Source organism: Homo sapiens, chromosome 3 (assembly GCF_000001405.40).
Source record: "Homo sapiens chromosome 3, GRCh38.p14 Primary Assembly".
NCBI classification, from domain to species: domain Eukaryota; kingdom Metazoa; phylum Chordata; class Mammalia; order Primates; family Hominidae; genus Homo; species Homo sapiens.
Genome location: NC_000003.12, coordinates 117,454,597 through 117,582,957, shown reverse-complemented (window position 1 = coordinate 117,582,957; position 128,361 = coordinate 117,454,597). Strand labels below are relative to the sequence as shown.

The 128,361-nt window shown below is 36.8% G+C and overlaps 1 long non-coding RNA gene and 1 pseudogene across 2 annotated transcripts; both read right to left on the bottom strand.

The window, feature by feature from the left end:
• On the bottom strand, window positions 38,647-38,753 carry RNU6-1200P (RNA, U6 small nuclear 1200, pseudogene; annotated as a pseudogene).
• On the bottom strand, window positions 43,203-99,637 carry LOC105374056 (uncharacterized). 2 transcript variants are annotated; one of them, XR_924361.3, is made up of 4 exons: window positions 69,615-99,637; window positions 68,458-68,497; window positions 49,297-49,364; window positions 43,203-43,282 (listed from the first exon to the last, which is right to left on the bottom strand). It is a non-coding gene; the product is annotated as an uncharacterized LOC105374056 (long non-coding RNA). The 2 variants fall into 2 exon arrangements; XR_007096021.1 differs by lacking the exons at window positions 43,203-43,282; window positions 49,297-49,364 and adding an exon at window positions 67,752-67,787.
• Between the last annotated feature and the right edge of the window lie 28,724 nt (window positions 99,638-128,361).

Here is a 128,361-nt window from a genome sequence, read left to right as displayed (position 1 = left end):
ATCTGTGAGCTACAAACAGCTTCAGCCATAAATTTAGTGCAAGAAAATGTCCCCACTACCCTCTCTTCACCAATGACCCAAGAAATTAAAAGAAAACCTTCATGTTTTTTTTGTGCCTCTATCTCCCTACTTCCTCCAAAGAATACACTCTTTCTTACCTGTATTTTGTTCCTATTATCACAAAATTTTATTCTCTTTAATATTTCAATAATGTAATTGGCTTGTTTCTCTTGTGCTATTCACTATTCTCAAAGAGTATTATTCATTTACACACTCTTTAAAGCTGCCTACCAGGGCATCAAAAATCTAGCCTGAGGGCTGAGGCTTTCTAAGAGATTACTTCCAAAGAAGGATGGCAGTCATGGCAGCGAGCATATGGATAGCAGATCACTGAAATCGAATATGGAATAGCTAAATAAAGTGTTAGCAATAAGTCTTGCTAGAATTGTGAGGGTGGGTAGTCCTGAATCTTTTTGCGGTTGCCTCTGTTCCAAGATCACTTGGTTATTAGTGACATGACATGCATTCACAAAATATGCAGGAAATTGCTTTGCAAATCAGAATTCTAGCTAATACCCTATCTTTATTATTATAAATATGTGGTTATGGGAGACTGTGTGCACAAACGTAGGAGATTTCTTTCTTTCTTTTTTTTTTTTTGAGATGGAGTCTCACTCTGTCACCCAGGCTGAAGTTCAGTGGCATGATCTCGGCTCACTGCAACCTCCGCCTCCAGGGTTTAAGCGATTCTTCTGCCTCAGCCTCCTGAGTAGCTGGGACTACAGATGCACGCTGCTATCCCCGGCTAATTTTTTTTGTATTTTAGTAGAGACAGGGTTTCACCGTGTTGCCCAGGCTGGTTGAGAACTCCTGAGCTCAGGCAATCTGCCCTCCTCGGCCTCCCAAAGTGTTGAGATTACAGGCGTGAGCCACCACGCCCCGCTAAGATTTCTTTAAGCATTAAGAAAATAAGTAGGTGTAATCCCATCCCTTGGAAGGAACTAGATCTTTTCTGATGTCTACCCTTTCAATTTATGTATACATATGGATACATTCTTTTTAAAGAAGATATAATACCCTGTACTTTGATTTATAACCTATTTTTACTATAATAGGTTGAGAAGTGCAGGAAGGAACTGGAGGAAACATATGTATATAGATCTTTTCAGAGTTTGTGACTGAAATGCTGGGATTCAGGTTGGAGGAAGAAGAACAACTGAATAATTAGTGTCTTTGAGATGGTGAGAATGAATAGAACCTACAGAAACTATGTGGAACTGGGCTTTGATGGCATGAGGGCTACTTTTGTTGTAGCAGGAGGAAGGGGGGTGTGGACACTGGTGGGTTTACAAACAGATCCAGTGATAAGAAAATGAAGAGAGTCCATGTTGGTGACTTGCCCTTGTCTTTCCTAACAAAATCTGAGGTAACGTCTTCAGCTGACTGTAAATGAAAAGGGGATTGTAGGGACTTTGAGGAGAGAGTGAAAAGTATGAAAATTTTCTTGATGAATAAAACTGAATTTTCTAGCACACTAGGGTGGGATTGCTGGACATTATTGAGTTATTATTTAAGGTTTATGATTATGCAATTAAAATGAGTTAGAGGATTAAAGGTGTGATTTTTGCGGAAATTTTTAGCAGCGATGTTTAGCTGTTTAGGCACAAGTACAGGAAAGGTTAATGGTATATGTAATACACTCAGAGGTGGAGTTTTGCCAAGTGACTCTAATAGAGGGAGGTGAGAGCATTTGCAAAGAGAATGTAAACAATGACAGATAAGCAAAAAAGGAGACAGAGGAGGATAAATGGTATATGTAGGAAATGAAAGAATTGTGGCAATATGAGTATCAGAGCAAATGGGGGTGGGGGAAGGAGGGATTAGAAGTAGTAATTAAATATTAGAATGTTTAAAACTGAGTTTCTCATAAGTACAAGGTCTGGAGTGTGCCCTTGACAATGTACTTGAATTGGTGAGAGGATGTGGAGAAAATGGAGCCTTGAAGGAAAGGAGAAGCAGGTTGAATGATTCGTTAATGTGGATGTTGAATTCACTATGAATAATGGCAACAGTTGTGGTGGAGAGGAGTTATGTGGTAACGTTTTTCATGAAATAAAGGAAGTGACAAGGAGATAGGGAGGTAACTGTAGCCAGTAAGGTAAGACCATGATTTATCAAGATGGTGGACATCTTAAAGGAGTAGTGGTTTTTATGAGGGACAAGGAGGCGATAGTCTAGAAGCCACAAGGGCAAGCAAGGAGGACACTAGCCTCACTTTCTGGCCTTGAGGTAATGAGGTATAGAAGAGAGAACACAATCACTGCTTGAGGTTATAGAAAAATTTTGTTCTCAGAGGAAAAGTAGGTTTCAGCTAAGATAAGGAAGTAAAGGAAATGTTCTGAGAAATGAACAGTAGAAAGCAGCTTGAGGAAGTGAGGAGAGGATAAAGATTGGGTCTGAATGGGAGATGAACTGGAAAATTTGGAGATGAGTCTGGGTGAAAACAAATATCCAGTAAGGTCCACTGCTAACAGTGGTGACTGAAGCAAGCAAGAATAAGAGACACAGGTGGGACAGTCCTCATGGATCTGAGATGGGTTCTTTATAGGACTGTGGCTCCCTGGCGCCTAGCTCAGGGTGATGAAACTGCCTAGACTTTAGAATCCCTAGAGAAGGGACTAGAGAAGTCCCTAGAGAAGGTTCAGCTAGAGCTGAACCAAAGCAGCATTACTTCATCTGTTTTATACAGGGACTTGCTCAAAACGTTTTGTTTGAAGAAAGTGTCACGTGGCTTTAGAAAATTAAAAATACTGTTACAGGTCATCAGGCATAATTTACACAAATCCCTGGGTAATCCAGAAAGGGACAAATGAAGTTTTAAAATTTGATTATTTTTTACCATGTTTTCTTTCTCACTGAATGGTAGATTTGATCATAATTGGGTTTGTGGGTAGGAACTGGAGCAGAGGAAGCAAAAATTATCAGGAGACAGGGAGTCAGGGTGAATAAGCAGAAAGTTCTGATTTTGTTTTTCTTGTCAGACAGAATGTTGAATCTCTTGTCAGAGAATTGCATGGCAAACTGTGGACAACCCTATCCATTAGGGAAGATTTATATACATCAACTTCCATTCCAGGCTGAAAAGAGGGTTGAGAGCCAGGACAGACATGTCTGAATGGTGTCGATTCACATGTAAGTTGTGATATGTCCCTCTCACCTCCCTCTCCACTCTGTACAGCAGATGACAGCCACTTCTATTAGCTAACATTTCATTCGGTGGACAAAGCTTAGGTAGTAAGACAGGCCATTTTATTCTTCCCTGGACTAGTTATTTTCCGTCATAGAGACTGTATGGCAGTGATATCAGGGCTCTCAGCCACCCCCGACCTCTTTCTTCTTCTCCTTTTTTTTTTTTTTTTTTTATCCAAAGGAACAACATCTGGGTAATTAGAATGATTAGCGTTTTTTTATAGCTAGAATTCTTGAACATTTGTGTTGGCTGAGATAATGGAATTTCCCCTCACATAATCTATCTTCAGCAATGCTGAGAAACATAATTTTCATATTATGAAAGCTCGGTCTTTCCTTTTGGGGTAAAAATCCAAGCTATCTCTGAGCATAGATGAGAAAAAGTGATTTTCTAAATCAACACCTGTCAGAGTAAGTTTCTCTTTCAGAAGTTTTCTGTAAGTTACTCTAATTTTTATCACGGTTCTTAATTGATCCCACTGTTTAGCCAGATATAATTTTGATGTTTACTCCTTGTCCTTTCTATTGAACTTACATTATCCTTCTTATTCTTCATGCCTTCTTAGGAAACACTTCCTTCCAGATAACCCCTAAGCCAGGTTATGTGTTGTTGCTATATGTAGTTGGAACACTGTATTTTTTCCTTATCACTTATATAATTTTTGGTTATTTATTTAGTTATCTATATCTGTAGGTCTATGAGGAGAAGTACATACCTTGTTCATTTTTATATCCCTGTATCCTGCACAAAGCCTAGATCAAATTATGCTTAATAAACATTTATTGAATTAATAAATATCATATTTTTGAATTTGGAAAATTAGTATTTGTAAAATTCCATCATGACACTGACTATGAAGTTCTTTCAAACTATATTCTCTTACCTTCAGTGGGTTAATATATTTCAGAACCCTAGGTCAATTTCAGTACTAGGTATTCAGAGGGCACTCAATGTTGTTAAATTGCACCATGGGAATTATTGTACAGTGTGTATCCAAAATTGGGAAAGGTCAAATCTGGAAAAGTAACCAAGTCTTTTGAAGGTTTAAAAGTAGCCTCATAGTTATATCAAATTTTACTAGGAAGTTATTTTCTATCTGTCTTCTTTTTTCCTCCACTGTGTCTGAAGAAGTTAAACAATTTTGTTATAGGAAACTATTTTTATTATGTTATTCAATGTCTAGTGAGTATTTGTCAAGAGAATGGTTTTAATCAAGAAAAGATACACTTATTCAGGAAATAGACCCCTTTTTTATCTTCCATGAACTATTTGTTGAACTTCAAGGTCAGGATCCAGTACTGATGCTTAGGAAGTCAAATCAGACACTGCTGTGTTAAAGAAAGTATCGAAACTTTTGTTTCATAGCAAGACAGCTGTTCTGCATAAGGGCAGGACAATGAGTGGCAGGATTGGGAGTTATGTGGCAATCCAAATCTTAAAACAAGGCTGACTTCCACTCTAGATAATTAGAGTAAAATCAGATATGTGGGAACAGGATGAACAGGTAAGGAACAGGAACAGGTAAGCAATTCAGATTTTAAAAGAAAAAAAGGCACAAAGAGCTTGCCTTCAAATGAATGAGAGCCTTCACCTGCCTTCCTCTTTGAAGCCCATAGTTACAAATGAATCAGTTATGATTTGGCAACAGATGATGTTTGCTATACGCTGGCATTTGCCATCTAATCTTTTCAGTCATGGAATTCAACCAGAGAAGAATATAACCCATGTAACAAATAATTTGATATCTAGGTCCAGAGAAGATTTTGGCAATTTCAAAGTGCCACTGAATATTCTAAATTTAATATGGCCAATGAGCCTACATTTTAGATCTTATGTTTTCTTGGGAGCTACATTATTCTCATTTTAACACATATTGAGGATCTACAGTCTTCTGATTGCTGAGATACCTACTGGCTCTAGTACCCTTGAGCTAAAGATGATTATATTCTAGTAGAATGGGAACATATGTATACTGTTATGTATACATAAATTTATTTATAAATTTCAATATAGTGTATAAAGAGAATATGGAGAAAAGTACTATACCCTAATGTAAAACTTCATAATAGGCCACTTGAGCATAGCACCTAAACGGGTTTTTTTAAGGATGCGTATGATTTAGCTTTGTGAGGAAGCAGGAGAAGCTAGTCCTGCTAGAGAGAATATTATGAACAGGATATGGAGTGTGTGTGCGTGTGTGTGTGTGTGTGTGTGTGTGTGTGTATGTGGTGGAGTATAGGGTAACTAAAAGTAGCTCCAAAGACTAAAGGGAAAAAAAGGAGAATTAATCAAGGCTTAGCTGATAAAATGGGCTTTCATGCTATATTAATGAACTTGGAATTTATCCCAAGGCAAGGAATTAAGTATGAATAATGTGATGTCATATCTTCATTCAGGTGCCTCTGAGGAGTAGATATATGAAGAAAACAACACAGAATAATAGTCCAATGTAGTAATCTGGATTAGAGAGATAAGGACCTGGAGAAGAGGTTACTATTTTTTTAAGGAGATGTCAGTGTAAGAGAAGTAATAGATTTTGTGCCACCAACAATACAATTATTCTACTGTTATTACTTTTGTGGTTTTTTACAAGATATAAAAAATTTATGTTAAGATAATATATTAGTCTGTTATCTTGTTGTTATAAAGAACTGCCTGAGACTGGGTAATTTATAAAGGAAAGAGGTTTAATTGACTCACAGTTCTTCAGGGTTGGGGAGGCCTCAGAAAACTTACAATCATGGTGGAAGGGGAAGCAAACATGTCCTTCTTTACATAGCATCAGGAAGGAGAAGAATGAGGGAAGTGGGGAAAAGCCCCTTATAAAACCATCAGATCTCATGAGAACTCACTATCACGAGAACAGCATGGGGAGACCACCCCCATGATCTAATCACCTCCCGTGAGGTCCTTCCCCCAACACATGGGTATTACAATTCACATTACAATTCAAGATGAGATTTTGGTGAAGACACAGAGAAAGACCATATCAAATATATTTAGATAAATTGGATGACAGGTATATGTGTTTGTATGTTAGTATGTAAGTTACTAAGGTGTTTGAGGAATTACGTGTTGGGATGCATATGAGAATCAGGTCAAGAACAATAGTTATATTCTGAACTGAAAAAGATGGGCTTGGATCTGTGTGTAAGGAAAGGGATGACAATAGGAATTTGTTTATTTCCTTTGCATAAACTGAGCTCATAGAAACCTTCAGTTGACAGTTACCTGTCTGCATAAGAACCTCTACAAAACAACTTTTAATATTCCTGTGGTATCAGTTTACACTTTTTCTAATATACGGTTAACACTTTTAACTGAGACATGTAGAATTCCCCAAAATTTACTTTTTCTTTAGCATTTGAAGATGTCATTCATAACCCATCTTCCACTATTTTTGTTAAAACTTCAGCTGCCATTCTTTTAGCTGTTTCAATAATTTGGAAACACCTCAGTGTCTATCAATAGACAAATGTATAAAGACAATTATGTATATATACACAATGGAATACTACTTTGCCATAAAAAAGAATACATTCTTGTCATTTGCAGCAACATGGATGGAACTAGAGGTCATTATGATCAGTGAAATAAGCCAGGCACAAAATACAAATATTTCATGTTCTCTCACTCATGTGTGGGAGCTAAAAAAAAGTTGGTCTCATGGAGGTAGAGTAGAAAAATAGTTACTAGAGTCTGGGAATGGTGTGTGAGTGGAGGGGATGAAGAGAAGTTGGTTAACAGGTACAAATATATAGTAAGAATGAATAAATTCTAATGATTAATAGCAGATTAGGGTGACTATAATTAACAAGGTTTTATATATTTCAAAATAGATGGAAGAGAGGACTTAAAGAGCTCCCAGCACATAAAAATTATAAATGTTCAAGGTACCATAAACACTCTGACTTTATCACTGTTCATTCTATGCATGTGAAAAAATAACATGTACCTCATAAATATGTACAAATATTATGTGTCAATAAAAAGTTAAAACACAACAAACAAAACTCCAGCTCTTATTCTTATAGTTGTTCCTGTAAATGCAAGGTGTTATTTTGTCCCCCCTCTAACTTCTTTCACTTTCGGTAGTGTTACTAACAAAACCCAGGTATTCTTTTCTTTGTATTTATCCTACTTGGGGTTTGTATAGCTTCTTAAATCAGTGCCTTGATGTATTTGATCTGATATAAAGAATTCTTTGCCAGTATCTCTTCAAGTATTACTACTGTTTCTGTTATCTCTTATTCTGCTGTATCTGCTGTTAAACTATGTATTGAGTCAACGATTTCAGTTATTACATTTTTAGTTCTAAAATTCCTATTTCATTGTTTCCTATAGATTCCAGTTCATAAGTGAAATTTCCCATCTTGTCACCTATTTTCTGAATATATTTGGCATAGTAATTTTAAACCTATGTCTAATAGTGCCAATATTTATTTTTATCTATGGGCCTGTTTCTAGTGTATTTATATATTTTTTCTTTGTGGTTTTAATATTGCATTCTTTTCACAACTGGTAATTTTTAACCTGGTGCCAGACATTGTCCATGGTAAATTTTAGAGGCTCTGGATAAAATTTTACCTTCCTCCAGTGAAAATTTTGCTTTCCTCTGGAAGACTGATTAGGACACGTTTCTTAAGCATTTTAAATTATTACCTTACTAATCAGACTTTTCAGACATTTTGTTTCTAAGCATTCTTCCCATGAAATTGTAATTTCATGCCCCAGATAGACTGCATATCTGTTTTTGAATGTCTCTATATTTGTGCTTTACACATAAAAAGAGTAAGCATAAAGCTTATTCTTTTTTTATTTAATACATGATTAAGAATGACTGAATAAACAAATTAAGTTAAAAGTTAATTTAGGCCAGGTATGGTGGCTCTTGCCTGTAATCTCAACATTTTGGGAGGCTGAGGTGGGAGGATTGCTTGAGGCCAAAAGTTCAAGACCAGCCTTGGTAACAAAGGGAAACCTCATCTCTACAAAAAATATTTTAAAATTAGCTGGGCCTACTGGTATGCACCAGTAGTCCCAGCTATTCGGGAGGCTGAGGTAGGAGGATCACTTGAGCCCATGAGGTCAAGGCAGCAGTGAGCCGTGTTTGCACCACTGAACTCCAGCCTAGGCAAGAGAAAAAGACCCCATCTCAAACAAAACAAAACAAAACAAAACAAATCAAAACAAGACAAATGTTAATCAGGACAAATAGCTAATGCATGTGGGGCCTAATGCCTAGGTGATGGGTTGATAGGTGCAGCAAACCATCGTGGCACATGTTTACGTATGTAACAAACCTGCATGTTCTGCACATGTATCCCAGAACCTAAAATAAAATAATTTTTTTAAATGTTAATTTAACAACTAAAAAACTCTTAACATTTAACTTTACAACTGTGTTTGCTGAGCAACTTTCAATGCATTATGTATGCAAAATTAGCAACTTATATAAATACATAATAATAATAGCAATACACATTAAAATCATTTAAAAATAATGTTTTTGCCAAAGGTAAAACAACTGAAAAAATAATTCCTTAAAATTGTTTTTAGTGAATTTTTCTTAACTTTTACGTGATATGAAAAAATAATTTTTAACTTAAGTAGTGCCAAATCCTCCTTCAGATATTATTAACACTTGTTCTTTTAAGCACATGACATAATTAATGATGGGTTGAATAATTTTCACAGAATATAATTATAAAATATAAGCAATTTTTATTACATTTTCAAAGTCCAAGTCACATGTGAAAACACCATGGATCAAACGTAAATAACATCCGTAAAGTAGCCATGTTTTAGGTTCATGCAAGCCACCTCTGGTAATATGACTTTGAGATTTAACAATCAATCAAAAGAAGGTCACCCCATCACAGCTAACTATTTGGCTGAGATTTGTAGGACTTACCTTGCATATATGTTGTCTATCTCCTGTAAGCTTATTGTCAATGTTGCTCGTGTGATACCCAAGAAAACCCAGTGAAATAAAATAAGTATTAAGGAATATGATCCTGTTGTGTAGAGTTGAGCTTTGGAGGGCTACAAACTAAACATCCAGGTTTTTTTTTTCTTACTATCCAAGGACCAATCTTCACTCCCTTGGAAGCAATATCACTCCTATTGAGAATACATGAATTGGGAATTGATCAGCTTGACCCAGTAAGGCACTGAGGTGATCTGAGGCTAATTTTCAGTCTTTGTGAGTGCTCTTATTCCTAGGCTGTAGATTTTCAGAGTTCTCAACAAAAAGCCTGGACTGTGTATCCTTCCTTAGCTGGCCCTGAACTCCAATTTTTGTCTTCTCAGTCCTTGGAGACTATTGAAGGCTCTGCTTAATTTTGTTCTCTCTTAGTTGCCCTTTTTTTTTTCTTTCTTTCTTTTGGCCTCTAGGTCTCTTGCCTACTACTGCTTAGAAAACTTAAAATACAAAAAGTGGCATATAAAGATGGGTTCACTTGTCTGAGGTTCCCTTTTTTCTTCCATCTCAGCCCCCTCATATCCTGACTACCTTGCTAATCCTGAACTTCAATTTTCATTTCCCCAGTCTCACAAGCCTGTCAAAAGTTTTGAGCTCCTACTTTCTGCTTCTGCTTTCAATCCTGCACAGCTTACAAACTGGCAAATGCTGTGAGGGGAAAAGCAGTGGAGGATTTACTTCAATGTGTTTTCCTTCTTGGAATCTTGGATCATTATATTCTGGCTGCTGTGGTTGCTTTCTGATCCATTCATATGTGTTTTGTATTTTATGGAGCTTTTATGTTTGTTCACAGTGGGAGTGTTGGTCTGTTACAAGGTATTTTGTCATAGCTGGAAGCAGAAGTCTCAATCCAATGATGTGGATTAGTTGGAAGTTTGATTAGCTTCTGGCTGAGGAGACTGAGAAGAGCTCTAGGCAGATGTTGTACGAAAAAAGTGTGAATGTCGAGATGACCATTACAATTCTAAAGTTTATTTTTTCTCTTTAAGTAAGCCTCAAATATGTTTCATGCCATCCTTATTCTAATGAAGATAAATGATAAAATGGAATTAATGTAAAATGTTTGCTTCATACACACCTTTAAAAACATATTGTGTATCTGAAGCACTACTATTCTGTGTCTGGGCAGACTGATTGCTCTATTTTCATAACCAAACCTGGAAGGCTAAAGTTTTCTTGAATTACCTGAAGTGGAACATTAAGAGACAGTATGTCTACATGTGACATCTTTTTGCTAATAATTTAGGATTGGTTTCTACACTAAGATTTTTCTAATTCGACCACCTATTAGTTGCCTTTTTTCTTTTCTTTTATGCCTCTGGTCTAATTCTTTGTCAGCAGTCATAAATATAAGGTTCATTTTAGGATTTTTTTTTGCCCCATCTTTATCCATGGCTAAAATACAACATTGGACTGTTCCTCAAGTCGCTCCCAGGTGCTACTATAAAACTATTTCATCTCCTCACTTCCTAATACTGTTTTGCACTAGTTCTTTGGAAGGAGGAGGTAGAATGTTTTCCTGGTCAGTCATAAAAGTATAATGCTTTTGCCTTCTCTTTGAGCCTGATTATAGCAGCACCTAATTCCACAGATGAAATGTGATCTTGTGTATTGTTATGAAAAGCATTGAAAATAGCTCTTTGGATTTCTCTTATTTGAACTGTCCCATGAAATAAATCAAGAGTCCAACTTATATTTTTAGTCAATACTTTGGTACTTTTACAGTAGCTATTATCTATGTGCATGTTTAATTAGAATATTGTAATAGTTTTATTAAATAAAGCCATTGAGTTGATAGACTTCTCTCCAGATTCTTTACTAAATACTGTTATTATTTATTCATCCATTCAACATTATAAATTAAGCCATTCTGCCTCTAACCCCAGCACTTTGAGAGGTCGAGGCAGGAGGATCATTTAAGGTCAGGAGTTCGAGACCAGCCTGGCCAACATGGTGAAACCCTGTCTCCACTAAAAATACAAAAATTAGTGAGGCATGGTTGTGCATGCCTGTAATCCCAGCCACTCGGGAGCCTGAGGCAGGAGAATTGCTTGAACTCGGGAGGCAGAGTTTGCAGTTAGCCAAGATCGCACCACTGCACTCCAGCCTGGGTGACAGAGACTCCATCTCAAAAAGAAAAAAAAGGCTATCTTCTTTTTTAATAGTTTCTATTCTAGCAGAATGAATGCAATAACAAAGATACCGCTCTTGGAGTAAGGAAGACCAAAGACCTAACTACCTGGGGAAACTGGATAAGGCTGCAAAAAGAAGGCAGGACATGTTTCTACTGGGATTGTCCTCTTATAAGGGAAACAGATTAAGGAGAAAGATAGGAGGTCAAGGAAAGGATCTAATTTTAAAGACTGAGTGTTTTTCTAGTTTTTGGACCAAATGGGACCACTTCTGCTTCTGTTTCCTGTGCCTGCTCTGCCTTTTGGAGTTTGGGTCCCTGTGGGAAAATGATGAGCCAAGGACAAAGGCTATCCTTACAAAAACAGAAAGATCAAAGACCAAAAAAAATAATAATGGGTTGAGGAGCCTGTTGTTACATGATTCTTTGGAGACATCTGAGAGTAAAACTAACCAGCCTGCAGGATGGGATCAAACCTCTTGTGAAATATTCATTCCCCTAGGTCACAATTGAACAGCAAGGATTTTTGAGAAGAATGTGTGTGTGTAGTGGAAATATTGATAAAAATTGGGTCTAATTCTTTGTTGTCCAAAGAGACTTTATAGCTCTTCTCATTAACACTTGCTTTCTACCATTCCCTTGGATGTTGAAACACAAAGGTTGAGTTTGAACCCCAAAGTTAATTTTATTATAGGAAAACGGTCTTTTACATGAAAACATTGAGAGGGAAAAATGAAAGGAATATCACCTATTTATACATTTTTCTACTTTAATCACAATTAAAAGGGAATTTAAGTCTCCATATGTGCGAAAGACTAGATTATTTTATTTTATTATTTATTTTATTTTTCAGACAGTCTTGCTCTGTTGCCCAGGCTAGTGGTGCAATCTCAGCTCACCACAACCTCCGCCTCCCAGTTCAAGTGATTCTCTTGCCTCAGCCTGCCAAGAAGCTGAAATCACAGGTGTGCACCACCACGCCTGGTTAATTTTTGTATTTTTAGTAGAGACAGGGTTTCTCCATGTTGGCCAGGCTGGTCTCAAACTCCTGACCTCAAGAGATTCTCCTGCCTCAGCCTCCCAAAGTGCTGGGATTACAGGCATGAGCCACTGTGCTTGGCTTTTATTATTTATTTATTTATTTATTTATTTATTTATTTATTTTGAGGCCAGGTCTTACTCTGTTTCCCAGGCTGTAGTTCAATGGCATGGTAGGCTTACTACAGCCTCAAACTCCTGGGCTCAAATGATTCTCCTGCCTCAGGCTCTGGAGTAGCTAGAACTACAGGCATGCACTACCACCACGCCTGGCTAATTTTTTTATTTTGTTAGAGACGGGGTCTCACTCTGTTGCCTAGGCTGGGACTGTAGAATTTTTTAAAATACGTATGCTTACAGCTATTCAAATTTGTAGAGATGCACAAAACTTTGCTTCCTAGGAAGGCAGAATGATAATTTCTATCTAGAATCAAGAATATTTAACATTAGTGTAATTTATGTTCCCCATTTATTTAGATTACCGGTGTGCTGTCCTTTTAGTGTCCCCTTTGCTAAGATATTGGAAAATGTCACAAGCTTAATTTCTATTTACTTCAACTCAGCATATTTTGGGGTGGACCCTAATATTTGCCTATAGAAATTTTCCCATATTTTAAAACTCCAGAGGGAAACATGAGCTCTGCTGTGTGTCTTATAATGTCTGGTTATCTAATAATGGCTGAAATTTCAAGTACAAAGTATCTGATAATTATTTCTGTTAAGACAGAATATTTCTGAAAGAAATTGATTCTTATAATAGCATTTTTTATTATGGTATGCAAAACAAAAACCTCCAAAATTTTTTTCTCTAGAACATTAATCTCAAATATAAGTTCTCTGTACCAAATTTTCCCTCCCTCCCCTACCAATCTCCCTTTTAGTTCTACTTTATTTCAGTAGTAGAGATAATGCTTTCTCATTTGATGGGCTTCTATTGTAGAACCTTAACAATTTATGGCCCTTTCTTGTTTAGGAGTCTGTTTCCAACCTTTTCCCAAAAGTATGAATTCTTTGAAGGCAGGGACTATGTTGCATTAGTCACAGAGATATACAGTAAAAAATGCGGTTGGAACTCATTCATCTGTACTTTTCCTTTACTTCCTCCTCATGCAAAATCTTTCTTAAGCAGAGATTTGAAGCAAAATGAACCGTGTAAATGGAGGCAAGGTAATAACAAACAAAAAAAATTCCTCCAGGTCCCAAAAGCCAATGTATAAAAACTAAGGCTGAGAAAGGATGAACACACGAGAAACACCACATTGATCTTTTAGTAATAATAACTTCCAACTAACTAGTCTCCACTGAGAAGTCGTTCATGGCATTCCTGGGATGTATGAATAGAGTGTATGTGAAAGACCACATGGTTAGAGTTTCAGGAAAGAGACAGTAGAAAGAAAGGATATTATCTTAAACTGGTGGATGTCTGTAATTGACAACAACTTGATTTCATTTCTTTGAATAAAGCATAATGCTCAAATTCCTGCTGAATCTTCATGATTATTCTAGGGACTGTAACTCCAAGTTTGAAAGCTAAAGGATTGTTGTATGGATTATTTTTTTCATTTTTCTACAAGACTTTACAATAGAAGTTATTAAAGTGCTGAACCTTTCTAATCATGTTGACATAACAAGGGAATTGCATCACATAGCAATTCACATGTAACATTTCTAGTGTCTTGTCAGACTGACTAAATAGATTATATTATTTTATTTATTTATTTATTTATTATTTATTGAGATAGGGTTTCTTTTTGTCACCCAGGCTAGAATAGTGGTACCATCATGGCTCACTGCAGCCTCAAACTTCTGGGCTCAACCGATCCTCCTGCCTCAGCCTCCCAAGTTACTAGGACTACAGGCATGCATTACCAAGTCCAGCTAATTAAAAACAAACAAACAAAAAAACTTTTTTTTTTGAAACGGGACCTCACTATGTAGCCCAGGCTGGTCTCAAATTTCTGGCCTCAAGCAATCCTCCCATCTCATTCCCCCAAATGTGCTGGGATTACAGGCATGAGCGTCCATGCCCAGCCTGGTGATATTATTTATTTATGCTAAGACATGTATAAGTCTGCATAAAGCATACAGTCTGATGTTGAATCCAGAACAACATGTAAACAGGCCACACTAATCTAAGAAAAGGTTGCCATGAGGAAAATAAGTACTCCACACTGATATCTTAGTCTTTACATAGTATTCTCATGGTTCTGCCTGGATTTCCTTCAGATCTTTCCCTATTGCCGCCTCTACTACTCATTTTTTTTCTTTTATAAAATCAATTTCATTTTATTAACTTTTCAATTATTTTTCTCATTATATCTATCACCTCCTTTTTTGGTTTTCTGTTTTGTTACATTTGTCTGTCATCTCCCTGCCCTCCATTTTTTTCTTTTATTTCCTCTTCTCAACCACTGGAGTGATTCTCCCTTGCCACTCTTCTGTATTGCACTCAACCTTAGGATTGCATAACAACCCATGAACAAATAAATCCCCAGAAACTTCTTTTTTCAGAAATCAGATAAGAAGCAGGACCCAGTAGAAAGAAATCTGCTGGAGTTTGATCCAGTGTCCTATCTCAAGATTGCTATCCTTTGCAAGTGTGTCTTCTTCACCTTCCTGTGAAGTCCCCTCTACTCCTGAAGCTGTGGCTCAGAGAGAACAAGACCAAACTCCCTGCACAGAATGCCATACTCTTTTGATGGTGAAGCAAGATATTCAGCATGGGTTTTTTCAGGACCTCCAAAACTGCATTCTGTTTTTAGAATAGCTGTTTAAATACCAGCTTAGAAATGCCAGACCTTTCCTAAGGACACAATAGTAAGAGATTCTAAAGCAAAGAAAGTTGGCAATACATCTTCAATCATGCTACTTAAAAAAGTAAATCATGCTTTATAGATCTTAACTTAGCCTTTCCAAATACACGTGTCTGCAGACACTGGTGATTAATGGATGACACTGAAGCCTGGCACCACGGGGCCTGATTAATGGCAGTGACATCATGACTTTTAAATATGCCATTAATGCTGGAGCCCATGACAAATGCAAATGTGACACGTGGATTTTCATGGCATTTGCATAGAAGCAGAAAAAATGTTTTAAACTACCTTTCCCCTTAGGTTAATTACTGACTTATAAGGTAGCATCTAAGGGCAGTGAACTCCACTTCTTCTGCCTTATTTGGGAACGATCTTAAATTTTTCTAGAGGTGTTGGAGCAGCTATAAAATTTCTTCTCTTCTACCCTTCTAAGCTGACTCTAGAACATAATAAATGTATCTATAGGATTCCTAACCTTGGATGTTCTCCCAGAAACAGTATCCTAGGGATTTTAGTGCTATACTCAGAAAAATTAAATCAAACTATGTGTTCTCTATTTGGTTGTCTTTCTACACCCTCACTTGCCTCAGAGAGGAAAGGGGAAATAAAGAGAAGAATCGTTATTTCCTCATTACCAGCCAAGAGAAAAATGCTTCAGCTTCTTCTTACTGAGGCTTGGAGTATGGATTCTTGGCACTGTATATCTTTCTGGATATAGACTTAGCTCTTCCTGAGAATCCTTACCAGGATTCGACTCCACTTCCAGGGTCCCTTCCCCATCAGATATGTAAGCATGTGGTGTGTCTGAAGAGTGTATGCATACACATGCACACATTTGTACCTCATTCTACACTGAGGCACCAAAAGACAACTGCCAGGATGGAGTTGACCTAATATAAGATCAGTTCTAAGAAATGTCAGCAGGGAATAATAGTGGCAGATGAAGAAGGGCACTTGAGAACTTTTAAATTCCCAAGTGACATAGGAAAGATAAAGAATATCCAAGAATCTTTGGGTCATCCTCAGGTCGAGGAAGGTATATTAAGCATTTCAAGAAAGATCAAGGTGGTTGGAGAATAGAGCTATAGAAAACTTTAAAAGTAGGAATGAGTTGGAGTGGCACTTTAAACAAAACTACACACAGAAAATGGTAAAAGCACTATTAGTTAAGTGATTATTTAGTACCTACATCGTGGATAAAATTCACAATTTCTTCGAGGTAGCTATGATCATCCTCATTTTTTCTATATGAGATTTGGGATGCTGAGAAGGTAGTTAAATTGCTGAAGGATTCAGAGCTTAGAAATGGTAGACTCACATCCATGTGTAGATATGTCCGACTTTCTCAATGAAGCTTTATTATTTTTTCATTACATTGCAGAATATATGTAAAATTGAAATGATATTATTTGAGGCATCTGAATTACTGAATCATCAGCTAGGGGTACATCCTATTTCCAAAGACTGGGTCAGGGCCAAGGTTATATTTCTGATATCATGATCTCTAAGATCTTGTTTAGTTCTAACATTCTGTAGTTCTATGACAATTCCTCTCAATGAATACTGTATCCTAACCTTTCTCTCACCCTACTGCCCTTTTCTTTCACCTCCTGCTCAGTCTGACTGCCCTCCATTACTAAGCTGCATTCTTCATTTTGACTACAGAACACACATTATTTTAAGAGAAAATAATTGGTTTCTAACTGCAGGTGTAGTAATTGGCATTCACTACAGTCTTTAGCCAGTTGGGGTAGTTGTGACATTATAAGCAGAGAGCTTGACCTCTGATTCCAGAGAACAAAAGACCTGGCAAAGAGACTGTTTCTATGCAAAAAGTTAACCTTGTATGGACAGAAATAGGAGACAAGGATAGCAGGAAGTAGGCAGCCTAAAATGCAAGGAATTGGATTTTGCCTCCAAGACTTAATGTTTTATGTAGGGTCTTCTTCCCTAAATGTCTTGAATATTAGCAAACCCCAAGGGTACTCACAAACACAAAACGCTAAAAAGAAAAAATAAATAAAAACCCTTAAAACTAGCTTAATCCACTTATGCATTTTCTTTTTTCTTTTTTTCTTTTTGGAGAGTGTGTTTTGCTCTGTCACCCAGAATGGAGTGCAGTGACACGATCATAGCCTCCAACTCCTGGCCTCAAGCCACCCTCCTACCTTGGCATCCCACAATGCTGAGACTATAGGTGTGAACTACCATGCCCAGCCCACTTATATTATACCATTTTTTTTAATTGTACTTTAAGTTTTGGGATACATGTACAGAACGTGCAGGTTTGTTACATAGGTATACATGTGCCATGGTGGTTTGCTGCACCTATCAACCCTCCATCTAGCTTAAGGCCCGCATATGTATCCTAATGTTCTGCCTCCCCTTAACCCCCACCACCTGACAGGCCCTGATTTGTGATGTTCCCCTTCCCTGTGTCTATGAGTTCTTATTGTTCAACTCCCACTTATGAATGAGAACATGTAGCATTTGATTTTCTCTTCCTGTGTTAGTTTGCTGAGATTGATGGCTTCCAGCTTCATCCATGTCCCTGCAAAGGACATAAACTCATTCTTTTTTATGGCTGCATAGTATTCCCTGGTGTGTATGTGCCACATTTTCATTATCTGGTCTATCCTTGATAGGCATTTGGTTGGTTCCAAGTCTTTGCTATTGTAAATAGTGCTGCAATAAACATATGTGTGCATGTGTCTTTATAGTAGAATGATTTATAATCCTTTGGGTATATACCCAGTAATGGGATTGCTGGGTCAAATGGTATTTCTGGTTTTAGATCCTTGAGGAATCTCCATTACAGTTGGCGATTCCTCAAGGAAGACATTCCACAATGTCTTCCACAATGGTTGAACTAATTTACACTCCCACCAACTGTGTAAAAGTGTTCCTATATCTCCACAGCCTCGCCAGCATCTGTTGTTTCTTGACTTATTAATAGTCTCCATTCTAACTGGCAAGAGATGCACTTATACCATTTTTTGATGAAGATGATGTCTAATAAATCTGTGACAAAAAGAAAAAAAAATCAGAGCCCTAATGACAAACATATATTTTAGTTGCTTTGTAGATCACAAGTGAAATACTATAAATTAAGTCATATAATTTTAACAGTAAAAAATAGTTCTGGCAAACTCTTACAGCAAGTTTTGTGAAATCTCATGTTTCTGCTCTTTGGCAAAAATGTAGGAGGAATCCATGTTTATTTAGTATTCTATAAGACAATGTTGTATGAAAATACAAGTAAGTTAATTAATTTCTTTATAGAAACACCATTTTAGATGATTTGTTCTGCAAGAACAGCTTGCCATTTTAGAGATCTGTTTCTGAATCTGGAGATCTCTCTCTTACAGAGACAAAATACAAAAGTTGCTCAGCACCAGATTTTCTAAAGAATCCCTGCTTCTTACTAAGTATTGGCCTGTAGGAAAAAGGGCAAGGACCCTCTTTTAATATCTTTTATTTAGCTCTATTGCCTCTTCTCTCCACTTTCCGGTATGTAAACAAAGACAGTAAAATGAAGAGCTAAAGACATAACATTGATCAGGAGGGAAGGTTGACAAGGAAGTGCAAGAGCCCTCTCCTAGAGAAGAATGAGATAGAAAAGAGTTTGCACGAATAAGAACTTGAACAATGACCAACTTGAAAGCATAGTTTATAAAATAAAACAACTATGATACACTGGAATGAGTGGCCCTGGAGTTTGGAGCCTTGGAAGTAGGACTGATGAGTTGCAATTGGGAATCCTCCTAACCCCTCTATTTTTCCTGTACCCTAGGTGCAATGTATTTGCAAATAGACTTAGCTTCATCTTCAAAAAAACAGACCCAGCATCTGACTGTTTCTCACCATCCCAACCACTGACCACCTGGCCCAAGTTACCATCGCTGTCTTGCTTCGATGGTTACGATGCCTTTTAACTGGTCTCTGCTTCCACATGTGCCCTTGATAGTCTAGTCCAGGGGTCAGCAAACTTATCTGTAGCGGGCTAGGGTATAAAAATTTTAGGCTTCGGGAGCTGTCCAGTCTCTGTCACAACTACTCAACTCTGCTATTTTATCATGAAAGCAGCAATAGACAGGTAAATGAATGTGCGTAGATTTGTTCCAATCGAACTTTTCAGAAATACAGAAATTTGAATTTCATATGATTTCCACGTCATGAAAATATTCTTCTTTTGATTTTTTTTCAAGCATCTAAAAATACAGAACACATTATCGGTTCACAGATTGTACAAAAATAGGCAGCAGGCCAGAGTGATCCTGTTAAACAGTTAATAAGTTCATATTATGCTTCCATTCAAAAATAAGGACAAAAATATTGATGATGGCTGACAAAGTTGTATGTGATCCGTTCTGTTAGCTCTCTGACCTTATCTGCTGCTCTCCTTTCCCTACTGCACTCCAGCCAGACTGTCTCCCTGCTCTTTTAAACTTATCAGTCATACTTCCACTTATTCCTGTGCACTTTTTGTTTGCTTTGCTTGGAACATTCTTCTCTAGATAGCTGCTTGGTTTACTCATTCCATTCTTCAAAACATTTCTCAGAAAAACCTCTCCTAATCACCCTTATTTAAAATTGCCAAACAACTCTTTGAGGAGACACCCACTTTCGATTACCCTGTCTTTTTTTTTTCTTTTTTTGTTGAGACGGAGTCTCGCTCTGTCGCCCAAGCTGGAGTGCAGTGGCGCGATCTCGGCTCTCTGCGAGCTCTGCCTCCTGGGTTCAGGCTATTCTCCTGCCTGGGACTACAGGTGCCTGCCACCATGCCTGACTAATTTTTTGTATTTTCAATAGAGACTGGGTTTCACCATGTTATCCAGGATGGTCTCGATCTTCTGACCTCATGATCTGCCCGCCTCGGCCTCCCAAAGTGCTGGGATTACAGGCGTGAGCAATCACGCTCGGCCAATTATCCTTTCTTTTTATTAATGGTATTCCTTTACTAAGATACTCTGCATTTACTTATGTTATTGTCTCTTTCCACCCAGTAGATGATAGGCTTAAAAGTGGAATTGCATTTTTACCTCTTTTCCTGTTTTGTTTACCTACATCGGAATCTGAAACACATTGAATAAATACTCAAATAGTTGTTGAATAGACTTTTAGTAAGCATGACCTATTGCAGAACTCAAGAATATGGTTCTCAATAAAGTTGTTTTATTAAAAATATGGATCTAACGGTGCTTACTATCTTCTGCCTAAGGTGACAACTGGTCCTACAATTTGGGTGCTGGGGGAGTGTGGATAAAACAGACTTAAGAGGCCTAACATGGGGAGAGAAAAAGGGATGAAGATAGTGAGTCTCACATTTTGCAACCTCTGTATTTATAGGGCTTAGACCACTCACATAGTACTTGCCCAATATTCATTTATTCAACTGAAAGCATCCATTGGTTTGATTATCACATGTACTGCATTGATGTCACCTGCAAAATATACAGAAAGCTGTTGCAGTGTCAGTGCAGACGTGCTCTGAGCCAGCCAGTCCCTATGCCTCATATTACAGGGTGCTGACACTGTCAGAGCACCACTGTTGACCTTGTGGTGACAGGTGCTCACACTGCCATCGGCAAAGGGACTGGCAAACACACAGCTCTTACTTTTAGTTGATTCACAAATGAAATGAACTTGATGTGGTCCATGAAGCTTCACCACATGCTACCAAATTTACCTTATTTGTCATTGAACATGGAGAGAGGGAGTATTCCTTCCTGTACCATATAGATCTATTCTCAAAGTCTATGAAGGCTCCATTCTCACGTTTTCTAAGGTTTCATGGGGCTCAAGACTCCCTTTACTATTAATGTGATACTTTAATAAATTAATAAATAAAGGGAAGTTTCTCTTCGCTGATACAATTTTTTTTTCTGGGAAAATTATCGGTACTAGCGTAGAAAATGTAAAGAGCCATGGATGTGGAGGCAGAAGGTCCTGGTTTAAGTTCCAGCTCTGTCACGTGCTTGCTTTATGACTTGAAAATGCTATCTAATATAAATGACAATGATAATAAATAGCATTTATCAGGGCTTTATCATATGCCAAGTACTTTTTTATGAATTGTTTCCTTTCATCAACTCTCTGAGTTCTGTAATATTATCTTTATTTTACGGATGAGGAAACAGTCTTAGATTAAGCGACTTGACAAGATCAGATAGCTAGTAAGAGTCAGAATGTAAAGGACAGCTCAAGTCTACGTGATGTCACACTCTTCACTATTAACTACTCCCCCGTATTAACACTCCAAGAGTTTGTTTTTCTACATGTGCTAAGCTCTCCCTTTAATCTTATTCAATTTTAAAATTTGGATAGTAATAATTTTCCTTATGCTAAGGTTTTGGTTTAGATAATTGTATTAGTCCATTCTCATGCTGCTAATAAAGACATGCCTGAGACTGGGTAATTTATTTTTTATTTTTATTTTATTTTTTTATTTTTTTATTATACTTTAAGTTTTAGGGTACATGTGCACAATGTGCAGGTTAGTTATATATGTATACATGTGCCATGTTGGTGTGCTGCACCCAGTAACTCGTCATTTAACATTAGGTATATCTCCTAATGCTATCCCTCCCTCCTCCCCCCACCCCACAACAGGCCCCAGTGTGTGATGTTCCCTTTCCTGTGTCCATGTGTTCTCATTGTTCAATTCCCACCTATGAGTGAGAACATGCGGTGTTTGGTTTTTTGTCCTTGCGATAGTTTGCTGAGAATGATGGTTTCTAGCTTCATCCATGTCCCTGCAAAGGACATGAACTCATCATTTTTATGGCTGCATAGTATTCCATGATGTATATGTGCCATTTATAAAGGAAAGGGGTTTAATTGACTCACAGTTCTGCAGAGCTGGGGAGGCCTCAGAAAACTTACAATCATGGTGGAAGGGGAAGCGAACGCATCCTTCTTCACATGGCGGCAACAAAGAGAAGTGCCAAGCAAAAGGGGGAAAAGCCCCTTATAAAACCATCAGTCCTTATGAGAACCAACTCACCATCATGAGAATAGCATGAGGGTAACTAAACCCATGATTAAATTACCTCCTACCAGGTCCCTCCCACGACACATTGGGATTATGAGAACTACAATTCAAGATGAAATTTGGGTGGCGACATAGCCAAAGCATATCAATAATGTATTAAGGTAGATTTGTATTTGTCTTAGGGTTTTTGTTGATGTAGTTTTTGTTAAATATTAGGTACAGTGTATATATGGGAAGTATTTTATGACTGTCACTTTGTGGAAGTGACAATATTATTCCATGCTACTAATATTATTCTATGCTACTAACCAAAAAAAAAAAAAAAAAAATACAAAATCTGTCCCCGCCTCAGAGCACTGAACCTTCCAGAATAATTTAGATATAATAAGACCATGCAGAAATAGAATCATTTTTTGTATGTGTAAAATTAATCTAGGTTAAAATACAGAGAGAAGATTGCGTTTGGAAAAAAACCTTTTCCCACATTTTCTCCAGGCTCCTCTTTATAAAGCAATTCATGTAGTAAGAAATCATTTTTGTTCCCACTTTCTCTTCCTTCCCAAGACAGCATGGGCATCTGTGTCACTTTTCAATGGGTGATTCCGTCATAATTATTCTTCATACTATATCATTGAGTCTGAAGTAACAAATACAGGTTACATTTAGATACTTCTTATATGCATCCTGTGCAACCCCTCCTCACCACAAACACACTTACACTCACAGTAATTCTTAGGAAGAGTACCTGCTCACAACGTAAAATGCCTTTTCCAGGCCGGGTTCACGCCTGCAATCCCAGCACTTTGGGAGGCTGAGGTGGATGGATAATTTGAGGTCAGTAGTTCAAGACCAGCCTAGCCAACATGGTGAAACCCATCTCTACTAAAAAATACAAAAAATTAGCTGGGCATTGTGGCATGCGCCTGTAATCCCAGTCATTCGAGAGGTTGAGGAAAGACAGTAGCTTGAACCCATGAGGCAGAGGTTGCAGTGAGCCGAGATCATGCCACTGCACTCCAGTGTGGATGACAGAGTGAGACTCTGTCTTAAAAACAACAACAACAAAATGCCTTTTCCAGTAAAATGAATTTTTAATAACACCTAAGTGTGTGGTGATTTTTTTTTTTTTTTTTTTTTTTGAGACGGAGTCTTGCTCTTTCGCCCAGGCCGGAGTGTAGTGGCGCTATCTCGGCTCACTGCAAGCTCTGCCTCCCGGGTTCACGCCATTCTCCTGCCTCAGCCTCCCGAGTAGCTGGGACTACAGGCGCTGCCACCAAGCCCGGCTAATTTTTTGTATTTTTAGTAGAGACGGTGTTTCACCGTGTTAGCCAGGATGGTCTCTATCTCCTGACCTCATGATCCGCCTGCCTCAGCCTCCCAAAGTGCTGGGATTACAGGCTTGAGCCACTGCACCTGGCGGGTGATTTTTAATTTGTATTCCCCCTTCCACCATCTTATTCATAAATTGTTTATAAGTTTCTCTGGGTACCTTTAGGTAGTGGGGGTGAGGGGGAATATTCCCAGGAAGAAATAGTTCATGTCTTATCATCATCCCTGTAGCCCTAACCATCCTGTCCATATTGATTATGTGATGGACTTTTGAAGCATTCCTTCTAAGCCAATAGATGATACCCTAATTACAGTCTCTTGGGGTGTTCCACCAGTCAGAACTATGTTGTAGGTGATTTTTTTCTGAGTATTTTGCTCATCTGATATTCTGTTGCCCCTCAAGTATTCTCCACTGTGACACTGCCGATTTTTCTTCACATCAAAATATATCTACTTGCTTCCCATCTCCTTGGGGTCTGCCACTTTGCAGCTCTTGCTAGTTAAAGCTGGTTTACTCATTTCTTGTTTTGCAATGACTAACTAATTGAATGCATCCTTCTCAGGGAATCATTACCTAATCCATCTAATGTTTGTTTTATTTCTATTGAAGTCCTTGAAAGGAATATCTCATTTAATCCTCAGGACAACAATATTAGAAATCACCATCCTATAAGACAGGAAACTGAAAATCATCAAGATTAAGAAACTTAAAACAGCCAATGGGGAATAAAGCTTGGGTTGAGGTGAGAAATAAATGTCTGAAAAGGGAAATCTGCTAAATAAAGTAGCAGAGCTTTTGCTTAAATTATTTCTTTTGCCCAGAATTCTATTCTCTTCTATGATATTCCCCTGTATCCACCTGCAAAGTCATCAACTCCCGTGGCTTGATTTAACTCCACCATTGCGGAACTTCTATATCTTTCTTTCTTAATCTCGCTTTCTTTCTGCCCCTGTTGTATTCCCACAGGACTTTAACCTTATTTCTTTTAGAGCACTTACCACTTTGTGTCCACAAATATTATCTAAGCATCCATGTACAACAGAACCTGAGTTCCTTGAAAGGTGGAAATATGCCCCCTCCATTTTTATATACCCTTCACAGGACTTGATATTTAGCAGATGCTCTGTAAAACTTTGAATGAGTGAGAGAAATCATACCAAAATATGTTTTTTTAAATAGACAAAGACATAATGAAATTATTTGTTTATAACTTCAAGCAGAATGCCTGGATTAAGGAAGATCTGAAACCTTGTGTTCTTTAATGACTGGTAATGATTAACAAAAGCTATTTTAGTGGAGAAAATGCTTTCTCCTTCATGATGCATATCGCTGCATTTTTTTCTTTTGCTGTGTAGTTATTGATAACATTTCATCATTTTTTAGGGAAGCAATCAATTCCATTTCTATTGCTGCCCAGTTGGCTGCTGCAATCCTTATGCTGACCTCTCACTCTAAAGGTTCTACTTTGCATTAGGTCCTCTTCAGAGATAAACTTGCAAAGTGTTTGGTGATTAGATCAGGAGGCTGGTTTCAAGCATTCTATTTTTATCTCTATTGCCTGCCTTATTGTGTCACCTTGGACAAAACACTTAGTCCAGGTTTACATATACGTTTTTCACTTAAAAAACTGTGTCTCATGATAAATTCTTATTCAGACAGTAGAAAGCAATTTTCCTAAGTGCTTTACTTAATTGGTTTCCATCCACACATGATCTTCCAAGGCTGTATTTACATATCCCATCATGCAACATTGCCTCTATAATTCTCTGCTTCTCAGGAAGGTACACATCTCTGGTAATTTGTTTGTGGCTGCTGAGTTCATTCACTGATGCTTGCTCTTTATTCCCAGTGCTCTATCCTTTGAGACAGACAACAATATATTGCTTATTAAGAATATAGGTTGACCCTATAAAAGTAACACAAGCAGTGCTCTAAATGTTCAGTTTCCTAATATTAGCACCCAGGTTTGAAATGTGGCCAGTGGAATATGCTCCCTTGAGTTGGAAAATAAGATCCTTACCTGATGAAGTAGAGGTTGGGAGGAGGATCCTAGTGGGGAGATAGTCCCTCCTTTATTATTTTCTGATAGTGTAGTGGACAGTGAAAGATTTTCTGTAGAAGGCAAGAAGAGCCTGAGAGAAAGAAATGTGCTATCTGTCATGTGTTGTTTTTGCTATTTATATATGAGTGGAGTGCTGACTCAGCTAAGTATGTCTAATGAGGGGGCAAAAATCTGGGGAGTTAATTTCCCCAGATTTCATTCTGTGGAAATTAAATCTGGTCCTCAAGAAGATGATAAATACAAGAAACAAACAAGATTAATTTTCATCACCTGGAAGTTTTGTGAAAGACTTGTGTTGGGCATAAACTTTAAGTGTTTTTTTTTTCCACTTGTTTGAAAAGGTTTCAGTGATACCCTGTGGTTCTTTGGTGTCTTGTATTAGTCCACTCTCTCACTGCTATAAAGAAGACTGGGCAATTTATAAAGAAAACAAATTTAATTGGCTCACTCTTCCACAGGCTGTACAGGAAGCATGATGGCTTCTGGAGGTGTGTCAGGAAACTTTCAATCATAGCACAAGGTGAAGCGGAAGCAGGCACATTTACATGGCCAGACCAGGAGGAAGGGAGAGAAGGGGGAGGAGCTACACATTTCTAAACAGCCAGATCTCGTGAGAACTCTGTCATAAGTTCAGCACTAGTAGGTTGGTGCTAATCCTTTGTAAACTGCCCCCATGATCCAATCACCTTCCACTAGGCCCCACCTCCAACATTGGGGATTGTAATTCAACATGAGATTTGGATGTGGACACAGATACAAACCATATCAAGTCTTTTTGTAGGTATTTGCCATTAAGTTGCCTGAATTAAGGGTCTATCCTGTAGTCAGAACATAATAAGAATGTCAAACTCCCGACCTTGGCTTCCAGTTTATTGGCAAGAGCAGTGAGTAGTGAGGACTGTCTCAAGCAGACGGCAGAGAGAGAGGTATCTGGGTTTTCAGATACATAATACCTCATTTTGACTATGTGATTTTCATGTGTTTCAAATAAAGCAAATAAAATATTTTTTCTTTTTTCATAATACCAGGGGTTATATGAAAAGAGGTGTTGTCAAGGATAGTCAGCTAAAAATCTATTTGTTTCTATGAGCATTTTCAATAAATGTGACTCAAAGTGTTCCTCAAATATATCAAAAAAGTCCAATTTTCTGCTTATATGTTGTAGTTTTTTTTTTTTTGAGTGCTAAGATTTTTCAACTTTCTTTTTTTTTTATTATTATACTTTAAGTTTTAGGGTACATGTGCACAATGTGCAGGTTAGTTACATATGTATACATGTGCCATGCGGGTGCGCTGCACCCACTAACTTGTCATCTAGCATTAGGTATATCTCCCAATGCTATCCCTCCCCTCTCCCCCCACCCCACAACAGTCCCCAGAGTGTGATGTTCCCCTTCCTGTGTCCATGTGTTCTCATTGTTCAGTTCCCACCTATGAGTGAGAATATGCGGTGTTTGGTTTTTTGTTCTTGTGATAGTTTACTGAGAATGATGATTTCCAGTTTCATCCATGTCCCTACAAAGGACATGAACTCATCATTTTTTATGGCTGCATAGTATTCCATGGTGTATATGTGCCACATTTTCTTAATCCAGTCTATCATTGTTGGACATTTGGCTTGGTCCCAAGTCTTTGCTATTGTGAATAGTGCCGCAATGAACATATGTGTGCATGTGTCTTTATAGCAGCATGATTTATAGTCCTTTGGGTATATACCCAGTAATGGGATGGCTGGGTCAAATGGTATTTCTAGTTCTAGATCCCCGAGGAATCACCACACTGATTTCTACAATGGTTGAACTAGTTTACAGTCCCACCAACAGTGTAAAAGTGTTCCTATTTCTCCACATCCTCTCTGGCACCTGTTGTTTCCTGACTTTTCAATGATTGCCATTCTAACTGGTGTGAGATGATATCTCATTGTGGTTTTGATTTGCATTTCTCTGATGGCCAGTGATGGTGAGCATTTTTTCATGTGTTTTTTGGCTGCATAAATGTCTTCTTTTGAGAAGTGTCTGTTCATGTCCTTCGCCCACTTTTTGATGGGGTTGTTTGTTTTTTTTCTTGTAAATTTGTTTGAGTTCATTGTAGATTCTGGATATTAGCCCTTTGTCAGATGAGTAGGTTGCAAAAATTTTCTCCCATTTTGTGGGTTGCCTGTTGTAGTTGTTTTTAAAGAGGCAATGGATATCCTGACTAGATTGATAATAATAGTAAATATATATACTGCTCTGATATCTTAGAACAACCTTTAATACCACTTTTTATGAAAATGTTAAATATTTCACCAATTTTAGTTATTTGGGTCAACTAACAATATCATAAAGTACATTCTGGTTCTGAGCTTGTCCTGAACCTTGAGTGGAACCAACTAGTGTCTTTTGTCTCAGTTAGGTTGGTAGTCTCCTTGACTATACCTTGATTAACTTCTTTAATGTCTTTATTTCTGAAAGGTGATATTGAAACAAGCTCATTGGCACCTGTCAAATGTTTGACCTCCGAAGCTGATTGATGAGTCTATTTTTTTGACTACTGGAGTTATTTATTCCTGATATGTATTTAATCCTGCTCTTCAACCTGATGGATTGGAAAGTATACTTACTTGAAAAGTAGAGAAACTCACATGACTTTTACTGATGGATAGGATAGGCATTATCTTGTGCATAGTTCAAAAGGAAAGATAAACTTTGATGGCTAAGCCAATGAGTCATGATTGGAATTGAACTTGGAGAATATCACTACTTAGCGAAATGCTGAAACACATGTATTAAATAAATAAGTAAAACACATTTTCTGAAACTGAAATGTCTTTATTAAATAAATAAAGATAATATCTTTCTCTCTAAAGAAATGGCTTATGAAACTTGTATGATGTTTTAAAAGAAGATATATAAATGTGATATACCTTTTAATTTTAATTTTGTATTTAAAATATAAGGTATCAAAATAATTTCATCCCTACTTTTACCTAAAAGAAAGTAAATTTCTTTTTTACCATAGGAAAGAGGAAAGTCATCTGTTTATGCTATACTCATATAATAATCTCTCTCCAAGTGATAATGGAGGCTGTAATATTGAAAGAAAATATACTCCCTATTTTCCTTCAATAAAAAGTGATCTAATGGGTACACAAGAAATTATGATTTCTGCTACAAAGTCATGAGTTCTTTGAGGGAGTTAATTTGAGGGATCAGAAGATTTATTGTAACAGCTAAGGGGTGTTTTAAGAAAAGATTAACTTTGGAGCTTGAATAACATTAATTTGACCCAGCAGAATACAAGATAAGGGAGATGGTTGGGATTAAATCTCAGAATAATTTTTAATAGACCAAAGGATTTTAAACTTTGTTAGACATTAGTAAGCTAATGGCTGTGTTTGAGATTAATGTGATCAGAGTTATAGTTAAGGAATTTTAACTGATAGACTTATGTAGGTTAAATTAAAAATGGATATTGACCATTTTTGCTTTGAGTGAAAAATAAAATTAAAAAAATAAATTCTAAAAAATGGGTAGATCTTGGAAGCAGGAATGGTAGTTGTTGGATGATTAAAATAATCTAGTTAACGGTTCATGGGGCCTGAATTTGGGTGATAGGTGTGGAGTACAGAATTAGTGAGGAACTGAAAGTGGGTAGAAATGTGGCAGCTGATTGAATGGAGAAAGCAAAGAGCAGAAGTCAAGGATGACTCAGAGCCTATGACTCTGAGTAATGAGTTGTTAGTTGTAGTAAAGTTCTCATAGCAAAGCTGTAAGAGACAATTGGTTCACTTTGGCCTATCCTACACGTTGGGTATCATAAACATGCAGGCATTCCCAATGAGCTGATAGGTAGGTGTTACTTGAGGTGAAAACAATTTTTTTTCTTAACTTCTGTGGCAGACAGAGTTTATCTCCAAATTTCTACAAATAGCCTCTGATGCAAAATCTTCCAGAACTATTTTCCAAGGTATTTTATATGTTCTGTCTCTGAACACTTTAAAAAATGTTTTAAAAGTTTTTTTAAAGATAGGTTTAAACAAGCTTCAAGACAGGTGTATATGGATTTTTTAAAGGCTAGAGGGAAAGTGAGAAATCATTTAATTTAAAGCTTCATCCTAAAGTTGTGGGAACTGAAGCCTAGAGAGGTAAAGAAAAGTAAATGCCTACAATCACTCAGTGGCAGAAATTAGCTCATGGCTCCTGACTTCAAGTCTTGTACTCTTTTCACAGTAGATACAGTGGATTTAACTATGTACAATTGAAACTTTTATAGGTCAACACTTTTAGAATATTAGGAATTACAATCTGATAGCAAAACAATCAGGATAAAATATGTGACTACTTACACACAGATGGAAATTTCTCTACTAAGAACTGGTCCATCTACATACTTACTTGGGAAGTTATTTCAGTGACAAGTGGTGGGCAGAGATTAAAGTCTGTATTAGAAATCTGGAAACTAAATAAATAACATCGATGGCATATTTATTTGGAGAACACTAAGAAAGAAGGTGTTTCAAGCACATTAAAGCTTGAGAAAAGCAGAAAGGATCATAGACATAAAGTGTTTAGGATCATAGACCCAAAAACACAAAATTAAAATTCAAGCCAGTGTATGTGGAAAACATAAATTTTTTAAAAGGGTATGTGGTAAAAGAAATGAAAGGAAGATTAATATCTCCTGTAGAATAAAGGCAAAATGCATATTGTGTAAGTGTGCTAAGACCAGTGCTCAATAGGCCACAGGTGGGTACCCAATTCACAAACATGGTTAGGACTTTGTTGTGTGGGAGACTACTAAACCAAAGAAATGGTGAGAATGGTAACATTATCCTGACATCAAAACTGGAAGCAGAGGCCAAACACTGGATGATAAAGAGGATAAACAGCTGTGGCTTCTTGGTAGAGACTTGCAAAGTTTATGTTCCTTAATAACATGTTTATGGATAAAGGGGTAGAAGTAGTACCTACTTTTTTGATCAACATACATATCTATTGTAGATGTCTGTATATTATTTATGTATGCACTATGGAGACATTGGGGGAGAAAGAGAGAGAGAGAATAGAAAGCGGGCCAAAAGAACAGAGTGAGGAAAGGAGAAAAGAAAAGAGAATGCGAGCTAAAGAGACAGAGAGAGAGAGAGAGAGAGCGTATGACTGAGAATGAGGATGTGAGAGAGAAGCTTGATTTTCTTATATCTACAAATAAATACATATTTTGAAACATGCACTGTTCATTCATTCAGTGAACGTTTATTATGTACCTATTTAGTGCATTGGTGGTCTCTTTGGATCCTAAAAGAAACAAACACAAACAAAACAAAACTAAAAAACTGACAGATATATACCTTGATATTACAGATCAGGAAAGTAAGTCTCAGAAAGGAGAAGTGAAATGTACAAATTCACATGTCAGTGAAGGACAGAGCTTTTCTTTAATACAGTAATTCATTGCCACTGAGTCTATCCCAAAGGAAGTGCTCAGATTTATAAAAGAGAATAAAATATGGCTGGGCGCCGTGGCTCACGCCTGTAATCCCAGCACTTTGGGAGGCCGAGGCAGGCGATCACAAGGTCAGGAGATCGAGACCATCCTGGCTAACACGGTGAAACCCTGTTTCTACTAAAAATACAAAAAATTAGCGTGGCACGGTGGCGGGCGCCTGTAGTCCCAGCTACTCTGGAGGCTGAGGCAGGAGAATGGCGTGAATCCGGGAGGCGGAGCTTGCAGTGAGCCGAGATCGCACCACTGCACTCCAGCCTGGGCGACAGTCGTAGTCAAACACAATGTAAACCAGTGGTGGAGTCTTGGGGCACAAGGAGCATGACCTGGGGCTGGTGGAAGAGAATAATCCCATAGGGGTTTGTTTCAAGGCCTGCAGAGCAGTCCTGACTTTTCTAAAACTTTGCATCTGACAGGCAGAAAAGGAAGCCTTTCTCAAGTGTAGAGAAGATATGATGCTGCTTTCATTCTTCCAAGAAGTAAGCATTTCTCTTATAATTGCGCATTTCTCTTATAATTGCCCATAGAACAGATTCGCAAGCACTACACCGGGTAGGGATTAGAAGACCAGAGCATTAATCATGGCTGCACCAGTAATCAGCTGTGTGACCCTGGATATAGCTTCTCATGTCTCTGAGACTTGGTTTACTTATTAAAAAGATTGGGCTGAAGGAGTTTTAATGTCCCTGCTAGCTCTGAAATGTTGAGAGTTTGAGAACATGGATACACTCTTCCTGTGAAATCTTTTGAAGTCTCATGAGCTGATGCTGACTGAAAAGAGGCTGCTGATAGCAAGTGTTTGTCATTCACAGTGGCCGCCTGATATCTGCCCATCCATGTGTACGTTTGGAGATTTCCATTCCCCTTCTAACCACATTTGATGTCTCAGTGAAGAGATTACTTCCACTACTGGAGAGGAAACTGACTTTCTCAGCTTCCCCTTCAGCTGTGGCATAAGCTACATTTTGAGACCTACATTTTGGGAAGAAAATACCCCAGGGCCACTGGCTATGCTTAAGACACTTTGAGAAGCAAGTGGTACAAGTTCTCTCTCTGGAAGCAGACTTTTTTTTTTTCCTGCTCAGAACCAATTCTAAGGTGGTTTGGGGCATTTTCTTTTCCCGTAACCTTGAGCCTTGTTCTCCAGTTCTGTCATTAATTCTGTGAACTACTGAATTTATTTTTAATACATCACCATATCTTATCCTTCAAGGCCTACTTTAAGTTTCATCACCTACTTTTTTCAGACCACTTGAATATACATATCCTCAGAAGTTCAAAAGTACTCATTTTTTTGGTCAATTAGATTGGTAATTCTTAATTGTATCCTGTTTTTTTGTATTGTTATTTAACTAAGCAATTAGACTTTTAGCTCTGCAGGACGAGTTGTTTCCCATGGAATCTAGTAGAATGTTTTTATTCATTTATGCCTGAACTCTTTAAAAAAGGACCTATATCACTTATTGATCAGAACAATGAAAACACGTCTTCAATCAGAAAAAGAGGCAATCCTTGTGAAACTCCCAAGTACACTTTTTGAATTGATGGATCCATTTGTTACACTCTTCAAAAAGTTTCAACGCTGCCCTCAGCTCTTGCTATCTCATTTCGGTCTTTTGACCCTTAAGTCTTAGTTATTCCTTATGACATGGTAAAGATTGGACAGTAAAACTAATTGTGACAGTACTCAACAGAGAAAAGCCTGTAATGAATAGCATCAGGGAGACCTTGTGAAGAATTGCACTTTAAACATAAAAGGTTGCAGATGAATTGAAGAAAGGAAAAAAATATGAAAAAAAGGAAAAATTACTCCAGGGAACCTATTAAAGAAAATACACTTATATAACTTGACTTATTGAAAAGAGTAGCTGGATATGATTTTTCAAATAGGTATAAACACTTAAATGCAAATAAAATTAAACCGAATAAAATAGAAAAATTATTTTACTCAGCACAAGGGGGCAGAGTTAGCTCTTATGGAGAAATAAAGTGTCCTCAATAAACAGCCAATGGATTAAAATGGAATCTCTTCGCAAACTGGAAGACTAGAGTAGTGAAAAAACAGCACTGTGAAATTCCACACCACCTTTGCCTTGTACATTCCCTTGCCCTCCATTATCAGAATTCTCAGACCACCCCCACAAAGAAATTATTTCTGATCCTGATTTACAGCAGGGGAGTCTGAGGTACCTAGAGATTATTATCTGACTAAATTTGTATAAAAGTAGATCCATGATTTTCTGACCGTAAAGTTCACCATTCGTACAAAAGAATAATCTGCCTTTCTCAGATGGGTGTCTAGAGACAACGGATTGTGTAGCTATGATCCTTGCCCTATAAGAGTTAGCCACTTAATGCAGAGGGCAGAACAAACATACAAAAAAGCCTCTATTATCCATGCACTAGGAAGAAAGTAGCTTAACTGGCACACATGGAAGAAGCTATATGTCTACCCTTACATCTATATCTCTGTGCATGTTTATTAATTTAATACACCTATGCAAACATACCTGACTAATAGGATTAGTCTGGAATGTTTCCCAAAAAATGAACTTTGAATATAATTTTAGAAGACAGTGAGAGACACAGTGAGATCAGAGCCAATTCATCCTCCCAAAGTAGGAGAGCAGTATTGTTCAGCCAGGCATTTTACCCCATAGCATCTTATCTCACTGTTTTGCCATCACTGCCATAAGGGCTCCAAGGAGGTAAGGAAGCTTACCCAGTGCTCCTGATTTCAGATTATGCCCTTAAATCCACTGAGGTTCATTATCCCTAACGCTTGTTCCTAACTCCTTCACATCTTTTCATATTTTTGTTTCTACTTGAATTTAAAAATTTATTAATATAAGAAGACTAGATTCTCCTGTGCACCAACCTACAGAGCTTTAGTGCTTGCATTCTAAGGAGTCCTGCAGCAACACTCCCATCTATTGAAGCATGTCCACTGATATACAATGTACTTTGTTTTAAAATGTGGTTTCCTTCAACATTTTTCAAGCCCTGAAGACAACCTACGAGCATCCACTGAGACTTAGCAGCTGACTCGTTTCACTCACTTTTGATGTGGGGTCGAGTTTAACTTGAGCTACAGACAGTCATACTGGAATGCAACAGCATTTTATTGCAAAATGGATTGTTTTGAATGGTTTATAAGGCTTTATACCAGGTAAAGCAGAAAAGCAGAAAATGAGATGGATCATATCATCCATGAGAGGCAGTGAGTTATCATACTTCCATGGTGAGATGCCTCTGTCCTCTCAATCTCACCCTAAATCCTCTTCCCTTTCCACTCCTTTCCATACACATATACCAGAAGAACAATTTTTCCTTCCACAAAGAAGGAGGGCCTTAAGACCTTTAGGGAAAGGGTCAGCATACCAGATCAAGTAGCAATCCTGCCAAACCTGTGAATCATTGGGCCTTTGTGACTAAGGAGCATTGCAAGCCATGGGCCATACCAAGCGTGAACCAGAATTGCTACATAGGCTATGGAGGAACATTGAAAATAAAGGAGGGGGAAGAAATGAGACTCCCATTTTCTAGCATCAGCATTTTCCCAAACAAAACCCAAGATATGAATAAAGTGACTCATGCATTTTAAATCAATGTAGGATTTTGATGAAAGGCATGTGAGTGTAGAGACATTCTAGCCTGTGCAGTTCAGAATGAGTAAAGTTACGTGCACATGTTGTCAGCCAGGGGCAGGGAGCCAGAATGAAAAACAGAGTGAGGGGGAAAGATGTGAGATAGTTAATCTTTACTAAATTATCTCAGAATCATCTTAGATTTCATAGATGTAGGATGACTCACTTTCTGCTACAGTGCCAAGGGGCAGCTGTGAGAGACAAATTATAAATGATGAGATTGCTCATAAAGGTAAGGAAAAATGATACTCTGATACTGGCAGAGATGTAAGGGAAACAGTATAAACTCAAATTGAGAGATATGAAAAGCAGCCCTAGGTATCCTAGAGTATACCAATACTAAAGCAATGAATTAAAGCAAAACAAAAGAAAAAAAAGAAAGGGATCACTCTCTTTACAGAAACTGAAAACAGAAGCAAGATATACCCACTAATGTTCTATATTTTAAAACAATGAATTCTCATACCTTTGGTGGTAGAAACTTTGTCTTTTTTGTCAGTTTTTTAAAATCCTTAGCCCTTAAACTAATCCCATGAGTTAGTTTGGGCTATCTCAGAAACAGATGCCAAGACAGAATTATAAGTACAAGAGATTTATGGTAAGAACTGCCAGTGTTGGATAAATGGGGGGAAAGGAGGTATAGGCAGGGAAAGGCTTCAGACTGCAATGCTGAAAGGAGAGAAGGGAGAAAGGATTTTGTAGGGAGAGTCATAGACTGCGGCACAGTTCTTAGAAAGATCTCAGCCAGACTGATGGAAAAGCAAAAGTGACCTGTTACAGAAATCCAATAGGAATGGGTCAGAATCGGTAGCACTGCTGGGACCAGGCATTGACTGAGAAAAGCTTGGCAGGAGGGTGGCCTTGACAAGACTGTGCAGTTGACCCAAAGGGGCAGCAACCAGGGCTCTCTGTCACTTCTTCTCTCCAAACGGTCAGGTTCTCCAGAAACGGCATCTGAATGACACACATCCGTGGCCTCTGTACAAGTGCTCATTACATTTTGGTTGAATCCATTAAGTCATTTACAGCCAATGTCCAAATCTAGTCTTCCTGCACACCTGCACACACTGTCTCTATATTCTCTACTGTCATCATATGTCACCCATGCCTTTTAATGGCTGCTATCAGCTATGGGATTTCACTTCTAAACAGAGATTAGTGGTATAAGTGTTATGATGTAATCCATGCCTGGAACCTGCCCTTGTGGTGACCCTGTAGAGTAGGAGACAGTCCCATGTTCTACCTCTTCTGAGACCTTGGTTCATCAGTTCTTGCCTTATTTTTACATACATTTTTAAAGACATTGGTCCCTTACTTTCTGATTATAATTATACTCAAATTCTCTTTACATTGTTTCAAAAATATCCCCACACCAATCACAGTTCATACTGTTATTCTGTTGTATTCCTTAAACGTGGAGTTACTCTGGGATCAGTTTTTACGCCTGTTCTATTCTCTGTCTGGTTTCTAAAGTCTTTCTAGACTATTTCTTACTATTCTCTCCCAAGCCAAAATGCATTAGCTGCTCTAACCTTTCTCTGCAGGCCTATGGAAAGACTATGGCTGTCTGTCAAATAAGTAAATAAGTCTTCCTGTCTATTTCCTTTTTTGTAATCTTTGGTTTTCTTATTTCTTCTACCCAAGTGAGCTGTCCAGTTCTTTGAGAGTTGATACCAAGAGTCTAAACTATTTCCTAAATACACAATGATGCCTGGCACATGGTAGTTCTCAATTAAGGTTTGTTGAGTGAATACTAAATACAAATCAACTGAAGGAGAATATGGTTTGGTGATAGTGAGGAATGAAGAAATCGATTGAAACAGAACAATAATTTCCCTTAGAGTGGATTTCGTAGATAACATAATTTGTCTATATGGTAAGGTTGAGTAATACTGGCAGCAAATTATCATGCATTGCTTTTGCCAGTAGGAAGTAGACAGGATAGAAACGTGCTCCTATCTGGACAGAATACCACTGTGACTGGGCACCCTCTCCTTTTCTCATTTATTACAGGGGATGGTGTGTAGTTGATGAAAATATCAAAGAAAAATAAGAGAGCTTGGCTTAAAGGAAAAGTTATTAAGACTCAAGGTTACTCATTAAGATCTGAAGTAAAATATGTGACAGGGACACAAATATCATCTGAGCATGAAAATCTATATTCATTCAGTGAAAGGGGTCATATAGTATTGTTAATTCATTGTCAGTGTTTGTTTATACAAAGTACATTGAATTTGCAAATCAAAGTAAATTTAGAGGTGATTTAGAACAAACAGGAATATTTTTTTGAACTCAGAGAAGTGATACCCCAGAGGACAAATTGCCCCTCAGCTTTGACTGCATTTCATTATGATGTAAAATATTCTTAATCAAAAGAGATGGTTCTCTACATATAAAATCGGGGTTTTAAATTTTTTCTTAAGATTTTGAAGCGTTACCAGGCCTAACCCTAGTACCAGGAACGAAGACTTGTTTGTGGTAGAAACTACCCTTCTAATGAAATGAAGGCACAGAGCTTGTGCAGCTGAAAGTAGATTGAATCAAGGAATGTGGCCTCTGGGTGTGTAAGAGAAAGCCACAAGCCGTTATCTGGCTGAAGGTCAAGTAAGTCTTTCCTTGCCCCTCCATACATGCAGGAAGGAAAGGGAAGAGGCAAATCTCTCTTGCCCCCAAAGTAATGCTTTTCCTTTCTTTCTTCCTTACTCCTTTCCCTTCCTCTCTCCAGGACTTCTGGCTGTATCTAGAGGTGAAAGGATCTGAGCCTGAGAAAAGAATTTTATGCCTTCAGGACCCCAGTAGTTCAGGAGCGTATTAGAGATGAGGGCCTGAAGCTGAAAGAGTGATAAATGTTTTGTTTTGTTTTAGTAATTTAATGAAGACATTCTCTCTCACTCTGTCTTACTCTGTCTCTCTCATCTTTTTCGGTCCCTTATTATCTGTCTCTTAACTTTTTTTTTTTCCCCATAAACAACCTTAGTCTGATGAGCAAATAATGATTGCTGAAGGTGTGCAGAGGAAACGGGTGAGGAGTGTAGAGAAGGATGTACGTTTCTCTCCTAAGACTGAACATCATCAGTCTTCTTAATTCTCAGTAAGTGAAAAGAAACCCTTTCATGGTGGGTTCACAGCTGACCCTTCTCTAATTCAATTCAAATACAAATCCACCCATTTACCTTGGATATGGGATCTCTCATAATTACTGCAGTTTTTTTTTTTTGATAAGAACTGCACCTGATTTTATTTATGGTTCTCAACTCAGGATATATATTAGAATTATTTAAGAAGCCTTAAAAATTCTGACTTTCAGACCACTCCAATAATGAATTCAATCAGAAACTCTAGATGTGTGCTGTGGTGGTTTGCTGCACAGATTAACCCATCACTTAGGTATCTAACCCAGCATCCATTAGCTATTCTTCCTGATGCTCTCCCTTCCCCCAACCCCCATAGAGGCCACAGTGTATGTTGTTCCATGTGTTCTCATCATTCGCCTCCCACTTGTAAGTGAGAACATGCGGTGTTTGGTTTTCTGTTCCTGTGTTAGTTTGCTGAGGATAACAATTTCCAGCTCCATCCATGTCCCTGCAAAGGACATGATCTTGTTACTTTTAATGGCTGCATGGTATTCCATGGTTTATATATACCACTTTTTTTATCCAGTCTGTCACTGATGGGCACGTGGGTTGATTCCATGTCTTGGCTGTTGTGAATAGTGCTGCAATGAGCATACACATGCATGTATCTTTATAATAGAATGATTTATATTCCTTTGAGTATATACCTAGTAATGGGATTGCTGGGTCAAATGGTATTTTTTGCTTCTAGATCTTTGAGGAATTGTCACACTGTCTTCCACAATCGTTGAACTAATTTTCATCCCCACCAACAATGTAAAAGCATTTCTTTTTCTCAAAAACATGGAATGCTTCATGAGTCTGCATATCATCTTTGCTCAGGGGGCACGCTAATCTTCTCTGTATTGTTCCAATTTTAGTACATGTGCTGCCAAAGTAAGCACTGTATTTCTCAGTACTTCAGACAATTCCAAAGTGTGGTCCAAGTGGAGGACCACTGTTTAGGGTCAGAGTTTAGGGTCATCTCAACAAACAGACACACAATATCCTAAGGTATTCATGTCTCACACACATATTTTGACTTATTAGCAGAGTAAAAATATGAGAAACATGTCAAGCTGGACTTTAAACATTTAGCTTTCTATAGATATGAACATGAAAACATGTACAAAAATTCCACAGTAAAATTAAACTGATTGATGCCTTACTGGGCAAGGACTAGTAAAAGTATATTTTAACAAAGTGTTCAAATTATTTGTGTCCACATAGTGAATATAATGTTGGCTATGACATGGACTGAGAGTGTATTTTTATATTAAATTGCAGTACTAAGGAGCTGTTTAGTAGATCAACTTCTGTTATGGTGCTATGCTTGGATAAGAAGAGAAATGATTGACAGTTTTGCAGGATCATGCTGAAAAATCCCACCCACTTCAAGATAATTAAAACATGAAGTAGGCTGTAAGTGGAAGTGTCTGGAGAATGGCATTTTTTTTTTCCTGACAAGTGATGTATAGGATTTGATTCTTTGGGGGTAGTAATTTGTTTCCAGTTTTGTTTAACTCTAAACTATCCATGAACATAGACCTCAGAGACTCCATATCGTTACTTGATTTTTCTCATTTACATATGCTACAAACATATTTATTTACTGTGGGTTCGTTACTGATGGAACAAAGATAAATAAAAATACAGCTTCTCCCATCAGGTTGCCACAGTGTAATGCTCAAAATATAGTCAGAATTACTTGGGTGCTGTGAAAATGTAGATTCCCTATGATTCTAAAGATTCTGATAAAAGTTTGCAGTAGAACCCAGGAAACTTCATCTTCATGGACTTCTGCATGGAATTAGTGGAAGGATTTATAATGTGAATCTTTTTGGAGATGACATTGGTGTTCTGAAACTATCTGTGGTAAAGAACCCATTTTAATTTTTTTGTTGTTTTTTGCTCTTATGAATAAAGCTGCTGTGAACATTCAGAAAAAATTTTCAGTGTACAAGAGACTAAGTGAAATCTAATAAAAGGCCAGGCGCTGTGGCTCACGCCTGTAATCCCAGCACTTTGGGAGGCCGAGGTGGGCCGATCATGAGGTCAGGAGATCGAGACCATCCTGGCTAACACAGCGAAACCCCGTCTTTACCAAAAATACAAAAAAATCAGCCAGGCACGGTGGTGGGCGCCTGTAGTCCCAGCTACTCTGGAGGCTGAGGCAGGAGAATGGCATGAACCTGGGAGGCGGAGCTTGCAGTGAGCCCAGATCATGCCACCGCACTGCAGCCTGGGCTAAAGAGCAAGACTCCATCTCAAAAAAAAAAAAAAAAAAAAAAAAAAACAACTAATAAAAATTAATTTATAAGGAAAAAAGCAATGAAGGGAAAACCTACAAAATACAATCCCTGATTTTCATTATTAGATTCAATAAACATAAAATTACTGTGTCAAATTGCTATAAAAGTTTTTAAATGCCTGCTCTTAGTTTTTGTACTTATTCTGTTATAGACTGGTAAATAATTTGCAGACTGACACTGAGCCACACACCAAACATTGAGTAGTATTATTTCCAATTTTTGTTCAGAATAGCAGTAATTCTGTGAAATACCAATAGGCTAGAAACCAGAGGAAAAGAGTCAATGGTCAATTAAGTTTGGGAAATTGTCAGATAAATAAAATTTCCTTACAATAAAAGATCTTAAAATGTCTACTATACCAGTTTGTTTGTAAATGCAAGAGAAAGATAGCATATGGGTTTTCCTAAAATTATTCAACCATGGATTTGTTTCCAAGAGCTGATTAACAACTCTAAGAACCCAGTCTTGAGTTGAACACAATTAAGGAAATGCTGATCTAGATAATTTTCCTTATTTAACAGTTGAGGAAACAGAACCTAGACATGTCAAGTGACTTGGCTTATAGTCAAACAACTATTTCATTTACCAGTTAACTGAATAATTAATTAAATTTATTTATACTAAATTAAGCAAAATTTTAATGAGTATTTATTTATTAGGGTCAGGTACTCTACCAGTGCCTTGTCTTCCAGATTTATAATTGGAATCTTTTACACACATGAAATGCCTAACCATCTACCTCAGGAACCCTTGGTTCTCATTTTTCTGCAGACACATATATCGCTAATTTTCCTGTGTTGTTTACTTTGTGTGCTTCAATCATTCTTTCTAAGATTTCCCTACTGTTTATAACTGAGGACATTTTTCTGGATGATGTTGGCCTAATCTTAGCCAACTTTGTTAAGACTGAATAGTCATGCAATCTGGTAAAAAGATTAGCATATTTATTTCGTTTTGTTTTTATTTCAAAGAATATTTGCATAGCAGTTACTACAGGTCCATTTTCTCAGCTACTACCGGCCAAACCATGTTCTTAGCATTTCACATGTACTAACTGAGTTAAACTTTAAATTAAGGGTTTGATATAATTATTTTTATTTTACTTATTTGGAGATCAGGAACCTGAGACATGGAAATATTAAGTGGCTTGTTCAAGGTTATAGAGCTTATACCTGGTAGACTTAGGATTCAAACCCAAGCAACCTGGTTCCGGAGTTCATGTTACACCAGGTAGAATTGTACATCCGCTTTATGAGAATAACAAGTATACTGGTTTAAGGTAATCGGAAATTACCCAAATGAACAAGAATTATTCTAAAGAATTCAGGGTTGTAATGGAAAGGGATTTTAATGTTCAGATAAATGCTTTTCCTTTTTCACTGTAATTCATCTGGACAAGAAACTGTTTTCTTCAGGAGATGTGACAGAGAGGATTTTCAAAGGCAGTAAAAGCTGTAGAGACATATTATCTTAGAGAAGAATGATCCTTAAAGATTATCATAACTGGAGTTCTTAATTGCATTTTAGAAGTTGGAACGACTGTAGATTTTCTATAATAAAATAATGGTGGGATTATCTACATGTACTGGGAGATAGTTTAATAAACAGAATCATCTTAAAAATTTTCTCCTATGATATTTTGCCATTTATTCATTAAAAACAAGTTATTGAGTATCTATAATGTGCTACATAGTATGAAAAGTGCAAGGGATACTACATTGACTAAAACAAGTTCTCTGCCTCCATTCACATCAGTCTGCTGGAAGAGAAAGCTTTAAAACACAAAATGAAACAAACAAATGTGCTGCATATTACCATTTATCTGCACAGTAATTTATTATGAAGCAGCATATAACAGCATATTCTTCAATATAATATTTTTGTGTGTGTTCCCCCAAGAGAATCATGACTTGTAGGTTTGAGAATCACTACTCTAGTTTCCACCTTGACTTTATAGGTTAGCATAATGGATACTCTGGAGTTTATGACTCATCTAGTTCAAGATGTGGTGGAGCCGGGGTGGCCTTCATGTCAACAGATTCTAAATCAATGGCTGTTTTTATGTTTCTGACTTATGTAGTCATTTTTATTTCATCCTACTATCCACACAATTATGAGCTAATAGAATATAGCTAATTCCTTCTCTTTTATTTATTATGAAAGAAAATGTTTTGATTTAGAGATGTTTACTATAGGCCAAATTTTCATTTTTAGCATTCTACCTTTATATAAATTGATACATGGACGGTATATTTTTACATAATTGTTCATAGGTTATATATTTTTATCTTTCAAATGTATCAAGTATCAACATGTTTAAGATTAATTTTATAACTAAGAACTCTTTATTAAAAAACTAAAACATTATCCATAAAAAAAAAAACATTTCAAAGAAGTCGCTTTTGACCTCCAAGCCTTATTCTTGGTCCCCTCTCTACCTTTCTAGATGTAGCCACTGATCACATAAGTGAGTTTAATATGAGTTCTATGGTTATTTTCCATATGTCCATATGCCTCTGTTATAACTATACCTCTATGGTAACCACAGAAAGTACACTGCAGTTTTTAAATATGGTATTGTACTGAAAGTATCTTTTAGCCATTTGCTTTTTTTTAAGTAGAATATCAATTTATTTTATAAGACATAGATCTACCTTCTTCTTCGTAATTGTTGCATAATGTTTCATAGTTTGGATGTAACACAGCTCATTCGACTATCCAAACAATTCCCAATTATAAACAGTGATACAATGAATATCTTTGTAGAGCTTTTTTATACATTGAATAAATTTTTCAACATGTCAGCTGTAAGCCTAACAGGAACAAGGCAGTGACATTTCTAACAAGCAGTCAGTAACTCATCACAGGCTATCAAGGCAAAAATTACCTGCCATAAGATGTTAATATTTTGCTTTCATAGATCAGCTTCATGGAAGTAACATGCAATGCTAGGATAGTAGCAAAAACAAAGGAAATTGGCATACATTTAATGAATAAATACAACTTAATCAATCCAGAAATATTTATCAAAGACTTGCCTACCTGGTGCCAGGGTTTCTGTTACAGGTAAGGAAGAACAATGGTGCACAAGACACAGATTCTTCTTTCAAGGAACTCACAATCTTAAGGGAAAGAGAAAGACATATAATTAAAGTTTATTTCCTTATGTCGTTCAAGTCTTTTTGTAGGGATATGAGTAGGGTAGTATGATGCCTTATCGGAAAACCTCCTAAAAGGGTGGGTGTGTCTACTAAGTCTTTTCAAGGTGTGACTTCTAACTTGAGATCTGAAGGAGGACCAGAAATTGCAGCCAGATGCCGGGGGTGAGATGGGAAGGACATTCCAGGCAAACTGCATGTGCAAACACATAGAAGACACAGCTATATGTAAGTAGGAGTAAAAATAGCTTAGTATTTACTACTAGAGTGTAACTATTAAACTATGGTATGAAATATGAGAGACATACAAACTGTTACAAATGCATGTTCTTTATTTTAGTACTATAATTTTGATTACATCAACTAAAATATCTTTTATTCCTTTTGTAGTAACCCACCCATATTTAATGTTATAATTCAATGCACTTGATCCTTAGTCATTTATTCAATATTTAACAAATATCTACTGAGTCATGACTTAATGAAAGGTGATATCTTGGATGTTAAATTCAGATTTCACTCAAGGGGAGAAAGGTATTCCTAATTAAGTGTAATATCCATTAACACAATTTGAAACTGGAAGGTAGCAAGAAGAAAACAGTGCAGATATGAAATCAGAGGCCACATTCAAAAATAAATTTTTTTTCCATAAAAAAATTAAAATTTATACTGGTTTACATTGCATATGTTGTTGATATTTCAGAATAAGAATTATTGTTAGAAAGAAAACCTACCTCTAGTCTTATGAACCCAAAATTTTAAGTAGAATTTTTTTTTGCAGTGGAATCTTCACTATTATCCAGTTAATTCCATTATTTCGTGTGGCAAGAATAATAATAGGTATCAAATTATTTAATTAATTTAAGAATATGTACTTTATTATATTTTATTCTCTACTTCATCTTTTCTCCCCTATCCCTTAAGGATATCTCATCATTTTATGTCTTTGTGTTTCTTTAATTTGGATTTGGTCAAATAAAATATAAAACAACTCTATTACAACAGCCACTTCAATAATCAAGATGATAATGTAATAATGGAATGTTAAAATATTGTCTCCTTTGAGATAAAAGTAATTTAAAATGCATGTTACCTACTTCAGATTGTTTTCAGACACCCAATTGGACGCCTAATTAGAAAGCATAAGGAAAATCCCAGGGAAGCAGCATTGCCACAGAGAATATGAGGAAAAAATAAAATGGCTTGTGTAGGAATAATCAGGAGAAAAGTTTAATGATTTTGAACTTTGAGTAGTAGATTTAAAGTGTTACCTTCCAGTTTCAAATTGTGTTAATGGATATTATACTTAACTAGGAATACCTTTCTCCCCTTGAGTGAAACCTGAATTTAACATCCAAGATACCACCTTTCATTAAGTCATGACTCAGTAGATATTTGTTAAATATTGAATAAATGACTAAGGATATACTTCAAATATACTACTCTGTTGAGTAATATATTTAAAGTGACAGAGGATATGCCTACAGATGTCAAGATGGAATTTATTCATTCATTCCACAAAATTCAAGTGCCTACTTGGTACCTGGCACAGTTCTAGATACCTGTGATTCATCATTGACTAGAACAAAGATGACTGCGTCTCAGTCAAATGTTAGAAACTTTTTATTTTTATTTACCAAGAAAAATCTAACAAAAGGAAAAACATATAACCTATACTTTTAAAAGGTTTATGCAGATGTTTATATTTCTTATGTGACCAGTTCAGTGGAATTTGCAAGTTTATTTTTTGGGGGGGGGGGATTTGTAAAATTATTGCCAGTGGACATTTTCTAGACACTTTTCTTTTTTAGATTCTCTTGCTATCAAGGAAAAAACCTGGGATCTTGTGCTCAGTGGACATAGATGACATTTGCCTGATCGACATCTATGATTTACACGTAATACTTTATAGCCCAAACATAAATGCATTATATTTTAACTGTAATGCTGCTAATCATACTTTAAAATCTGTTTAGAGTGGACTATTGAATTAGTTTTATTCATTTATTCATTTTAAAATTTATACTTCTAACTCATTGCATTAATGAATTTTTTTCAACAGATATAACTTAGTGTCATGTTAGTTGGTTTTACTAAAATTGGTATATTTTATGAGCATTGGATTTTAATCTTAAACTCTTCTGTCAATGAAAGACTACAATATTTTACTACAACTTTCTGGCAGATATGAGCAGAGATTTAAGGCTTGACTTGTTATCACCTTCTCCCTCATGGGATTTTCATTAGAGATATCATTTCTCTTCAAACTTCAGATGATATAGAAAGAAGTACCAAAGGGAGAAAGTGGATTAGTAGGAAGCTTAAGGGAAAGAAAGGTGTCAATATCCTTCAGGCATAAAATCAAATTTGAAACACTTGAAAATCGTAAGGGCCTAGGAAGGTAGATAAGGGTCTAAGGTTGTATACAGAAAAGGTATCCATAAAGAGCTGCAGGTGGGGAGGAAAGTAATGGCATGGGTGCAGGAAAAAACACTACTCTAAATAATAGGATTTAGTAGAAAAGATTCAATAGAAAGTTATATCTTTAAGAAGTTATCACACTCATGTGAGTACATACATCCTTCTTGTATCGGTCCATTTTCATACTGCTACAAAGAAATACCTGAGACTGGGTCATTTATATAGAAAAAAAGGTTTAATGGACTCGCACTTCCACATGGCTGGGCAGGCCTCGCAGTCATAGCAGAAGGCGAAAGAGGAGCAAAGGCACATCTTACATGGTGGCAGGCAAGAAAGTGTGTGCAGGGGATCTGCCCTTTATAAAATAATCAGATCTCATGAGACTTACTCACTATCACAAGAACAGCATGGGAAAAACCCGCCTCCATGATTCAGTTATCTTCTGCCATGTCCCTCCCACAACACGTAGGGATTATGGGAGCTACAACTCAGGATGAGATTTGGGTAGGGACACAGCTAAACCATATCACCTGTGATGATGTTCGATGGTAATTTGTTTTGGTTTTATTTATTTATTGAATTTAATTTGCTTGCTTCTCTCTTTCTTTCTCTCTTTCTCTGTCTCTCTCTCTCTCTCTCTGTCTTGGCACTATTTTCTCCCTAGTATTATGGTTGGTGTACTGTTATACTTACCCAATCCTACCTGGTAGACAGTAAGCTGTATCAGGATAAGGGTTGGGAAAGGACATTCTCTGTCCCTGTGGTACTCAGCATGTTACCATATACATATATGCTAACCTTATTCAAAATCCTTTTGTTGAATGAAGAAATGAATGACTAAATGGATGAATGAATGAACAGATAAATAAGTGAAAAACCAAATGAGTAACGTATTAGGTCTTGGAAATAGTGCAATTTAAACTTAAAGTGGTAGATACACTATTACTCATTAAGTTCCATAGGAAGCGTACTCTGAGACAAAGACCAAAGTTCATTCAAAGTGATATTGAGTTTAACACCTGTGGGAGAGTGAAGGCGGCATGATTGGGCAGAGAGAGTTGCTGATCCACAATTTACTTATAACAGAGGACTCATGGGGCTAGGGGCCAGGACTTTATGGCCCCGCACAGACCTGTCATTAGGCAAAGGCTGTCCCAGAAAGGTTGTGACTTTGAAGGAAGACTCAATTGATATCTCAGTGAGAGACTCAGTAGTGGGGGAGTGAATGTTCTTCTCCTACAGGTGAGGGTCTAGAGAATCACCACAGCATCTACTACAAATACCAGAAACAACCGTGGGTGCTATTTCCATGGAAGGCAAATCCAGGGCCAATGAATGGAAGAGAGGACATTTTCAGCTCAAAATAAAGAAATATATTTAAATGATGTTCATCATTTAAAAAATTCTTAGAATGTAAATATTTAAACAGAGCCTAGTCTGTTCTGTTCCATCACATAATTATTAAACATCAGATGCCAAAGGGAGAGGATAAGATTTAAGATAATTCCCAGCTCAGCGATTGTCATTTTACCTTTTTCTTCTTCTTTTTATTTTTTACTGTAATTCAGACTCAGTGAAATTTAAGCAGGGGTTTATACTGATATATTTTCTTATTTTTATCATAAAATGAACCCATCAGAGTTCCAGGGTTAGCCCATGAATGGCAGTAATTAGACTCTCGGGATATGTGAGGGCATATGTAAATAACACTATACGTGTTTCCCAAGAGTAGTAAAAATCTAAGGTAGGGATACTGGAGAGTTAGAGGAGTGGAAGAAATAAAAGGACATTGAACAGTGAATGAACTTAATTCAGCTACAGTTTTTTTCTGAAGGAAAGTGACTATGTGTTTTCATATGAGGAAAGGAAAATAGGAACTGTTAAGCCCCTGTTCAGTTCTAGGCCCCGGGCTATATGCTTTATCTATGTTATCAGTATAATAAAGGCAAAATATTATATCACAGTAAATGGGCACCAGGCACCCTTTTAAGTATTTTACGTGTATTAACCATTCATGGTAAGCATGTTAATATTATTCTTATTTTATGAATGAGGAAATTGGGACATAGAGTTTCAGTAACTTTTTCAAGGTCACTGAGATAAAAGGTAGCAGCACTGAGATTTGAACCTATGGTAACATGAAATACTGCTGTTCATCTTATTTAAAAGATGGGTCTTCATTGTTCGCTGCAGAATGATGTAAAGCGTACTGAATTGAGAAATAACTCCAAAGTGCTGAGATAAGATTGCCAGTCAAAATAAAAGTGGCCCAAAATGAGATGAAAAATCCCCCTTAACAAGGATTTTCTAAAGCAAGTCTGACACATCTCTATTGATAGTAAATCAATCCATTGTGTTTTTGACTATGCAGCTTGCATTTTGATGGAGCATGTTTATGTGAATTTGTGTGTGTGTGTGTGTGTGTGTGTGTGTGTGCACCCAGTGTATAAACTGAGTTGTTCTTCAGGGCTGTACAGGTGTCTTCAGTGTTCCCTGCTGCTTCCAATATAGGCAAACAGTTAAAATGTTAAAATAATGTGTTCTAGGGAGGAAAACTGTGGAGTGGAGTAGGTAAGACAGAGGTTTCATTTTAACTTCATCATTTATTAGCTGCAAAAATTTGATTAAATTACTAAAACTTTCTAAGCCTCAATTTTCTTGCCTATTAAATGGAATATACCTACCTTTTAAAATATGTCATAAAAGAATCAATGAGGTAGCATGTCCATAGTTCCTGGCATATCACAGAGGCTGAAAGCATACTATGTTAGTTCTCTTTTATCTTCTACGTCCTATAACTAGTCAATCTTTAATTCATGTAAGGTAGCAGATAGATTCCTCCAAAAGGCAATCTAATTTAATAATTTGAAATGTGCTAACTCAGCATGTTTCTCTAAGCCCTATCCTACCTTGCTTACTGTGTCTCTTGTCCATTTCATTGAGCATTAGCTATTTCCTTGGAAGCTACTTATGCATGACAAGAAAGGAAGCTTAATATATTTTTCTTTGGTTTACTTTTTCAGATATATAGAAAATCCACATCTCTAAAGACAGCAGTGGAAATTCTAAGAAGGTTAAACCATTAGCTAATGTAAGGCTTGGGTTTTTTTCTATAGATTTATTTATACCATCTCTACCCTCCCCAACCACAATAAATAAAAAATGGTTGAGGTTATGTCTAGCAGGACAAGTAGATATATTTTGTTGGGCAGCTTGATAATGGGCCAGGAAGACCTCACATGGAGGCGCCACTCTTTTATGGTAATTTAGTTATTTTTTGACAGTGATAAGGAAAATGATGGAGCCACTGCTTTCCTATTAGTGAGCTATTCTAGGCTACAGTGAGTTTATAATTAATCAGTTGACATCAAATGAATGATAACCTTGCTTTTTAACATTTGACTTATAGGGCATATTTCCATCTCACCAAATTACCTATTTTGAATGTTATAATTTTCATTCTGGACCTACATATTAATATTTTTTGTTAACTAGTAATTTATATGTACAATCAACACTCATTTTTGCAGAAGGCAATTATTCAGTCTAATAATTACCTGGGCTCTTTGGTTCCAATTTTTCCCCTTAACTTGTCCTTTTTTGGCCATTCATCAACAGCTTTATCCTAGAGAACAGAAAGGAGGTAGGAAGCTTAGGTGAGTCTCATGTAAGATAGTTGGACTTCAGGGTTTGAAAAGGTCAAACAGCAAAAAAGTCAAATGCAGGGCTAAAGTGAGATTGTGTTTTCAGTGGAGGTTTTTTTTAATTTAATGTTGAAAATAATATGCAGTACAGTAGAGTCCCCTTTTCCACAGTTTTGCTTTCTATGGTTTCAGTTACCTGCAATACAGTACAATAAGATATTTTGGAGAGAAAGGCTACATTCACATAACTTTTATTGCAGCATGTTGTTATAATTGTTCTACTTTATTATTAGTTATCGTTGTTAATTTCTTACTGTGCCTGATTTATAAATTAAACTTTATCATAGATAGGTATGCGTAGGAGAAAACGTAGTGGATGTAAGGGTTGCTGCTATCAATGGTTTTAAGCATCCACTGGGGGGTCTTACAAAGTATCCCCCATGGATGAGGTCAGACTATTGTATTCTTGATGTTAGTATTTAAAGCCAAATTCATAGTTGCAACACCCATAAGCTGACAGACTGTGTATATTTGTGTGTCTGTGAGAATATATTTTGTCAGCACTTAGTCTCCTTCATAGAATCCTTTTATCATTCTAATGTCACTTATTATGGATATCTTATTTGTAAACATAACTCAAATGCACACCTTTGGCAGGGAAATTGTATCTTATTCATCTCTGCATCTCCCTTGCCTACAACTTGCCCTACAGTCATTAGAAACACTCTTGCTGCTGAATAAGTAAATAAATGAGAGATGAATTAATGTTAAGGAACAAAATTAGAACACAATTTAAATAATTCTTCATATCACATATGAGATGCCATATTTCTGGTCAGTATTCCAAGCTGAAAAATGGATTCTGTGTTATTCAGATGCCAACCTCAATCCTGGAAAATAAACTACTATAGTCGCAATCCTCCACAGCAGTTCTGTGTGTAATTTAACAATGCATGCTATCCGTTAGCTACTACCGAAGCTTTGGCTCCAGATGCAGTCTTGGCATCATCAGGCAGCAAACAAAGAATCGATCAAAAGGCTGGAGACAAGTTTGATATATGCAGTTCACTCCTCATCTTGGAACATCACTGCCAGTCATGTCTTTACAGCTGTGGGCGAGTTTGTTCATTTTATAACACCTACAACATTACTACATAAGCTTTCATAATCTGACTGTCAGAAATATCTCAGGGTGAGTATTGTACCAAGAAAAGACTGGCGTAGCATGGCCAGGGACGCAGCAACTGATGCATGAGAAACAATGGTCAGGCCTTTCTTGTGTAGCTATTTTTTTCTTTTCTCTTCGTCTGTGTAATCGGGTATAAGGAAGTATCGGTACCAGTGTTAGACCCAATTATTAGTGCAGACCTTTTACATTGTAATCTAATTCTGTCTTTTCTCTTCCCCATTAAGGTATTTAAAAGCAAACAAAAGAGTTTTATGATGAAGAAGACAAAAATAACTGGGGAAATTTTAGGGTGCTATCATTTTAACCATTTTCATAGTTGTATTTCACCTTAAGGATGGGCAGGAACACCTTTCTGCACGCGCACACACACACACACACACACACACACACACACACTTATAATTATTTTTGTACATTTATGAAAACTTATTCTTCCATGAGCACATTAAGGCAACATATGAAAATGCAGCTGCTCCTCCGTAACTTCCCTACTGAGAAGCCAGATGATGATCATTCTGATTATTTTGTCCCATGGGAGTGGCTTTAGAGTGGAATGTGGGTTCCTGGCTCTTCACCATGATGGAGGTTCTGGGCCTTTTCCACATGCCTATGTACTGCTGGGTGCAGGGCTGAGGGAGAGAATGGGGCAAACACCAATGCATGCTGGTCTTCCTTTCTTCAGTCTCCTTTCCCACCTGCTACTCTGCCTTTCTTGAATTACTGCTTAGTATTGGAATAGCTTTCGTGCTAGAACGGCACCCGTGCAATAACAAATACTGCCTCATTTCAGTATGATGAATGAAGAGTTTTAATGAAACTGGCCCAAACTGCTCTGGCAAGCTGCCTTATTTTTGTGTTCTAAATGGGAGTGATCCATCAGCCACATGCAGTGTCTCTGTCTCCACATCCCCCCTCCATGCACCTTGCTCATCTTCCTCACCAGGCTCTCAGACTCTCTGCTCCTCTCACCTGCCTGTTCTTCCAGTCTTCTGAGCTTGACCAGTGGGGTGGTGATCCTCTGCACCCTCCCACTTCATATCACTAATCTCTGCTGATGCACTGTGTGAGTGGCTGCATAGCTCGGTGCATGTGTCTCCCGGCTTCATTCTTCCCCAGCCCAGGATACTGGCACGCTAATGTGGTAAAATGTCTGGCAGGTATTAATTACACTTGCAGACGGCTCCTTCATTAGAGTTGCCGATCTCCCCTGAGCAAGGTTGTAAATCAAACTATGATTCATGACTTTTAAAAAATTGGAAAAGATAAACAAACACTAAAGGGAAAAAAAGTCTTCCAAAAATAATAAATATAAATGAAGAGGAGGGATGACACCTTAATCAAACTGGCTGGTAGCTGCAAGCAGCTCAGCATTTTGCTAGGGTGAAGGTTTGTTAGATGGCTCTTTCTCCTTGTTATTTGTTTCATCGTTTAAAAAAAAAGTAAATAGCACAGAATTCTTTTTATTTCTTTTGGAGAGCTGTTTAAGACAGACCGTGTGATGAAAGTGCAATCTGCATAGTTGTTTGAAGGATGATAGTGAGGTGGGGGTTTCATTAACCAGGAATTTAAATGAAAGGAGAAGAAAGATGAAGAGGGGAAAAACAACTCTGAAGGCTGAAAGTTCCTCTCTGAGTAGAGTTTTCCTTCTTTTCTTGAGTAGTTTTTCTACAAAATACCAATTTGTGAGGATCATATGCCTGAAATCCTAATACTCTGAAGCTGTTTTAGACTACCTTTTAGCTAATTCTAAACCATCAATGCTATTGTAAGAATAGCTATCTCTCAGGGTTGCTGTAAGGATTATATGACATAGTGCAAATTAAAACTCATTAATAAAAAATTAAAAATCATTATTCACATATATGTATATAACTTGGAGACAGATATCCATCAAAATAATTAGTATTATTCATTTTATTTTAGCAAGTAAGCCTGTATTGCTTACCCACTGTATCCCCAGCAGCCTGAAATATACTGTAAGTTGTACCTTTGAAATAGAATGAGTTACCATTGCTTTTATTGGACTTTGCTATTTAAAGTGGGAGAGAATTTCACAGAGGCTAAAGCATAGTCAACAAGTCTCACAGGAATTCAGACATAGATGTGGTTTTGTATGACTGGGAAAGGCTTCATGTAAAAGGCTGGACTCAAGCTGGATCTGAAAGATGAAGTGGATTTCCATAAATGTCCAACAGAGAATGCCTTTGGGAGATGCAGACTGTACAATGAGCAGATCAAATGGGGAAAAGGTTTTGCTGTATTTGGGGAACAGCATGGAGGACAGTCCCTTGGGCAAGAGAATCATGACCTTGTATAGTAGAGGATGAGACTCGCTGTAATGAACTGCTGTATCAAAGACAGGTAGAAGAGTTTTGAAGAAAACTCCAACCAACACAGGTATTTCAGGTGACACATATCTCTGTTTCTATTTTGTTTGCCTGCTAGAATAACCACACTCAGGTTATCGGGAACACAGAACATGGAGAGAGACTCTGAGCTCTTTAGCAGTTTTGCCATTACATTTAGGTTCTGCGCAGTGGCAGTGAAAGTTATTGTTAGGACTTTGTATTGGGGAAGAATCACTTGGGACTTGGGAGACTGGCCATATATTGCCCAGCATCCAACCTGCTATCTACCTTCCATCTTTGTCTTAAGTGCTTTTGAAAGTAGTTGGCCAGGAGACCATGGGATGGCCTGGGGACCATGGGAAGTTACTGTGGCTCAGTAGAGACAATTCAGATTTGCCTCTATTCAGCTGTAGTAACAGAGATCATTCAAATTGGTCTCTACTCAGCTATAGTAACCAAAACAGCATGATACTGTTGTAAAAACGGACACATAGACCAACAGAACAGAATAGAGAACCCAAAAACAAATTCATACATCTAGAGTGAACTCATTTTTGACAAGTGTGGCAAGAACATACATTGGGGAAAGGACATTCTCTTCAATAAAATGGTGCTGAGAAAACTGGATATCCCTATGCAGAAAAGTAAAAACCAGAACCCTATCTCTCACCATATACAAAAACCAAGACAATGTAGATTAAGGAATTAAAATCTAAGACCTCAGAGTATGAAACTACAAAAAGAAAATATTAGGAAAACTCTCCAGGATATTGGGCCAGGCAAAAATTTCTCGAGTAATACTCCATAAGCACAGGCAACCAAAATAAAAATAGACAAATGGGATCACGTGAAGTTAAAAGGCTTCTGCATAGCAAAGGAAACAATCAACAGAGTGAAGAGACAATCCACAGAATGGGAGAAAATATTTACAAACTATGCATCTGACAAGGGATTAATAACTAGAATAAGGGGCTCAAGCAACTCCCTAGGAAAAAATCTAAAAATCCAATTAAAAAATAGACAAAAGATCTGAATAGACTTTCTCAAAAGAAGACATACAAATGCCAAACAGGTATATGAAAAGGTGCTCGATATCATTCATCATCAGAGAAATGCAAATCAATACCACAATGAGACATGATCTTACCTCTTTTGAATAAAACAAGTTAAAACTTGTTTTATTCAAAAGATGAGCAATAACAAATGCTGGCAATGATGTGGAGAAAAGGGAACCTTTGTACACTGTTGGTGGGAATGTAAATTAGTACAACCACTATGGAGAACAGTTTGGAGTTTCCTCAGAAAACTTACAATAGAACTACCATAGGGTCCAGCAATCCCATGGCTAGGTATATATCCAAAAGAAAGAAAATCAGTGAATCAAAGAGCTGTCTGTAATCCCATGTTTATTACAGCACTATGCAGAACAACCAATAATTTGAAGCAATCTAAGTGCCCATCAACAGATGAATGGATTTTTAAAAATGTGGTACATATACACAGTGGAGTACTATTCAGCCATAAAAAAGAATGAGATCCTGTCATTTGCAGCAACATGGATGGAACTGGAGGTCATTATGTTAAGTGAAATGAGCAAGGCACAGAAAGACAAACTTTGTATTTTCTCATTTATCTGTGGGAGCTAAACGTTAAAACAATTAAACTCCTGGAGATGGAGAGTAGAAGGATGGTTACTAGAGGCTGGGAAGGGTAGTGAGGTGATGGGGAAGTAGAGATGGTTAATGTATACAAGAATATAGTTAAATAGGATGACTAGGATCTAGTATTTGATAGCACAACGGGGTAACTACAGTCAATAATAATTTATTGTACATTGAACAATAACTAAATGTATAATTGGATTGTTTGTAACACAAAGAAAGGATAAATGCTTAACATGATAGAGACTCCATTTATGCTGATGTGATTATTATACATTGTATGCCTGTATCAACATATCTCATGTACCCCACATATATATATATACACCTACTATGTACCCACAAAATTTAAAAATATAAAAATTTAAAAATATGGAGATCCATTCCTACTTGGTTCCAGATGAATTATAGTTCTCTGTGAGCCAAGAAACATCTATATAATTTATAGTCCATTTTGGCTTGCTTTTATAAAGAAAACGTTATTTTCATTCTTAAGAAAATACAGGCTGCATAACATGATGCAATAGTTGATGGAGGCAGTAAACTGTTTCAGTCCTTACTTTAAAACAACAGCAGCTACAAAAACTGGTCTCTACTCAGAAAGGTTATGTGTGGGAAGGGACCACCACTTGAGTTCAGAGGAAGGTTCATTTGCTAGGATTGTTGTAACCAAGTACCACAAACTGAGTGGCTTACATAACAGTAATGTATCGTCTGAAAACTCTGGAGGCTACAAGTTCAAAATCAAGGTCTTGGTAGGATTGGTCTCTTCTTAGAAATGTGGTTTGTAGATGTATTACTGCAATCTCTGCCTTCATGTTCACATACTGTTCTCTGTGTGTTTGTCTGTGTCCAAATTTCCCTTTTTTATAAGGACACCAGTCACATTGGTCACCCTACCCCAGCATACCCTCATCTTAACTAATTACGTCTGCAAAACCCTGTTTCCAAATAAAGGCACATTCTGAGTTGCTGAAAGTTAGAGCTGCAACATATGAATTATGAGGAGGGGAGACACAATTCAGCACACAACAGCAATGATAAACAATAGTGCCCCATCCTTTCCAGTTACCTTGGGGATGATACTTTTTTCTCTATAAGATACAGAAATTACAGGCTTATTGATTAATCTGATATGTTTTTAGTACTAATTTAAATTTATATTTGGGGGGATATGGGGGATTAAGAATATCTCCCAGCAAATTCCCTTTCTGTTAATCTCCCCCAGCTTGCAGTGACAGGGACGTTACTCTGGAAAGAGATGTACCTTAGGCTTTACCTATAACTGGGCACTGTCATGGCCGACTGTTTTCTCACCCAGTCAGACCCTCCAACAAATGCCATTTTGTTTGTAGTAGCAGGAAGAAATGGAAGGAAAGAAGGAAGAACTGAGGGAAAGGAGAAAAGGGTCCCTTTTTTCCCACAAGTAGGAACATAATGCCAGAGTGCCCTTCCCGACTCATTTCTGACCCACAGAGACTGCTGCAGCATCTCTGACCACAACTGTGTAACACCTAAAACAAGGGAGCCCATTCTGAATACTGTGGTGATAATTAGAAAGAAGGCATGGAATTTTCCAAGACATTAACATTGGCAAAATGGTTCTGAGTGTGCTTTGTGTAAAAGTAATATTTGCAAAACACATCTGTCTGTTGAATATTAGAGTCAAAACACGTGGCAAACATTTTCATGGTATTCCACCAGGGGGTGCTCCCCCCAATAGAAAGAAGCAAGAAAACTTGAAAATATGACTATTTGAACAGCCCCAAAGAAAACATTTGTTTCTGCCAAAATCATGAAAACAAACATTTTTTTTCTTTGGGAAACAAACATATTGGCTCATAAAATGAGGTTTGAAAAAAAAACAGCTTCTATAACATATATATGTACATATTTTAAACTTGCCTGAAGGAAGATAAAACAGTGCATTGACTGATGATAGGTTTGATTATTTAGAAACTAAGAAATAGATTCCCAGAGAGAGTTCTCAGATCATTTCCAGCTTAAGAACTTTTAGAACGTTAAATGCAAATGAAGAGAGAGAAGCCAATTCTCCTGACCCCTGTAAAGCTCTTAAAAACATGCACTCCTCATAATATAGACAGCCGAAACCCCTTAGAAACTATATAGGAGTTACTATTAAGAAGCAAGCATTCAAGGATCTGATATGGCCCAGACTCTATGAAGTGCCAGTTTGATAAGCCATGTATCTGAGGTCCTCCTCTTGAGAGTTTTTATGCAAATCACTAGAAGCCCTACTTTTAATTTACCAAGAACTAAGTTGTATGGTGTGAAGCTCAAGGAATTTACTCGAGACTCAAATATTTTAGAAATTTTTTCTTTCAAATATACTTAGATTTTACATTATGAACCTTGCTTTTATACAAATCACTTTTTTGTTATTTGAGGAACAAGATAACATTTTCTTGGCAGGATTACTATAGTCCCCCCAACAAGCTCTACCAAAGAAGATAATAGAACTTATTGAGCTTAAATGAATTATAGGAAAGTTCCTGAAAAGTCCAAGGTAAATGTGAAGAGAACCCGATTCTCTTAACCTCACCCAACCCAGCACTTGATTCTCCCTTGTTTCCTGGTTTTCATACACACACTGGGAAAGGAAAAGGAAGAAGAAACAAGGATGTCGTTATGGCTGAAGGAGCTTTGAGCTTCCTTTGCTCTTTATCGCAAAATGCATTGAATATTTCCCTCATTTCTCGTAAGCCTGTTACATTTAATCCTACTGCTTATTGATATAAGAAAACTAAAACCATCTCTACGTTTGCAAAAGCGTATTTTACAATTTCTAGAACATTCACAGCAGCCACAATGCCACAGTGAATTGCCTCAAAAAAACAATGCTGATTTCTGTTTTGGGCACATTATTTCAGAAAACAACTCACCAGCAAGATAGCAATTCTACACAGAATCGTTTATATCATTACGTGGAAGATTATAACCCTAAAAAATATTCCCCAATTTGTTTCTTTACTGAATTCTGCTTTCTAAAATCAAGACAAACAAATAGGTATCTAAGAGAATTAGAGTGGTAAGAGTGTGAGGCTTAATTCCATATTGCACGTGCATGATGCTCTGTTTTTTATAGCTCCTGCTTAAACAAGCTTGAAAATAAAGCCATGGATCGATGGCCTGAGATGTATCATTACGGAGAATGCAACCCTGGGATTAAGTTAACCAGCCATTCTTCCATGCCGTGAACAAAGCTTGTCCTGGGAATCTGAGACATATGTTGTGGCCTGGTATGGCCCTTCTATTGCTTGCACCCTGCTCTGTGGGCTATATCACCATGAGTCAGTGGGCTTGGCACAGAAAGGCACATTCCAGCTACAGACCGAGGAAGAAGAAAAACTTCACACAGAGAGAAGAAATGGCAGAAACTTTATTGCAGTAGGAAGAAAAATAGGAAGTAAGAGTTTTAAGTAATATTACATAGTCAACTAATGTTAATAACATCAGCAGCTCTCTTTGAATGACAACTATGTACCAGGCTCCTTTTATACATTATTTTTGACCCTCATGTAACCTTTATAAGTATTCACTCCATTTTGACAGATGATAACTGATGGCCTCAGGTTCTGTAACTTGTCCTAGAATCATGCAGCTAGTATGTGGCTGAATTTTATTTGAACCCAGGCTTCTCTGCCTTCAAAGCCCGTGTCAAGTATGTGTTATGTGGCACCATCATACAATTTTATGTTTTCTTGCAAGAGCAGCATTTCAATGAGTGGCTCAGTCACTTATTCTTTGTGTAACTCTAGGCAAGTTCACCTAACATCTCTTGGTGCTTGTTTTCTTATTTGTAAAATGGGGACAATAATATTACCTAGGGCATAGAGTTATGGTAAGAGTTAATGATTAAATATATATGAAGCACTTTTGAGAGTGCTTAGAACACACTAAGCACTAAATGAAACTTAGCTATTATAGTAATACTATTGTTGAAATTGAACATTAGTGAAAAGAGCTTCCCAGAGAATACTTCCAAAAGGGGTAATAACGTCTGAATTATAAGCTTCCGGAGAGCAGGTATAATCCTCTCGTGTATATGCTTATATGGGGAGGACAGTATAAAGAACGTGGGAGCACATCATTTACTCTAAACAGGCAGTTAACTGGATCAAGATAAAAAGAAATTTCAGGGATGCAGCTCTGATCTTCCAGGAATTTGGCCAAGTGTGTGCTGAGGTTTATTAAATGTTTTACTAACACGTGAGTTCTTGCCTTTTTTTCTGGCGGGACCTAATATATAGGCATCTTTTATTCTGAACCTAGGCAAGGGGAAGGAGAAAACCTCATGGCAAAATGGTGAGGAATTGTGAGACAGAAGTGTCATGGTCAGTCAATAGAAAAGAAAGAAAAAAGAAAAAAATGTTAGTACTATCATTTATTTATAATGTAAGTTTTGAGAAACTTCTCACAATTCATGTTGAGAGAAAAACACCTACCCTCTGACTTATCCATCTTTACTGCCACCCTTGCTCCCTGAACTCTGGTTCTTTGTTTACTCAAAAGGCAGCTGGCTTGACTAGCTTTCCTGATGTTTTCTTTTGAAAATAATAAAAGAAAAGAAAAATAAAGCAAAAGCCATTCTCCCAAGGCGATATCGGGAAGTGTCACTTACCTATCGCCTTTCTTCCTTTCTCTCTGATGTTTAAGTGGTGATGCTCAGGACTGGTAATGCTCCAGGAAGTGACCCTGCCCTCAGGCCCTCTCCCCTGCCTCAGGCAGCCTGACTCAGAAACTGTCCCCTAATCACCTCATCCTCAGTCACAGCTGAGCTCCCTGGTCACCTCTTTCCAGGACCCACAATTCAACCTTATCCTGCAGCAGCCATGACATTCTAGAAACCTCACACTCCTGCCTATGTGCGTGCCCTGCAATATTTTTTGCTATCCTGTAAGGAGACCACACGCAGGCTTATCTCTGAGATGCTCTAAATCTAACTCAATCTAGTCAGGATTCCAGTCGTCCCTCCTGATAGGTCTATATCACTGCAAGTGTGGATGAAAAACACAGACTGTCAGAACTGAGAGGATGTCTCTGTATCATCTTGTCTCACAGTCTTAAATTTCAGATGAGGAAACAGATGCCCACATCACTGTTAGTGGATGACTCCAAACAAGAATCCAGGCTTTGAAACATGATGCACTGTTTTTTCCTCTGTGTTACATGACACGACTCCAGGTTAATACTCTCTGATTTGTTTTGATACCTAGGACATGTTGCTGTCTGATGTATCTCATTTTTAATCCACAAATAATCACTGATTTTTCTCTCTCCTCAGTTTACCAGTGGGTAGACATGGGTGGAAATTTATGTGGTATAATTTCATAAATTCTAGGAAATTCCTGGTGAATATATTTCCAGGGAATGGCAAATTCTTGGGATTCCCTCCCCATCAACAAAAATGAGTCTTTCTAATATGTTCTTTACAAGCTGGATATTTGTAACTGTATGAACTATCATAGAAGTTTACATTTTAGGAATATAATCAAATAATAGAATAAGATGTTAATTAAATATTTTTTATTAAATAACTTTAGAAGTATAAATAATATCACCAGTAAATTTTTAGATTTGTTGGGAAACTGTGACAGTAAATTGTGTTCAGGTTCTCACAATGAAGTAATAGAGAAACCAAATATTCCTGGGTAGATACCCCTAACCTCTAAATTTATAGGATAATGATATGACAGTATATTTGCTATATAATGTACTTATTTAAAATAGAACAATTAAAGGAAAACAACTATAGCTTCAAGTGATGGTTCCCACATTTTAGACTGCATGAGAATAACTAGAATGATGCTGTTTAAACTCAGATTCTGTTCCCTGGTCTAGACCTACTAAATTATCATTATTGGTGGTGGGGCTCTGAAATCTGCATTTTAAACAACTATTGCATTTGATTCTGCTACAGCAGGACTGCACTTTGATGAAATTTGGTTTAAGTATTTATTTGCTCAATGGCAAAGGTTTTCAAAGAAAACTGTCTATTCAACCATGCCTACATCAATTAATAACCATTACAGATTTTTGTTTTAAAAATGCCAAAAATAGTATTCAAGTTCTTGCTTGAGAATTCTAAAATTTTTATTGGTCACAGAGTGCAGATTAAAGATTGAAGGGTTGAGGCTCAGACTATGACCAGATCAACTGGGACCAGATCATCCCAACCATGTTTGCGATGGTAGGGATGATAACGTTCTAAGTCTGGGACATGCAGGCAGTGGGAATTGAGAGGTCTACTTCCTTAGGCTATGATCTGCTCCCCTTGAGGTCTAGCTCTGTAACTGACTAGCACACGTTTACCTGCATAATTCCACTCACATTGTGCTGCTGGATAGAGAATTGTGATCATCCTGTTAGTGGGGAACTCCAGCAGGGCTAGAGCCTAAATATATCTATCTTGTGCTATCCAATATAAACATAATACAATTTCACATATGTAATTTTAAATTTTCTAGAAGTCACATTTTTAAAGAAGCAGCAAAATGGGTGAAATGAATTTCATAAGATGTTTTAATTATGTATATAAACTATTATCCTTTCAACATGCAATAAACATGAATACTAATGAGATATTTTACATGTTTTTAATAACAAGTCATCAAGAGCCAGTGTGTATTTTATACTGACAGCACAACTTAGTTTGGGCTAGTCACAAATGCTACATAGCCACATGTGACTAGTAGCTACTATATTAACCAGCAAAGTTCTAAATGATTAAAATTAGTTTTAATAATTGTTTTAGAAACACTGAACAAACACTTGTGCCAAATGCAACTTTGGGCATTAAAAATACATTGTTTATTAATCACTAATGTAGAAAATTTCCTGCCAGATTACTGACGTTATTATGGTGGCTCCCAATTGTGCTTCCATTTTATTTACATGAAGTTGTCCAAAACATATGCTAAAGACAGTGGAAGGAAGAAAAGAAAGAAGGAAGGAAGGCCAGCCACTTAATTTAGAATAGTTTTTGTTTACTTTTATTTTTATTTGTTTATTTTTTTGTGACAGAGACTCGCTCTTGTTGCCAGGCTGGAGTGCAGTGGCACAATCTGGGCTCACTGCAGCCTCTGCCTCCCAGGTTCATGCGATTCTCCTGCCTCAGCCTCCCAAGTAGCTAGGACTACAGACGCGTGCCACCATGACCAGCTAACTTTTGTATTTTTAGTAGAGACGGGGTTTCACCATGTTGGCCAGGATAGTCTCAATCTCTTGACCTCGTGATCCGCCCACCTCGGCCTCTCAAAATACTGGGATTACAGGCGTGAACCACTGCACCCGGCCTAGAATGGTTTTTAAATATCAAAGTGGCTTTCTTACTTCAGGTGGTAACTACATAAATCAGTAAGCCTTTGTCGGGCTCAATAGTTCTCATTGAAAATCTTTGGTTCCTTTACTTACATAAAAACCATCAGAATCCCATGGGAATTGGCTTAAAAATTTTACAGTGGAGTCTGAACAGAGAAGCACGCATACTGTTTTCCATGAAAGGGTGTTGAGATAGTAAGGAAAGGGCGATTTCTGGAGATCAGATTGCTAGAGAGCTAATCAGACTTTCCATGGGTTGAGACAGCAGGCAATGTATTGTGATGCTTCTCGGCTCATGGGAATAGCAGGCTGTGACAAGAACAGTTTGCCTCAGACATTATAGTTTCCTTTTGGATTTTAATAACAACAACAATAATAATGTTTATTTCTGCAGAAAAGAGCAAAAACTTAAGTATTCTGGAATATTGACCCCGGCACACATGACCACTACTAATTGAAGAGCCTCCACTGGACTCATCTTAAGAAAATGCCGAGGAGTCATTTCAAATCTGCTCTTGGCTGCTGTTGTCCTAACAAAGGCAGCATGCCAGGGGGAATAATATGGAGGAAGAAATACCTTTTATTTTCTCTTTAAGGAGGGAAGGGGTGGGAAATACAATAACTAAATGCAGTACTTAGCCACTCCAGGACTGCTTTAGCTGCCTTTCATTGTTGTTTTACATTCTAGAGAGGAGTGATTTCAAAGAAATCAGATTCTACACCATTAGATCTCTTACAAATTAAAGCCATCACATTAATTGGACTAATTAGGAGTCCACTACAGCCTACTTAATATGGGTTGTTCCACTTGGTCCTATAAAAGGTTATCAGCAGAACCCCCAACAGGGAAGATACCACAAAACTATTTTCTTCATTTGAAAAGGTCTTATCAGTAAAGAGATCTCACCTCTTCCCTGAAGATTTTCTACATTATTCCCATTTCATTCAAATTGCCTTTTAAATTTTATGACTCCTCAGTGACAATTTCATTTACGAATGAATGGCTTTGTGAAGGTTACTGACTAGCCTTGGTACTGCCCTAAACCACTCAAAACAACCATAAAATCAACACTATAAAAAAATCCAGTGTATTGTTCTCCCATATATGGGGAAAGAAATATGTCTTTCTGATCATGTATAGCTTTAGCACATATTATGTGCCAGGCACAGTATGAGGTACCAGAAAGCAAAAATAAACCAAACAGGTACAAGATCTGTTCTCAGGTGCCTTACTGTGTATCTGGAGAGACAGGCATTGAACATAATGCCACAAAAAACATACATTACAACTGTCAAGAATTCTACAAATCAAGTCATATCAAAGATCATAAATGAAGATTCCAATAGATAAATGGACAAAGCAAACCAACTTACCACACGGAAATGCCCTGATTCACCGATAAACCAAATGAAAATTAAGAAATGAGATAAAATATATATATTTTTGCCTATTAAATTGAAAATAATTAAATATTCTTGAGACCTAGCTATCATACCTTTCTGGATGCATTGTAATTTTGTACAACTCCTTTGCAAGCAATTTGGCAATATGTAAAAAAAAAAAAACATAAACCTTGTCACAGTCTCGAATAACTTCTGAGATTCTGTTCCAAAGAAGTAACTCCAAACATGGGGAAGAAAATACAGACATGAAACCATCCAACAATTTTATAATTGTTGGAAATGAGAAATGCTCTAAATGTCAAAAATTGATAAAAGGTTAAGTAAATGTGGAAAACAGTAATTATAAGAGCATAAGGCACTAGGATCAGGCAATGCTAGTTCAAATCCCAGCTCTGCTTTCCAAAACAATTTCCTTGCCTATAAAGTGGTGATAATATACTTTCAAAGAAATGTGTCAAGATTTATGAAGTGCTTATGAAAAACATGATATATTTAGAAAGTCAATTTATAGAAGAATGCTCTCCCTCATTGCCCCCTTAACTAGAATCTGTTCTTTCAGGACAGCTCCAAATACTTGATTTCATTTATATTGCAGAACATCAACAGCAGAAAAGTTAGGGACCAAAACGCTCTAGAGCCTGGTCTAGGTGCTTTATTCCTGTTTTTGCTTTATTTTGTTTCATGTAAATAAAGTATTCCTTAAACTCGTATCAGCTTAACCTATGCAGTGTTTAACATACAAAGGAAAAACCTGACTCATCATGAACACCTCCCTTACCCTTTTCCACAAAAAATGATGCATGAACCTGACATTTGGGTGAGAATTAGCAGAAATCAGAAATATTTGGAAAGCGTTTTCTTCTCTTTGCTCCCATTTGAATGATGGTTGTATACGAACAAAATTCTGGAACAGAACTGAACACTCTGCAAGGTTGACTAGTCCATGCCTTCCTTGCTGCACTATTTCTTCCAATGTTTTGCTTTCATAACTGTACACTAGGATGACTTGCAGAAATTTTATATCAATGCCTCCAACCCTCCCACCGTACCCAGCCCTTAGAGATTTTGATTTCATTGGTCTGCAATAGTGTCTAGGCATCATTATTTTAAGTTTCACAAGTGGTTATGACTGCAACCACATGATAAAGTTACCTTTGCTCCACAACTCCTGAGAAAGGAACAATAAAAGTTTTTTTCATTAGTACACGTAGGAAATACCGAGTGGCTTCTTTTTCCCTTTTGTTTTTAACTGGGAGAGTAAAAGACAGACAGTGATTAGCTTGTTTCTAATATTTCTGCTCATCCAGACAATCTGGACTCAGAAGCTTCATGACAGACTTTTTTCCCCCTTTTGAAGTATCATGCATCATTTTTCTGTTCCCTTCTCAATGAGCTAAATTTTACAATCTGTGACACACTTTTCTCCATTCTTGTCAGATACCTTAGCCTGCAACATTTTCTTTTGTTCTTCTGTCTTCATAGGCATTTCAACATTAGCTCATCATTTTCGGGAAGGAATTGAAAATGTTTTGAATTCTAATTCTCTCCCAGATATGGGATATTGCCATTAAAAGATGCAAACCATTACCCAGAAACTATGACAGTTTGTCCACAAGTTCTTTGCTTATTTGTAGATAAAAGATACTTGATGTCTCTCATATTTTAAGGCATACATTTTGAAAAACTTAGCATACTAATTAAAAAAGCCAGTTATCTCTTACTGGTTCTAGAGTATGCTATGCTTCTTTGTACCGAGTAGATTTTAAAGTCTTGAGGCCTCAACATATTAAAGAGTCATCTTTATTCTCCTAGAGCAGGAAAAATTTCCCCTCATTGAGAAAAGTCATTCAATCAACAATTATTTAGTGAGTGTTACAATGCGATAGGTCCTGTTCCAGATAGTGGGGTACATCGGAAGGCAAGGCAGATGAAGAACTTACTTGGAATGAAACTTATACTTTAGCAAATATTTCTTTTGATTAAATTCAGAGAAGTGGGATTAAGGAAAAATAATTGACTATAAGCAAGTATAAAAATTTCCAGTAGATGATTAGCTATATTATAAAGAAAATGATAAAATATTTTTTAAAGAATAGAAGTCCTAAATATCAGGTGTTCACTGTACAATTCTTGCAACTTTTATGAATGTTTAAAAATGTTTATAATAAAATGTTTAAAAGATGTTCAGAAGAAGAAAAAATATGTCTATCAAAATAAATATTAATATTTTAACTAAATAAATTTAAAGGCAAATTTCAGCCTAGGAAAAACATGTTCAACTAATATAGCTAGGGATTTACTCTCCAAATAAACAGTGTGATTACAAATCACTGAGAAAACACTGGCTTTTTATTATAAAAAGGGGACAAGGAGAAAACACAGAAACAAAGTAAATGACAAAAGAGCAAACTTAATATTAATGAAAAACATACAAATTAAAGCATGAAATTTTCTTTAGGGGTTATTAAACAATAACCTAAAAATTTATTAATGCTTTGATATTGGATATAATGAAATTCCTTCTTGGGTAGGAGGGAAAATGATAGAGTTTAAATTAGCAACATTTCTGAGAAGTAATTGCGAGATATATATCATGAGCTTTAAGAAACATTCCTCCTTTTGACCTAGTGATATCACTTCTAGAAATGACTTCTAAGAAGGTAATTAAAGATGCAATCAAGGTTTTCTGTTGGGAGAGCATTTTAAAACTCCTTATAATAGTAAAACAGAAGAAAACAAAATGTCCAATAATAGAAGAGCACTTAAACAAATCACGCAACTGTTACAGTAAGAAATGTTAAGTATTTATTAGCCATCATTTTTCAAAGACTATTTGAATGAATGTAGAAATGCACATGATATAACATTAGGGAAAGATCACTATGTAATATCTTTCCATTTAAAAAAAGACAAAAATACATATTTCTAGGAAAAAAATGAAACATGTATTTGAAAGCAGCAATAGTGATTTTCATTGGGTGGTTTTCATTTCCCTTTTATTATTTTATGCTCTATAAACATTATGGCTATTTTTTAAAAAGGTCATTTTCAGCAAAACACACACAAACAATTGGCTCAGAAAAGATTATAAAATATTCAGCCTATCTACTTATTAAATGATCACTGCAAATATAATACTTTAATAAAGGTACATGAGCATTTAAGAATGTTGCTGTTCCATGTTTCTACAATTGAGGAGGGTTAGAAAGACGTGAAGAGTCCTCTATTGCAGCCACAAACCAGTATGGAAGTCAGAGATCTGTAATGCAGAGTCAATCCACATAGGCTACCAAGTGGTCTTGTGAAGAGAAGTCTTCTGTTTGCTGGCACAGAGGAACCAAGAGGTACACGAAGGCTCTTACGGCCAGCCCCATGAACCTTTCACACTTTCCCTCAGTTTGCTGGAATTTTAGAGTTTTGAATAAATAAAGCATTGTGGCTCACATTGTAGTGTGCTACATCTATTTTCTTGCAAGTTAGGTATCATGGTCCCCATTTTTTTTTAAAGAGGAAACTGAATTTCCTAGGGATTTGATAACTTTCTCACACCCACCAGTCCATAAATGTCAAAGGTAGGATAAATTTTGGCAGCTGCAAATTTTGTTATTTTTATGCTATTGCAGTTTATCTACAAGGCTACTAACTCAATCAGGGGATAATAATTTAGAAAACAAATGCATTATTCTTTGGCTTACATTTCTCAAACTATGAATGCTTTAAATTATGAAACTGATTATAATTAAGGCAAAATGTTGAGAAAATAATTATATTACATTATTCTGCAAAATGTGCTTTTATCCATTTGGAAAAGCACTACTAATAGTTTAGAGAAAGTTTCATCACCTTGCCTCATGGTTAGAATGATCTAGTGAGCCAGAGTGGGGTGAAAAAGGCTCATTCCCATGTTACTGCTCTAGGGATTTTCCTTCTGAAGATCTGACGGAGATCTGGAATGTGTAGTTTTTACAGCTGCCTCAAATGATTCTTATGCTTGGACTGCTTAGGGAAACTATGTTTCTAGGTCAATTGATTTCAAACTTCAGGGCATATATGTGTCTCCCTTCTAGCTTAAAAATATAGTTTCTTGTTCAGCAAGTCTAGGGTGTGGCCCAGAAATGTGCATACTGCACACACACTTCAGATAATTCCTATAAGGCTGGTCTACAGATTGCTGTTTAAGAAACCTGCTTTATGGTCAGGTGTGGTGGCTCAGGCCTGTAATCCTGGCACTTTAGGAGGCCAAGGCATTTGAGGTCAGGAGTTCGAGACCAGCCTGCCCAACATGGTGAAACCCTATCTCTACTAAAAATACAAAAAAATTAGCTGAACTTGGTGGTGTGTGCCTGTAATCCCATCTACTCCAGAGGCTGGGGCATGAGAATTGCTTGAACCTGGGAGATGGAGGTTGCAGTGAACCGAGATGGCAGCATTGTACTCCAGCCTGGGCAACACAGTGAGACTCTGTCAAAAAAAAAAAAAAAAAGCAACCTCAAACAAAAAAACCTAAAATATGCTTTATTATAATTTTTATAAAGCATTTGCTATATATGATATTGAGGGGAATATAAAAGTAGAAGATGCATCTTTCATGGCTGAAAGGACGTAGCGGAGAGGAAACAAAACAACAACAACAATACCATTTATAAAAATGAAAACAAAAATTGGTTGAAATGGAATTCACAAAGCAGAGGCATGAATAGCTAAAGAATAACCCCCCAAAAGGCATGGCCCTTAACTTGGTTAATGAAGAATGTCTGTGGTTCATGGGGAAATGAGAGACTTCCAAATTGAGGGAAGCAGGAAGAGAAACCAAAGTAGAAAAAAGGCAAGGCAATAGAATGAGATGGAAAATAAAAACTATATTTGGGGAGGAAGCTTGGGCCCTCATGACCACATGGCCTCTGAGCGTCTCGGCTTGACACCTTGAAGGGTTGGCCAGTGGAGAGCCACTGACAGGACATAATGAATGGTGCCCGCCTGTGATAGATAGCAGTATATACATTGACCTTTCAAAGGTTTAACGATCTTTTATAATAAGTTAGGGTTGATGTACATTAGATAGACTGATCGTTGAGTATTTATTCACCCCGACTTTCAGCAGCCTTGGTTGATTGATTATAGCTTTGCCTACCTTCCCAAATTGCTCCCTTCAACATGATGTGCCTAAGCCTCTGTGAAGAAAAAAGAGGAAGCTTTAGTTTGCAAATTTTTAGAATATGGATTAAAACTCAGATTTCAGAGCCAGACCTACATATTTTTCAGAAATCCAAATTTAAGATAATGTCCCCAGACCCATCTTATGTAACTTAAAGTTGAACACTAAGGCTATGTGTTAAAATCAAATTTCTCCCCCATCTATACATGTATTTATTTACACAGGCAAGCAAACAGAAATCCATGGGCAACATTCTAAATCAGTCCTTCTGAGCTACTATGATGAGAAACATTTTCATGAACCTTCTTAGGTCATAATGATACTTTTCTACTTCAGATTATTGCAGGATATTTTGATCTGAGAGCAACTCTTCAAGTCTATATGTGTTTGGGTTTTTTTTTTTTTGTAATTTTTTTCCTATTTTTTTCTCTCTTATTTCCTAAACACTTTTTAAGAGCATAACCATGAACGAATATTTACCAGACTGGACCAGTGGTCATTTTACTCTCCAGTGATGGCCAGTGTTCCTATTTATGAAGGATATTACGGTTTTATCCTGACCTGTGCTGAGAGGCTAAAGAAAAATGATTATCTTTATAATGTTCACTGTGTATAATGGCCTTGCTCATATAACCAGTTACAGATAATTAGCCATGACTGTATTAATTAATCTTTCAAAAAGGTAAGAACTCTAGTATACACATTTATAGAATTAGTAAGATGCATGTTGCTTTTAGCTGAATGGGTCAAATAAGTATGTGTGAAGAAAAGAAACATTTGAGAGCAAAAAGTACTGCACACACTAAGGAATTATTTCTCATTTGGTAATCCAAACTCTGACTCTGTGTGTGTGCATATGTGTGTATGTGTATGTGTGTATGTGTGTGTGTGTGACTTTAGACAACTGAAGACTTAGCGGTAAGAATTATCTGGAGATTCATCATTATCTGCTATCATATTGTGATGTCTTGTTGAATAATAAATGTAAATGCAGTAGAATTTGTTAGAAATGTATTTAACATAAATATAATACAACAGCTAAATAACAAGAGCCTCATAAATATTACTTGGGCACTAAGAAAAGTGAATCCTGGAGTGAAAGGAGAGGAAGATTTGCTGGACCAAGTTTTTACCTTTATAACTTCAACCTGTAGACAGTTGGCATCGGGGCTCACATCTCTAATTCAAATGTTCTGGGAAATTACAAGTATAAATCTCTGCCACAACAAGCAGGAGGGAGGACAAGAGGTCTGCATAACATTCCATTTGGGAAGATAGATAGCTTCAGATTGGAACTGGAATGTTGAAGCAGTCTAAATCAACACACATGTTTCCTTTTGAGTCATAATCAGATAAATGGTAGGTGATGACCACAGGGAGGAAAAAGAAAAGTCCAGAAAATAATGTTTATGAATTTACAATTTTCAGAAAAATAATATGAAATATCTATTGAAATTTGTCCCTTACTAATTTAGCATAAGACATTACTGTCCAGCAGTCAAACCAACGTATGTGAAAATGTTAGGACCTGAAATGCCCATAAAAGCTTTTGAGACTTGTGAAGATGCCATTTGTTGTTCAAACGTGCACCAAAAAAAAAAACAAAAAAAAAAAAAAAAAAAAAACACAAAAGCCTCATCCCAGTGTAAGACCTATGACATGTTCATAATAAACTCTACAGGCCCTGTGAGGCTCTTAGGCAATACAAACACAACTGTTTGAAATGCTTGTTTCTAAACCACTATTTTTGTGTTCATTTACCCAGTACAGATATTATGGCTCATTAAGAACCAAATGGTTTGTGTAGGTGGCCATGTTTTCATGGTCAAAACAGATCATGCAGAGATATAAGTATCCATTTCACTGTTGTTCTCATCCTAGGAATGATGATAGATAGGAATGTATGTAGTTTAACTCAGTATCTATTGAAGAACTGTTTTATATATATCTATATCTATATCTATATCTATATGAGAGATGAAAAGACAGACTCTAGTCTCATTTTAAATGAAGAAACAAGTAGAATTTCACTTTGAATTGTATCATTAGGGAGAAATCTTCCCCAGAAAAATAGTAACCTTAATCCTTAAAGCCAGACCATGCCATTATTGAGATAGCTCCAGTGCCCTTTCTCAAGTCAGCCTGATAGATATGGCCAGGTTAGCAATTCCCCTAAATCACGCACATTTACATAGTTACAGGCATCAATAGTCAGAAAGGCTTCTAACTGGAGGCAGTGGTAGAAATTGAGAATACTTTTATGTGATTCCTGGATTAATGAGAGTTGCAACCTCTGTTGCAATCTAACTGACACCCTTTAACAACTTGGAAGAATGAACCCTGAAAGAAAGCAAAAATGATAAAAGGCAGGGACAATTTTGTGGACAGTTAGACCCTTTTGGGTAAATCTTACAATTGATCGAATGCAAGAGTTAACAGGAAAGATGTGTATTTTTCATATGGCACAAAAATATACTTGATGATTTAATAGATCATCAAAGTAACACTGGGACACACATGAACAATGCACTTGCTTGCCATGGTGATACTATTTATATTGATAGGGATGTCTGAAATGAGATTTTCTGTAGGTGCCTTTGTATATATTGTTTTTTGTTGTTGTTGTTGTTGTTTGTTTAACAAGCATTAACTGGCTGCCTCCACAAAAATACATAGCAACTTTACTCTTCACATCAAGATGAAATTAGCTCCTAGGGGCCAGGAGTGGTATAGCTCACACCTGTAATCCCAACATGTTGGGAGGCTGAGGCCAAGGTGGGAGGATTGCTTGAGGCTAGGAGTTTGAGACCAGCGTGAGCAAGATAGGAAGACCACATCTCTAAAAAAATAAAAATAAATAAATAAATAAAATTCCTGGTGCAGTGGCATGAGCCTATAGTCCTAGGTACTCAGGAGGCTGAGGCAGGAGTATCACCTGGGCCCAGAAGTTCCAGGTTACAGTGAAGTATGATCTTGCCACCAAACTCTAGCCTTGGTGACAGAGCAAGACCTGTCTTACAAAAAAAAAAAAAAGAAAAAAAAAGAGTCAAATGAATACTTTTTGGGGTGAGCATGGGATGGTTTAGTTATTTCCTGAAACTTCAGCTGCTTCACTGGCAGATTCTCTCTTTTTTGCTTTGGTTTAGGATTTTCTCAAAAACAATGATTGAAAAAGAAAGAAAATGAAATGTAAAGAATACTGTTTTGAGACTTAGTAAGACTTCATTTTGCATAGATCAGGGGCTAGGAAAAGGATGTTGGAAGTTTTAAACATACGTATATTCTATTCCCCCTCTCCCTTTTCTTACTAGCAATTTGTATCCCACTTCTCTTCCTAAGTGGATCTTCTGTTAGAAACCTTTAATGACATTCACCAATTTTTTACTCTTCTAGGTTAGAATATTTCAATTATTCATTCTGTAGTTTTAGAACTTTAATACATTTTTCTGCCCTTAATTTAATGTTGACAATATAGTTTATTTTTTAAAAATTATTTTAAAGCAACTATTATTTTACACTTAAGGGTGCTCATTAGGTATTACTTAATCTAGTTCATTTTAATATGTCTGTCTGAGACAGAAAGAGATTAGCACACTAGGCCCTGGACTTTTCCAAGCTTGCTTCCATAAGCCAGCAGAAGAGGTAAAGTAAGGCAATTCTATGCTAAGAGCTCATAGTAATATAGAGGAAGATGTTTTTCCAGCAGCAAATCCAAGCTTTAGGTGTTTGACTCCATCAAAATCTGTTATTTGTTCCTTTAGGAATTTATCTCACTAAAGCATTTATGATCAATTAGTCACTGGCTCTCATATCATTCTTGTAACATGTGGCCTATTTATGGTGCCTAGATTCCTAGAATGTGTCATGTTCTTTCTAGTAGAGCCTTCACACATGACTTTTTTTTGGTCTGGAATGCTATTCCCAGCGTCTCTTCAGGGCATTGAAACTGCTTTTGCAAAGATAATAGCAGTGAGAGGAATTGAACACAGCAGACTCCATGTGGCTTCCATCCTCAGAGGCTGGCTGGGCTTTGCTTCTTCCTAGGCATAAGCTAAGCTAACTATGGGAGGAATTTAGTTGATAGTGTAACATGGAAGCAAGGATAATAATAGTTTCTCCCTAAAACTAAAACCCTCCTTGCTCAGGGACTGAAAACGAATGAAAGGCCATGAGATTAAGATAATTGGAGAATTGGAGGGGCCTGAATTCTGCTAAGATGTAGGCATAATACCTTACTGCTTTGGAGTCATGTGGCCAAAGATCACAAGATTTGTGACTTCCCTAAATGCTCCCACAGATAATATCATTATTATGGAACCTAAGATTAGCCTTTTGAGATTTTTTTTTTTAGGCTTTCTGGCAACCAACTGATGCCAACAGGACTTGTGACTCATGACTCAACTGGTCCTGTGCCCCCTCATCCAGAGGCAGACTCAATGCATGAGGGATGTTTTCCACACACCTATGATTTCATCCCCAACCAATCAGCAACACCCATTCTCTAGCCCACTGCTCTTGAGAAACCCTAAGCTCTCAGCCTTTGGGGAGACTGATTTGAGTGATAACTCCAGTTCTCTCACATGGCAAGCCTCGCATTAATTAAACTCTTTCTTTACTGCAGTACCACAGTCTCAGTGAACTGATTTTGTCTGTGCAGTGGTCAGGTGATTACAGGATCTGTTATAATATTCAAATTCCCACTTAATGATTATCTCCTCCAGCCAGGTCTCCCTTTACTATCTGAGCCAATTAGTGTCTCTCTGCATCTGGGCCAATTAGTGTCTCTCCCCATTATTCTCTATACTAGCATCCTCTTATTAGCTCCATGGCACTCACACACATTTGTTATTATGCATCTTTAAATTTGTTTTGAATTTTTCATTTGTATGTCCCTCCCCTCCCTATTCCTTGCCTGGAGCATAGTAGCTGCTTGATATACTTTGTTCTGTAAACAAAAGAACAAAGAAGCTCATTCCTTAACATGCACCACTCTTTCACTAATAACTTTAGTTCTCTCCAGCAGGTAGCCTCAAAAGAATAAAATTAAAATTTTATGAATCAAAAATAGAAATTATTTACTCTTTAAGCATTTGTATGTTATAGTAAAAGTAATAATGAGGATGAAGACTCGTACTTAGAAGTGTTTACTGTGTGTCAGGATGTGCTGCATAGTTTATTTTATTGAATTCTCATTAACAACAACAAAATGAAGAAGAAAGCAAAAGTGAAGCTTTTGAAGCTTAAGCTGCCAGGTCCTTGCTTGGACAGCCTCCTTCCAAACCCCAGAAAGAGAGGTTTCTGAGCTGTGCGCCTGTGGGCACTTTGTATGTATGCTTTTTTTTTTTTTTTTTTTTAGACGGAGTCTCTCTCTGTTGCCCAGGCTGGAGTGCAGTGGCGCGACCTCAGCTCACTGCAAGCTCTGCCTCCCGGGTTCACGCCGTTCTTCTGCCTCAGCCTCCCGAGTAGCTGGGACTACAGGCACCCACCACCACGCCCGGCTAATTTTTTGTATTTTTAGTAGAGACGGGGTTTCACTGTGTTAGCCAGGATGGCCTCGATCTCCTGACCTCGTGATCCACCCACCTCGGCCTCCCAAAGTGCTGGGATTACAGGCGTGAGCCACCACGCCTGGCTGTATGTATGCTTATTTTTTTATTTATTTTTATTTTTTAATAAAGAGACACCCTTCCCTATTATGCAATCTAATCTTCAGACTCTATAAAACATGAATTCATTCCTGAAACTATACTTAGAATCCCTGTTTTACAGATGAAGAAACTGAAACATTGAATTCAAGTTAACAAGAACTAGGAACAGATGAAGAAATGTTCTGGACCCTGATCATGTAACCCTAGAAATTATGATTTTAACCATTACATTGCATGGCAGTGTGAACCAAATATAAGATTCTAATACCCCCCAGTCAACTGAAAGAACCCATCTTGGCCAAGGGGATCCCAAAGAAACATGAAAAACTGGTTCAGGCCATGATGTGAAGGGGGGCAATGGACCTGCCTCACTCTATTCTCCTCCTTTTGGAGTTTGGGCACAACTGACCAGATTTAACATTAAAATAGAGATCATAAGAGACAAAACAGATTCTTTGTAGTGATAAGATACTCAGCTCTAACCTGACTCTGGTATAGCATCACATGACGGAAAGCAGGCCCTGAAGGAAATCAAAGTATTTTACCTTAAAATATATTTTCTTTGACAGATTTTGAAATGGCCCTGCAAAGCCATCTCTTGGGGAAATGTGGGGGTTTGGGGTTGTGAAGGAGGCAGTACAAGCAAGGACCTGGCAGCTTAAGCTTCAAAAGCTTCACTTCTGCTTTCTTCTTCATTTTGTTGTTGTTAATGAGAATTCAATAAAATAAACTAACTAGGACATCCTGACACATAGTAAACTTTCCTTTCCTTGGTAGGTCTTTTCCAGAGAGTCTGACATCTTTTAAGGTCAGGTAAGAGACATTTACCATCTATTATCTGTAAAGCCTGTTAATTAGAGGCTTCTTCTATATAACAAGAACCTTGGCTTTCACAATCACCCGTATTTTAACTCAAGCATTTCTTTATGATGACTTCAACTCTTCCTGCAAAGCATAACTCTTTCTACCAATTGCCAATCAGGAAATCTTTGAAGCCACCTATGACCTGGAAGCTCCTTCCCACCACCCCCAGCTTCTAGGTATTCTGCCATTCTGGGCTGAACCAATATATACATATACATATTGACTTATGTCTTTGCCTGTAACTTGTGTCTCTCTAAAATGTGTAAAACCAAGCTGTAACCCAACCACCTGGGCACATGTTCTCAGGACCTCCCTAGGCTGTGTCATGAGCCATGGTCACTCAAATATGAGGCTCAGAATAAACTTGTTTAAATGTTTTACCAGGTTTGGCATTTTTTGTCAACAGTAGATAGCAAATAGATGCACATTAGTAAGATATAAGGACTATGAAGGCATGGCTAATATTTCTACTGATAAGACTCTTCCTTGAAAGAAAAAAGAGCTTAGTAATATGGCAGAATGAATTTTAAACACTTAGAATCAACAATTGATGTGCCCTTACTATATTTTCCCAATACTGGCCTCTATTTCCTGGGATCCCCTAGCTCAGAACTTTGACTCACATTGCTACAGCTTGGCTTTCTTTCATTTAACAGTAAGTCAGCTCCTTGGTTACTTTCCTAAGCTACCAAAAAGCGCAGATAGTTCTGCTTCCTATTACCTTAATTCTTCAACTTCTTCACATTCCTATAAAGCTAGGTGATGATATCCTAGGCAAATGTTCTGTTGTACAGCAACCTTTGTGAGTTCATTGTTGGATTGCATGGTAGGGAGAAACAAACAAAAACCCCACAAAAACAAACAGTGTATCATATGACAAGCTGCCCTCCAAAATGTTTTACCTTTTCTCCAGCAGTAAAATGGGGATAATACCCATACACATCTACCACACTGGATATTTTCAGATAATGACACAATAAATATACAGGCATTTTGGAATTAGGAGAGATATATAAACACAAAAATCATTATACCACCAGCAAGTGATTGGATGTGCATTAGAAATATCCACATCTTTCTCAAGATAGTAGATATCGGCTATAGTAAATGAGCTTAGTTGGTTAGACCAGCTGACCTTCTAAAAGGTAATAGTGAGAGGAAAAAAATCAAGAGTTCGGTATACTCAGTTTAGATTAATAGAGATACTTATTATATTTACCTCATAAATATTAATGTATTCAAATTAAATAGGTAACCCCAGCAAACTACTTAAAACACTGATACAGGCTAAAAAGATAGGCAAAAATCTGTGTATAGTTTGCTCACTGTTCATCCTCACTTCTGTGAAAGAGACCCAGAGTCTCATTCGTTAATTCTTCCATTCATCCAACAACTGTATTTCTGGAGCTAGTGCTAGGTGACAGACTTTCTGCCTTGTCCCAAGGACAGAGTACTGGGCAAAAATAGCCACATTCCTTCTATCATGAAAAGTGTAGTCCAAGAGGAAAGCAGACATTAATTAAATAATCACACTAATGAATTCATTATTTCAAATGGAGTTACATGCTTTCAAAAAGAGGGCAATGTAGTACTGTAAGAATTCATAGCACGGTACATAATATGGAGGTTGGGAAAGATTTCCCTAAGGAAATGAATGATCAAATGCTAATGAACAGGACTTCGCTAGGGAAAGGAGGTGGGCAGGAAGCATTCTAAGCAGGGGAAACAGCATGGACAATGTGGGACATTTCTGTCACAGAAAGATGCCTGGCATTCCTGCCATCCTGAGAGCCAGAGGGTATGTGGGTTAAGATAAGAATGAAGAGAGAGGCAGAGTCAGACTATAAAGTACCACCAAGGCTCCTCCAAAGATTTTAGTCTTTATCATAAGACTAATGGAAAGCCATTGAATGATTTAAGGGTGTGGTGGTGGTAGGATGAAGGAGTAATCATTTCGTTTGTGATTTAAAATATCTTCTGATTTAGTGGACAAGATGAATTAGATTGAGCCCAGTAGACAAAAGGAGACCAAAAAGAAGACTATCGTAGGCAAGAGATGACAGTATCTTCGACTAAGATATTGGCAGGTCATATGGAGAGAAGTTGCCAGACTCCAGGGTCACCTGTGATTTGGTGCTGCATGGAGGGTGGAGATTGCAGGAGAAGGATTAGGGATGCTTCCCAGACCTCAAACACCTCAAGTCCACCGAGGAACTTATATGACACTATTCTACAAAGAGTGAACATTTATGGATGGACCTGATTTCTTTGCTACCTTGCTTTATTGATTTAATACATAGTAGTGTGCTCTTTCTATGCCAATGTTTGTGCCAGTTAAACCAACTCAGCAGTTGGTCCTAGCCTATCAACTGCTAAGTTCCACTGGGCCATCATCTTTAAAGTAGTCTCATCTATGTTCCAAGGAAGGTGTACAGAATTCTATTTTGGGTGCACAAGATAGCTATCTATTTCTTCTACTGGTGGAACGCTTTATTTTCAAAGCAAGCCTTATATCTGTTATGCTTTTTACTGAAAAAACTAAATATGTTCTGATTTTGTAGAAAACTCAGCTACTATTATTGTCTTCAGAAAAGTGCCCAATTTTTGTGGTTTATTTCACAGAGAGGCATAGCTGGATGTCGGAAATGATTATAGAGGTGTAATGTGCCCACTATCAAATTCCAGTCTCAGGCAGTATTCAAGACACCCACAAAACAACAGGACTTTTTTATCACTACGCCTGATAAGGAAGCAAATTCCCATTTAGGTCTACAAATGCAGGCGCTCATTGTCTGGTTTTGGTTATTTCTAGAAACATAAATAACCATATCTACTGGGATATTCATGCTTTGCTATATCACATGCTTTGCCAGTGTTTTGTGTTGACAGCTAAAGATACACAGTTGGCCATTTGTACCAGACAATTCCTCCTGAATAAGAGTATCCGTTCCTGATATCCAACGTTAAGGGACTCTAGTAAGTACAAACTAACCATAGGCTACCAATAACAACAAACCAAGTTGTCAAAGACTAGAGTACATTTTATCTTTCCTTGAGATTTACAAATGCCTTTCATAAGAAAAAATATTTTCGTTTAAAAACCTGGATTTATAAATGGCGATTTTGGAGGACATTTGTATGTGTCTCAAAAAAACACAGCTGGTATATGCTGAAATAAATGTCAAAATACATTATTTTGTTGCTGTTTTAGCATAAAATTATGTTTTTTATCTGACAGACCTAACTTCTCATTATAAATGGAAGATGGTGTGATTCCAGATATTTGTTAGATACAATTCAACAAATACTCAACATTATTTATGTTATTCAGGGAAGGAGATCTAGGAAAGAACTTTAAAAGGAGTTAGGCCTTTGTATTGAAAGAGCTACAGTCTAAATGAGAATCACTTAAGTAGCAGTTAGATTAATGTTAAGGACAAACTTCAATTCTCTGGCCTCAAAATGAAATATTCTCAAAAGTAAGGCTAATTAAAATGATTCAAATATCTAAGAAGTAAGATTTATTTATGTATGCATTAAGGTTTTTGTGTGTGTATTTTTGGGATATTTTAAAATAAATATGCATTTCCAATGGTGGGAGTTAATTGCAACTAGTATAAACTCCCATTTTAACGAATATTGTTCAATAACCATTTCTGTGTAACAATATTGTAATATCCAGTACAATTTCCAACAGTTGGCTCTTATTAACATTACTATATCTGTCAGATATAGATATAATAAAATCTGTTTAGATTGAATCCTGTAACAAATGTTTTCATAAGTCACTGTATGATTAGCAATTATCTTTTATTTGAAGATTTGTACAATATTGAATATTCCCAATGAAACTAGATTTTTGCTAAGTGACATTTTGATGATATTCTGGTACCTACTTGATCTGTTTTTATCTGTTGACATTCCTTTCTTTAAAAAAAAGATATCAATTTTATCTTGTGTACTTCCCAAACTTTTGGAGTTGTAAGGTGGCCAGGCCTGATCTTTAAGTAAGTATTCATTCCTACTAATGGAATGTGTATTAATTTTCTTGCATAGCGTGATTTGATGTAATTAGTTAAACATGTCAATACATAAGTGGAGTGTCCAGTTAGCTTCAAAATTAGAATAAAGTTGGTATCACCAAAATAAATCACCTATTAAAGAAAATTTTCCACTGTTTCTGAGAGTAGATGATTAGTGAAACACATTTCATCAACATACTGCCAGTTAATTTTTCTTAAAACTTGACAAATAGAAAATAAATCTTTAATTGAAATGGAAAGCAAAGGAACTGAATATGAGCTAGCAAATGCTCTGTTGAATCTTTCTTTAGCTCAAAAAAAAAAAAAAAAAAATCCAAAGACAGAATAGTGACTTTTCACTTTTTATGAAGTTAAGATTTTTTTCTGAATATTATACAATATTCCCTTCTTTGGGATGCCTTCCACTTGTATTCAAATTAAAAATAATGTTAATAATAAATTATTAACATTGGCTGTGATAAGAAAATTACATGATTATCTTTGCCTTGGAGCAATTTATAAATCCATGAAGTAGATTGTCTTGTCAACAGAATAAAAATGATCAGTTAATGTTTTGTCATCACACTTAAGAGACAGAAAACACTTTTCAATTCTAAACACGCTTGAAAATCTCAGTGAAACCGAATAAAACAGTAACACCAATTTGCCATTGAATAGAATTAGATGATAAATAAGTTTGTATTTGGAAATAAGCTTATTTTTTTACATTGTTTGCTGAAAACATCCCAAAGAATGTATTTTGGAAATTTTAATTTTAACTTTAAATATTAATTTTGTTTGTTGTTTTCCTCCATAAGACTCAAAATGAAGTAGCTGAGGTGTTTTAGTTTTTGTTTCCTTTTTATATATTTTTTTATTGTTAGTGTTTTTAACTTAATAGATCCTGCGCCTTCCTGGTCCTTAGAATGTTATTCCTATTAGGCATTTCTGCAATTCTGAAAACTAAATTTCTCACTTTTTGTGTGTTTAATATGTGTGTGTTTGTGTGCATGTGGATACATAGAACAAAAAGCTGAATTATTTGCTTTAGTTTTTTTCAGTTGGAACAAATACTTCATTTTTGCAGACTATATATTTTTAACCACTTTCTTTTGAAAACAATTGAAAAGGGAGGAGTCAACAAATCTAACTCATTAACCAAACAGACCTTAAATGTGGGCAAGTCTAACTGTATCCTTAGTCTGACTCTTCTAACTTCTCATGAAAATATAACTCTAACTGGGGCTACCTGGATGCAACTGCTTTGCTCATTTTATTAGACGAGCATCTCTTGACTTCTATCTTTCCCAGTATTTAACTCAATTCTGATTAGTCCTTCTTCCTTCTCTTAACAATCACTTCTCTTTCATCAGGTTCTGGCACACAATTACATGCACGGTGCCAAAGGAACCATTTTTGGCATTAGCAATAGATATTTCCTGGATTAATCTATTCCGTTTTTAAGATTTAAAAATATATTTGTAACAACTTTGGTCCTGCAGGGGCAGAAACGTGTGATACTTTTTCTCACCCATCGTAAGTGGGTGAATGTTCCTCATCCAACACTCTCATAAACCAAACACAGTTTAACAACAAAAAAGCACAACAAATTTATTAATCAAAATTTTATGTCTCACTAGAGCCTTTAGAAATGAAGACCCAAATTCCAGGGAAAACTGTCCACATTTATGCTTAGATTCTATGAAGAATGGACAGCTATGTAGAAATGTGATTAGATAAAAGGGTATATCTAATGGTAATAAACTAAGAGGGTGAACCCAGCTAGGCCCGTCTGATCAGATTCTTTCTGGCCTCTCTGTAGCACTTCTTCCTTCTGGGTATGAGGCACTGACCACCTGCAATGAGGGTCTTCAAGGGAAAAGGGAGAGAGTTACCTTTCTAGGTTTTATGCCATGCTTTGGGGAAGATGAGTTCTAGCTTCTGTAACCAGCCTTGGAGAAAAGAAATACTGATTTCTATGTTTCACTTCCAGGGAGAGAGAGAGGTAGGAGACATGATTGGAGAAGATCAGAAAGACCTCACTTCTGAGGTCTTCCAGTCTCCTTCAGTTTAAAATACTCAGCATGCCAAAGTATCATACTTTCGGGTAGTGGGTTCTGAGCCCTACGTTTTCTAATGTGTTCTCTTGTACAAACTGCAAATAAACAAACAAATTCCTGAAAGACTAAGATGAAAAATCTGATGTAAGAGAAAGGTATGAAGGAAAGATAAAACTAAGAAAGAGATGATGCAAACAGAAAAATAAAGTATAATCTCAGTGTGATCAAACATTATTAAATGAGGAACAATTTTTAAGCCAGAAAGAATATTAGTCTACCTATTAGAAACCTATTTTTGTATGTTTTAATATAAATTAAAAACATTAATACTGTGAATTTACAATATCTGCTTTGAGTGTTTTTTTTTAAATTGTTTATTACTGAAGAGAATAAACCTCATATAACAAGAAGGAAATAGGTAGGGAGGTATTCAGAAAATAAATAAGAGGAAAATTATTTCCCCTCTATTGTGCCTTTTTTAATCCTCTCATTTATGTGTAAACTACTCCCAAGTCTTTGAGGAGTAACATCTTCTCAGACACGAAGGATGTATATGCCCAAACCTTGCACCTAGGCAATCAAGGGATGAGGCTCCAGTACCAGCAGAGAATTCCTCTTCCTGGACAGTACCCCTAAGCTAGCCAACATCTGCATGATATATGATTATACTCTTCAGCCTTCTTCTACTTCTCAAGCTCCTTGTTAGTGATCTTGAACTCAGTGTCTTTATATTTCACCATCAACTAATGCACACTTTTAACAAAATCTGAACTCAGAACTTAATATCTTCTTAATTGATCTGCCAGAAAGTAGTTAAATTTAGTAGATAATTTTCTCCTCTGTCTATTGAAAACCAAACTGTTTGACACATTTTAATGCATTTAAGGAAAGGATAAAATACTTGCAGATACTAAGGGAAACTCATTACTAGGCAACTATCCTAGAACAGCAAACCCATGTATTCTTGATAATTATTTTAAATTACCTAAACTCTCCAATTTTAATAAGATGTTATTAGCATCATCCATTATTTGTTCTTGTCCCTTACAATTTGTTTTACATTAAGAAATAGGCATATTAATATTGATATGGTTTGGCTGTTTCTCCACCCAAATCTCATCTTGAATTGTATGTAGCTCCCATAATTCCCACGTGTTGTGGGAGGGACCCCATGGGAGATAATTGAATCATGGGGGTGGTTTCCCCCATACTGTTCTCCTGGTAGACAATAAGTCTCACCAGATCTGATGGCTTGAAAAGGGATTTCCTGTTTTGCTTGGCTGTCATTCTCTCTTGCCTGCCACTATGTAAGATGTGCCTTTCACCTTCTGCCATGATTGTGAGGCCTCCCCAGCCAAGTGGAACTGTGAGTCCATTAAACCTCTTTTTCTTTATAAATTTCCCAGTCTCAGGTATGTCTTTATCAGCAGCGTGAAAATGGACTAATGCAAATATTAACCTTATGAACAAGCCCATTTTGCAAAACAGACCTGCTGTATGCAATCCATGAAGCAGCTGAATTCAGCAATCACCAGCTAAGTGAGTATATATGCACTTTGGATTTCAAGAGATCAGGGCTAAGTTGCTGATGTGGGCAAGTCACACAGTCAGCTCATAAAGTCTTAATTAAACATGCATTGTACTTTTTACATTCTAGTATACTAAAATCTACAGCATCCTTTAGGAACTTTTAAAATACTCAGCAGAGTCTTAGCACCTCATTTAGCAACCATTGACTTAGGCCAGTGATTTGGATGGATAGTGTTTGGATTCAATCACTTTGATACAAAGAAACAAATAGAAGTCAAGTTAATTATCATATTGCCTTAGTTGGAATGGTTTTTTAATATAGCAAAAGGAGCGGGAACAACCTATGATCAACTCTATTTGTTAGGCTTTCAGATACCATGGCTTTCACATAGTAAACAGTAATTTTGTCACTGGAATCATCTCTGTGCCCAGGAACAATGGCCTCATCATTCATAGCACCCACAACATCTTTCTAAAAGAAGACTCCCTGGAGTGAAAACACTGTCATGGTTTTCATAAAATCCTGTCCAGTAATAGCAGAATGGGTGAGAAACTTATTAATATAACAAGCTGTTAGTTGTGAATTGAATTGAATTATTTACAGGTGTACTGGAAAGTACTTGGTGGTAAGACCAAACAGACCAAGTTCAAGTTCCAGCTCCTCTCCTTCCTAGTTACGTGCTGAGAAAGTTACTGGACATCTATGGCCCTTAGAGTCTTTTTCTCTGTAAGATTGGGTTAATCAGACCTCAGGAATATTGTTAAAGGATTAATATGATGGCAAACAGTCTCAGCAATATCATGGGCACCCAAAATCATAGCTTTTGAGGTTAGCACTATAAGCAGTAAGGGGAAATATTTTAAATTCTATCACAACTTTTTTTGTTAGTCAAAAAAACAAAACGAAACAAAAACAAACCCCACATTCAGCTGTGTACTCAGAGATTTGGTGAGATAAAACAGAAAGTATGCTAATCATTTACACAGTTAAGAACTTGGGGATCATGTACTGTTGGAGGCAAATTAGAGGTTAGTATTACAAACAACCATCTTGATAAATAGAATGTGGGGCTGAAATCAATAAAATAGGATTCAATAAAAACAAATATAAACCGCACAAACAATTGTTCCACGGGGATGGAGATATAAGCTATAATGAAAGATAAATTGACAATAAGTCAACAATACAATGGTGTCATATAAAATCCCAGACACTGCTTTGGGGTATATTAATAGGGAGAACGTGGATAAAATGAGAGGTAATTATTTTGTTCTACAAGCACACTTTAGGCCTCAATTGGATAACTGTGTTTAGTGTTTGTTCCTCAGTTGAAAAAGAATCATAGATAAGTTTAAATCAGTTCAGAAGAGAGCAACAAAAATGATAAAAGCCCTGGAAAATGAGATCTATAAGGAAACATTAAGGGAACCAGGCATGCTCAGACAGAAGGAAAGATAACAGAGAAGCAGAGTAACTATTTACACCTAGGAAAGAGATACTACAAATGAGAGAAGGGAACTGTGATTCCCACTAGACACTTGGAGCTGAGTGGATTGGGCTTGAACTACAATAGTTACAACTTAGTTTAAATATTAAAGACAACTTTCTGAATAAAGAGTAGTTTAACATGGAAATAAGTTACCTTTGGTGATTATGAAACCTAGTTAATAAATCATTTTAAAGTATTAAACTTGGAATTATTATTTTGTAGTTTTAATACAGTGGCAAGGAGATGACTCAGCTCATACCCAGCCCTGTTTATACTAATCACAGCTCTACAAATATGCCTATTTTATGCCTCCCCTGACATAATTATAGATATAATCATCATCAATCTGCTTTTTAAAAAAGGGGTTCTTTATTATTTAAATATGTTATTTTGTTAGATGTTTTGTCGTGATTTTTCTGGTAGAATTACGTCTTTTTCCCTTCAATATTTTTCCATTTTTTTGATTCTTCATATTCTTATTAGAATCAGATATACTTATTTTTGCCATCATAAGTGATAGAAAGCTATAATGATACTAGGTGACATGAATATATTTTCTGACTCAAAAACTGTATGACAAGGCTTGCTTGTATTTTATAACTTCCCGGTTTGGCAGGTTCAGTAAACTAAAGTAGGTAAAGTATTCATTAGGGGCAGACGACGGACTTTTAAAGGCAAGACAATCAATCCTTTTATATTAATCTTGATTCTATTTATGACTGCCATAGAACTAAATAAGCACAGCCATTTATTATGTCAACTTAGACAAGCAAGCTGAGATTCAGTTACCTTTTTTCATAAAAGGAGGATAATACCAGAACTAATAAGAATAAATGAGACTATTTATGTAGAGTTCCTGGTATAGAGTAGGCATTTAATAAACAAATCTTCCCTCTGTTTGCCTTCCTTTAACAGTATCTTAAATGGCACTTCTCTGCACAAACTCAGTAGTAGCCCTCTGTACCCTATATAAATTCAGTCCCAGTGGAGCTGCATTCAAGGCCTCCAGCTGTATTCTTCCTTTCAGGTCTTAGTTCGATTGCTTCTTGGTTGAATAGGAGTTGAATTGCCAGCAGATGGGACCATATGTGAAACTGTAAAAACCTAAAACTATCCAGAGAGCAGGTTATTAAACAATGGTCAACAGGAAAACAGGGAGTTATGTATACAGGTGGCACAGGGGATGCTTAGACACAAAATTTAGAAGTTATTTATAAATTTTTATTTTTTTCTATCACAATGTTTATACACATTCACTTAAAGATATTAACTTCAATATTCCACCTAGTTTTTTTAATGAACATCACAAAGAGTATCAGTGGGACAGGTGCATTTCAGATTGTAAGCTTTATAAGATTTTAGTACCAACATCGCTGTTAGGTAAAATTGGTGTTTGAACTTTATCTTGTAACTCAAATCTCATTTTCTAGCAGATGTTAGCTGACTGCCTCAGTGGCTCTGTTTCCTGTGTTTACAAGGAGCATTTCCTACTCACTGTGACTGCTAAGAAAGGTATCCTGACCCTGAACAGTCTGATAACATAGTATGGGGTCAGTCCTACTCACCTCGAAGGGTAGATTGAAACACCTAGAAGTCAGTTAAGTTATTGGAGAGCTGGGGTTATGTCTTTAAAACAGGAAAAGCATCTTTAGGGGAGATAGGAGAAGCAGGAGGGGAGACAGGGAAGGGGAATAATTAAAACCAGATGGAAAAATAGATCCCTTTCTGCCTGGACAAATGGCAATAGCCTATTTGCTGGTCGTTCTACTTCCACTTCACCCAACTGTATTGAGTCCTTAGCAAAACATCCAGAGTTATTAATCTATCCTTCTGTAGCCCTAATTATTCCACATTTCTCTGTAAACAATTCGAAATTCCTTACTGTAGCCTAAAATTCCTTTATCATTTGGATCCTATACATTCAAATGTATTGAAAACCACTCCCCTCGTTGCTGCCAAAGGTCAGCATATGTTGCCTAAACTTCAATTCCTCAAACACACCAAGCTCTTCCCAGAGACCATGCGCTTTTTAATTTTCATCTGGAATGCTTTCTGCTGGCCTTTGCATGCTATCTCCTTTTTATCATTTAAGACTCAGATTAGACATTACTTTCTGAAGGTATCCTTCTTTTTCTTTTAACCTTCAAGTATGTTTTTTATCTTAATCTCTAGCACAGCGTAAACATGTCTCCCGGCTGGGCGCGGTGGCTCACGCCTGTAATCCCAGCACTCTGGGAGGCCGAGGCGGGTGGATCACGAGGTCAGGAAATCGAGACCATCCTGGCTAACACGGCGAAACCCCGTCTCTACAAAAAATACAAAAAATTAGCAGGGCGTGGTGGCGGGCGCCTGTAATCCCAGCTACTCGGGAGGCTGAGGCAGGAGAATGGCGTGAACCCGGGAGGCGGAGCTTGCAGTGAGCCGAGATCGCGCCACTGGACTCCAGCCTGGGTGACAGAGCGAGACTCCATCTCAAAAAAAAAAAAAAAAAGAGCCTCCCTTCATAGTACTCTTTTTAATTAAGTTAAATATTTATTGATTGGTTTATCTCTTTATCATCTGCCTCTTCAACCAGTTTGTAAACTCTGTAAGAACGAGGCGTATGTCTTTCAGTTGCACCATTACATTCTAAGTGTCTTGCATAGTACCTGGCTATTGATGGAAACATAAAATATATGTCTAGAGGACTGAATGAATCTCTGAAATTCTTATCCTCACACCCAAGCCCTTGGTCTCTGTTCTGTGTGGTATGCCTGAACTAGTATTAATTGGCTATTAAGGCTTTCTTTACTTTTTTTTTGACATTGGGCTTTGTCATTTTTGATTTCATTAGTCTTTCTCTAATACAATTGGCTCAAATTAAGAGTAAGAAACAAACTCGATGTCTCATCTTATTTCAAAAATCCTTCACCCACTAATTAAGTACCTATTTCTTCACTGTAGGGTTTTCAACTTATTTGTGAAGTGGAAGTGACTCACATGACCTAGATTCAATAAATAATTCAAACACTCCATTTAAAAAAAAAATAATACAAGTTACCGGTTGCATCACTTTTCCAAGATTTTTTCTGATGGCTCATCAATTGCAAATGTACAGTAACCATAAGAGATGCAATTTGTTCTGCAGTAAGAAGAAATTCTTACCAGAAACCCTTAAATTCTGCTGAAGGTTATAAAACCATTTCATATCAGTGCTAATAATGAACTGATGCTGTGGAAGCTTCTGGTCCTTATTACTTAGAAAGGTTTATAAAACTTAAAAGGAAAAAATATATTTGCAAATAACTTTATCTGTTTGTTTTCTTATCATTTTCCAGTTCATACATAAACACTTCTTATTCTTATATTATTCAGTCTAAATAGAAATCTGCAGTATAAACAAGCAAAAAACAAGACCAGCAAGATGTTCAGATAATTCTTGGCCTAAGAGGTGGTATGATATGGGTAGCGGTAAATATAAGCATGTTTTACTCATATATAGCATCTGAGAACTAAAATGTGGTAAATAATGAGTATTTGTTAAATAAATAAAATGTCATACATATGACTTACGTAAGTTCCAAATAAAAGTGTATAGCAGAAATTTAACTAGCACTTAGTAAATAATTGAATAATATTTCTTTTGACTATGACTTTTTAAAGTGTGAAATTTAGTATTAATCTTATAAAACATAATCATGGATTTTACTGGAATTTTTATACGCTAAGAGTTTAGTTTGGTTTTAGATCCAGCCTAAATTCCTCTAAGCCTTGAGGTGGTCATTTATGTTAGAATTTTTATCTTCTTATAAAGTATAAAAAGTATTTTTATTGATCCTCTGTGATATCATATTCCTCATTCAATGTGAAAGAGTAAATACTATTTTTGTGACTGAAATATACCATTACTTATACCAAAAAAGCATGATTCTACTCTGTAATTTACTTCTGACATCAAAGCCTGGAATGTTAAATCAGTACTTTTGTTTGAACATGATAAGGGCTTATTGGAGTCTTAAACTCTAGTCACTCTGTATAGATAATTGTGCATTTTCTTAGCCCTGGATTGCGGTAAGCATTTGATGGAATATACAACATGTAATTCAGGGCATTGTATAGTGGTGATTTTCACACCCAACAATAACAGTAATAGGAATATTAGCTTATATTTGCATGTACAAGTATTTTTTACATGTATTCCACATACATACAAAAAAGTTGGCTTAAGTATTCTCTGCATTTTAGAAATGAAGAAACAGAGGAAAAAGAGTTGCTGAGAAATTCTCTCAAATCACATAGCAACATAGTGAAAGTGATTCAACTGTTTTTTTCATACTTAAACCATTATCTCTCATCTGGCATGAAGACAGTTCAATGCCTTATATCCTTTTTTTAAAAATTTATTATTGTGTATAAACTATGCTGCTATAAGAATGATAGAATTGGTAACTTGGCTAAAAAGTATAATATTTAATATTTTATACTCTTTTTATACATCATAGTTTGCAGCAGAACTAGGACTATACTTTCTAGGATTGAGGCTAGCTTGAGTAGGAGAGAACACAAATGCATTTGTAGTCATATAGTAAACCCACTTCATTCAAATGTAAAATAAAATAGAAAAAATAAACAAAATCAATTTATTAAAAATGGATGAGTCTCTATAAACCAACTAATTGAACACAAAAGTCATCATTTGTTTAACATTGCTAGAAATAGGTCTGTTTCCTTCATTCTGATTAGATTCATTGGATTCAAGGTTGAAAAATTTAAGCTAAAATAGCGTTTGCATGAGAAATAGCCAGAAATGAAGAGATGATGATGGCCAATCACCACTGTCAATAATAATCATTCGTATTTATCATTTCTTCACACTCTGTATTAGCAAAGTGCTTTACAAGCAGTTACAACTCTATTTGTCTATAAGAGACCTTGAAAGTCCTCAGTTCTCTCCTCAGTGCATGAGGCATGAGTGGTCACAGTGCTGGGCAGGTGTCAATAACATAGAACTGTTAAGTCCTGAAATGGTTTGGCTGTGTCCCCACCTAAATCTCATCTTGAACTGTAATCCCCATAATCCCCAAGTGTCTAGGGAGCGACCTGGTGGGAGGCGATTGGATCATGGGGGTGGTTTCCCCCGTGCTGTTCTTGTGATAGTGAGCTCTCAGGAGATCTGATTGTTTTATAAGGTAAGAACCCCTTCGCTCCTCATTCTTCTCTCTCCTGCAGCAGCCACGTGAGAAGGTCCAAGCTTGCTTCCCCTTTGCGTTCTGCCATGATTGTAAGTTTACTGAGGCCTCCCCAGCCATGTGGAACTGTGAGTTAATTAAACCTCTTTCGTTTATAAATTACCCAGGCTTGGGTAATATCTTTATAGCAGTGTGAGAACGGACTAATACGAATAGCAATCAGAATGTCAGGACTTTTCACCCATTGCCAAAAAAATACCTTAGAGACTGGGAAGGAAATGAAAAGCCCTAGTAAACGTCATTAAGGCAATGATCTCTGGTGGTGGTGATGAAGAAGACAAAGAAGAATAAGAGGAGAAGGAATAAGAAAAACAAAAAGTGAGACTGCTTTTTTAAAAAATAAAAGCATGGAAGCCAAACAGTTACAGAATAAAGCAATTCAAATGAGAACAAATATCCCATCAAAGGTATGTACCTAATGAAAAAATAGAATCAAGTAGCAACATCCCTCTCACCAAAAAAAAGGCTGGAGAATATATTTGTACAAAAAGTCAGATGATACACAATGCTTTTAAAAAGATATCCTTCTGGCTGGGCACAGTGGCTCATGCCTGTAATCCTATCACTTTGGGAGGCTGAGGCAAAAGGATCCCTTGAGGTCAGGAGTTCAAGACCAGCCTGAGCAACATAGGGAGACCGTGTTTCTACAAATTTTTTTTTTAAAAATTAGCTGGGCATGATGGTGTGCACCTGTAGTCCCAAGCCACCCAGGAGGCTGAGGTGGGTGGATCACTTGAGCCTGGGAGGTCAAGGCTGCAGTGAGCTGCGATCGCAACACGGTACTCCAGGCTAGGCAACAGAGTGAGACACCATCTCTAAAAAAGCAAAACAAAACAAAACAAAAAGAAATCCTTCCAAAGATGGCCAAAAAGTTATTACTTACTTGTGTCCAAGTTTTCAGGAAGCACAGGAGAATCCTTAAAGACAATAATGAGGGACCTATATCTTTCTCTTGTCTAGGGTAATCAACTAGCATTGTCTTCTTAAACAATTACTAAGATCTGTTACAATAAGTTACAATAAAATGTGTTTAAAGTTCACAGGTGTATTATTCCATTCTCATGCTGCTTTGAAAAAATACCCAAGACTGGGTAATTTACAAAGAAAAGAGGTTTAATTGACTTGCAGTTCCTCATGGCTAGGAAGGCCTCAGGAAACTTAAAATCATGGAGGAAGGTAAAGGGGAAGAGAGGCACCTTCTCCACAGGGCAGCTGGAAGGAGAAGAGCTGAGTAAAGGGGGAAAAGCCCCTCATAAAACCATCAGATCTTGTGAGAACTCACTCACTATCATGAGAACCACATGAGGGGAACCACCCCCATGATTCAATTACCTCCCATTTGGTCCCTCCTATGAAACATAGGGATTATGGGAACTACAATTCAAGATGAGATCTGGGTGGGCACACAGCCAAACCATTATCAATGGTTCATTTGAAATTTTCTTTCCTCAGTAGGACTTATCTTTTAAAAAACCTCCTACTCTCATATAAATAATAAGAGTATAAAATCATATGAAATTAACTGCTTCCACCATGAACAGATGGAACAGGATCATCTTGGTGAAGTGAACTGGACCATCAAGAACAATTGGGTTCCATTTCTGCTTGGGGCACTTCTTAGTTCTATGACCATCAATAAAAAAACATTTTGGGGACCGGGTACGTTGGCTCATGCCTGTAATCCCAGCACTTTGGGAGGCTGAGGCAGGTGGATCATGAGGTCAGGAGATCAAGACCAACCTGGCTAACCCAGTGAAACCCCATCTCTACTAAAAATACAACAAAGGCGTGGTGGCACATGCCTATAGTCCCAGCTACTTGGGAGGCTGAGGCAGGAGAATCACTTGAACCCAGGAGGCGGAGGTTGCAGTGAGCCGAGATTGTGCCACTGCACTCCAGCCTGGGCGACAGAGCGAAACTGTATCTCAAAAAAAAGAAAACACTTTTGTGTCTCAGTTTGCCCACCTTTAGAACAGATGGCCTCTAAGATTCTTTCTGCTCTGATATGACTTTCTTCTTCTAAAGTCATCCATACTAGTTATCAACCTGCTTTTGTCTTTAGGTGTAAAAAATCTGCATGTTTGTCTTTTCAGTTTAAATCCTATACATTCCACATAACAAGTAAATATTGTAAGTGCACATGTACTTGAACTTATAAAATTCCAAACACTTAATATGCAACTCCAGTTTTGCTTCAAGTGCTACGTGAAATAATTGGAGATAGGACATGACACAGCATGGTATCACATAGCACTGAATCACGTGGTGAGAAAGTTATTCTCTTTTCACATCTCTTCAACCATCTGATTATACCAAGAGGAGTCTAAGTTTGGTGCTAATAAGGCTTTAACACATTTATAAACACTTGGTAAATTTCTCTTTAAAAAGAAAAAAAAACAGTTGCAGTGTAGGACTAAGGCTCAGAGCTTTCAACTGAATCCAAACAGACAATGATACCATTATTTTGTTTTTGCAGTTTTTGTCCTATTTATTTGTAATAAGTGATGCTTATCTTTTATATATAACAGTAATATAATTTTACAATTATGGTAAATATGTTAAAAAGAATGTATTTAAAGGAAAATATTAGTGGAGACAGTGTGTGAAAATGGCAAAAATATGAAAAATATTAAATCTGAGAAAAACTGGGCTAAGCAAAATGTTCCTCAAAATGGCCTGTTGTGTCACCTCCTGCCAAACACGCTGGATATTTTGAAATTCTGCTTTGTAAGTTGAATGAGCACATTCTTTCAGAATCTGAAGTGTTTTAACTCAGTTTGGTTGTGAAGTCATTGATTCAGTGTTAAATAAGCTAAGTTTTTCAGAGCCCATGAAACTTGTAATCTTGTTCTGATGACAACCATTTATATTCTGAAATCTATAACTATATTTCAAATTTTGACAGCTTTATACCACACAATTTCGGCACAACTGTCTCTTCCTTATAATTTCAGAAGCCTTCACAGCCTAGAAAGTTGATATCTGTAAATTACTTTATAATCAGTGGGCTCTGCTAGACATGGAAGAATTATGTAAATTAATAGATCAATAGTAAATAAACTTTCAACGGCTTAAGGTATTTTTACTTATAATAGTCAATTATTTTTAGTAATGGATTAGTTTTAAACATACATTATGTATTACAATTAAGTAATACATCGTCAACTTTTAAAAAATTTTATACTTTTTATTGAAAATGATTATGGCCAAAGTAAAATTGAATAAGACCATATTTATTCAAATATTCTTTAGTATACATATTTCAAAACATCATATGCATTATAAATACATACATTTTTGCTTATCAATTAAACAAATAAATTTCAAAACATTTTAAAGACTGATGCTGTGAATATAGGGATGATGAAAATATAACCTTGCCTTCGTAAGTGTTTACAGTGTAGTGAAGGAACCAGATGAGTAAGAGGTAAGAAAAAGTTTGATAAGTGCTTAGAAGCACCTATTAGGGATATCTAAGTTTGTCCATTAACTACAAGACTCTGAAATACTTTTCATGTACTTAATTTTCATGCTAGGTCAGACTGTGAAGCTTGTAAAAACATAATGATCTGGATATACCCACGCAAACTGTAACTTTCCCAAACAAGTCTGATGTAAACTGAATGGACATTCAGTGTGGCTTATCCTCTACAATATGGGATAGGAAAGGAGACCGTAAGATCACAGATGTGACATTACTACTTTATTTTTATCTTCTTTCCACCACTTTAGAGCTTATAACATGTTTCCACATGTTATTTCATTTCATCCCTGTAATGACCCAGTGAAAGAGATAACACTCCATTTCTCATTTTAAAAATGAGGAAATGAAGTATAATAAAGTTAAGTAAATTGGCCAATATGACATATGTAGAAACTGACAATAGCTGGACTTTAACCTTTCACTATACTGATGCTGATTCTGTTGGTTTGAAATGTCAGGACTAAATAAAGATGCATTTTTTTTTAAAAGAAGAAACTTACACCTCACAAAGACGAATGTTATATCCAAATTCACATTCCTGCATTTTAGAAAAAACACCTGTATTTAGATAAACGTTGGGAGGAATTATCTGGCCTGCTGACTCAACACCTGCATAGAAACAATGTCTTGGAAGGACAGCTGGATGTGACTGGCATCAAAAGACCTGGGTTCTATGTTCTGCCTGGTTGCAAGTTATTTGTGGAAGATTGGGCACAACTGTTGCTTTTCCATTTATATCTATCTATCTATCTATCTATCTATCTATCTATCTATCTATCATCCATCTATCTATCTATCTATCTATCTATCTATCTATCTATCTATCTATCTATCTATCTATGAAGACAGAGTCTCGTTCTGTTGCCCAGGCTGGCGCGATCTAGGCTCAGTGCAACCTCTACCTCCCAGGTGCAAGCAATTCTCATGACTCAGCCTCCCGAGTAGCTGGGACTACAGGAATGCGCCACCATGCTCGGCCGTTGTTTTTTCCTTTTACAGAATATCTATTAGCTTCACTTGCTAGAAGAGGGGAAGGGACACCAGGTGGTGATTGTTAGCTTTTCCTGTAAGACAGAACTGAAGAGCTACACTCCAGGAGGACACAAATAGAGAGATGAATAGTTATAGAAGGTTCTACAACATCTGTTATCCAAAAAGAGACCAGATTCCAGGAATTTAAAAGAACTACTTTGAAAAATTTCTGGAACATTTGTACATCTCTGTAATTGTCAGTTTAATCATCCAGGTCTTTTCTTGGGTAGCTATTGGCAGTAAAACCGTTATGCATAAAAGGGAATAAGTTTGTATTTCAAAAGCAGTAAGGAAATGGAGCTTTCTGTAATACTCAGAAAATTTTGTAACTTTGTATGTTTCTTAACTTTCCCCAATTCAACTGTCTCGATTTTCCTGGTAATGTGCTGCATTCGTTTTTTAGGGCTGCTGTAACAAAGTACCACAGACTGAGTGGCTAAAACAATAGAAACTTACTCTCCCACAGTTTTAGAGGCTCAATGCCCAAGATCAAGGTGGCAGCACGCTTGGTTCCTTCTGAGGGCTGGGAGGGAGAATCTGTTCTATGCCTCTCTTTTTCTTCCTGTGGTTTGCTAACGATCTCTGGTGTGTGCCTTGGCTTGTAGAACATCGCTGTGATCTCTGCCTTCATCTTCACATGGCATTCTCCTTTTGTGTGTTTGTGTCTCCAAACCTTCCCTTTTTATAAGGACACCAATCATGTAGGATTTGAGCCCATTCTAATGACTTTATCTTAATTAATTATATTTATAATGATACTACTTTCAAATAAGGTTATATTCTGAGGTACTGGAGGTTAAGGATTCAACTTACGGATTTTGAGGGGATTATGACAAATCAACCCATAACATATTCACTTAGCTGAGCAAATCACTGCACAGGTACTTGACAAGTTTAACAGTCAGGGTACCACCAGAGAAATTGAACAAGTTGGGGTGTGTGTGTGTGTGTGTGTGTGTGTGTGTGTGTGTGTGCGCGCGCGCGCATGCACGCATGTGTGAGTGAAGAGAGACAGGAGAGTTCGATTTGTTGCAAGGGATCGTAATGTGATTGTGAGGGCTAACTAGGCAAGTCCAAAATCCACAGGGTAGGCCATCAGAAGGACAATTTGGAAAGACTTGGGCAGGAGCTGATGCCACAATCCACAGGGGAGATTTTTTCTTCCTCAGGGAAACATCAGTTCTGTTCTTAAGACTTTTGAACTGATTAGAACAGGCTCACCCAGATCATCCAGGATCAACTCCTTTACATAAAGCCAACTGATTGTAGACATCAAGCATACCTACAAAATACTTTTACAGCAACACCTAGAGTAATGTGTCATTGGATAGTTGATCACTACAGCCTAGCCAAGTTAACACATAAAACCGACCATCACATAAATAACAAGGAAGGGGGCAAGAGGTACTTAATATATTATATCTTGAACCCAAATGAACTAAAGGAAACAATCTTGGGTGTATTATTAAGTATTGCTGGGCTGAGTGGTTCCTGTTTGAGGGGCTAGGTGTGCACAGAGTTTTCCTGCTGCTTTGCCACAGCCCAGCACCATTGGTGTATTTCTCCTTTTACCGCCACCTTAACACAACCTCCTCTCTTCCAGTGTGCATCGTGGAGCTCCAGCTTCATTCTTCCAATTCAATCCTGTGCTCTCTAAAGGAAAAAAAAAATGCCCAAAGCAATTTTCACCCCATCACACACTGGTAATCATTTTATTTTTCTGATTATGTTTCCCTCTCTCTTTCAGCCCTTTGGTAAATTATGCAGGGACCCTTTTTTCTCATTCTCTCTTTTTCTGTCTCTCTGTGTGTCTATGCTAAGTGCCAGCTGTCATTGCTTGGCAGATAATTACCATTTTACAAACAGTATTTAGGGAAATGACATCAGTTTCTGAATGTAGGGCTGTCATAGCTTATTCACGGGGCTTTCCTCTGTTAACCACCTTCTCTGTGTGCAGGCAGGGTGGAATCAGTGGGGATTAAGGGGAGGGGAAAAGGGAAGACTTCTCTGCTCCAAGCTTTTGGAGAACAATTGCATCCCATTTGTCACTGTTAGTCTGACAACCCTTATTTCACTCCTCCCAAATTCCCCTTGCCATATTTTGCTTTTTGTGGATAAATAAATGAATGCTTGCATGAGTTCAGTGGACTAGCTCTCCCATTTGCAGTGTTTAATGCAAAGCTGGTCAGTAGAAAAACAGAAACTGCTGATTTCTGTCCTGGGTGGTAGCATCAGTTGAGTGACGTGGAGCTTGCTCTCTTTTAATGTTCTCGATTGTTCTGTTGAGGGAAAAAATCCTAAAATATTATGAGGTACAAACTAAAATGGTTTAAATTTCTTAAATTAGTTAAATAATTACTGCCTCCCAGTAATGTTGGTGAAGATCCTTTTAAATGCATAACTTCGGGTAGATACAAACAGGCTAAGAAAATGAGAAACACATGTATTAACTTCAGTTTGAGAGTCAACTGGTGTCATGAAAAAGCACTAGATTTCAACTTAGGTAATCTGCATTCTATTCTGAACCCTTAGTTAAGTAAGATAAGTCATTTGGTCTATCCAGCCCTCAGTTTCTCACTATAAAATAATAATGACAACAACAACAACAAACTTTCTATGTGTCAGATGCCGTTCGAAGTACAGATGCTTCTCAACTTACAATGGTGTTACATCCTGATGTAAGTTCAACATGTTGTAAGTTGCAAGTGCATGTAATAGACCTAACATACTGAACATCATATCTGAGCCTCGCCTACCTTAAATATACTCAGATCACATAGCTGGGAGCTGTGGCTCACTGCTGCTGCACAGCATGGCAAGACAGTATTGTACTGCATACTGGTAGTTTAGGAAAAGGTCAAAATTCAAAGTACAGTTTTACTGAATGCATATCACTTTTGCACTATAACCAAGTTGAAAAATCCTAAGTCAAACCATCATAAGTCAGGCCATCTGTACTTTGTTTATGTTAATTAGTTACCTCTCTATAATGTTATGAATATATTCTATTACCCATATTTTACAAGCCAGGAAATGAAAGCACAGAGAGGTTTACTGGGTTAGATGTTAGACAGTCTAGGTTCAGGTCTTTGGCCACAGCAGGGGATGACTAGCTTAGTGTTTTCAACAAGCAGGGAAACTGGTGAGAATGGCATAAGAGATCTTGCATATTAGTCATCTGAGGATCCTATAACATTAGGTAGAATGCCTGTTTCTCCCACCTGGAATCTCTGTGATCCATTCTTGTATTCTTCCCCAAGTGAAGTATCACTAAGAAGGGAAGGCTATATAACTTGGAAATGCTTACCAGGTTGATAACTATTGACCTAGATGGTTCCTGGCCTTCCTGAGACCTAAGGAAAAAGGTTCTATGCTGGCAGCAAAATGGGCTGAATAGCTAATGCTTTGTAAAGTTGAATTACAATTTTTATTGAATCAGAGAAGTGATCTGAATGAACAAGTATTGTGAGTTCAAGTTTGTGGCAAGTCATTTGGTGCATTTCTACAGTAGGAAATCATAAGCGGTTTCTGACTCATTAATTGCCAATTTTCTTACAAAGATCTCTTTAGTAAGAACGGCCCCTTAGTGTATAAAGCTGCAGCCCTGGTGGCCTGGTTCCTCCTCACTATAGCTGAAGATGCTCTTACCATTTTTGATTCTACTGGAATTTCACATTTGCTTTCTTCCCTGCCACAGCTATCCCCTTTCTTCCCTTCCTTTTTCCCCTTTCTTCTCTGTTACTTAAGTGTAGCCAGAATTGCATCAAGGGTAGATGTGTTCCTGTCACTGTAGCTAGAACTGAGAATGAGTTTGATATCGAATAAATACGATACACTTGGCTTTAGGGCTTATTATTTTATAAATATTATAACTTAGTAATACGATATTAGGGAGATAAATCAGATTGTATGGGTACAACTGCAACCCCAAGGAAGCCTCTGGTTTGGTGGACAAAACACACACCTGTGTTTTGTCTTATGTATGTTATGTCTGCATGCATGTGTGTATAAACACCTGTTAAACCTGAGAGACTTCCTTTTAAATGCTGACTCTGTCAATGTTTGGTTATACAACGTTAAGAAAGTCACGTATTTTTAGCAAAAATTAACCTGGCATGGTGGCAGGTACCTGTAATCCCAGCTACTTGGGAGGCAAAGGCAAGAGAATTGCTTGAGCCTGGGAGGCGGAGGTTGCGGTGAGCCGAGATTGCGCCATTGCACTCCAGCCTGGGCAATAGAGTGAGATTCTGTCTCAAAGGAAAAAAAAAAAAAAGAAAGTCATGTAATGTTAAGTTTTCTCATTCATAAAATGGAGATAATAATAATTTCCCTGCAGTACTGTTATGACAAAAAGAGATGATATGCCATACATATGTTGAAATTTAGTGAATAGTAACCATTATTATCAATCATGCTCTTATAAAATTACTTCTATGAGGGACTGTAAAGCCACATTCCAATAAACAACTTCCATGGTATTTGTAACTATTTTATAAAATATTGAGAGTTATTTGTGGATTATTACAAAACATTCTCCTTTATTTAATTTTATATTTATAAGTAAAAGATAAAAGCAGGAAATAAATTACACTTGCCTTAGCAACTAAGCTAAATATAATGATTCAGAGTTTATATATATTCTACGTAAAAATAAGTCACATTTGACATTCTGGTAGAGATTTGGTGAAACAACCAAATAATCATACACAAACATATACAAACACACATACACACATGCATGCAGACATAATATACACAAGACATATACACAAACACACATACACAAACTAGACATAAACATACACAAACACACATACACACATGCATGCAGAGACACACAGATACACACACCCTGTGTTCAAACAAGACTGTCCTAAATCCTTCCATTTATTGCCTATCTTAATGCAACTTTTCTCTGTTCTTAATGTAAAGTTTTCATTTAGCATAACTTTTTTTTTAATCACATCAACTGAAGAGTGATGAGGTTTATAAATTTGGAAAGGAGAGCTTTATTTCTTACAAAGGGTTGCAGCCTGCAGGGTGGCCATTCTCACAGTCATGGAAGCACAGCCTCTAGGCCAGAAGCCAGAAAGAGGCACTTCCCTTTTTTCTTTTTCTTTTCCTTTTTTTTGAGACAGCCTCTTGCTCTGTTTCCCAGGCCAGAGTGCAGTGGCGCAAGGCTTACTGCACTGACTTCCCCTGACTTCCCAGGCTTAGGTGATTCTCACACCTCAGCCTCCCACGGTGCTGGAACTACACGTGCGCACCACCATGCCCAGCTAATTTTTGTATGTTTTGTAGAGACAGGGTCTCACCATGTTGCCCAGGTTGGTATTGAACTCCTGGGCTCAAATGATCTATCCACTCAGGTCTCACAAAGTGCTGGGATTACAGGCGTGAGCCACGGTGCTTAGCTCACTTCCCATTTTTCTATTATATCACAAAAGCAACGAAAATGGCTCCACAACAAACAAACAAACACTCTTAAATATCGTTTGACACTTAGAACCTAGAAAGACAAAGATAGCCCACAAATAGGCTTTTCTTGACTTTTTCCGTATGTCAAGTATGGGTTTATCAGATTAGCTGGTTATATGGAAATGTTGAAATGTGAGACAGTTAAAACAAAAAAAGGCGGGGGGAGGGGAATTGAGCATTGAAAAAAAAGCATTAGCATAGAATACAAACAGCCTCCCTCACACTCATGCCTCGGGTAGTGAGAGAGACTGCGAGCCTGAGTCTAGTGTGTACCCTAAAACTTAAAGTATGATAAAAAAAAGAAAAAATAAAAATAAAAATAAAAAAAAAAGAAAGACATTCATTATCCACTGATTCAAATTTTCTCTTTATAACTTTTCATATGATTAATATATGGTTCAATAACAGAAGGTCACAAGGTGTTTTGGCTAAAAGAAATTCCCTCTGATAAAACAAGGCATTCACATTCTGATGAAATATTTTATTGGGTAGATAAGAGTTTTTACATGAATGCTATGACTACAGGGGGAAAATGAGATATATAAATAAAGTTATTATTTATTTACAGTCCACCTTGTTCTACAGAAGATTTAGAATAAAAACCAAGGTAATTATCTGATTAGGCAAGCAAAAGCAAAAAGTAAATAATCAAAATTTTATGAAACTAAGCTTTATATATATATATATATATATATATAGGCATACATACACACATTAATCTATATATCTATACGCATTTGTATTTTAAACTTAAAATTTTGGGTTTGTATTTCATACACTTAGTTTAGAAGCAATAAAATTTGGTAAGGAAGAACTACTAATGAGATGATAAATTATTCTCTGTGATTTGAAGATTATTTATGTAAAAAGTTGGCAGAGATAATCTTATAGTAGGGTGGGGAAATTTTAGGGTGTAACAACAGTTCGTCTTGGCTGGGCATGGTGGCTCACGCCTGTAGTCCCAGCACTTTGGGAGGCCAAGGCGGGTGGATCAGTTGAGGTCAGGAGTTCAAGACCAGCTTGGCCAACATGATGAAACCCCGTCTCTATTAAAAAAAAAAATAACAAAAAAATTAGCTGGGTGGTAGTGGTGTGCGCCAGTAATCCCAGCTACTTGGGAGGCTGAGATAGGAGAATCGCTTGAGCCTGGGAGGCGGAGGTTGCAGTGAGCCAAGATGGCACCACTGCACTCCAGCCTGGGCGACAGAGTGAGACCCTGTTTCAAAAGAAAAAAAAAAATAGAACATTTCATCTTTTCTTCCTCTTCCTCTCAAGTCCCACAGACATTATGTCCCCACACTCTAGATGCCCACTGCCCAATATGACAGTCACTTGCTACATGTGACTAATGGGCTCTTGAAATGTGATTAGTCCAGCTGAGATGTACTGTAACTGTAAAATGCGTACCATTTCTGCAACTGGTATGAAAATGTAAAATATCTCATTAATGTTTTTGTATTAATTATATATTGAAATAATATTTTATATACACTAAGTAAAATAGGCTTATGAAAATTAACTTACCTGCTTATTTTTACTTTTTAAAAATGTGTTTACTAGGGTCTTAAAAATTACATATGTCCGTCTCATTCATTGCTTGCATTATATTCCAATTGGAGAGTATTGGGCTAGACATGCAGTTCTAAGCATAGAACTCCATGAAAGGTCATAAGCAAATGATGGAGTTAAAGAGAATCAGAACATTCCTGTTGTGGATTTGGTTAGGGCAAGCTTCTAGCTTGGTGGTAGTGTGGAAATAAATTTCCTCACTGTTATCATACAGACCTAATTTAGTGAAAACACACTTTCACCAGCTCCAGGCCCATAGTGAACTACATCGAAGAGGATGAAAGTGAGCCTCGTTCCTTTCCTACTGCACTGGGCATCTCCACAAAGGTGAAAGGAAAGTCCAGCAAGTAATTCCACCTCCAGTTTCTGCTTCCTACGTTAGAGGGTTTTTACTGTGCCGAAATAAGATTATGTTTGTGTGTTATTGTTGTCTTTTTCATGCTAGATGGGGGTTGTCATTCCATTGGGTCAATATCTCTTCAAAGAACTTCTGGCTGCTGAAAGGAGACAGTCCTCCCTATGCATTTGGGACACAATTGCATTATTTAGTGGAGAGGCAAGATAGTTTATTTCCTGTATCAGACCTGCCCTTGCTTGCTGGCTAGGTCACTTAACCTCTCTGAGCCTCAACTTCCTCATGTGTTCCAAACTCTGATATTTGATGATTCCATGAAGCACGTCGGGGCAGTTTTGCGCTCATTTATAACTTACTCTCTGCCTGTACCTATACCTATAACCTAAATTTGCCCACCTACCTATTTTCTGCTTGTTCTACATCTTAAAACCACAAAGACAGTGGGAATCTAATTCATTCAGAGCTTTTATGGTCGAGGAAAACATGTCTAGTAGTCTCTTGTTAGCCCCCAGTTCCCATTCTCCAAACTAGGCCTATACTGGTTGCTATGGCAACACAAGCCCTGGAAACTTGATATGTCTTCTTTAATACATCTTACTTTGAGAAACCTGTAAAAACAATATTTCTATATGATGCCAGCATCCAATTCATTTTAACTTAAGGCTCATGCCAGTTAGAAAAAGAAAGATCCATCAAAATAATATTAAAAATATATATACACACACACAAAAACCTTTAGGAAACAAGGCCCTAGGTACAGTAAAAAGTAAGAAAGGAACAGCTATATTAGAGAGATACCTGCAGAGCTGTCAATCTACAAGTGTTTGGCAGTGGGAAATTTTCTTGGCAAAGAGAAAAATCTCTGAGAGACTTAAAGATTCTATTGAAATTCACACTGTGAATTGCCATTTCCCACAAAGGCCCCTTAAGCTGAGACAGTGAATGAACACAAGTCTCCCTAAATGGGCCAGTGCTGACAGCCTTGGCACCACTCGTCATATTTCAGCTGCCTCTCCTGTCAGCCACTGAGCGTGTGGGATCCTCAAAGGCCTGGTGAGAGTCAGGCAGAAGGTTTTCTCAGGGCCTTGTGAACCCCTGGCTAGGCTACAAGCTAAGATGTTCGCTCAATCAGATTCCCTCTGTGCTTCAGAAACATAATAATAATAAAACAGATTTCAAAATCACTTTAAGATTTAAAATCTAGTATATCTTCCATTTGTGTTCTCTGCACACCTGAAACTCCCTTCCTTTAATCACCTTTCACCAGCATTCAAATACCACTGGTGGATTGACCAGCAAGATTGTTCTTTGCAGCTAATGCCACCTGAGTGGCTTGTTTTTATTGCTTTTCTCATCAACTCTGTATTTTCAACTCTCATCTGATTCCCTTCACTCACACACCCTTTGAGGTTTCATCTTTTGTTGGCTTTGATATATGTCTTTTTACTCCTGTTTGGTTGTTCACAGTGTATTTGAAAGCACTAGATTGAGAACCCAATCAAGAACAGATCTGGGTTCTGTGTCTTGATTTTCTGCTTTCTCTACCCATGACCTTGAAAAAGAGTGCTTTGTTTCTTTCTCCCTCTGCTCAAGATTTAGGAAAGATTAGTGCAATGTAAGTGATTATATCTGAGATGGTAATGAAATTGGGCAGGACTAAGTCTTTGCAGAGAGCCCCCTCATTTGGGATTAGGGGATCTGGTTACTATTGCTAGCCTCAAACCAAAATACAGATACGAAGCAAAAAATGAAGGACGTGCTAGCATTTGAGATAATATAAGAATGAATATATAAACTTTGCAGCTATAATAGAGATTAAATTTAAGGCAGAATTATAAATAATATATATGTGTAGATAGATTTAGATATATATATAATTTGTATAACATTTACATAACATTTTATACATATATTATTGTTAATGCTTTGGTAGTTATTGTTAAAAGGCATTGTTTAAAATAAAGTTATACTTTAAAGCTTCTCACCTGCTTGGCCAGAGTTCTTTTATTGAGGCTGAAAACTAGCAGATACAATAATCCATGGTCCCAGGAAAAGGCAGATATGGCAAGTATCAGGACTTTATAGATCATTAGTCACTTAGCGAGATATTCCCTGCAAACCTCTAAGTCAGTCTCCCTTACACATTTCTAAGCAGCACTCCAGAGCTTCGGATCAGAATGACATCCCTGGCGACAGACATGTCTTATAGGCTCTAGATTATGTCAAGATATCTGTAGCCCACCCAACAGTTGCTGCAGGAATTACTAGCTACCTCCCTCCACAAGAACAAATTACAAACACTCTAGAGACTTAATTTTTTTTTCTGTCATGCTTACTGAAAGGAAAGCAACATCTTGCTCAATATCAATAGTTCCGTGAAAAATATCTCTCTTTGAAGTCATTTTGAAAGTACAGAAGTTAAGTTTGTGTGTATGGCAGACCTAATTATTTCCTTTTGCACTGTGATTGTTGAAGCATCTCATTTTCGGAATAGATATGTCTCTAAACAGTTGTCTCTAAAGTGAGTTTGCCAATCCTATATATGAAATATTATTTTTCCCATTATGTATCATTTAAATTAAGTTTAATTCAGCAAACATTTTCTGAGGGCCTATTATATGCCCAGTACTGTGCTTAATGTATAGGCTTTGGAGATGAATGAGCTGCAGCTGTTGCCTTCAAGAAGCTAGCAATCTAGCTAGTGAATCAGACCTCTCAGAAATTAACTCTGGAAGAATGTGATGCATGCTATAATGGTTGGATGAAAAAAATATAGAAGCAAAAAATATAGAGTAATTAATTCTCCTTGGATGGGTCAGGGAAAGCTTCACAGAAATGAACTGGATCTGGGCTTTGAAAGATGTAAGATTTTTTCAAGAGTGAAGAGTTAGAGGAGTGCGGTCCAGGCAGAAAGACTGCAGATCAGAAGTCACAAAAGTCTCAAAGAAAAACTGTAGAGAGCGTTCATGGAATGGAAAAATTATAAAAAAGAAAAGAAAAAAAATGAAAAAGTGCTGTGTCTGCACTGTATGGTAGAGGATTCATAGAATAGTGGAAAAGTACTAAGTGGCCATATTCTGAGCATCCTTGCTGTGTCCTGTTAGCTGGTACCCAATGAATTTTTTAAGACGTGAGATGTCATATTAGATTGTTTTTAGAAACATAACTCTGATGGCATATGGAGAATGCACCAGATGAGGGAAGAGATTGAAACCAGAGAAACTAATTTGTAGTGATGGTGTGGATCTAAGCTAAAGACAGGAATGGCAGCGGGGATGAAGACTGGAGAATGAAAGGCAAGAGCCATTTTAGAAGCAGTTTGGAGAGAACCTGGTGACTGGCTTTGTGAGTAAAAGAGAGACAGGCAAGGAGCGACTTCTCGAGATTTCCTGGCTAGAATGACTGGTAGGATGACGACTTTTTGACAGAAATTTAAAACACTGGAGGATGGAATAATAAGAGAGAAAAGACACTTATTTTAGCTATGGATATTTGCAGTTTGAGATGTTTGTGAAACACCCAAGTAAGAGGTCCAGTAAGAAGGTAGAGAATTCATGAGAGAAGTCAGGACTAAAGAGACAAATTTTAAAATCATCAGCATCAGTATGTAGGTGAGAGTTGCAACTCTGGTAACAAATGGCATTACTAAAGATGATCTTCTCGTAAGGTAAAAAGAGATAAAGACTTCCAGAACGCTGGTGTATACACCACAAGAGCAGGTAGAGGAAGAGGAGGGAATATGATGTAAAACAGTAAACAAAAATATAAACACTCAGAAAAAGTGTGATCGTTGAAGCCAGTTAAGGAGAGCATATCACAAAACTAGAATGCAAGGGAAGTGGAGTTTGTTTTGTATTTTGCTGGGTCAGATTAGGTAACCAAAGCAGTGCAAATTCAGGGGAGAGGAATGGCTCAGGAGAATCCAAACTTGGCTTCTATTTTTCAATGTACCACTTGTTCTCTGTGGGATCTTAGAAAATGGCATAACCTTTCTGAGCCTCGGTTTCCTCTTCTGTAAAGAAGAGTTTGTTATGCACATTTTTTTAATCTACATACGGCACCAGGAAAAGGTGGCATACAGAGTAGGCAGCTACTCCCAGTACCAGGCAAACAACAGAGGTCATGGTGTGAAGCAGGTGAGTCTGAGCATCGTGGTCAGGGAAGCACCGCAGCAAGAATCCCGGTAGGAAACCTAAGCTCTTGGGGTTTAAATTTAGGCAGTAAGCTAGAAAGGCTGCTGCTTTTGCTCATAGCTGCAGAGGGAGCCTTCTAGTCAGTCTGTTCCCAGAAACTAGGACATTGTTGACCTTATGAGCCAGAGTGCATGGTTATGTCAATACCTGCAAAAGTTGTTGAAATAAGTCAGTAGATATGATTGAGACACTAAATGCTTCGTATTGGGCTAGGTACTGGGGACACAGTGAAGTTAAGGAGTTAAGATAGTGTTGTCATTGAAGAACTTAGGAGCTAGTAAAGATGTGAATACAGAAAACAATTAGGAAATTATGCTAGGCCCAGCGGTTAGATATTATAGGGAATTAGGAATGTGGAGTAGGAGAGTGAGAAATAGGAGGTAGTCTGAAGGCTACCTTAGACTTGAAGAAGCAGATGTCCAGAAGTTCAGAAGAAAAGGTCCGTGTATTGCCAACTCAGAGACATTAAAATGGAAGCCCAAATGGGAGAGTTTTAAAATTCATATTCTATATCTACAATCACAAATTCCCAGTGAAGCAGAAAATGAAGGCACCAAAAGAAAGCAAAATGGCAGATTTCCCTTTGGAAGGCACTGTTTCCAGTTTACCTGTCAGAACCTCCATTTGCCCCGATACTAAGGTCCAGCTAGCTGCCTTGAGTTTTCCTCTCTACAAAGATTCCAAGGCAATGAGCCTTGTGCAGTTCTGAATAAGCCTGAGTGGGTGCAGCTGAGAGAGATTAGTGTTTTACAGTGCACTTCACAGCACTTGAGAACAGGCAGGACATTCACATCACATGGGATGCAGACCCACATCCATGCCACTGGGTGCTCAGGCCCACTGAAAGCAAAATGCCAGGCAGGCCACCTTGAGTACCTCGTGTTTCAACTCATCTATGAGGTCCTGAGGTCACTAAGGATAAATTTAGTTCCCATTTTATGACACAAGTATCTGAGGGTCAGATATCCAGGATTTATGAGCCCTATGAGGATTAGCAAATGTACATACCCATAGAGTGATAAAAATGAGGTAATGAAGCAAGCAGTAGTTTGAATCTTTGCTTCATAACATGCTAATTTTGCTACTTTAGAAAAATTTATAGACTTTTTCAAAGCTTAATTTCTTCATTATGTCTTTTCTTATATAAAACTTCATCATGGGTTTGTGTAGGGGTGAAAAAAATGTATTTGAAGGTGCCTAGCACAGAGCTTGGCATATGGTAGGTGCTTAATAAATATTCATTGACTCTGAATCTGAAATAATTCTTCCAAGATCTTGCTATGCTGACATTTGCTGTCTGGCTCATGTGTCCATCTAAAATGCCAATGAATCCCAAATTTCAATTTCCAGCCGAGACTTCTCTCTGATATCCAGATTCATATATTTCACTGCCTCCTTAATAACTCTGTTGGGTTATCTTCCTAAATACTTCAAACTTAAAATATCAAAACCTGAACTCCCGATCTTCCCCCTAAACTTTCTCGTTCCTTATGTGTTCCCATCATAGTTGGTGGCAAGTCTCTCCTTCCAGTTGTCTGGCCCTAACATCTCAGAATGGCCTGGCTCCTCTCTTCCCCTCACACCCTACATGTGAGGGAGCCCACCACATCTTGTGGCTCTCCATTCAGTATATGTCCAGAATTTGACCATCTCTCTCTACTTTTATTGCTATAACCTTTATCAGAGCTACTATGAACACTAGTCTGTAGTAATGTGAGGTCTTCCTAACGAGGTTCTTGGCTTCCTATAGTTATTCTCAACAGAGCAGCCAGAGTGATTCAATGAAACTTATAAGAATATGAATTAATCATTTTAGGTCATAATGCAAGTTCATAAATGTGTGCTCTCTTTTCTGCTTTCTGTCATTTGGTGAAGGTTATCAATTAGAGAACAGAAAGAAAGATGGAAGCCAAAGTGGTATGGGTGAGATTTGAGAAAAGAGGCAATATAATTACAATTGAATGTTGCAGAAAATTAAGGAGCATGAACGTTAAAAAAGGATCACTGAATTTGGCTACTATGGAGTTACGGATGACATTGAAGAATGCAATCTCAAAGGAGAAGTGAAAAGACACCATTTTTGAATGTTTACAGGCGATGTGACCAGAAATGGAAAAAAGAACCATTGGTAAAATGTTTATCTAGTTTGGTGGTGAAAGGCAATGGCACAAATGTGATGACAGTTCAAACGTTCCCTGAATGAGCTGGATCACCAATCTTCGTAAAAATTGTGACTATGAATAAATGCCAGGAGATCAGAACTCTCTAAGCTTTGCCTCCTACCCCATGCTCCAGAGGATTTTATCTTTGTTTTATCCTGTTCTCTTTTTGTGTTTTTATGCCATGGTGGGACTGCATGTGGTTCAGTTCATCCCTCAAATTACCTTGTTCCATTTTGTGCTACCTGTTTACAAGTTGAGTATTCCTTATTCAAAATGCTTGGAAGCAGAAATATTTCAGATTTTAGATTTTTTCAAATTGTGTAATATCTGCACTACACATAAACATTCCCTAATCAAGGAATCCAAAATCTAAAATACTCCAGTGAGCATTTCCTTTGAACATGTCAGTTCTCAAAAAGTTTCTGATTTTAGAGCATTTCAAATTTGGAATTTTCGAATTAGGAATAATCATCCTGTATTAGGTCCATCCACCATGCTTCACTTAATTCCACACCTCAGTACCTGTAACTAGTCCAGGCACCAAAGACTTCAGCCCTTGTCCAGTGCCTTAGACTCCTGCTAGTGGGATCATTCAGTCAGGTGGGGGTTAAAATAATTATTTATATTTTATCTTTTGAGAAAATGAAGGCAAAAGAAAGTAGCTAGGGAAACCGGACAGAATGAAGATGCAGGAAAGAGCAAGTTATTGATAGACGAGGACAGAGGAAGTGGGGGATGGGATCAGGAATTCAGGTAGAAAATGCAGTTTTCCCAGGTGAGAAATTTAGTTCATTCTGGCATTTGAGCATGAACTACAGCAGGGAAGGCGGCTCATGATGACCCCTTGGCTAAATCTCCAGGGTTCCTCCAGCTACCAGACCACTTCTTCAGGACCATACAGCTACTGCTTTGACTTTCCTCTGTCACTCTCCCTCCTTCCAAATACCTGACTTAAGCTTGCCTGGCTGTACTGTGGCTCCGCTTGTTCTTCTAATTGGAAGCAGGAGGTTACCAAAGTCCCAGGTCCGGCAACACAGACGTTTTTTGTAGTTTGTGTTTGCTATGCCATTAGTGGCAGCTTCAAGCTGAGGCAAAGGCATTCTAGAGTCATTGTTCCTCTCCTAGAAATATTTTAAACCCGGGCAGAGGTGAGATTATGGTATCTTTTTTCCCTACCCGCAAAGCAAAGCCTTCTTTTTACATAAACTGAGCTTCAGACAAAGAAAACTAAACAAAGAACAACAATAACTCCCCTTGGCGGCTACTCCCGGACCATTTTATTGCCAGGCCATTATCTAAAGCCTCCTGTGATTATAAAATAGCTTTCAAGTTGAAATCTTTTTTTCATTTTTCTCTTCCTTCATTAAGTGATTGTTGCTGCCAATATAATTTTTGTTCTGGACACACTTCTACAAAAGACACTTGAGCTTCCTTGTCCTCTCTTCTCAAGGAGCACTTCCAGTAAATGCCATAATTAAAATGCAGAAATTAGTCCCATCAGACATGATTGTATCTCAAGATTCAAGTTCAAAGACACTATGCTTTGAGAATTAGAAATTGTTTTTCTTACTGTTATGTACTTCTCTATCAAACTTTTGTGGTGATTTATAGTTTACATCAAAATATAAGCCTTACCATATTGTAAGCAACTTACAATAAGTTAACGAGGTTAACTTTTTTTGTTTTTTGTGTTTTTTTGGAATGCCCACAATATTTTATGTATGGTACATTTCTAGTAATTGGATTGAATGTTTGTTTCATTCATGGAAAAGATCTACTTCTCCTGAAAAATCCTCCAAGTGTTGGCTGTCCAGTTGATAAAGTCTAGTGACCCTGGGCATGAAACTACTTTTCTTTTCCCTGCACTGTTATGCTTACCTGGATACAGAAGCCTTACTAACATGACAAAGTTGCCCCATTTGACTGAGTTCTTCATTAGCTTACATGCAATTGGACATTTGTTGCTGTCTTTTGAGAGACAATGCTATTGCCATGAAACCTCAGTGCAATATCGAATCAATATAAACTCTGCATTTGCTGAATTTATAGTTCCAGTTGTGTGTTTGTGATAATAAAGACACTCAGCTCTTGGAAATGCTTTAGACTCTTGATTCTGTTCTAATAGTTGTGAGGTGGATGATTATGGGCAGAGACTCATTTTTCATTTTCTCTGTGAAAATATAATAGAGGAAGGACAATTTTATGGAGATATGCTACAGAATAAATGCAGGAAATATCAAGGACAATTAAGGTAACAGGATATGTACAAGATGTGGCAAGATAAAGAGTGGGAGATGGATAGAGATTCTGCAGAAATAGCCACAGAACTCTCCGTTGAACCAAAATGCTTCATATATGGTGCCTCTGCGTGGTCAAAAAATGTTTTCTTTCATAAAATTTTCCAAATATAAACATTAGAGAAAATATATGAAGTCTGGCAAAGGTATTTCTCACATTTCATTAATTCAGAACTCAAGTTTGTGACCAGAACATTAAAAAAAAATTAGTTTAGAAAATTAATACTTTAAACAAGATTATTAGGGAAGCTTCTGTAAATTATTTAAAAAATGGTTTATAAGGATTTTAACGTATTCATAAAATGGAAATTCAACTCCTATTTATAAATGAGGCTTCCCTATACAACAAACCAAATTCAAGTAAGATCTGTAATTTGAAAATACTTTAGTAGTCACTAGTTGAATTACTATGAGTTCTTATAGACCAGAGCTGCCTTTCATTTTAAGGACATGTCTCATTTAGATACGATCTGATTTTGATGAGCTTCCCCTCCTGAGGTCAAATTCATGATTCTTAACATTTTCCCCATTATCATCAACTTAATTATCAATTAATACTTATCAATGTCACTAATATCCATGTCATTGCTCATTTGTTTACCAAAGAGAACTTGATATGGCTCATTCACATTTAAAACTGATTTCAGAGTATATACAGATATTAAGACTTCTTAATTGATGTTGATATTGAATTTTTCTCTTTTTTAAAACATGTGGTATTAATTGGAAGATATTTCTTTTGTGGCTTCTCCCTAACCCTCTGGCATTTAAAAATAAGATTATTAACTTTTGAAACATTTATGTATCTGTGTTCTGTTCAGTTATACAGCATCCTAGATAGATAGATAGATAGATAGATAGATAGATAGATAGATAAAGATATATTTTAGGACTGTTTTTTCCAGATATGAAATTTTAACGAGAAATTTTTTAAAAATTGGGTTATATTTACATAATGGTGTACTATGCAACAATGAGAACAATCTGTGACTACATGCAATAATATGAATTAATTGTGTAACATAATGTTGAGCAAAATAAGCCAGCTTCCACTTCTGGCTTAAAAGACAAAATTAATATATGCTGCTAGAAGTCAGAAGAGAAGGATAATGACTGTAAAAAAACATGAGGGAGCTTCTGAGTGAGGTAATGTGCTGTTTCCATATCTGGTGCTAATTCAAATAGCTATGTCAAATTTGTGGGAATTCATCAGGTGCTACAATTATGATCTTTGCACTTTTGTGTATATTATGCTTTAATAAAAACATTTAAAATGTAATTTTAGTAGAAATATAAAGATTTCTGATCCTGTAGCCTCAGTCAGGTCCCTAGAAATTTCTTCAGATGCTGCTGGGAATCAGAAAAATAAGAAATAAAATATAGTTTTTAAATGTGCCTTTTTCATGTGTCTGGAGACTTGTTAGATAAAATAGTTTATACATCTAATAGATGTTGTGAAGCAAAAATAGAAATATATTCCAATTGTCTCTTGCCATCAAACCTTGATTATTTTGACCTCTCTCATCTAAAATAAGGTCATATCCCCTCAAATGTGCATCTTTTCTATTAAAATATATTCACTAAGAAAAATGTAATTATCAGATTTAATTACTATTTTCTCATTACTTTTGAAGAATCAAGACAGTTCATTGGTTTGAAAAGAAAAAATACCTTGCATAAATATAATTAACATAGTTATATATACATAAGCTTATCATTTACAATCATATTTCATATGCCTATAACCTGTTATATATTAAACTTGGTTTTGACCTAATTCCAGCCTTGGTTTGGTATTTGTTTTTAATCCCAAGCATCATAAATTATTCCTTTACATGACCACATTTATTGAGTTCTCTTTACTTAGGGGATAAGGCTGGGTTGGGCAGTTTGAAGACCAAAGTCTTTATGTAGAACTAGAGCAAGGACTACGGAGAAAACAGCTACACTACCAAATTCTCATACATATCTCCGTACCAGTGTCCTGTCTCTGAGAGTACCACTGAAGAAATGCCTAGCTAAATTTGTTAAATAAGTGTACTCAAAGAGAGAATATTTGACACTTTCTCCTAATGACTGGCCCCCAAAGTTACTTTAAATTTTAAATAGGTCGCAGAATATCAAATATCTTTGGAAAACAAATTTTCCACAGATTTCTTCACTCAGATGTGCTAACTTAGGGGATGCTAACTTGTCATTTAGCTCAGAGAGGCTGCTTCCCAACAAGATTTGCTGCATACCCTCGCTACAAGGCCTTCATTCAAGCCTCCACAGGTTTCCACCAATGCTCAAGGAGGATTAAGTAAGAAACCTGCAAATAGTCTATGATCCCTAAATCTATCTATAATCTCTATATGCAAAAACCCACAATTAAGATCACTTCAAGAATTAGAATACTTGTGTCTCTGGTGTATCCATTGTGTTGATTGGCTGGCTGGTTTTGCATGAAGTAATAATCTCAAAAAATTAATATTACTAACAAATAAAATTATGAATAACTATACAGTTATGATGTTTTAGTTAAATGGCAGTCATTTAGAAGCACTGGGGCCTATATCAGAATCATAGTTCCAGATCCAGGCCTGAAATCTTATAAATACATGAAGATGTCTTGTTGAAAAGAAAGTTTCCATTTCCTTCAGTTATATTGATACTGATTTTTTTGCTATTATGTTTGTTATTAAAATTTAGCTATTATCCTAGTAGAAACAAATAAATGTCCATAAGACACATGAACTAATAATACAGTTTCATAAATTGCAAAGGTTTAGGTCAATCTATTGTCTTAAACTTTCAGTTATTAAATGATTTGGCATTTATATAATTTAAACATTTAAAATGTAATTTTAGCAGAAATATAAAGACTTCTGATCTTGTGACCTCAGTCAGGTCCCTTAGGTGCTATCCAAATTTCTGACAGAATTTAAGTATTTTTTATTTTATGCAAGTGAATTTTCATCCCATTTAGGTCAACTATGCTATCAATATCTCAAATAAAGCAAAAATGAAAAAGTCAAAAAAGGAAAAGGCAATTATTTATTAAATTATTTTATTTCTTCCTTGATAGTTTATTATCTAGGCCAACCTCAGAAGGGAATTAGAAGTAGGTCCAGCCTCCTCAAGGTCTGATTTTTCTGTAATTACACAACCTTTATCCTTGGTTCTAGGTTGCAACTCTGAGACTCTCACTTAAGGCTCAGGTAGTACTCCGTGTTTCCAACATCTCTTGGCTTATACAAAACCACTGGGTGGTGTGAGAATTTCATAAGAAACATATGTGAATTTAAAAAATAAAATTAAAAACTGTAAAAATTTTGAGAAACATAATACCTGTTAAAGTGCTATCTCAAAACATCTCCCTGATGAGTATCTTAATGTGGTTTTATGATACCAATGGTTTAAACAAATAATTTTAAACGAAGTTTTAGGTACCTTAAAACCTAATAGGAAAATATTTATAATGCAGGAAACTTCTAGCAACAGAGATGACATCATTTAGATAGCTAGTTTCTGCCTATGGCTACAGTCAATCCAGTTTATTAAAAATTTAATCTTAATCCTATTCATCATCATTAACTGCAGCAATTGGCCAATACATTTAAATGAAACAAATTTTGAAGATTTAGAAGCAACGACAGTTCTTCATGACACCAAGAATAGTATTTGCAGTTTAAGAAAATTTGTGTCTGCCAAATGTACAGGGAATAAAAATGTCATGAACCAGATCATTTCATATAAAGTATTTTATGTCATCCTGAACCCAAAGACTTGCAGTGGCTTAATAGAGAAAATAAATTAACGTTTATCATCAACAAATGAAAGCATTATCTCAATCTCTTAATGAGTCCTGCACACAAATTGAGATTTCAATGAAACTCTATCTCTAAAAATGTAAAATACACTTTTTAAGTATTCCCCTGTGAAATGCTTTCGGCATGTATTCTGGATGGGCTGACTGCTGGACTAATGCTTGCGTGGGAAGAATGGCATATGTTTCACCTGTTTATTTCTCTGAGATTTCCATTTTGACTTTCTCTCTTATGGTCTGGTTAATGGGTACTTAAAATGAAGTGGTACCCATTTTGCTTTATTACTTTAATTTCTTTAAAAGTGAGTTCTATTCCTTCTCTATTTCCAGTTCAAAGGCACCACAGAATCTTAATAAACTTCAAATGTATTTGGGTAGCTAATAAATTTAATGATCTCATCAACTTAAAAAATAACAAGTAAAAGTAAGTGATCTTGAGACTAATTAACAGGGCAAAGATGGGAGAGGAGAGAATTATACAGAATAGATGACAGTGCCCTTATTTCTGTCAAAATTTTCATGGAGAAAATGTAATCACTATTTTGCATTTGTTATTTGTAGCTTGAAATGTACTCTATACAGTACATTTTATCTTAGCAGTTGAAAATAATTTATAAATGTAACATTATCTGTCCTCTTTACATCTCAATAAACTAGACAGAAAATTTTTGCAATGAGAGTTGGCAGACAGAAAACAGAGTCAAAGACGGGTGCATAGCAGTTTAATAATGGCCAAGAAATAATTAATATGGAAGTGATGGTGCTTTCCTAAACGAGATCAATAGTGAACCTAAAGAGACTATTTCATCTTCTACACATGTCTATGCTTTTATTTCAAACTATGTTGATCTGATAAATTAAAATGGATATAAATGTCCTTTATTTAATGCATGATTATTCTTAGCTCAGTTTTACCATGAGACTTCAGTGGTATATACTAAGAGTTGGGGGCTGGAAGTTTCTGCCTCTGAGAACAAGAGTAATTTATCACTGGCTCTGTTTTGAATTAACTAATACATGTTTATAATAAAAAGTTGACCAACTTTTTGTTGATTTTACAATTGTTTTCAAATTCTTTGCAAATAACCCCCTTATTCTCAGCCCCTGCGGGAGAGTCCTGCTACTATGTTGCCCTTGGCCCGTCATGGGCAAGGCTGACATTTCTTGAGGTGCCAACTAATTCTGTGAGAAAGGGGATATTGTCTGTATTTTACAGATGGTAACACAGGTAGAAAATGTTAATTGGCACAACATCTTGTATCTTGTAAGGTGTGAAAGGAAGCAATCTGATTTCAGACCCCACTTGGAAGTGCCACATTCTGCTGTCTACATAAACATATAGTGTACTCACTGGGTTGTAACATATTCAGTTAAGGTTAACCTTATTTTCCATTTTCCTTCTGAATTGATAGTTTTCAAGTGATGTGCATATTTCAAAGCTAAATTACAAATTGTAGTACATTAATTATAGGTTTACACATTTGATTTAACTGATTTTCTTATTTTTTTTTTACATCATTTAATGAAATTCCTTATGGACTTATATTTTGTATCACCAACTCATTAGTATAGTAAATTGAGTACAGTATACACTGCATCAGGCTCATATAATCAAGCTCTTCTGTCAGATGAGGTCAGATGGTCTTAAAGTTTGAAACTACCCCAACAAATACTTCAGTGATACCAACAAGCAGTCATTTTATTGGGCAGATATTTGCCATTAACTTGTAAGAGTTGTCAACTTGTCTTCTGAATCAGGCTTTAGGGTACACATAGAGGGAGGAAAATGGTTTGTTGGAGCTTCTGGTATATAGTAATTTCACAGGTGTATTCAACTGTAGTCTGAGTCTTTTCATTACTTATTCAACCTTTACTGCACCTAGAGGGGCTATTGCTGAGGAGGTTTTGTGACAGTCTCAGTTTAGTGGGGCATAAATCTGGTACTGGAACAATTATCTCAAATTCATGTATAGTAAAGGAAATGCAGGAGTTTAAGAATTGTCATTTTTCATTATAAACTTGGTTTCTGTCAAATTGTATCTGTGCTACCATGTAACAGTTTATATCATTTCAGCTGCTATTTTCATGATATCATCATCATCATCATCAATGACATTAATACCATTTCTATATACTTTAAATTCTGTTTCTATTTTGTATTTCAGGAGATATTTTAAGATGTCTTGAAAATCTGAAATTTAAAAAAATACTCTAAATATGAGATTTAAGTCCCTTGTCTAATTGGTTATGTGGGTACTTAGGTGGTTTAAAAAACCTTAGAAATTGCCATTCAAATGAGTATAAGTTTATGCATTTAACATTTATTGAGCACTTCCCGTGAACCAATAATATATTAGGTCTTACATACAGAGACAAAGATAGAATATTTGCCACAGAGCTCACAGGTAGTGAAGTAGAGAGAGACCAGTACACAGAAATTAAATATGGCATGGTAAGTGCTCTTACAGGACCAAGCAGCAGAAAGGTTGTTGGATACTAAGACCATGAATTCAAAATGTCTTAGATTATCTATTGATGTTGTAATCATGACAGAAGAAAAAAATTATTTCCCATTTTTCTATTTGGTATGGTCTGACAGTTTTCGTGCTACAAAAGGCAGAGTATAGGGTCCTTTAACCTTACCTGTAACCAAGTCTGAGGTCTAGATCAGCAGTGAAACTTCTCCTGTATTCCTCTTAGAACTCCTATTGATGCACTTAATAGCATCTGCATTCAGTTGTCTAGAAAGTGAAAACTGGGAGTGAAGAGTATAAAAATTTAGTGGAATTGTAACAGCAATATTAGCAGAGGAGAGAGAAGGCAATGAAACCATCAAATGGTCTGCCAACTCCAGAGTATATGGAAGAGCAAATATTGCGCAGTATCACTACTTTCTACATGTTTCTTTCCCTCTCTGCAGGAAGAGTAGATAAGATCATTGGCTTTAGCAACTTACGATTTGAGAAACTGAGAGTCTTTCCCTTCCAAATTTATAATACTAGGATGAGTATTATTTTTTTACCCAAATGATAAAATGATAGTAACTTTTTGCCTTTAGATAGTACTTAAAGTCATCTTTACCTGTGGAATAGACACTATGCAACACTTGGAGCCAAAGACCTGGGACCATTAAAATAGAAGTCATTGTTGCTTCCCTAAGCACTTTTTCTTTATCTTTCTTTATTTTTTCTTTTTCTTTTTCTTTTTTTTTTTTTTCTGACAGAGTCTTGCTCTGTCACCCAGGCTGGAGTGCAATGGTGCAATCCCAGCTCACTGCAACCTCCACCTCCCAGGTTCAAGCGATTCTCTTGTCTCAGCCTCCGGAATAGCTGAGATTACAGGCATCTGCCACCATGCCCAGATAATTTTTGTATTTTTAGTAGAAATGGGGTTTCACCATGTTGGCCAGGCTGGTCTCAAACTCCTGACCTCAAGTGATCTGCCCGCTTCGGCCTCCCAAAATGCTGGGATTACAGGTGTGAGCCACCATGCCTGTTGTTTCTCCTTTCAAATTTTACCCTATCAGCAAGACTTGTCATGGGATTGTTCATGGTGAAGACTATTTGTATAGCACACTTCTACTCCAGTATTGACACTTTGGCACAGAAATAAGCCATCTACAAGCATATTATTTTAACAACTAGAATTCTAGCTAATTTTAAATATCTAAAAGTTTTTAATGCTTTAGATATCCCAGAGTTGGTTTTTGATTGTCTATTGTCTGTTTTTTTAAAGCATATGTACCCCGCTTATATTTTTCCAGACTTTATGAACACATTTTCCTTCTCTTTCTTTACCACCACTATAATACAAAAGGTAAGAAAAATGAGATTTCATCCTGGTCCTTGATGCCAAACATAATAAGTTTCCAAAATGATCCAGATGTTCTAATGATGTTCCACTGTCCATTTTCACTTTGATTATAAGCATAGATCAGGTTTTATGCCCTGAACCTATGTATCATTACCTTACTTTAACTTAAATTTCTTGACATTTCATTATATGAAGTATTACTTTTTTTGTCACCACAGTTCCATTTCACAGTATTGGGATTCTAAACAACTAGCAGAACGAAGATATATCACCATGAAAGTAGGCCATAAATAGGTTTGTGTTCATGGTGGACTATTATAAAAAGCAATTGTGTAGATATATGGCCAATATTGCTATAGTCATAGTGTAGGCAGGCCTCCTAATCTTCAATTTGAAATGATTTTATTCTTTTCTTAATCCTAAGACTGCTGATATCAGTCTCATGTAATATCTTTTTCCATAATACTTGGCATCGATTTTCTTACATTTTTAATTGAATGCTGAGTCACCATCATTTTGCAGCAGGTGCTAGGTATACCACATAGAAGATTTGCATGTTATGTGTCTGGAGGATATTACTTCTTTGGCCGTGCAGCTATCACAGAGAATGTAGTCATTCATAGGATACCATTAGAGAATGTCTTGTGAACTAACCATGGGTATCAGAGTTTAGAAACCACACAGTGTCTCCAGAAATACAGGTCACTTCAGAGCATGATATGAATGTATGGCAAAGTGACATGAATTTCCTTCTTTTTTTTTTTTCAGCCGCTACGGAATATTAATTTCTTTCCCCTGCAGCTCTTTTACCTATATCCTCTGATTTCCCCACAGCTTCTAACAACCTCCAATGTTAAAGTGGGGGAGAAAGTACATTTGTATTTATGTATGTGGAAGAATGTGCCTACATTATGATATATAAATATAGGGACTTTTAATATTCATAGTAGTACACACAGAGACATTTGCATATTCTTTGCTGCAGCCTCTGCTAAGCACTCTAGCTTACTTTAAAACCTGGCTGATGTAGCTTAATGTGACTTATCAGGTGACAAGAATCTCAGCAGGTTGTTGAGAAATATTTGTCTAACATGTTTTCCTTCTAGAGAGGGGCTGAGGTACTATTCTTTTTGGCCATTCCATCTGATGCTATTCTTTCAAATTATCCCAGTGGTACCCATTGGGTCAATGTAGGCACATGGATGAGTGCTGGAAAATAATTATAATTTTACCATCTTCTTCTAACTGTGTGTGCCCTCAGGCCAAGTGGTAAAATACCACCTCCGCCAGCCCTGACATCCATCATTGTAATGAGCTACAAAATCAATCTGTAATTGACAAAAGCATTTTTAATCAAAGTATGAGGCATTTAGAGTCTCCAGATACTGCCTTTTTGTCTTACGTCAGTATTTACTTTATAGCAGGATGGGAGATATTTGATTTTGTTCAAGAGCATGAGCTATTACTGCAAAGGAACACAGATATGCTTTTCAGAAATTCCTCCCACCCACCTCCCCTCCTACCCCCACAAACATAAGACAGCATAATCCCTGAGTTCTGTCACAAAAACATCAAGTTGAGAAGCTCATGCTTTCCTATTTTAGAGGGAAGAAAGGCTTGTTTTTTGTGAATGATTCTGCCAGTGCTTTCTGCCAATTGCCTCTCTACAACAAATTACTACTCTTTGATTTAAGCTACCACCATATATGCAGAAACTAATCCAGAAGGCTACTTTTTTTTGGCCCCTACCTTCCAGTTACTTGGATTTGTTTAGGCATCACAAAACATTCCTTTTAGTAGTATTGTTTCTCCTTGGTCAAGTTAAACTCCCCAAAGCATAATGATATTTGGACATTTTAGATAACTACCCATGAAAAGTTTTAATATGTTTCCAAGTGGCAGTTATTATAGCCAAAGGCAACATATTTATGGGTACATGCAATGATTTTCTGGGCATGAGTTCTTATGTTTTTATGGGATGTGTTCCAGATATTTAGTGTCAACTCTTCAGTTTGGGAACCACATTAGTATCATCTGTTGGAAGGCAAAATTCTTGGATACTGAACCATGCCCAGAATCTCCTGGATACTTTGGCCTTACTGTTTATATATGCAAGAGAAGCCACCTCACTATCTGGACACAGAGAACAATGTGTTTTCAAGGAAAATTACCTAAAGGTTGCAATAATAGCTGCACCACAGTTTATATAATCTGATGTTCTCATGTATGGATGTTATGGTTAATTTTGTGTGTGCGCGTGTGTGGTGTGTGTGTGTGTTTTTAAGTCTGAGCTGGTAATTAAAATCTTATCTAAATGATTTTAACATTCCTAGAAACTTAAAAAGTATTTTAAACATTTCTTCTTTTTTTTTACTTCTTACTTTTTTCTTCTTCTGCTTTGATTTTAGGTTCTGGGGATACATGTGCAGGTTTGTAACATGAGTCAATTGTACATCACTGAGGCTTGGTGTATGAATGATCCCATGACTCAGGTAGTGAAGGTAGTACCTGATAGGTAGCCTTCCAACCCACAGTCCTCTCCCACCACCCTCCTCCTTCAATCAGTCCCTAGTGTCTATGTGGTATTACCTATACACCTTGGAATACTATGCAACCATTAAAGAAGAACAGATTGGTTTCATTTGCCGCAATATGGATGCAGCTGGAGGCCATTATCCTAAGCAAACTAACACAGGAACAGAAACCTAACTACTGCCTGTTCTCACTTACAGTTGGGAATTAAACATTGAATATACTGATTTTTTTAGACTATATTACCTCTATGTAAACTAATAAACATTGCTTATAATGTAATATTTAAGGAGTGCTTACTCAATGTCAAGCACTATGCTGAGTACATTATGACTATCGCTACATATAATTTTCTCAACAATTCTATGAGCTAGATCTTACCATTGTTCCCACTTCATAGGTATGGAAACTGAAGGTTAGAGAAGTGATATAATTTGTTCAAGGTCACATAGCTTAGAAGTAGTGAAAATATGATTGAACACAGGTTATCTGACTCCAAGGCCCAAACTTTTATCTCTACTTTGATAAAGGATTAGTAGACATATCACCTCATGTTATTCATCATGCTACACATTTTTATTGGTTTCAAGAAAGCCCATTCTCATTTATACATTTTCTTGACTTTTGTTCATGGAAACACTACCCAATTTACTTAAATTTATTTTCAGTTTACTTAAACTTGTACAGATAGCAGTAAAGAAGCCACTTTGTATCCTTGGTTTTAGTTGGGTTTTACAATCTAAGAGATAAATACTAAATATTAAAAGTAGAACTTTGTTGCCAGTGCAAGTATACTAATGGATCTACTTTGGGTCTATTGATGCTTTTGCTTAGAAGAAAAGTCATGTTAAAGAAAAATCATGGCCGGGCGTGGTGGCTCACACCTGTAATCCCAGCACTTTGGGAGGCCCAGGTGGGGGGATCACGAGGTGAGGAAATCAAGACTGTCCTTGCCAACATAGTGAAACCCCCGTCTCTACTAAAATGCAAAAAATTATCTGGGCATGGTGGCGCACACCTGTAGTCCCAGCTACTCAGGAGGCTGAGGTAGGAGAATCACTTGAACGTGGGAGGCAGATGTTGCAGTGAGCCGAGATCATGCCACTGCACTCCAGCCTGGTGACAGAGCATGATTCCATCTAAAAAAAAAAAAAAAAAAAAAGGAAAGAAAAAGAAAAATCATATTAGACTAATAAAGCTTAACTTTCCTTGGAAAGAGCAGTTGTTAAAGGGGAGTAGATATGAAAGTAGAGTTGCAGTATAGAATACCCTTACTCTGATAGCTATCCCCCTAACATGTTTGGGAGCAGTTTGGTGAGTTCTTAAATGAAAAATTACATTCAGTATGTCCTTCAGTCTATATGTCTATGAGATACACTTAGTAGCAAGGATGGCAGCTTTTGCCTGGAAGTTCATGTTGCATAACACCTTGTTCTCACTTACATAGCTATTGCTTATTAATAGATAAGTGTTATTATTAAACATATGTTATTTTAATGAATATGTCTTATCAGTACAGCATGGGCAATTTGCATAGTTATCCACACTTAAAAATTCCTAACTCCTGAGCGTTCACCATAGTAACAGATACCACATTCTCACGTTGATGAATACCTATTTATTCTGATACTGTGATTAAGACAAAAAATATGCCTTTATAGCATTTGATGCACATTTGGAAAAGCATTGATTGACCCAAATACATGTCACTTGCTAATTAATATTTAAAAGAATTCCATGGTGTATATGCACCACATTTTCTTTATCCAGTCTATCACTGATGGGCATTTGTGTTGGTTCCATGTCTTTGCTATTGTGAATTGTGCTCCAATGAATGTATGTGTGTATGTGTCTTTCTAATAGAACAGTTTATATTCCCTTGGGTGTATACCCAATAATGGGATTGCTGGGTCAAATGGTAGTTTTGTCTTTATGTCTTTGAGCAATTGCCAGTCTTCCACAATGGTTGAATTAATTTACACTCCTACCAACAGTGTAAGTGTTCCTTTTTCTCCACAACTTCGCCAGCATCTGTTATTTTTTGACTTTTTAAAAATAGGTATTCTGACTAGTGTGAGACGGTGTCTCATTGAGGTTTTGATTTGCATTTCTCTAATGATCAGTGATGTTAAGCTTTTTTTCACAAGATTGTTGGCTGCAGGTATGTCTTCTTTTGAAAAGTGTCTGTTCATGTCCTTTGCCCTCTTTTTACTGAGGCTTTTTTGTTTTTTTCTTGTAAATTTGTTTAAGTTCCTTATAGATGCTAGGTGTTAGACCTTTGTCAGATGCATAGTTTGCAAAAAATTTCTCCCATTCTATAGGTTGTCTGTTTACTCTGTTGATAGTTTCTTTTTCTGTGCAGAAGCTCTTTAGTTTAATTAGATCCCATTTGTCAATTTTTCCTTTTGTTGCAATTATTTTTGGTGTCTTTGTCATGAAATCTTTGCCTGTGCCTATGTCCTGAATGGTATTGCCTAAGTTGTCTTCCAGGGTTTTTATAGTTTTGGGTTTTACATTTAAGTCTTTAATCCATCTTGAGTTAATTTTTGTATATGTCTTGGTTATTCTGGCTCTTTTTTGGTTCCATATGAATTTTTAAATAGATTTTTCTAGTTCTGCAAAGAATGTCAGTCCACATATAGGCTTAAAATAAAGGGATGGAGAAAAATCTACCAAGCAAATGGAAAACAGAAAAAAGTAGGTGTTCCAATCCTAGTTTCAAACAAAACAGTCGCTAAACCAATAAAGATCAAAAAAGACAAAGAAAGACTTTACATAATGGAAAAGGGTTCAATTCAACAAGTAAAGCTAATTATCCTAAATATATATGCACCCAACACAGGAGCACCCAGATGCATAAAGCAAGTTCTTGGAGACCTTCTAAGGGATATAAACCCCCACACAAAAATAGTGGGAGACTTTAACACCCCAACTCGCAATATTAGAGTCTCCCGTAACAGGCATGCCTCCTGTTGCACAAATGGATGTATATAAGATGATGCAGAAAGGTTAAAGAAAGACATTGATTGACATGGCTAGAAAATATGAAGGGAAAATCTGTATTTTTATTACAGTAGAGGTAAGTAGTATTTTTCCTATCTAAAACCATCATTGGAATTGACAGGAGTTAGAACTCTTGGCCATCTATTGACCTGAACTAGACTCTCCTTAATGACATTCAGATCAGAATAACAATCAGAGTAAAGGGCACAGGCCTCTGATGTCAGTTCCAGTGGAGCCTATACTGTCTGGGATATGCATTATCCTTCTCTCTTAATATTTATCAGCACTGATATGGCACCTTATGGTTTCCAACACATTTGACTGCTAATAAATTGATCACAATGCATCTGGGAATTAGAGAGTATATCACTGACAGGTCTCAATTATTCAAGTTGATGGAGGGAAGACCTCAAAACAAAAGTATAATATGTTAAAAATCCTTATATAGCTTTGTACTTCCCTTATATCTCCTGACTTCCTTCAACTGCTTGTTGCCGTTTCCAGGAACGGCTTGCAGTCAAACTGATGAAATTGGTTTCCAAGAAACTGGAATATATATTGAGAATAAAGTTCAAGAGCCCTATGGCCTAATCCCAGCCTCACTGCTGACAGTTTTTGGAAAAACACTGTTTTCCAGACCTCGGCTCTAATATTTATAAAATGAGTAAAAGTCCTTCTCATGTGTGTTTTAGGGGTATGTTGAAACAGTAAATAGTATATTAGCTAATTTATTACAAGTCAATAAACCAGACTCTTCAGACATGTCAGCTACTTTGGAGACTGTTTTAGAGAAACAGTAAACCAAATATGTTATTTTATTGTTTTACATTTTTGATGAGTAAAATTCTCTACAACACAAAAATAAATAGCTGACATGATCTTATATCTTACAATCTATGGTCCCTGGACCAAATCTCTCCTACCTTCCACTCTGGGATCTTCTGAGGCAGTTCACCTAGTAGCATGCTATTGTAGAAAGAATGTTGATTTGGCATTTATAAGATCTAGGTTCTCATCCTACCCGAATCACTAATTAATTATATGATCTTTGGCAAGTGTCTGTATTTATTTATTTATTATTTATTTATTTATTTTTTACTTGAACCATCAACTTGATTTAGTTGACATTTATAAAACACTCCACCCAACAACAGAACACATATTATTTCCAAGTGCACGTGGATCATTTATCAAGATTGATTATATTCTGGTCCATAAAACAAATTTCAGTAAATTTATTTCTATTTCAATAGTTTTTGAGGAACAAGCGGCATTTGGTTACATGGATAGTCTCTGTTTCTTTAGATCTCAGTTCCTCCATCTATATAATTTGAAAATTGAATTAAATGTAGCTGTGGTATGTTCAACACAAGGAGTTCTTTTTATTACTTATTCCCATATATTTTATTTAGAAATATTTGGCTTATGAAAATCAATCAATAATTTATTTTTTTCATTTTTATTCATTAAGAATGTTTTTATTGAATATATATTAAAAGAGCAAAAACAGCAGAAAAGATAACAAAAAAGTTATTTATTTGATAATATGGTTGCTATTTTCATGATCCATGAGAGGCTTAATTTCTACTAGGGCTTTGAAATATTAGAAACAGATTATGATCCTCTTCACTACCTTAGTAGGTCTTTTGAAAAAATAGGAGTCTATAAAGATCTGGAACCACAGGACTTGACTATCTTTAAGGTCCCATCTGGTTCAAACTCCTTATGATTATGAGTATTAAACCTTAGTCATCAACCATATATTTTGATTTTAAGCTAGGTTTTTCTTGCCTTCTAAGTGACCAGAGGTTGCCATTTGGATGTTCTGAAATAAGCTTCATAAAGTTATCAGACTTCCTATTTGGTAGCCAACTCTTCCTGTGTATCTTAGAATCTTGGACTTATTCATCCCACTACTAATAGGGTAAAAGACACTGAAGCTGATGGTGAAATTAAACAGTCAAAGGGCCTGGGTGGAAGTATGTACAAACCAACCTGAAAGATAATTTCTATAATCATTATTTCATCAATAGAAAATGCTCTTGAAAAATAAAATTTTAGGAATAAGTGTTTAAATTAATGAAGTCTTCCTAGCCAGAGAGTAGAGGAATCCAAGCATTGGGAAGTTTTCGCTTGCATTGTAATGTGAACTGTCTTAGCACTGGGGTTGCCTGAGTTAGAGGATGGATCATCTTTCTTTAGTTCTAGGTCCAAGAAATGCTATGAACTCACCCCATCAGACCTCAACAGTCTTATCTGCCTTCATTCCTCCTTACACACTGGAATATCAGGCAAAACTAAATGGCTGTTGCTCCTCAACAGTGTTAAAGGCCTTGCCTCAGTGTCTTCCTTTACACTATTCCCAACACCTAGACATAATCACATGTCTAAATTCAACCCACTCTTCAAAGCCATGCTCAAAAATGAGTTCTTCCATGAAGCATTACTACACTATACCACTCCAGCCAAAGTATTATTGCATTGTCATACCATCTTATGAACTCCTAGCAGTTTCTTGTAATCCTCCTCCACTCACCCTGGTTGACATTTCACTTATATTCCCAGTAAGTGTGCCATCTTGGCTTTCTCTCTCCTACCAGGCTCCAGTCTCCTTTAGCATGAAAACTAGAACATATTCATCTTCATATTATTATAGTAGTACCTTGTGCTTATGAGTCGCACAGTTAATATATGTTGAATGACTAAATGCATGTTATTCTGTCAGAAAGTTAAGACATTATCTGATTATGGTTACAATGATTTAGAAAAGAATCACTCCAGATTCTGCACTCTTTATGTGTATACTTCTTTTTCTGATGATAATTAAAGAAGACCCATCAATTCCCCTTCTTGTTAATTCTATTCCCCACTTGGGCAGTTTTGTTAACAAGAATTTGCCAACGAAGCGACAGAGCAAATTCAAAAGATTAAGAAAAAAAAAAAAAATCAGACTTACAGCACTTGAAAAAAACCAAAGATGTTGACATCATTCTTCCTCTGGACACTTGTTCTACTTGCCATTTTGGTATAAGGACAAGTTTTTTTTTTATCCTATGCTAATGCACCACATTATCTTCTTTGCAAATGAAAGGAGAAGAAAGGCGAGGAGATAGTTCACACTTAAGATAGTTTTGGAAACGCGGTGACAAATTCAGTTATAGTCCATGAAGATAATGCCAAGCACATAGGCAGCTGAAAGGCCACACTGGGTAGGCTGTTCTGACTTTTCTTTTAAATCTGAACCAGTTCCAGTTCTTTTATTTTTTTTTTTTTTGTGATTAGAAAGTGTAATTGAAAATCATACAAGCATGGTTTTAAAGTCATCTTAATGAAGTAATTAAAGGCTACAAAAATACAATATCTCATTTAAGAAAGTAATAAAATCACAATCAATCAATTTTTTGGATCCCAGAGGTATGTGAGAAAAGGGACAATAAAAATTTTATTACATTATCAGTCTGGCTCCTCTATAACTTATTAGAAGAATATTCTTTTTCTCACTGTGCTTTTCTGTTAGTCAGTGAAGGTTGGCCATTTTCTGAAGCAAATGCTCAACAATTATCAGAAAGCCAGAGAAAAACGGGACCAACCACCCCTGCGACAGTGTCCTCAGATTGTACTGCTCTCCCCTCATCTGCTTTTATTTTGTCTCAAACTGACCTATCGTGCTCACTACCACCAGGTATAGTATAGTAGTGGCTAGCAGTATGCCCTCTGGAGTCAGAGAGCCTGCGTTCAGGTTTTATCTCTACCACTCACAAGTTGTTAATGTAGTTATTCAACCTCTTTAGACCTTTGGGTTTTAGCTGTACAATGCAGTTACAAAATAGTGTCTGCCTCATGGGGATGCTTTGAGGATTAAATGAGATGACGTACATAAAGTGCTAACCACAGTGGTTGGCAAGTGATCACTACTTCAGGTAAGCTGCAGTTACTCACGTGTTCTTCCCCGAGAAAGAATCCAGTTAAGCTCAGTTGTTCTTCCCCTCTACTCATTTTTCACAGCCTGAATCTATATTTGGTAGTGCTCCCAGACACTTGTGGCATGCACATTGTCTTTCTTCCTGATCTGAACCACCAGGTAACACAGGCATGACAGCCTCTCTCGTGCTCACCCTGCATCGTGTCTTGTCTATTTATCCCCTTTTAATGCCTCTCTTCTTGTGATCTGAGCAGTAGTGTTCATATTGCATTCTTACTGCCTTTGCATTACCTGTTCCTACCAAAACCAGTCTCAGTTGTCATTGCTCCTTGTTGGAATACTTGATGGGCTTACCACCTCCAAGGCTGGAACTGGTCCCACCTAGCTCTGCAGTCCCCAGATAACTCAAGACTAAAACAGAAGTCATTTTCAGAAGAGTTTTATTTGGAAGGTCGTAGAGAGCTCACTGGCACAGGGGGTGAGTGAAGCTGAGTCCAGGCAGGAAATGGAGATGAACAGAAGGGGGACATTGAAGCAGCAAAGCATGAATATGCTGGAAGGAGTGAGTGAGAGCAAAGGAGAAGAAGAGATATGACAATACAAGGAAAGATGCAAGAATTGTCAAGAAAAAACCTGGAGAAGCTTTACTGCAAGGTAGGGATGTAGAAGCTAACTATGAGAGGAATATATTAGAAAGTTACTAACGGACAAATATGAAAGCTACAGAACATAGTCAATAGAGGAAAAATAATGGGAAGCTAGACGTAATCATAAAATAAATAAGATGGGGGGGAGGTAATGAGATATCCAAATTTTACAACTTAACATGTTGCACTCCATCAGTGCTCTATGAGTTGCGTAATCTGGAAAATTCCTATGGGGATCAAAACAATGTTGACATGGCCGTGAGGCCACTAGTGCTAGAGGAAGAACTTTTTGTTTCTCAGAATTTCTGTTGGTAATAAAAAAATTAGAGTGTTTTGAATTAGCATACAAAGAAAATATCAAAGGAATCAAGGAAAATTATATTGAATTTTGAAGGAACAACGTGAATGGATAATTTGAAAATAGTAAATGCTTTTATATAGTGGGTGAAATGGGTTAAATGTTCTGAGGTAGTTCAGAAAAAGAACAGTATACTACCACAGTAGGCAGCAGAATAGACCCTAAAGGGGATTAATATAGTTATTGTTGCTATTTTCAATGTGGTTGCTATTATTGTCATTTCTATTCTAGAAGTTATCTAGCATTGTGTAGTTATTGTTTTAAGCATTCTGAATGTAGATGTCTCCATCTTCTAGTGTTATATTTTACATTATTTGTAATTTCAGTAGTTTCAGTTAATGTAAGGTGATAAAATATTTCTCTGAAAATTTAAGTCATTTACATT